The sequence below is a fragment of the Amblyraja radiata genome, chromosome 4 (genome assembly GCF_010909765.2).
Source record: "Amblyraja radiata isolate CabotCenter1 chromosome 4, sAmbRad1.1.pri, whole genome shotgun sequence".
NCBI classification, from domain to species: Eukaryota; Metazoa; Chordata; class Chondrichthyes; order Rajiformes; family Rajidae; genus Amblyraja; species Amblyraja radiata.
The window spans coordinates 24,573,291-24,717,469 of record NC_045959.1 but is presented as its reverse complement, the minus strand read 5'-3'; the positions used below and the strand labels follow the sequence as shown (position 1 = coordinate 24,717,469).

At 44.3% G+C, this 144,179-nt stretch overlaps 1 protein-coding gene across 2 annotated transcripts; it reads left to right on the top strand.

Annotated features, from left to right (window-relative positions):
- The first annotated feature begins 35,976 nt into the window (after positions 1-35,976).
- zhx2 (zinc fingers and homeoboxes 2) lies at positions 35,977-123,034 on the top strand. Of its 2 annotated transcripts, none has more exons than XM_033019093.1 (3): positions 35,977-36,150; positions 115,907-118,675; positions 122,278-123,034. In XM_033019093.1, the coding sequence occupies exon 2, from the start codon at positions 116,070-116,072 to the stop codon at positions 118,668-118,670; it is 2,601 nt and encodes an 866-aa protein (XP_032874984.1). In that variant the 5' UTR covers positions 35,977-36,150; positions 115,907-116,069; the 3' UTR covers positions 118,671-118,675; positions 122,278-123,034. The 2 variants fall into 2 exon arrangements, with proteins under 2 accessions (XP_032874984.1, XP_032874983.1); XM_033019092.1 differs by lacking the exon at positions 35,977-36,150 and adding an exon at positions 36,170-36,272.
- The last annotated feature ends 21,145 nt before the right edge of the window (positions 123,035-144,179 follow it).

Here is a 144,179-nt window from a genome sequence, read left to right as displayed (position 1 = left end):
TAATTGGAAAAAAAATCATATTGAAATTTTGGAAGGGAACATTATCCCCCACAACCAAAATGTGGGCAACAGAGATGATGGAGACGTTACATCTGGAAAGAATTAGATTTGTCCTATTGGACAAGTATAATTCTTTTGAACAGATATGGTCTCCATATATACAGTATTTAGAGAAGTAGCTGTTCTTGGCAACACAGCTCGACGTGCACCCTGCGGGATTTGGTGAGAATAATTCATTTTTATATTGGAATTACATATATGTCTTTATTGATACTATCACTTGTAGTAGTGTTATTAATAATACATATTGTGGTTACTAAAGATGTTTTTTTTTTTTGTTTTTTTTCGTTTCTCTTTTCTTTCTTATATATAATCAAATTATTATTTAATCACTCTCTTAATGATTTATTCTTTCTCTATTCTTTCTCTATCATTATTTCTAAAAAAACAGTAGATAAGTATTACTAGTGTTTTACTTAATGCAAATTGAATTAATTTGATATAAAGTTGTTTGAAGCATTGTAATTGATTACCTTTAATAAAAAAATATATTAAAAAAGAAATACCAATAAAGAGCAACAAGACACCCAAATAAATGTTTAACATGAACATCCACCACAACGACTCCCCCACATTCCTCACTGTGATGGAAGGCAAATAAAGTTCATCAAAAGTCTTCTTTCCTTCTTTGTTCTCCCGCAGTCGGGGAACTCGAACCGTCCGTTGCCGGGGCGATCTTGCGAGAATTAAGAATGAGATTCCCGAAAAATCAGTTGTGTTTTCTCCACAAACTGCAGGAAGTTTTTAACCACTGTCAATGCACAGAAGTATGACACAAAACGCTGGAGTAACTCAGCGGGACAGGCAGCATCTCTGGAGAAAAAGAAAAGGTGATGTTTCGGGTCAGACTATTCTGAAGAAGAGTTCCGACCCAAAACGTCACCTATTCTTTTTCTCCAGAGATGCTGCCTGACCCGTTGAGTTACTCCAACATTTTGTGTTTATCTTCGGTATAAACCAGCATCTGCAGTTCCTTCCTACATACAATGCACAGATGTATGTTGGGAATGTAGAAATTAGACAACATCTATCATATCTATATTACTAAAAGTCTGATCTTGACCGCTTTTGGCTCACTGTGGTGTGATTTCCGAGAGAACGCCGCCACCTACGGCCGTTATTTTTGGCCACCTCGCTCAGAGCCCCTCTCCGCCACCCTGGACTTGCCATTCTCTCTGCTGCCTCTGCTGGAGGGAGGGGGAGGGACTATAAAACCAGGAAGTGGTGTGCCTCACTCAGTCTCTGCAAGATGGAGTAAGCCAGAGGGTCACGTGAGCTCTGAATAACACCGAACACATGTCTACTCCACAGTGAGTGCCCTTAATGTGGTTCTAAAATGCTCTGTCTCTGGTGAGTGTGTTTGTTGGACGTTATTTAAAGCATGTTTTTGCTTCATCACCAGCAGCTTTAAGGAGGCTTTAAACATTCATTTTACACACTGTATATTCAACACGTTCTAAAGTTACTTGGCATTTTAGTATTGGGTGAGTGTGTGTGAGTAAATGAGTGTGTGTGTGTGTGTGTGTGTGTGTGTGTGTGTGTGTGTGTGTGTGTGTGTGTGTGTGTGTGTGTGTGTGTGTGTGTGTGTGTGTGTGTGTGTGTGTCTGTGTGTGTGTGTGTGAATGAGTCTGTGTATATGTGAATGAGTCTGTGTATGTATGAATGAGTCTGTGTATGTGTGTGTGTGTGCCTGTGAATGAGTCTATGTGTGTGTGTGTGTGAATGACAAGGAGCAGAATGGGGGGGGGGGGGGGGGTGAAGGGAGGAGGGGTGACTGAGTGAACTGCCAGCGTACCAGGCGTGAGTGACTGCACTGCCAGCCCACCAGCCGTAAGTGACTGAACTGCCAGCCCAATAATCCATTCAGCCACCCTCTCCCCCTTCTCTCTCACAGTCTGTCACCTGTTTTGGGCAGAATTTCTGGCAGTTTCTCAGCTGCCAGCCTGCCAGGTCGGAGTGACTGTATGCCAGGCCTCAGTGACTGAGCTGCCAGCCCAAGAATCTATTCGACCCACAATGTCTATACTAGCCCTCTGGCAACCAGTACCTTCGGCCCACAACACCCATACTAGCGCAACACCACTCCCCCACCTCCCCCCCCCCCCAACTGGCGAGCAATATTGGAATTGATGGAGAGGTGGAATATTGCGTTGGGTGACCAGCCCTCCCGTGTGATGCTGGGACCCAACGGGTCCCACTTAGTCTAGTACTTATTAAAACTCTGATCTTGTTAGTGTGTATATGTGTGTGTATATGTGGTTGTCTTTACATCATCGCGAAAAAACTACATGGTAACGATAACATCTTTACATATTCCGGTTGACATTTTTCCCATCGAGGCCGGGATCACCTTATCTGAACATTTCATGCATTATTTCTCAATTTATTCTCGACTCATTGCTGATTAAATAAAAGACTTTGAAATCAAATCAAATGATGCGTCACAATGGCTCAGCTAGAATTGCTGAGCCTCAGTGAGGATCTCATCCTATATTTGACACATTATTCATGATTAAAGCTTTAAAAATGCCAACTTTCACAAGATTTGTACATATTCTGATTCACATTTTTAACCTTGAGGCAGAGATCACATTCACTGAACATTTTATGCTTTATTTCTCGACTTATTACTGATTAATTACCTTGAATTTCAAACCATCCATCCTCAAATTAAGACATCTTCGAATTTAAAACTGACCAGCTTCAGCTGATGACGTCACAATGGCTCAGCTAGAAGGGGGAGGGCAAATTGCTATTACAACACGCAGGGCAAGTGTAATTTGAAAATTTTTTTAAGAACACTGCCGAGGAAGGCAAGGGGAGTGCTGGAATCTTACGTTCGGGAATGGCTTGGAGGACCACGCCTCCCGTGGGGGCTAAGGGTATGGAATGGGTGCATTGGGGAAGCAGACCCAACGGGTCTGCACTTGGTCTAGTATATTACTAAAACTCTCTGTTTGTTTGTTTGTTTGTATGCGTGCATGTGCGTGATATTTCAAAATCCCGCCAAAACGGTACATGACAGAGCTACAATTGTTGGCCCACATTACTCACCATTGTCCTGGGATGTAAATGAACATGTTTTGTTCGGATTTATGTTATATTTTACACGTCACAACAATGATGTCACAATGGGATCCCAAATCCTATTTACATAAAAAAATCGTGATTTTCAAAAAAACTCAAATTTAATAAAATTCTTCAATTGTCATTAACAGCTAACAATGTGTTTAGGTCATTTTTAAGAAAAAACATGATTTTCATTGGGGGGGGTGGACGAGGGGGTCATTTAAAAAAAAACCATTGGGATTTTCATTGTGCGGGGGGATAAGGGGGAGGTGAGGAGTGGGGGAGCAAGGGGATAGAGGGAGAGGAGAGTGGTAGGGAGGGGAGAGGGTGGGGAAAGTGGGGGAGGTAGGGAGGGAGAGTGGGGGAGGAGGGGGGATAGAGGGAGAGGGTGGGGGAGTGGGGAAAGTAGGGAATGGGGATAGAGGGAGAGGTGGGCAGTGGGGGAGGTGAGGAGGGAGAGTGGTGGAATGGGACAGTGGGGAGGTGAGGAATGGGACAGTGGGGAGATAGAGGGAGAGGAGGGGGTAGGGAGGGGAGAGGGGTTATGGAGGGAGGGAGGGAGTGACTGAGGGTATGGGAAAGGAGAAGGAGGAAGAGGTGAGGGAGGGAGTGGGGGAGGGGAGGAGAGAGAAGGGGGAGGGTGAAGATGAGAGGGAGGGAGTGCTGGGGATGAGGGGGAATGGAGGAGGATAGGGATAGGAGGATAGGGATAGGAAGAGGGATGGCGAGGCACAGTTGGGGAGGGTTGCCGTGACTCGCATCACAACGGAGATCTCTGGCGTCACAACGGGAACCCCTCAGGCGCTCCTGTGCAGTTGGGGGCTATGGGTCAGTGGTGGAATATTGCATTGGGGGACGGGTCCAACGCGTCTGCACCTGGTCTAGTAATCAATGAATTCAAAGGCACCCCATCTCCCAAATAAGCAGTTCATTAATATAAATAAATAGCGGGGGGGGGGGAGCGTGTCAGGCAGTATCGCTGGAGAACATGGATAGGTAACGTTTCGGGTTGGGATCCTTCTTTCAACAAATAACAGGAGATGTTGGAAGATAGCGAATAATTATTTTGTTGTTATTATTGCTTTAATTATGACCAAATTGCTGGTTGGTCTCACCTCCTGACCTCTCAGTATAAATGTGTTCACAGGGGAAGCTCGGGTCAACAACACTGTCACAAGACTACTGTCAAAAGGATACATGGATCGTCACGGGATTTCCAGTTTCTGATGTGGGGGACTGACAGGGCAGGCAGCAACCACAGGATTTACAATGCTATAAATTGCTCACTTCTGAACATGGAGGTGAGGGGTTAACTTTAGCCTCAGAGCTCCCAGGTTATGGGGAACCTTTCTATTAGTCCCCAGTCGCACTACCACCAGTCTTATATTTAAATCTGATTTTGTTGACTTGCACTCCCAATGTAGTACTGATTTTGTGTTACATTATCATGCAAGCAGGGATAAAGGAACGAGCATTCACGTCGCAGCCCTGTTTCCACCAATCTTTCCACCACCACGCACAAGAAGCACAAGAAGAGCAAGACAGACACCATTGTGCAGATGCCAAGAAGTGTGTTCAGCTCTGGCTGAACAACTAATCTTATATGTGGACTCGATAAGAAGCTCATGCAAGCCAAGACCATACCTACCTCTGGTAAACATAGAAACATAGAAAATAGGTGCAGGAGTAGGCCATTCGGCCCTTCGAGCCTGCACCGCCATTCAATATGATCATGGCTGATCATCCAACTCAGTATCCCGTACCTGCCTTCTCTCCATACCCCCTAATCCCTTTAGCCACAAGGGCCACATCTAACTCCCTCTTAAATATAGCCAATGAACTGGCCTCGACTACCTTCTGTGGCAGAGAATTCCAGAGATTCACCACTCTCTGTGTGAAAAATGTTTTTCTCATCTCGGTCCTAAAAGATTTCCCCCTTATCCTTAAACTGTGACCCCCTTGCTCTGGGGTCAGAGATAAATAATTCCACATCCCAAATTTAAAGGGCGCAGTGTAAATGCAAATACCCGGACGTTGCCAGAATGATGTTGAAGATGGCTGGCAGCTCTCATCAAGCAGACTCTGATGCCAGCATCAAGACCACACAAGGTGCTTTTGAGCAGGAGGCACAGCAGGTCACACCGAAGGTCAAATGCCAACTCCCTACAAGGGTCAGGAACCACAGTTTAAAAGATAGATAATGACAGAGTGGGTAGAGTTGCTGCCTCACAACTCCAGGGACCAGGTTCAATCCTGACTGTGAGGTTGGCGGGAGTTCAGCAAACACAAATAAACAGAAACCATTTATTATCCACAAAGAGCTCAAAGAGTCATGGAGCCATACAGCATGGAAGCAGGCCCATTGGCCCAACTCGTTGACCAGGATACCCTTTCTACACTCGTCCAATTTGCCCACATTTGGACTATTTCCCTCTAAACCTTCCCCGTGCATGTGCCTGATCATGTGTTATTTAAATGCTGTTATAATACCTGCCTCAACTACTTCCTCTGCTAACTTGTTCCACATACTCACATCCTCTCAGTTAAAAAGTTGCCCTTCAGGTTCCATTTAAATCTTTCCCCTCTCACCATAAACAATGCTCCCTGGTTCTTGATCCCTTACCCTGGGTGAAAGGCATTCGCCCTGTCCAACCCTGGGTGAGCAAGTTGTTTTTGGTATCAAATTAAACATTAAAGAGTTACTTATCCCTCCTCTCCTTAAGATCTCCAATAGGCCCCGACCACGGGCGAACAAGAGGAAGTGGACTGAACTTTGTTGCCTTCCCTCACAGTGGGAAACTTTGATCCCGCTGTGGGGGGATGTTTTTATGTTTAATGTTAAATTCTATAGTGTTGTGTTTATCTTATTGGTGTGCTGCAATGGTAACTCAAATTTCACTGCACCAATTGGTGTATGTGACAAAAAATGTCCTTTGTCCTTTGTCCTTTGTCCAAAGGTTGTGATGTGTTTAAAAAAAAAACTAGGTTAATTTATTAAGTTTTTTGTTTGATAATTGTGTTATCTGTAAATACAGGAAATAACATAATTTAGAAGACATTTGGACAGGTACACAGATAGGAAAGGTTTAGGGCTATATAGACCAAATGCGGCAGGCGGGACTAGCGTAGATGGGGCATCTTGATCGGCATGGCCTAGTTGGGCCGAAGAACCTATTTCCATGCTGTATGACTCTATGACTATGTCTATGAGTACTGTGGTTACTGGCCTGCGATGCTGCTGCAAGTCAGGATTTCATTATTCCTTTTTCAGTGCATATGACAATTAAACACTCTAGGCTCCTGACTATTGATGGGTTCACCGGCATCACAAACCATGTGGAGACCTTTCCTTTGATTTCTGACGGCACGCAGCTGCTCAGAAGAGGTACCAGCACCCTCAAGTGTCAAACATTGGAAATGTTCGGATTTGTACTGAGATTAAGCTTGTGACTTTATTTATTTATTTATTTTTAATTTTAATTTATTAGAGGTAGTGTACATTACAGTGATATAAGCCAAAAATAACATAATACATTTCCTGTACCACTTCATATTTTAAACTTTAAAAAGAAGAAAAGTAAAGAGAGTTAGATAGGATAGTAAGTGCGTGAAAGAGTGATCAAGAGAGACCCTTAGAAATGTAAAACTCGAAAAAGAGTTAAGAAGAAAGCCAAAGAAAAAGAAAGAGAGAAGAAGAGAACAGAAGATATAAAAAAGTAAAAAAAGATCAAAGGGATATACCTACTTCGTATCTTTACACACCCCTCACCAGGTCCTGAAACCATTTATTTTCAAAGTTATGTTGCACCCTATACTTGTAATAAGTCGATAAATGGAGACCAAATCCTTTGGAAATGGTCTGGTTTGCCTGCTAGGTGGAATCTCATGCGTTCCAGGTGAAACATTTCGGACATATTTGAAATCCACATATTTATCGTCTGAAGTCTGAAGAAGGGTTTCGGCCCAAAACGTTGCCTATTTCCTTCGCTCCATAGATGCTGCTGCACCCGCTGAGTTTCTCCAGCATTTTTGTGTACATTTTATTTATCGTTGGTGTTTTTCCAGAATTTAAGTATGAGTTTTTTTCCCGTTATTAAACCGTAATTAAGTAAGCTCTTTTGGAACGAAGTCAGCTCAAGGCTGGCTTCCATTGTTCAAAAAATAATAAATTCTGCGTTCGGTTTCAGTTTTATTTTAAATAATTTTCATTCCAAGATTTCATTCCAAAATTTTTGGATTTTTATACAAAAAACAAAGGAATGTGCTATAGTTGCTTCTTGGGATAGACATTTATCACAGAGGCTTGTGAATTTAAATTACCCACAGCTCTTTGAACCCAAATATTTCAATCCCCATAAAGTTGTATTATGACTGATTTGGCCTCCTTTATCACAGCGAGACCAAGCTTAGACTCTGCAACCATTTCGTCAAACACTTCCACTCGCTCCGCCAGAGCGTACCAGATCCCCCGGTTACTAACCATTTTAATTCCCCTTCCCATTGACAAACTGACCTTTCTGTTCTGGGCCTCCTCTATTGCCAGAGTGAGGCCACGTGCAAACTGGAGGAACAGCACCTCATATTCCACTTGGGTAGCTTACAACCAAACGTTATGAACCTGGATAGACACAAAATGCTGAAGTAACTCAGTGGGACGGGCAGCATCTTTGGATAGAAGGAATGGGTGACATTTCAGGTCAAGACCTTTCTTCAGACTGAGGAACCTGACAGAACTTGGGGCTGTGAGGCTGCTGCATGAACTGCTGTGACACTATCTGCACAACAGGTACTGGTTACATTTAGGGGGAGGTTGATGAACAAGCAAAAAATAAAGATAATATAGTAAGTATATAGGGTAAATTGTCAAAAGCCAGGAATCAGCAGTTTGTGGGAGCTGGAGAATAATGGTATTCTATAATGTTGTGTTGGAGTTTCATAGCAAAAGGATTTGAGTATAGGAGCAGGGAGGTTCTACTGCAGTTGTACAGGGTCTTGGTGAGACCACACCTGGAGTATTGCGTACAGTTTTGGTCTCCAAATCTGAGGAAGGACATTATTGCCATAGAGGGAGTGCAGAGAAGGTTCACCAGACTGATTCCTGGGATGTCAGGACTGTCTTATGAAGAAAGACTGGATAGACTTGGTTTATACTCTCTAGAATTTAGGAGATTGAGAGGGGATCTTATAGAAACTTACAAAATTCTTAAGGGGTTGGACAGGCTAGATGCAGGAAGATTGCTCCCGATGTTGGGGAAGTCCAGGACAAGGGGTCACAGCTTAAGGATAAGGGGGAAATCCTTTAAAACCGAGATGAGAAGAACTTTTTTCACACAGAGAGTGGTGAATCTCTGGAACTCTCTGCCACAGAGGGTAGTCAAGGCCAGTTCATTGGCTATATTTAAGAGGGAGTTAGATGTGGCCCTTGTGGCTAAGGGGATCAGAGGGTATGGAGAGAAGGCAGGTACGGGATACTGAGTTGGATGATCAGCCATGATCATATTGAATGGCGGTGCAGGCTCGAAGGGCCGAATGGCCTACTCCTGCACCTAATTTCTATGTTTCTATGAGTTCTACACTCAGAAAAACCTTCTCTTGGAAGTTGATTTTCTGGGAATTGAGAAGGACATTTTAAAGAAACTAGCAATTAGAAGGAAATGATGGATACATTGAAGTTATCGAAAGATTAGATAGTTAGCACTCACAAACCCGGAAGGGAACAGTTAACCAACTGTTCAAATCACTTTCTATACAAATTCAATAAATCTAGAAATTCCACTGTGACACATTCGTTAAATAAAATACAAAGCACAGTCTTGGACATCGCAATAACAAAATAGCTGGTAGTTTTGCTTTCTATCTTTTATCTTATTTTGCAGTGTTTGTTCAATGGTCCAATGATACTTTATTCTCACATGTATGGAGGTACAGTGAAATTCCTGTTTTGCATTCAGTTCAGTAAAATCATTCCCAAACATAAGCACAATCATATTTAAGTACAAGATTATCGAAATAGTAGATTACAGTGAGACAGTATACAACAGTTGCCATGTTTCTGGCATCAATTTTCATGATTCAAGTCTAAAGTCGTTATAAATGTAGACAGAGACTTAATGTGGCCATGAAAGTCCATTGTTCTGGCAGAATGGCAGGGTCGTTCTGTATAAGCAAATTTGTTGGTGTCCTCCATCGCTCCGTGCCACTGCAGGCCGCAACTGGTCCACGTGCTTGGCTTCTTGGAGTGGCATCCGATCCAACTGAGCCCCAGGCTGCTGATTTACTGATTTTACTTTACTGATTCCTCGGTCCCTCGTCTCAAATGGCCGCCAGTCAGCATTTGTGCCCCTGAGGTCCCTCCCGCAGCCGACCTCGTAGCATCCAGAGCGTTTTTGAGGGCCCAGAAGACAAGGCCCCAAACGGCATTGTTTTCCTACGTCCGTCACCATCACCATCTTGAATCTTGTCATCTAGCTGTGGGCAAATGTCACCTTTATTCACCGCTCTTGTGCCCTGCAGCACTGAGGGAGAGGCATATAGTCAAAAATGATCTTAAATTGATAATGGATTTGTTTATTAATAATAATAATAATAATGGATGGGATTTATATAGCGCCTTTCTAATACTCAAGGCGCTTTACATCGCATTATTCATTCACTCCTCAGTCACACTCGGTGGTGGTAAGCTACTTCTGTAGCCACAGCTGCCCTGGGGCAGACTGACGGAAGCATGGCTGCCAATCTGCGCCTACGGCCCCTCCGACCACCACCAATCACTCACACACATTCACACACATTCACACACAGGCAAAGGTGGGTGAAGTGTCTTGCCCAAGGACACAATGACAGTATGCACTCCAAATTACTGTCACATGTACCAAGATTTAGTTTAAAAAAAAACATATTTTGCAAACTATCCAGACATAGCATACTGCAGAATATAATGTTGTAACTCCATAGATAGCGCAGATGAATAAAGTACAAGGGCGGCACAGTGGCGCAGAGGTAGAGTTGCTGCCTAACAGCGCCAGAGATCCGGGTTCGATCTTGACTACAGGTGCTGTTTGGATGGAGTTTGCACCTTCTCCCTATGACCGCATGGGTTTTCTCCAGTTGCTCCGGTTTCCTCCTACACTCTAAAGATGTACAGGTTTGTAGGTTAATTGGCTTTGGTAAAATTTGTAAATTGTCCCTAGGGTGTAGGATAGTGCTAGTGTATAGGGTGATCATTGGTTGGCGTGAACCTGGTGGACTGAACGGCCTGTTTCCACACTGTATCTCAAATGTATAAAGTATAAAGGCTGCAATGAAGTAGAATGGGTGATTGGGAATACATCCCTAGATTATGAGAGGGCCATTCAAGTGTCTAGGAAGAAGCTGTTCCTGGAGGAAGAAGCTGTTCCTGAATCTGTTGGTACGTTCTTTGTATCTTTTGTAACTTCTGCCTGACAGGAGAGGGGAAAAGAAAGAAAGACTTGGGTGTGAATGATTATTGATTATGTTAGCTGTTCTCTCAAGGCACCATGAAGTACAGATGGAGTCGATGGGGGAAGCGGGTAAAACTGTGTACAGGCGTAAGGGACTCAGCAGTCAATATTCAGAGAACCTGGACCAGCAGTTATCGCTGAACTCTCTTCATTTCATTGCTTAATTGTGGGAGTCCGTAGGGTAATTTTGCTAGACAAGTTGCTCCGTCACAACAACTGGCAAATATTTCATTGGATGCTAATTGCTTTGGAACACACCAAGGGTGAAAAAGGTGCTATAAAAATGCAAGTCCTTGTGCATCTTTTTCCTAATGTTTTTCATTTACTTGTTTCTTCCATGTGCTCCTCACTCGCTACAAACTATCATTGAATACCAATGGCATTCCTTGGTCTGGCACAGGCATTCATGTGGGTGGTGTAGATCGATCACCTTAGCTGATCTGATTGTGTCTGTGTTTAGTGATGTACACCCGGTCCGTAATCCAGTCCGGGTTTTCTATTTAACATTCGGCTGGCATATAGTGACAGTACAGCCATCAGTTAGTCAGTTAACCCCAAAGATGGTTGGTCCTAGAGTCTAGAGATGATAGCGCTACTATAACTCTGTAGAGTACATTCACTCAAAAAAGGGGACCACTAGGGGCGCCGCATTGATGGCAGCCTCTGCCCACAGTCTGTCTGTTTTTATTAATTTTTCTATCTTTTTTTAATTTTAGTCTGTTTTAACAGCATGTGTTGGAGATTTCTTTAGTTTTTTACGTAGAGGAGGGGGTAGGGTACGGTGGAAACCGTTTCCCAGTCACTTCCTGGCGAAGATGCGACTATTCTCCGAGTCGCCTCCTCGCCCCCCTCCTCGCGGCCAACCAACTGGATTGGCGCGGCCTTTCCTGCCGGAGACCGGGGACCGGACCAGAGCTTCAGCAGCGGCGGCGCAGCGCTGGATTCATCGAGGAGCGGGGCGATGCCTTACCTGGAGCTGTTGGTTGCAGAGCTTCCAGCGCGGGCGGCGCTGTCTTCAACATCGCGGAGTCCTGGGACCTTTTGCCGAGTGCCGCCAGTGTGAATCTCCGCCAGGCACAGCCTGTGGACTTCGGGAGCTGCGGACTCCGGTAGGAAGTGGCCGATTCGGAGCTCCAAGCTGCTGAGGATGGTCTCCCGTTCCGACGTCGGAGTTCCAGCATCCCGGCGAGCGGGCCTGAACATCGGGCTACCAGTTGCGGCAACTGCGGAGGGCTCGGGAGGCCCCGACCATGGGTGAACACCAAAGAACATCCGAGGAAGATGATGCCTTCTCTCACAGTGGGAAACTTTGATTCTGCTGTGTGGGGATGTTTTATGTTGGAGTCTATCATGTATTGAGTTCTCTTTATTATTCGTATGGCTGTATGGTGACCACACATTTCACTGTACCAATTGGTACATGTGACAAATAGATGTATCTTGTATCTTGAATCTTGTAAAGAACTTGTATTTTAAGTTGATCGACTCAGTGTTATTACAGCTTCAACAGGCAGAACATGACGAGAGTTGAAGTATGAGGAGATGAGTTCAGTGGGGCAAGAGCAGGCAGAAGCAATGGGTTGACCAGAATAGTCATGTTTGGGTGAGAGAATGAAACGGGCAGGGCAAGTTTGGGGCACGATCATGTTGGGGGCTATCGAGGAAAGATCGGCTGATGGTGACAATGCAGGAGACAGTAGGCTGGTGTTCATTGGTGGGGTCATGATCCAAGGGTAGTTCAGTTTAGTTTAGTTTATTGTCACGTGTACCAAGGAACAGTGAAAAGTTTTTTGTTGCGTGCTATCCAGTCATCAGAAAGACAATACATGATTATAACCGATCCATTTACAGTGTAAAGATATACATGATAAGGGAATAACGTTTAGTGCAAGGTAAAGCCATCAAAACCCGATCAAGGTTAATCCGAGGGTCACCAAAGAGGTAGATAGTAGTTCGGCACTGCTCTTTGGTTGTGGTAGGACAATTCAGTTGCCTGATAACATCTGGGAATAAACTGTCCCTGCATCTGCAGGTGTCGAGGTAGGTATAAAACCTGTGGGTCTTGTTTCACTTGCAATGTTTATTTAAGCACACGTACATTTCTTGAAGCCTTCTATTACTTTTGCACCTTGACAAAATGCCACTTGTTTTATAAGGATCATTTATTTTAATGTCTTTGTTGCAAACTATGCACTGCAATTGCTTGTTTACTTCAACTAACAGTTTTTTTTAAATGTTTTAGATGTCCTTTCTAGATAATAGCAAATAGTTTAAAAAAATACTTTATTCAATCATGGAATGTTGCTATTATTGTCAATGCCAACAATTCCAGACTGAGGGGCTAATATAAGACAATGAGTAAGTAAGTAAGTAAGTAAGTTTATTGGCCAAGTATTTACATACAAGGAATTTGCCTTGGTGCTCCGCCCACAAGTAACAACATGACATACAGTAACAGTTACGAATGACTCAGAAAACACTAAACATTAATAACAATAAAACATTAATGATAAAACACCATTGATCAAGCATGTGAACCAACAAAATACCAGATCAAAGGGAGGCTACAGATTTTTGGCTGTTGAGTAGAGCAACTACTCGTGGATAAAATCTGTTTTTATGTCTGGCTGTGGCAGCTTTGACAATCCGGAATCGCCTTCCAGAGGGAAGTGATTCAAAGAGTTTGTGGCCAGGGTGAGAGGGGTCAGAGATGATCTTGCCAAATAAAATACATTTGGACATGTTCAAGGAAAGGTTTAGAGGGATATGGGGAAAATGCGGGCAGGTGGGACTAGTGTAGATGGGGCATCTTGATCAGCATGAACAAGTTAGGCCGAAGGGCCTGTTTCCATGCTATATGACTATGACTATAATATAAAGTCAACCATATTAATGGGTTTGGAGATACATTCTTCGTATTTCCTTACAATATGGAAGGACATTCAGCCGATCAACTCTATGCCGGCTCCCAAGACAATCCCTTTCCCCCACAAATTATCCAGAGACCCCATTCTCTTCACATTCCCTTCAACTCCCCCAAGATTCAGCCACCCACACAAATACACTCACATTGGAAACAATTTACAGTGGTCCATTAACCTACCAACTTGCCTGAGCTGGTAATGAAGATTTCCAGTAAACCAGATGGGTTTCTATAACAATCCAGTCGTTTTGTGGCTACTGTTACTGAGATCAGCTTTAATTCCAGATTTGTAATTACTTGAATTCAAACTTTGGCTGCTTATCCTGCAACTTAACCATGTGCTTGATTATACATGAGGTGCTTTAGTGTTAAAATACAAATAACATTTTGGTAGAAAACAAAGCCATGAGCATTTTTAGTGAGGCTGTCTGTTGGATGTTCCAAGCTAACATTTGCCCTTTCTGGCATCTGTCTTCATTTCCCTTCCTCACACTGCTGCACTGTTTGTTGCCAGGCCATATCAGCCATCCAATTTGATACAGTCGCCTGAATGATTGCAACTTCCTCAATTTATTTTCCAAATGGATGATTTCAAATTAAAATTCATAGTTACTATCAGGTCAGGTTGATGCACATGGAATAGCTGCATTGCTAGGGGCTCTGTCCCTTTAATTCACATCCTAACCCACAACAAGTGCCTTCTTTATCGAGTCATCAAGTCATAGAGCGGAAACAGGCCCTTCGGTCCAACTTGCCACACCAGCCAACATGTCCCACCTGCCCACATTTGGTCCATATCCCTCCAAATCTGTCCTATCCATGTACTTGTCTAACTATTTCTTAAATGTTGGGATAGTCCCTGCCTCAACTAGCTCCTCTAGCAGCTTGTTCCATACCATCCTCTGTGTGAAAAAGTTACCCCTCAGATTCTGATTAAATCTTTTCCACTTCACCTTAAACCTATGTCTTCTGGACCTCGATTCACGTACTCTGGGCATTAGACCATGTGGATCTACCCGATCTATTCCTCTTTATTCGATCTATTACTCTCATGATTTTATACTGATTGCTTTAATCAAAAGCCCATGGCACAAGCAATTAAGAAGCTATAACTTCACACGCAATATAATGAAAACAAAATACTATAATTGGTCATCACACTGCGGGTTGTGAGATCTGGCAAAATTATGTAAAGAAAATGAACCATATAGGCAAAATAACCCACCTGCAATAATGTGTAATGAGGCCTTTCAATAAGAATCAACATAAGCCTTTCTTTATTGAACTTTTTACTGATTTATTATTGTTACATGTGCTGAGATACAGTGAAAAGTTAGTTTGCAGACTATCCAGTCAAATCGTACCATACATGAGTACAATCAAGCCACACGTTATAGGGGTAGAATTAGGCCATTCGGCCCATCAAGTCTACTCTGCCATTCAATCATGGCTGATCTCTGCCTCCTAATCCCATTTTCCTGCCTTCTCCCCATAACACTTGACACCCGTTCTAATCAAGAATTTGTCTATCTCTGCCTTAAAAATATCCACTGACTTGGCTTCCACAGCAATCTGTGACAATGAGTTCCACAGATTAACTACTCTCTGATTAAAGAAGTTCCTCCTCACCTCCTTTCTAAAAGATGGCCCTTTAATTCTGACCTCTGGTCCCAGACTCTCCCGCCAGTGCAAAGATCCTTTCCACATCCATTCTATCTATGCCTTTCATTATTCTGTAAGTTTCAATGAGGTGTCCCCCCCCCCCCCCCCCCCCCCCCTCCCTCAACCTTCTAAGCTCCACTGAGTAGAGGCCCATTGCATTCAAGCACTCATCATATGCTAACCCACTTATTCCAGGAATCATTCCAGTAAAAAGGGCCGGTTCAGAGCAGCTATGGCTCTGGGAAAGAAGCTGTTCCTGAGTCTGGAGGTGCGGGCGTAGAAGGCCTTGTAACGTCTCTCACACGTAAATATAACAGGTAGTGCAAAGAGTAAAACTCCAGAGTGCAGGATAAATTGCTACAGCATCATAGCATTAGTTACAAAGCGTAAAATAAACAAAAGTTCAAGGGCTGCATGTTTTAGTTGGCGCTCAAAAATATGACAATGTTTCATATTCTGTCGGAATTAAGTTGCAGTGCGTCCCTGTATTCTGCAGAGACTATGAAGCTTTCTCTTGGAGATCCATTCAGACTAAATTGAAAAAATTGAACCAAGAACATGATCAAAGCCTGAAATTTGGAAGCAACAATATCACACCTCTGGGATTCACCTCCAGATTATTAAACATTATTTCAAAAGTTAACAATTAAATTAACTGATTACATTCACTTTATCCATATCCACTACCAGTTGGTTTTGCCAGTGTGCAGTACTGCAGTTTGCCACAAGATGGAAATAGTAACCAACTTTTAGTTTGTAGCACACAGAAATGCTGGAGAAACTCAGTGGGTGCAGCAGCATCTATGGAGCGAAGGAAATAGTTAACGTTTCGGGCCGAAACCCTTCTTCAGACCCTTCTTAGTTTGAAGCAGATAGAACTTGGAGCAGAAGATAGACACAAAAAGCTGGAGTAACTCAACGGGACAGGCAGCATCTCTGGAGAGAAGGAATGGGTGAGGTTTCGGGTCGAGACCCTTCTTCGTGGAACAGGACAGAACAGGAACAGACCCTTCAGCCCATCTGCCTGCACATGATCCATATCACTCCATTCCCTGCATGCCCCTGTGCCTGTACCTCCATAAACGTTGCTGTTGTATCTGCCTCCACTTCTGCCTCACACACAGAGAGTGGTGAATCTCTGGAATTCCCTGCCACAGAAGGTAGTTGAGGCCAGTTCATTGGCTATATTTAAGAGGGAGTTAGATGTGGCCCTTGTGGCTAAAGGGATCAGGTGGTATGGAGAGAAGGCAGGTACAGGATACTGAGTTGGATGATCAGCCATGATCATATTGAATGGCGGTGCAGGCTCGAAGGGCCGAATGACCTACTCCTGCACCTATTTTCTATGTTTCTTTGCAGCACATTCCGAGCTCCTACCACTCTCTGTATTAAACAAAATGCCTGGTAAGTCTCCTTTAGACCTTCCCACCCTCATCTTAAAGCTATGCCCCCAGGTATTTTATATTTCTAACCTGGAAAGAAAATACCAGCTCTGTGCAATGTGTCTGCACAAGTTTTCGCCATTATTGCAAATTAACTTTGAAAGCAGCAAGGATGATGCTTAAGACCAACATAGCATGTTGAAGTCTCCAGTGTTCTTGATTATACAAATTATTCCATACGTTTCAAAGTTGGGATTCAGTTGTGAATTCTCCATTCAAAGAGGTCCTTCAGCAGTTGTACAGGGCCCTAGTGAGACCACACCTGGAGTATTGTGTGCAGTTTAGGTCCTCTAATTTGAGGAAGGACATTCTTGCTATTGAGGGAGTGTAGCGTAGGTTTACAAGGTTAATTCCCGGGATGGCGGGACTGTCATATGCTGAGAGAATGGAGCAGCTGGGCTTGTATACTCTGGAATTTGGAAGGATGAGAGGATATCTTATTGAAACATATAAGATTATTAAGGGTTTGGACACGCAAGAGACAGGAAACATGTTCCCGATGTTGGGGGAGTCCAGAACCAGGGGCCACTGTTTAAGAATAAGGAGTAAGCTATTTAGAACGGAGATGAGGAAACACTTTCACACAGAGAGTTGTGAGTGTGGAATTCTCTGCCTTAGAAGGCAGTGCAGGCAGGTTCTCTGGCTACTTTTAAGAGAGAGCTAGATAGGGCTCTTAAAGATAGTGGAGTCAGGGGATATGGGGAGATGGCAGGAGCGGGATACTGATTGGCGATGATCAGCCATGATCACAGTGAATGGCGGTGCTAGCTCGAAGGTCCAAATGACCTACTCCTGCACCTATTGTCTATTGTTTGTTGTAAATTCAAATTAGCTTTTCAACCTTGCCACTACTATTTAACAGATTAGAAACACAAAAAATCCATCCATTTAGAAATTAGCCCCATATAGAGAATAGAACATGCTGACATTTTATCAAATCCATTCAACACTTGGCTATATTTTCACACTGCCTAAGGTTTGTACAAAGAGATTCTGTAGCTTTAAGTTTTATAAATTATTGGTTTAAACTATTTTCTTCAGCGTTTGATTGCATTTTAAAGTTTTAGGCATGAATGTACATAACAGCAGCATTTCAGTCAAAGCTACTCATGTGAAGCAAATCTGGAAATTCCCTGTCGGGGATGTGGCTCTGGGTAAACACAGATTAATTCACATGTGTAACCTTCTTTCCCTGATTTACTGTAATTCAGACAGAGTGACTGAGGTCTTTCTGGAAACATTATTTACAATCACAAGGCCACAGAGATCGTTGAGGGTGCTGTGGGGAACCAAAACTTCCTCAATTTATGGGAGTGTGAAGGGAGGGGGTGGGGAGTTACATATCCGTCAGGAAGGGAAGGTCTGTGGTTTTAAGGCAGGAGCAGATACGTCATTAGAAAATGCATTCACTTTGATATTTGCAATCTTTTACTTAAATAATAATAATAATAATAATAATAATAATAATAATAATAATAATAATAATAATAATAATAATAATAATAATAATAATAATAATAATAATATCTTTTATTGTCATTGCACATCAGTGCAACGAGATTTAGTATGCAGCTTCCAACCGATGTAAAAGAAAAGTGAAATAAATAAATAAGCTGAGTTACGTGACCATCCGAGGGAGACAGTCCATGGGGGATGGGGGGCACTCAGCAGGGCCGGTTCAGAGCCGTTATAGCTCTGGGAATAAAGCTGTTTCTGAGTCTGGAGGTTCAGGCGTAGAAGGCCTTGTAACGTCTGCACGAGGGAAGTAGTTCGAACAGTCCGTTACAAGGGTGTGAGGAGTCTTTATGGATGCTGACGGCCTTCCTGAGGCACCGTGTGTGGTAGATGCCCTCCAAGGCTGGTAGCTGTGTCCCAATAATCCTCTGCGCTCTGTGGACGACACGCTGAAGAGCTCTCCTCTCAGCCTCCGTGCAGCTGAGATACCACACAGAGATGCCATACGTTAATATGCTCTCTGTGGTGCAGCGGTAGAACGTTGTCAGCAGCTGTTGGGGCAGACCAGTCTTTTTTAATGTCCTCAGGAAGAACAGTCGTTGCTGTGCCTTCTTGACCAGCGCAGCGGTGTTTGTGGACCATGTGAGGTCCTCTGAAATGTGAGTGCCCAGAAACTTAAAGCTGGACACTCTCTCCACACTTTCCCCGTAAATGGAGATTGGGGCGTATTCTCCATTATGGGACCTCCTGAAGTCAATAATCAGCTCCTTGGTCTTGGAGGTGTTTAGTGACAAGTTGTTACGTGCGCACCAGTCCGCCAGGTTCTGCACCTCCGCTCTGTATTTTGTTTCATCACCGTTGGTGATCAGCCCAATCACTGTTGTGTCGTCTGCAAACTTCACGATGGTGTTGGTGTCGAATGCAGGAACACAGTCGTGAGTGAAGAGGGAGTAGAGCATGGGGCTTAGTTCACGGCCCTGTGGTGTGCCGGTGCTCAGGGTGATAGTGGAGGACAGGTGCGGGCCCAGTCTCACTGCCTGCGGTCGCTCCGTCAGAAAGTTCAGGATCCAATCGCATATCAGCGAGCTGAGGCCTAGCTGGTGGAGTTTGGTGGTGAGCTTGGTGGGGATGACCGTATTAAATGCAGAGCTATAGTCAATGAAGAGCATCCTCACGTACGTGCCCTGTCTGTCAAGGTGAGTCAGGACAGTGTGAAGAGCCAGAGAGATGGCATCCTCTGTTGATCTATTTGCCCTGTATGCAAATTGATGAGAGTCCAGTGAGGCAGGGATGCTGGATTTGATGTGGGAGAGGACAAGCCTTTCGAAGCATTTCATTGGGATTGGAGTTAGGGCAACCGGGCGGTAGTCGTTCAGGTTGGTGACTTTAGACTTTTTCGGCACCGGCACTATGGTGGCTGTTTTCAGGCACTTGGGGACCGTTGCCAGAGATAGAGACAGATTGAAGATTCTCGTGAATACCTCCGCCAGCTGTACAGCACAGTCCTTTAGTACCCTTCCCTGGACTCCATCCGGGTCCTGCAGCCTTGCGTGGATTGGATCCTACGCAGAGCGCACTGTACCTCCTGAGTGCTCAGTGTTAAGGCCTGTCCCTCCGCCATGGCCGGGGTTATTCCACTCCTGGTGGTGTTGCCAGTTTCGAAGTGGGCAAAGAAGGTGTTCAGTTCGTTGGCCAGTGTGATATCACCGTGGGGGCAGGCGGGGCTGCTCTTGTAGTCAGTGATGTCCCTGACACCCTGCCACATGCTTCTGGTGTCCGCGGTATTGAAGTGGTCTTCCACCCTTTGCCTGTGGATGTCTTTGGCCTTTTTTATGCCTTTGTTCAGGTTCGACCTGGCCGCACTGTAGGCAGAAGTGTCCCTGGATTTAAAGGCATTGTTGCGTGCCCTTAGCAGATCCTGAACCTCCTTGTTCATCCAGGGTTTCCGGTTTGGGAACATCTTTATTTGCTTGTCCACTGTGACAGTCTCCACACAGCAGTTGATGTAGGAGAGCACAGTGGATGTGTACTCCTCCAAGTCTACCTCTGTACCATTGGTTGCCTGTTGTGCAAACTGGTCCCAGTCGGTGCGATCAAAGCAGTCTTGGAGTTGTAGGGTGGCGTCCTCGGGCCATATTTTGACCGTCCTTATGGCAGGTTTGGTCTTGCGGATGAGGGGTTTGTATGCAGGCAGTAGAAACAGTGAGAGGTGATCGGATTGTCCCAGGGATGGGCGGGGGAGATCTCTGTAGGCGTCCTTGATGTTGGTGTACACTTTATCCAGCGTGTTTTAGCCCCTGGTAGGGCACTGCACATGCTGGTGGAATTTGCGGAGTGCGGCTCGTAGGTCGACCTGATTAAAGTCCCCTGCAACAATAAAGGCACCGTCGGGATGAGCATCCTGCTACTTACTGATGGCCAAGTGCAGCTGTGCTAACGCTAGGTTAGCATTAGCCTGTGGTGGGATGTATATGGCCATGATGATAACCACAGTAAACTCCCGAGGCAGGTAAAACGGCCTACATTTAAGCAGTAGGTATTCCAGGTATTCCTTAACTTGCTAACATTAGCTTCACTGATGCTTTGAAAATCAATTGATCAGCATGCTGGAACTCTTTTGCCTGATGAGAGAGGAGTGAAGAGGGAATGATTGGGGTGTGAGACGTCCTTGGTTTTGGTGGCTGCTTTCATTCCGAAGGCAGTGAAGCGTAGATGGTGTCAGCGGGTTGGGTGGGAGATTGGTTTGCATGATGGACTATGCTGCGTACACGACTCTGTTCAATATCCTGCGATCTTGGGCAGAATAGTTGCCATACAAATTGTGATCTCATCTTAACTGGATGGTTTCTTTAGTGCAGTGATTCCCAACCTGGGGCCATATGGGGCCATGGCAAATTTCAGGGGGGCCACAGAAATATTTGAGGATTTAGGGGGCCACAGGTTCAATGAAGGGGGCCACTTTTTTACCGCTAATAATATCAGGGAGGGCCACAGAAAAATTACAGAGCCCAAGGGGGCCATGAGCTAAAAAAGGTTGGGAACCACTGCTTTAGTGCATCTGTGAAAATTGGTAAGACAGCAGCATGGTGGCATTGCAGTCAGGATGCTGCCTTACAGCGCCAGAGACCCGGGTTCAATCCTGACTACGGGTGGTGTCTGTACGGAACTTGTACATTCTCCCCGTGACCATGTGAGTTCTACCCGGGGACTCCGATTTCCTCCCACACTCCAAATACGTACAGGTTTGTAGGTGAATTGGCTTTGGTAAAAATCATAAATTGTCCCTAGTGTGAAATGTAGTAATTCTGAAACCTGAATGCAGAGGCATTGATAGTTTTGTTTAGTTTAGTTTAGTTTAGTTTAGAGACACAGCTTCTTGTACACATACAGCTTTTCACTTACCAGTTTTCAGTGGGTTAAAATAATTCCACATGTTCAGCTAAATGTTCTTAATTTCCATTTTAAGATGTCAGCAGCTGACAAAAGCAGCAAATTTCCAAATGCATGTCTGGTAGTCTTGACTCACAGCAAACAATACAGCAATAGGCTTTCATTAAATTTAAAACATTGTTCTACTGTTATTTTTAACTATTGTAGCTGTTTCTGGGAACATCTGAGCAGTCACAGATTTATAAGCAACTCCTAGCTGTGTTGACCTCCCCCCCATCAAAGGGATCTACAAGATGTGCTGCCTCTAAAAGACAACTGACAGCATCAAAGATCTACACCACCCTGGCCATGCTCTGATCTCATTATTACCATCGAGAAGCAAGTACAGGGTCTAAAACCACCCGACACATCATCGCTAACCACAACCCTACCTGTTAGGGTAGCACAGTAGAGCTGCTGCCTTATACCGCCAGAGACCTAAGTTCGATCCTGACTATGGGAGCTGTCTGTACGGAGTTTGTACCTTCTCCCTGTGACCACGTAGGTTTTTTCTGCGTGCTCTGGTTTTTTCCACCCACACTCCAAAGATGTACAGGTTTGTAGGTTTAAGAAGGAACTGCAGATGCTGGAAAATCGAAGGTAGACAAAATTGTTGGAAAAACTCAGGGGGTGCAGCTGAAGAAGGGTTTCGGCCTGAAACGTCGCCTATTTCCTTCGCTCCATAGATGCTGCTGCATCCGCTGAGTTTCTCCAGCACTTTTGTCTACTAGGTTTGTAGGTTAATTGGCTCAGTAAAATTGTAAATTGTCCTTTGTGTGTAATAATAATAATAATAAATTTTATTTAATGGGCGCCTTTCAGACATCTCAAAGTGTGCAGGGTGATCGCTGATCGGTGCGGATTTAGTGGGCCGAAGGACCTGTTTCCGCACTGCATCTCTAAAGTAAAAGTCTCTGCACCGTGCTACTAGGACCTTTAACTACTAAGGTTCCACTATATACTTTGGGTTGCAGTATCATTATTTGGTTTACATAGAATAAATGATAGTTCAATACAATAATACTTTATTAGCCAAATATGTTTTGCAACATATGAGGAATTTCATTTGCCAAGTCAGTCATACGAATAAAAAGCAACAGAACACACAAAATACATTTTAACATAAACATCCACCACAGTGACTCCTCCACATTCCTCTGTGATGAAAGGCGAAAAAAAAACCCGAAATAATACCCCATATGGGATGCAAATCGGGGCCTGATCAACCCCGGCTGGGTCGCCTGGGAGAGGGTGTCTGATGTTGTGAGACCCAAAACACCCGATGACCCCAGGTCACATCACTGAGGATGCGTCCCAGCGCATCTAGAAGATGTATCTTTTCCACTTTGTTGCATTTAATGTGTCTGTAGAGCAGCGGCGAGTAAGAACTTCATTGATCCGGTGCATGTGACAATGAAACACTCCTGAAACTCTCTTGAGAACCGCACTCAAAAGATTACTTTTCCTCTTAACTGGCCCATTGCTACACAGGTTTTATTTTAAACATGTGATCAGATTGTACACCTTTTAAACCAATTATTAAAAGACGTTATGAAACATGTGGACAGTGGAACAACTATCAGAGCCACTGCCTCACATCCCAAAGAGGTAGGTTAATTGGACCACTCTAAAACACGCTTAGTATGTGTGTGTGTGTGTGAGGGGTAGAATCTGTGGGGGAAGTGGTCAAAATGTGGGAGAATAAAATGGGATTAGTGTAAAAGGCAGATTGAAGGTTAGTGCAGACTTGATGCGCTCTCAAAGGACCTCTTTCTCTGTTGTGTCACTGAATGACAATAAGCTCGAGATAAATAGAATATAAAAACTACTTTTTGTTTTCAAGAGTCAATAGTGTTTTAATTGTCATATGTACTGAAAATGGAACACTGAAATTCTTACTGGGCAGCAGTATAACAGGTCTGCAAACACAGTAGGTTGGTTGCAGTTGTACAGGGTATCGGTGAGACCACACCTGGAGTATTGCGTACAGTTTTGGTCTCCAAATCTGGGGAAAGACATTCTTGCCATAGAGGGAGTACAGAGAAGGTTCACTAGACTGATTCCTGGGATGTCAGGACTTTCATATGAAGAAAGACTGGATAGACTCGCCTTGTACTCACTACAATTTAGAAGATTGAAGGGGGATCTTATAGAAACTTACAAAATTCTTAAGGGGTTGGACAGGCTAGATGCAGGAAGATTGTTCCCGATGTTGGGAAAGTCCAGGACAAGGGGTCACAGTTTAAGGATAAAGGGGAAATCCTTTAGGACCGAGATGAGAAAAACATTTTTCACACAGAGAGTGGTGAATCTCTGGAATTCTCTGCCACAGAAGGTGGTTGAGGCCAGTTCATTTGGCTATATTTAAGAGGGAGTTAATGTGGCCCTTGTGGCTAAAGGGATCAGGGGGTATGGAGAGAAGGCAGGTACAGGATACCGAGTTGGATGATCAGCCATGATTATATTGAATGGCGGTGCAGGCTCGAAGGGCCGAATGGCCTACTCCTGCACCTATTTTCTATGTTTCTATGTTTCTATGTAACATAGCAAACAAACAAAAAGCACAATTAATTAAAAAATAATATTTGGAATATAAAAATCTGGCCATACTATGTAACATAGCAACAAACAAAAAGCACAATTAATTAAAAAATAATATTTGGAATATAAAAATCTGGCCATACAATGGACTAGAAATCTGTCCCTGAATATGTTGCCAATGTGTTTCAATGCTTCCATTTCCGCTGACACTGGTTTCTTTTGAATTTCCCATTTCCTTTCCCATTTGCCAGGTGCTGTTTCTAATGTACTGAGAGAATATGTGCTGCTCTCCCTTCCTTTTTGCCTCCAAGATTCAATGTCTCGGATGCTTGGCTGTTGAATAATTTCCCTGCCAAACCTGTTAATACTGCACGTTGATAAAAGAGACTGCAGCAGTGGAATCCAGAACAAGGAAACAGAATGGTGGAAGAACTCCATGGGTCAAGCAGCATCTGTGGAGGCAAAAGGTCGAGGTCAGGTGTAATAGTTCATGTTGTTGACTCTGGAAGTAAACATCGGACAAAGTTCATAGAGGCTCCAAACTGCAAACGGATTCAGAGGACACCTGAAGCAGAGAAGAAGAACTCTTTACACTATAGACATTAGAGATACAATGTGGAAACAAGCCCTTCGGTCCACTGAATCCACACCGACAACATACACGAGCATTATCCTAAACATCAGGGACAATTTTTACAATTTGTTTTACCAAGGACAATTAAGCTCCAAACTTGGGCGTCTTTGGAGTGTGGGAGGAAACCGGAGCACCCGGAGAAAAACTACGCAGTCACAGGGAGAATGTACAAACTCTGTCCAGACAGAACACGTGGTCAGCATTGAATCCAGTTCTCTGCCGCTGTAAGGCAGCATGTCTATGGCTGTGCCACTGTGCTTTACCATGTGGCTTTACAACGGCAATATTCGAGTCAGCCTTTTAAAATTAATCTTGAGCAGATAAATATTACACACTCAGAAATAAAACAGTTCTGTCATTTATTGCCGATGACCAAGACTGTTTTCTCTATTGACTGTTTATGGTTTTAGGGCATCTGTTAACAATACTAAAGGACACTTGGAAGCAGACCACACCCCTTACAAGACTGTAACAGGCACAAGATGGTCTTCCAAGTTAAAGCCTTTCAAGACACGCCAACCCTCAAATCTCCCATCCACTTCCAGCCTTTACAAGTCCTCCCAGTTACAGCAGGGTTCTGTTCCTGGGAACCGCTCATAACTTGAACTGTTTGCAAGTCAGAAATTACTGCCATAAAACAAGTTCCCATATGATGAAAGAAGCCTGCAGAGTGGGTTACCCCAGAGGAAGAGGCAATCTGAAGAAGCACTTCAAAGTTTCATTTTTGCCATTCTTAATAATAAAGATGATGGATCAGGCGGTAATTGATAGATTCTTGATTAGTACGGGTGTCAGGGGTTATGGGGAGAAGGCAGGACATATGAGGTTGTGTGGGAAAGATAGATCAGCCATGACTGAATGGCAGAGTAGGCTTAATGGGCTGAATGGTCTAATTCTGTTCCTATAATTTATGAATTTATGCATAATAGTGCGAAAATAATGTCCACAATTGTATTTAGTTCGGAGCCTATTTGTAGGTTGTGGTGTTTAATAGCCTGAGGGATGTAGGGAAAAAGCTGCTCCTGAATCTGGACGTTACAGTTTTCAAGCTCCTATACCTTCTTCCCGATGGCAGGATGGTGAGTTGAAACAAGTAAAACATAGAAACATAGACAGAAATTAGGTGCAGGAGTAGACCATTCGGCCCTTCGAGTCTGCACCGCCATTCAATATGATCATGGCTGATCATCCAACTCAGTATCCTGTAACTGCCTTCTCCCCATACCCCCTGATCCCTTTAGCCACAAGGGCCACATCTAACTCCCTCTTAAATATAGCCAATGAACTGGCCTCAACTACCTTCTGTGGCAGAGAATTCTACAGATTCACCACTCTCTGTGTGGAAAAAAGTTTTTCTCATCTCGGTCCTAAAAGACTTCCCCCTTATCCTTAATCTGTGATCCCTTGTTCTGGACTTCCCCAACATCGGGAACAATCTTCCTGCATCTAGCCTGTCCAACCCCTTAAGAATTTTGTAAGTTTCTATAAGATCCCCCCTCAATCTTCTAAATTCCAGCGAGTACAAGCCGAGTCCATCCAGTCTTTCTTCATATGAAAGTCCTGACATCCCAGGAATCAGTCTGGTGAACCTTCTCTGCTCTTCCAAATGGTCAGCAAGATCCTGATGGGCTGAATGGTCTCTTTCTGAGCTACATTACTGCATTTCTGTTTGGGCAGGGTAGAAAAGATGACTTGCAAATTAATCGTGCTAAATTCATTCCTGGATCCACTGTCCTAAACCGTTGCATCATGCGTGCCTTTCTCTTCCTTTCAGGAGGATCGTTTTACTCTCTCAGTCCACTGACCACAATACAGAGAGCATTCAAATAGATCAACAAAGGAAAAGTACGTTATGTAGGGAGCAGAGGACAGCAGTTTCAGATTGGCTGGTTTTGACAGTGCCCACTGCAAATCGACTAATCAGACAATAGTCTGATGTGAAATAGAGTGAATTAGCATTATTTATTGTTTTCTAACACATCTGGCTACTATCTGCAGTGTGGTTTAAAAGTGGCTCATGGTGTTAATGTAAACCTCGTTTTTGGTCTAGATTTATTAAATAAACAGATTTACAAGTTACGAATCAGCTCTCATGGAATGCTGTGTTACTGCTTTCAAGAATTATAAATACACTCGACTTACCAAAGTAATTGCTTGTCTTGTATAATGTTGAAAGCTGTGCATTCTATATCTGTCCAATGACATATACTCAATTTCAATGGATGTTAAATTACCAGCATCATGTACTGCTGAAATTAATGAAGGGTGTGACAGATAACATTAATATTTTAAATTCTCACATCATCCTCTTATTAAATATTGTTTGACTAGTTTGCCCAGAGGGTGGCAATGTTCTGCCGGGGAAACATTATTGAGAGGGTTAAGGTCCATTGATGTTATCCCACAGATTCTTCTAGTGACGGAGACAATGAGATCAAGAGGTCCCAGCTTCCAATTGGACTCTATGCTGAGCTGCCAAGACACAGCCATCGAGTTAGATGTTGGTCTCAGCACCATTGGTTAGAGGGAAAGATTTAACCAAGGCCTCCATTACTGGTTACACTGGATCCATGTTGAATTGTCACATGTGAGCATATCAGCACACAGGAAGAATCAATGCTTTAGGTTTGGATTCTGTGTAGTGAATGCTGTGTTTATCTATGCTGGGTGATGCAAGATGAATCTCAGCCAGAGTAAATCACGTTGGTGATCATTTCCTGATGAAATCATGCCCGTCATTAAAATTGGACCGGGCACTTCCTGTCGTGATCCACATTAATGTGCTCGACCTTTTCCCAGTGTCAGACGTACACCTAGTAACATCAATCATTGGGCAACCAGAGAGAGAAGAGCTGCTCCATGTACCACTGTGTGCATTCCAACTATCTAGAGGCACAATGTTCACTGTTGTCCCAACATAACAACTTTAGGAAAACTGCATAGAGCAGCATTAACCACGACATGATTTTTTTTTGCCTTTCTAAAGCCTTTGTCTCTGTTAATTGAGAGAGATTGCAAAGCATCTTTCTCTAATTCGGTTGCCCTCAACAATCTGACTTTCTCTTACATCTGCGGCATAATGACATGCAAGCGATGACCTTTGCTAATGGGTCCAAAACAGATTGACTTTAGTGCAGATGAACACAAAATGCTGGATTAAGTGGGCCAGGCAGCATCTCTGGAGAAAAGGAATAGGTGATGTTTTGGGTCAGAACCCTTCTTCTGACCATAGTGCAGACTGGTGTCAAGGCAAGCGATTGGGGTTCAAGTGATCTCAGTTTAGTTTAGTTCAGAGATATAGCGCGGAAACAGGCCCTTCGGATCACCGAATCCCTGCCGACCTGTGATCCCCGCACATTAACACCATCCCACACACAGTAGGGACAATTTACACATACATCAAGACAATTAGCCTACATACCTGTACGTCTTTGGAGTGTGGGAGGAAATCGAAGATCTCGGAGAAAACCCATGCAGTCACGGGGAGAACATTCAAACTCCATACAGACAGCACCCGTAGTCGAGATCAAACCCTGGTCTCCGGTTCTGCAAGCGCTGTAAGGCAGCAACTCTACCACTGCGCCACCATGTCGCCCAGTTCTGGAGTGAAGTTGTGCAGCAGGTAGGTATTTGCACACATTTGGTGGCTAAGCTCCACTTAATTATTGGCTCATTCCCCGATGCGTACAAGAGAATGGGCCTAACATAAATCATCTGCAAAACAAAAACCCTTTATCAACCTGCATATTTTGCCCAACATACTACATGTCCTTTGGCTGATTATAAGTTTAGTTAGTTTAGTTTAGAGATACAGCGTCATTCACCCACTGAGTCCACGCCGACCAGCGGTCCTCATCCACCAGCATTATCCTACACTCTAGGGTCAATTGACAATTTTTACCGAAGGCAATTAACATCCAAACTTGAATGTCTTTGGAGTGTAGAAGGAAACTGAACCCAGAGAAAACCCACACAGTCACAGGGAGAACGTACAAACTCCATACATTCAGCACCCGTAGTCAGGATCCGTAACCTGGACCCACTGCAGTTCGCTTACCGCCACATCAGATCAACGGCGGATGCGATCTCGCTGGCTCTCCACTCCGTTCTGGACCACTTGGACAACAAGAACTCATATGTCAGGCTGTTATTCATTGATTACAGCTCGGCATTTAATACAATCATCCCCTCCAAGCTGGTTACCAAACTCGCAGAACTGGGTCTCTGCGCATCCCTCTGCAATTGGATCCTCGACTTCCTCATTCACAGTCTGTTCGTATTGGTGGAAATGTGTCAGCCTCGATAACAATCAGCACGGGAGCACCTCAAGGCTGCGTGCTCAGCCCCCTGCTGTACTCACTCTATACTCATGACTGCGTAGCTGGTCATAGAAACATAGAAAATAGGTGCAGGAGTAGGCTATTCGGCCCTTCGAGCCTGCACCGCCATTCAATATGATCATGGCTGATCATCCAACTCATTGAACTCCATCATCAAGTTCACTGACGACACCACTGTTGTGGGACGTATCACTGATGGGGATGAGTCAGAGCATAGAAGCGAGATCGAGCAACTGTCCATATGGTGCCAGCACAATAACCCGGCCCTCAACACCAGCAAAACCAAGGAACTGATTGTGGACTTTGGAAGGAGTAGGATGGGGACCCACAGTCCTGTTTATATCAATGGTTGAAAGGGTCAAGAGTTTCAAATTCCTGGGCGTGCACATCTCTGAAGATCTTTCCTGGTCCGAGAACACTGATGCAATTATTAAGAAAGCACATCAGCGCCTCTACTTCCTGAGCATATTACGGAGAGTCGGTATGTCAAGGAGGACTCTCTCTAACTTCTACAGGTGCACAGTAGAGAGCATGCTGACCGGTTGCATCGTGGCTTGGTTCGGCAACTTGAGCGCCCCCTGGAGCGGAAAAGACTACAAAAAGTAGTAAACACTGCCCAGTCCATCATCGGCTCTGACCTCCCTTCCATCGAGGGGATCTATCGCAGTCGCTGCCTCAAAAAGGCTGGCAGCATCATCAATGACTCACACCATCCTGGCCACACACTCATCTCCCCGCTACCTTCAGGTAGAAGGTACAGGAGCCTGAAGACTGCAACGACCTGGTTCAGGAATAGCTACTCCCCCACAGCCATCAGGCTATTAAACTTGGCTCGGACAAAACTCTGAACATTAATAGCCCATTATCTGTTTATTTGCACTTTATCAGTTTATTTAATCATGTGTGTATATATTTATATAATGGTATATGGACACACTGATCTGTTCTGTATTCATGCCTACTATATTCTGTTGTGCTGAAGCAAAGCAAGAATTTCATTGTCCTATAAACTCTCATGAATCTTGAATCTTGAACCCGGGACTCGTGTGAGAAAAACGACTAACCCGTGCCGTCCAATTATTGTGGAGGAGTTGTAGGAACCTCCCATCTTCTATCATTCAACAACATCCCCCACCCAACCATCTTCATGATAAAGATACACAAAAAAGCTGGAGAAACTCAGCGGGTGCAGCAGCATCTGTGGAGCGAAGGAAATAGGCAACGTTTCGGGCCCGAAACGTTGCCTATTTCCTTCGCTCCATAGGTGCTGCTGCACCCGCTGAGTTTCTCCAGCTTTTTTGTGTACTTTCGATTTTCCAGCATCTGCAGTTCCTTCTTAAACACTTCATGATAAAGATGTTTGGGAACTGAGAAAGTAGAACTAGTGCATTTATCCCAGTGTTCGAGATTGCAAGCAATATTGCAGAATGAAAGATGGATGCAATAAAAGAACGATCCTGTTATAAATCAAGTCAAGTTGGGTTTATTGTCATATATGCACAAGTGCAGTGAGGTACAGGTACAATGATAATCTTGCTTGCAACAGCAACACAGGCACATTGACACAGAAAACACAAAACATAAATTCTACATAAATTCTACAAGCGAAAAGAGAAGAACTGTGCAAAAGCTCAAACTATTAGTGCAAAACACAATTAGAAAACAGGCCCATGGTGGCGCAAGAGTTAGTCCAAAGTGTTCCGTTGCTGAGATTGGATTAAGGTTGTGCAGGTTGGTTCAAGAACATAATCATTGTAGGAAAGTAGCTGTTCCTGACCTGGTGAGGCATCTGTGCCTCCTGCCTGACAGTAGGAGTGAAAGGAGGGAATGGCCTGGAAGGTTGTGATGGTGGTGTTGATAATCTGCAGTACCAATGTCATTTCAGTTCAGTTTAGTTTATTGTCACATGTACGGAGGTACAGTGAAAAGCTTTAACCAGGCAGCAGAAAGGCAATACATGATTACAATCAATCAATTTACAGTGTACATGTACATGAAAAGGGAGTAACGGTTAGTGCAAGGTAGAGCCAGCAAAGTCCGATCAAGAATAGTCCGAGGGTCACCAAAGAGGTAGATAGTAATTCAACACTGCTCTCTGCTTGTGGTCGGATGATTCAGTTGTCTGATAACAGCTGGGAAGAAACTGTTCCTGAATCTGGTTGTGTGCATTTACACACTTCTATACCTTTTGCTTGATGGGAGAGGGGAGAAGAGGGATTGGCCAGGGTGCGACTCATCCTTGATTACACTGCTGGCCTTGCCGAGGCAGCGTGAGGTATAAATGGAGTCTGGAGAAGGGAGGTTGATTTGTGTGATGGTCTGGGCTGCATCCACAATTCGCTGCAATTTCTTGCATCAAGACTCACTGACTCCAAATTCCAGTGGAACCACGATGCCAAGATGGATAAAATAGCTGGATTCCAGTGTTAGGGGAAAGTCACTGTCCTTGAGATCAAGATAGCATTTGACCTGGATTGACATCAAGGAGTTCGAGTAAAATCAGTCAATGAAATAATGTGAGGATTCTCAGAGCATTGGTGATGAGAGACTGAGCAATAGTGATGCCATTCAGAATAAAATGGTTGTATTTGTTGCAGCTGTAAGGAAATATATGCAGGATTTAAGGATTCAAATGGAGAAAACACATTCTGAAGAGCACAAATAACTATTTATTAAAGTAAAATACAGAAAAATTAACAAACTAACAATACAAAATAACAGGAAACACAGCCCTCTGCATGTCTGTCTGTACTGGCTGGCACTGGCACACACCACGGTCCAAGCTCTCTCTCTCTCTCTCTCTCTCTCCCTCTCTCTCTCTCCCCCTCCTCTAGGTGATATCCTCTCTTTCCCCGAACGTGAAGCTCTTCCCTCGCTCCGCCCTCCCCCCCAAGGCGAAGCTCTACTGCACATGTAAAATAACTTTATCTCTAAGAACAACGGGTGACTATGTATCAAAACTAGCTATCCTGCTTGGTACTGTAATGGCATGAGTTATGCGTCCAATTAGACTGAGCTAGTCCCGGATGTCTCTAGGAAGGCAAAGCTTATCTTAGTGACCTTGCAGAAGGCCTCGTGATTTACTGGTCCCTTCAAGTTAGCCTAAACATTCTTCCAAAACATCTACTTGTTTTCCTAAGCAGGGTTTGAAATGTGGCAATGCTAATTTAGCTCACAACTCCATTTTAGCTGACACCCGCCACCCGTCTGTTTAACCCTTACATTACAGGGGCCCAGTCAACTCAGCCCCAGAGCCAACGCTGTTATTGGTTTATTATTGTCACAAGTACCAAAATATAGTGAGAAACTTAATATTGTGTGCTATCCAGCCATATCATACCATACAAAAAAGAGTGCATCGAGTAGTGACAAAGAGAAAATAGACAGATGCAGAATATACTGTTGCAGCTAAAGAGAAAGTGCAAAAAGTGCAGATGGAATACAGCCTAGCAAAGTGTGCAGTCATGCGCTTTGTTCGTGGGAATAAAGGCATAGACTATTTTCTGTGTGGGTAGAGGATTCAGAAACCTGAGGTGCAAAGGGACTTGGGATTACTGGTGCAGGATTCCCAAAAGGTTAATTTGCAAGTTGAACCAGTGGTAAAGAAGTCAGATGCAATGTTATCATTCATTTCGAGAGGACTGAAAAACATGAGTCCGGTGTGGAGGTTACATTCAACTCTATCACAATAGTGTGAAATAACTTAAGCTGGAGATATTTGAGTGGGTAGCTTGCAAGGTATAAGGTATGAACACTGAATTATCCAATTTTAGGTAACCTCTAACAACCCCCCACCCCTCCCTCCCCCTTATCCCTTCGCCCCCACCCCCTCCCTCCCCACTATCCCTCCCCCCTCCCCCTCTCCTTTCTCCTCCCTCTCCTCACCTCCCCTCCCGAAACAGTTCCTTGTTTCTACATGTCATGTTTGATGCAGAACAATTGACATACCCCATGGTCTCATATTGGCCTGTGTCATGTCAGTAGACAGCGCTGCTTGTTTACAAAGCTGTCTTTTTTATTTCAAATTGATTCCTGCTTGCAAATTTATATTAACACAGATATTCCGAAGATTGGTACATGTTTGTATTAATGCTTGCTAGCCCACATAATTTTAAAACTCCTGAATAATATCTAATATAAGTGACTCACTCTTCCACCACCTACAAACCCCAGGAGAATGTTTGAGTATAGACAGACTGTGTTGGAAGGAACTGCAGATGCTGGTTTATACCGAAGATAGACACAAAATGCTGGCGTAACTCAGAGGGTCAGGCAGCATCTACGAAGTAAAGGAATAAACAATAGACAATAGACGATAGTGCAGGAGTAGGCCATTCGGCCCTTTGAGCCAGCACTGCCATTCAATGTGATCAAGGCTGATCACCCACAATCAGTACCCCGTTCCTGCCTTCTCCCCATATCCCCTGACCGCTATCTTTAAGAGCCCTATTTAGCTCTCCCTTGGAAGTATCCAGAGAACCGGCCTCCACCACCCACTGAGGCAGATAATTCCACAGACTCACAACTCTCTGTGAGAAAAAGTGTTTCCTCATCTCCGTTCTAAATGGCTTACCCCTTATTTCTTAAACCATTGCCTCTGGTTCTGGACTCCCCCAACATCGGGAACATGTTTCCTGCTTCAAGCGTGTCCAACCCCTTCATTAATCTTGTATGTTTCAATAAGATACCCTCTCATCCCTCTAAATTCCAGAGTATACAAGACCAGCCGCTCCATTCTCTCTCAGCAGATAATCTTTGGTTGAAAGTCCCGCCATCCCGGGAATTAACCTTGTGAACCTAACTACACAAGAATGTCCTTCCTCAAATTTGGGAATAGGTGACATTCCGGGTCGGAACCCTTCTTCAGACTGAATGTAACTGACCTGCAGAATGTTTTAGAATACTCTCCACTTGCAGGGAGAAGTGAACTTTATGCAAAAACTGAAGAAACAGCGTCTGGGGCAACGCGATCTCATCAATCAACCCAAACGCTTATTGTTACGTCCGTTAAAAGTGCAGTGATACATTTCTTCCCAGGTTTGGTGGGACCGTTTAAAAATCTGTTGCCCGGTGAATGAATGTGTTTGCAATGACACAATTCTGACCACGTTCCTTTCAGTATTCCAGATGTCCCTATCCAGGAGCAACAGCGGGAGTGTCTGTGAGACTGCTTGAGGCAGCGAGCCGGCTGTTTTTAGCTGATGATGTGTGTCATTTCCTCTCCGTCATAAGAAATCCCCCGTCTGTTTTTTAGACATACCTACAGGGGTTTCCCCGGTCATAGATTTCATTTGAACTGAAGCTTTGATGGCACAGATGCAACGTCGCCTCGACTGGCAGCTTTGCACACTTATCAAATAAAATAGCTACTGGGATTCCAAAGGAACCGCTATGTCTTCATCTGTTCTCCTTTATTTGATTTAAAGCAGATTGAATTGCCGCCTTGTTGCCACTTCCAGAGGAAATGACTGTCAACGTCTTGTAAATCACGCAGAAATTTAAATAAAAAGCAACGCAGGGCAGAGAACAGAAACTTGCAGATCGATAACCTTTCATCAGATTCGATAAAACTCTCCACAAAAGTCGCCTGACCTGCTGCAGATTTCCAGCATTTGAAGCTTTTATTTCAGATTTGCTGGATCTGCCTTTATTATTTTAAATATCTGCGGAAATTAATCTCGCTATACATCTCAAATACTTTAACCCATCTACATTTTTAAACGGAATTTGACAATTTAGTTTCCATGTCCGGTCGAAAGACGGTGAACAGGACACGAATGGAACTGCGTAAAGGCACAGAAGACAGCAGATGCTGGAATTTTGCCCAAAACACACAGCGCTGTAGGAACTCAGCGGGTCAGGTAGCATATGGAGTGAGAATGGACGTTCAAATAGTTTAGTATTCTGACACTCAGGGACACAGCTGGGTTCATCGAGTTAACAAAGTTCCACAGACGACATTTCGTTTCGGGACCCTTCTTCAGTTGTCTGTCCATCCCCTCCCTAGATGTTGCCTGGCCCGCTGAGTTCTTCCAGCACTTTGTGTTTTGTGGATCGATGTTAACTCGATAACCCCTGCTGTACCCCTGAGTGTCAGATTACTAAGGCATTTGGACGGCCGGGGACGACAATTGCAGCTGCACTATTGCTGTTATATGTTCAACCATACGTACACCGCATCAATCCCCAGAACTGAGAACGGTCTGAGGACAGATTCCTGGCCCGAAACCTTGCCTGGTTCCTTTTTCTACAGATGCTGCTTGACTGGTTGACTGATTTCTTCCAGCCTCTCGGTGTTAGATCACAAGAGATCATAAATGATAGGAGCAGAAGTAGGCCATTCGGTCCATCAAGTCTACTCCGCCATTCAATCATGGCTGATCTATCTCTCTCTCCTAACCCCATTCTCCTGCCTTCTCCCCATAACCTCTGACACCCGTAGTTTTAGATCCCAGCAGCAGCAGCAGTTTTAGTAACAGCAGTTTTTGTATATCAGGAGAAAAAAGATAGGTAACATTTCGGGTCGGGACCCTTCTTCAGACTGAAAGATCAGTCGTAAGAAGGGTCCCGACCCGAAATATCACCCATCCCTATTCTCCAGAGATGCTGCCTGATCCGGTGAGTTACTCCAGCACTTTTGATCTTTCTTTGGCATAAACCACCATCTGCAGTTCTTGGTTTCTACATTTTAGCAGCAGTTTATCGCGTTCTTTAAACATCTGCACTTAAACGTGAATCTTTATTTTTATTTAAATACAAATACGACTGGAACTGAATGCAAGGGCACAATTGCCATTAAAGGTGAATATTTACTTTTTTTCTGAACAAATACGATTGGCGCTGAATGCATCACAACAGACCTGTTACTTTAAGACCATCCGCTTGTTTTGACAACGGAACTTCTCAAGGAAGTGGAGACATGTGTCATTTCTTATTGAAGGGGAGGGTGGAGGACATGGTTCCGTATCAACAGTTCACGGTACAGCAAGATTCCAGACTTGGATGGCGGTAGCACCGAGAGAGAAAGAGAGGGGTAATTTGGATGGCAATCTCTCTCCCCTGTACACAAACACACACACACACATGAGGACATGAGGAGGTGGCTGCTTGTATGGTATGTAAATGCTGGCGCTGACGTTGCGGTCATGTGCTCGGGTGCGGGGCTGCCTTCCCCGATGGTGTTACATTCCGCGCTGCGATTCATTGTAACCAGGAGAAGCGCTACAATGTATCCAGGTAGGAAAGTTTGGCCGGCTGCCGGGACGACCAGGGGGGAGGGAGTGGGAAAGAAAGAAAGGAAGGGGGGGAGAGAAGCGGGCCGCCTGTCCGTCCCTTGCGTTTCCGATCACCACCCCCCTCTCCCCGCTCCCCAGCCCCCTCTCCTCTACTCTCCTCCCGGGGCCGCGGCCAGAGGCAGAGCGGGAGCCGACTGAAACATGTCTCCGACTGGACGCTTCGGAACATGGCCGCGGTGTTGGTGGTGGTGGTGGTGGTGGCTGCTGCTGCTTCCTTGCACGCTGTCTGTCTGTCTGTCTGTCTGCCCGCCCGTCTGTCTGTCTGTCTGTCTGTCTGGGCCCCCGCTCGGCAGCGCTTCCAGCCCGGGCTTTCATGTCTTCACAAGTCTGGGGGTGGGGGTGGGGGTGAGTGGAGGGTGTTTACCAAGGATCCTGTAGCGGAGCTCTGCTATAGGATCGTTGGTGTTTACCGTGTTTGGCGGCTTTTGTGTGCGCGGTCTCGCCTTGAGTTGAGGCTACTTGGGCGAGTGGGCGGGGGAGGGTGGTGGTGGAGTTGTGGCCCTGGGTTTAGAGGTTGGGGTAGGGGGGAGGGCGTGGTCTTACGGTCAAGGGTGGCGGGTGAAAGGGCAAGGGAGGCTGAAGGGGGAGGGGAGACAGTTGAATGGCAGTGAGTGAGTGAGTGAAAGTTGAAGGGGTGCAGGTGAATGACTGTGGGGTGGTGTGGGTGGGGTGGTGTGTGTGTGTGGGGTGGTGTGTGTGGGGTGGTGTGTGCGTGCGTGGGGTGGTGTGTGTGTGCGTGGGGTGGTGTGTGCGTGGGGTGGTGTGAGTGGGGTGGTGTGTGTGTGCGTGGGGTGGTGTGTGTGTGCGTGGGGTGGTGTGTGCGTGGGATGGTGTGTGCGTGGGGTGGTGTGTGCGTGCGTGGGGTGGTGTGTGCGTGCGTAGGGTGGTGTGTGCGTGGGGTGGTGTGTGCGTAGGGTGGTGTGTGGGTGGGGGGTGTGTGTGTGTGTGCGTAGGGTGGTGTGTGTGCGTCGGGTGGTGTGTGCGTGGGGGGGTGTGTGTGTGCGTGGGGTGGTGGTGTGTGCGTGGGGGGTGTGTGTGTGCGTGGGGTGGTGTGTGTGTGTGGTGCGTGGGGTGGTGTGGGTTGGTGTCGTGGGGTGGTGTGTGTGCGGGGTGGTGGTGTTGTGTGGTGCGTGAGGTGGTGTGTGTGTGCGTGGGGTGGTGTGTGTGTGCGTGGGGTGGTGTGTGCGTGGGGTGGTGTGTGCGTGGGGTGGTGTGTGTGTGCGTAGGGTGGTGTGTGCGTGGGGTGGTGTGTGTGTGCGTGGGGTGGTGTGTGTGGGGTGGTGTGTGAGTGGGGGGGGGTGGGGCTAGGAATAGGTGATGGGTGCGAAAACGGAAGGATGAAGGCGATGTGGGGGCAAGAGGTTAGGAGTGGGGTGGGGAGGAAGGGATGGTGGTGGAGAGGTCAGGTGAATGTTTGGGAGAGGTTTTGTGGGGAGGGGTGTGGTGGAGTGCGAGCAAGGTGGGGGGAAGGGGTGGGTCTATGATTGTAAGCAAAGTTGGATATGATTGTTGGTGGAGGGGATGGAAAAGCTGGAAGAAGTTGGATTTTTACTTTCTTAAACTAAATTTGTTCATTTGAAGCCCAAACAATTGTACTGTTGAATCAGTGGATGAATCAAAGGCCGTGATGTGTCAGAGCCTCAGTGTGTGGTGACGGTAGCAGCTGGGTTTGAGACTACAGGGCTTTTGTTCACTCACTACGTGGAATTTAAATTTTCCACAGTGCCAGCTCGTAGTACCTTTGCCCTGTGCCCCAAGGGGTTGAGGAACAAACAGTTCTATTCCCCCCGTGTGTACAGCCTAGCAAGTGGGTGTATACTCACCCTGTCCCCCTGGGTTTATCCCCTACTCAGGACAGTCACAATCCATGACAGAAATTGTTACACATTTATGGATTTGTTTGTGGGCCCTTTTCCTCCCCTGTGAAATCGCTCAAAGTGACACCTTTAGTAATATTTCCCTGAAACTTTGAAACCATTTTCATTGAATCCTGAATGTGAATGAGAGGAGGTGAAATAATTGGATACGATCACTATGCTTGCGAGACATTTAGAGAGGTATTTGAATTTGAATAGTCCAGACCAGAGAAAGATTAGTGAAGTGGGCATAGACAAGGCAGGCTGAGAAGCCTGATTCAGTGCTATGAGACTCTAAGGATGCGTGTGTCCTGTTTATAGCAAGGGGATCTAACATCTTCAACCTTGCTGTGTGATCCTGATATTTGTCTGGTAAAATATTGGAAGCAAGAATTTTTTATTTTCATGACGGAGTTGGACTGAGCTCTGAGGGCTAAAGGAATCGATGGATTGGGGGAAAAAGCAGGAGCAGAGTACTGATGTTAGACGATCTGCCATGATCATATTGAATGGTGTTGCTGGCTCGAAGGGCCAAATAGTCTACTCCTGTACCTATTTTTCTATGTCCTATGTTTCTATAGAGCACATATAAGCACAATGTTTAAAGTACTGAGAATTGTTCATAAATATATTAGGTCTATATGGTGGCACAGTGGCGTAGCGGTATAGTTGCTGCCTTACAGCGCCAGGGACCCGGGTTTGATCCTGACCACAGGTGCGGAGTATCTATGTATCTCGAAAGTCTGTTTATGAGGGAGTTAGATGTGGCCCTTGTGGCTAAAGGGATCAGGGGGTATGGAGAGAAGGCAGGTAGGGGATACTGAGTTGGATGATCAGCCATGATCATATTGAATGGCGGTGCAGGCTCGAAGGGCCGAATGGCCTACTCCTGCACCTATTTTCTATGTATCTGTGTCTAACCTAAAGCTTTGCTTAATCTGGTAATGTGTCAATTGGTTATCTCTGAATATATAAAACTATGAAAATTGTATGAAGGTTATGTAACACTTAAGATGCTTTATTATGCTCACTTGATCGTAGTTTGAAACCAACTCAAATTGTCCAATAAAACTGCAAAAAAATCCAAACGCTAGATTACAACAAAAAATCAGTTTTAAATTGTATTTGTACAAATGAACAATTTGTATTAGACACTGCATCCTCCAAGCCTCTCAACATTTGCACAGCAGATCTTCTTTTAGATCTCCATGTTCTCTCAGTGCATTAAATGGGAATATATAATTGTTATGTTTTCTTGGACATTTTAAGTTGTAGTTCAGCCAAAATTAAATTTAAGGGATAAAACAGTTATTACTTTTTCTTTTTGAAAAACATATTTTTCCTTTGGCTGTGTTTGTAATTGTCTTGTCACCAGTGTGGGGAGCTGCAGTTGCATATTCCCGGCCTGTGTCAGTCCATCACTGCGACTGACAAAATCTACTGATCTCCACACTCTTTATTCCTGAAAATGTGGTGAATACAAGGGTTAATTTCAACTGTACCTGTAAGCAGAAAATACAGGAAACACTCCACTGGTTTGACAGCATGTGTGGAGAGAGTAAACCAGAGTTCAGGTTTTTGGTCCGAGCCCCTTCATCAGCTCTCTTTCCCAGTTCTGACGAAGTTACTTTAGCCTGAAATATTAAACGTGTTCTCTCGCCACAAATGCTGCCTGACCCGATGAGTATTTCCAGCAATTTTAGTTTTTATTTTGATGTTTCCAGCATCTGCTGTTTTGATTTTCATTCTTCTTTAAAGAGTGTTTAAATTCTACTCATTTGTTTCTGCTGATGTTGAAAATTGGATGTCTTCGTTGAATATCCTGCAGACATTTTGTCTGAACCGTGCTTCTATACTGTTTAACTAGTTGATCATTTTGCAAAGAGACTGAATTCAGGATATTAATTGAAGTTAAAAGATTGCAAGAGAATGAAGGGTGAACATCCAACATTGCATTCCGATGGAATGAATCTCCACTTATTCTGTGCATCCTTTTAGGTTCCCAAGCAAGAAATGATTAAATCTATGGATGAAATGATTGTTTGTGTTATTACATTTAAGGGGCAATTGACAGGTACTTATGGAGGCAAGGCAAGACTGCAGATCCGGGCACCTTGCGTGGAACACACAGTGCTAGAATAACTCAGTGGGTCAAGCAGCATCTCTGGAGGGTCTAAATAAATGATGTTTTGGGTCAAGGCCCCTCATCAGATGTTGTTACCTGTGGGCGGAGCACCAAGGCAAATTGCTTGTATGTGAATACTTGGCTAATAAACTTACTTGCTTAAATCAGACTTGAGTCAAAACATCGCCTATCCTGGGTGACTTCAGTACTTTGTGTTCCATGGAAGGGTAAGGTACTAATGTGGACAAATGTGATCACCTTAGATGGGCAAAGAAGTTGGCATGGGCAAGTGGGCCGAAGACCTGTGTCTCTGCCTCTAGTATACTTGCATCTAAAGGGTGAGGCTTGGGCTGTTGTTGGGAAGGGAGGAAAATAAAGATCACTTGCATCCAATATAAGTTTGAATGGAGATTATGCTGGAATGTGGAGCAAAGAAATGAGCTACCGTAAGTACTAGGTAGGTCTAGCAGCATCAGTGGAGGGAAACGGACAATTGATGTTTTGGCCGAGACTCTCAGAACAGGATGTTCCCATCATTTCCCCAATTTGTATCTTTCAGATTGAATATTGTGATAGGGAGCTTTATATTTTTTAACTTTGAAAGTGTTGTGTTCTGAAGCCTGGTGGCAGTGAGAAGGTAAGTGAACTGTGTCCACCAGGGGTGACAGTAATCCGGTACAGGCCGGCACAGCGTTCCCCAAAGAAATATAGCAGGCAATCAGTACGAACAAATTAAATGAACAACATTAACGATACAAAAAGAAAGTGCTGGAGCATCTCAGCAGGTCAGGCAGCATATGCAGCATACTCCTGGTGGCGGCGCGACTCGTTGCAGCGGCTCCTACAGCCTGTCTGTCTTTTTTTTATTTTTGTCTAGTTAAATGTAGTGTTTGTGTTTTTTTAAATCGTGGGGCTGGCCGGCCTCGGAGCGTGGGGAGCGGTGGTGACTCGCTGCTGCGACTCGACTCCTGGGGCTCGGAGGCTCCAGCAACGCAGCCGCAGGTCCGGTGGACCGGGACATCGGGAGCTCGCGGGTCTGGGTGGAGAGAGAGACCGCTTCCCGGAGCTCCCGCAACGCGACTTCTCCAGCCCGTGTCGCGGGGTTGGAACGACCCGGACCGGGACCGTACATCATCCGGCGCGGCTTCATGGCCGTGGGACTCACCATCGCACGCTGGGGCTCCGACCTTGTACTTTCAGACCGGGAGCGGGGCCGTAAATCGCCCCGCGCGGCCTAAAATGGCCGTGGGACTTAGCATCACCCGCCTGGGGCTTGGACATCGGGAGAGAAATTGAGAGCAGGGGAGAGAAAAGACTTTGCCTTCCATCACAGTGGGTTCACTGTGATGGATGTTTGTGTGAATTTAATTGTGTGTATGTCTGTAGGACATTGTTTTTGTTTGTATGGCTGTGGAAACAAAATTTCGTTTGAGTCTCACTGGGGCTCAAATGACAATAAATTTGTATTGTATTGTATTGTATATGTGGAGGCAAATGGACAATCGATGTTTCAGATTGTGACATCCGGTCCTGATGCAGGTTAACAAAACGTTGTCTGTCCATTTCCCACAACAGATGCTGCGTAACCTACTGAGTTCCTCAAGCAGCTCATTTATTCCTCTGGATTTTTGTTTACAAGTTTAAATAATGCTGTCTCATGAGATCTTTTGTATCATAAATTCAGATTATATCAGATATAAACTGTTCTCGTGTGTGGATGATAGCCAGGAATACTCGTGCCTTGATCAGTGTCCCTACCTGAAAACACCAACCATCCCTTTGCATTCACAGAAGCTGCTTAACCTATTAAGTTCTTCCTGCAGTTTATCTTTTGCCCCAGATTCCAGCATCTGCAGTCTCTCGCATCTCAATTCTCGTTTAAAATGTCGGGTGGAATGCATGGTGATGTAGGAAATTTCAATTTTAAACATTAGATATCATGCAACAATTCTTTAATTGCTAGAATAGTTAAGTGAAGAAATGTATCTGAACATTGTTGCGAAGAGTAATGACATGTTGCGTTATTGCATGCAGCTTTCTGCACGCCCATGCACGCATTCACGTCTGATTAGCCTAATCGACACTTAATGTACTCTCTTTTTGGGTTTAAAGTTTTAAAGTATAGGAGATGACTAAACTTTTGTTTGCAAGGTTTTCTTTTTCCTCAGTTAACTCAAACGGGTGATATTGTATTACTGATTAGATTTATGCATTTTGCTTGGGCTTGGGCTAAATAGGTGTTTATCTAGGTTTTATGAATATCTCCGTGAGCTTTTTATAAACAACTCCAAGTGCATTTGCTGAGAATTTTATGACAGTGTATCTACGTGAATACATTACTGGACTATTGAGGGAGTGCCGCGTAGGTTCACGAGGTTAATTCCTGAGATGGTGGGACTGTTATATGTTGAGAGAATGGAGCGACTGGGCTTGTATACACTGGAATTTAGAAGGATGAGAGATTTCTTATTGAAACATATAAGATTATTAAGGGATTGGACACGCAAGAGGCAGGAAACATGTTCTCAATGATGGGGGAGTCCAGAACCAGGGGCCACAGTTTAAGAATAAGGGGTAAGCCATTTAGAACAGAGATGAGGAAAAGGTTTTTCACCCAGAGAGTTGTGAATCTGTGGAATTCTCTGCCTCAGAAGGCAGTGGAGGTCAATTCTCTGGATGCTTTCAAGAGAGTGTTAGTTAGAGCTCTTATAGATAGCGGAGTCAAGGGATATGGGGAGAAGGCAGGAACGGGGCACTGATTGTAGATGATCAGCCATGATCACAGTGAATGGCGGTGCTGGCTCGAAGGGCCGAATGGCCTACTCCTGCACCTATTGTGTATTGACAGTGTGGAGACCTTGTTCACGATGTGACTCCAATAAATGTGAGGCAATCTGCATATTTTGTCATCTGGGCTCCATGTTTACTGTGTTGTGTATAATTTGATATTGTACATTTCTGCTGTAAAGTAATTTTGTAGAAAGTGGTTGTGGTTGTCAAAGTTTTAGTAAAGTTGGGGTTTAGTGTGTGTTGATTTGAAGGTTGTGACTGACATGGAATAAAGCCAGAGCACAGCACAAGATTCAGTGGGTACAGTGGCATACTGATTAAATTACTATGGCCAAAGGCATAGACGGGGAGCCAGATACGTGAGTTCAAATCCTACCATGGTAGTTAATTAAATAAATCTGGTATGGAACAACTGGATAGTCTTTTAAAGTAACTGTGGTTTATTATTATTCTTCAGTAGAGGAAATTTGCTAGCTTTTGAAGAAGGATCACAGCCGAAAACGTTGTCTATCTATTCCCTCCATAGATTGATTAATTGATTGAAAGATACAGCATGTAAACGGGCCCAACGGCACACCGAGACCACGCAACCACTGATCACCCTATCAAATTAGTTCTATGTTGTCTCAATTTTGCATTCACTTCCTACATACTAGGAGAATTTACAAAAAGCTGGAGTAACTCAGCGGGACAGGCAGCATCTCTGGAGAGGAGGAATGGGTGAAGTTTTGGGTCGAGACCCTTCTCCGAATTTACAGACATCACTTAGCGTACAAACCTACGCGTCTTTTGGTATGTGAGAGGAAACTGGAGCACCCAGTGGAAACCCACACAGTCACAGGGAGAATGTCCAAATTCCACGCAGTCCAAGGTCAGGATTTAACCAGGTCCCCAGCACAGCTCTATCAAAGGCTGGCTGATCCAGCCAGGAAAATGGAGGAGGACTGACTGAACTTTGTGCCTTCCACCACAGTGATGAATGCTGTGGTGGATGTTTTTGTGTTAAATTTTTATTGTCTATTGTGTGTTCTTTTTTTATAGTACCGCTGCTGGCAAGTTCATTTCACTGCACGTTACTGTGTAGGTGATGAATAATCTGACTATTGACTATCCAATACGTTCCTTTTGTTTATGAGCAAAAAACTGTTTATTTTTTGTTGTTCAGCCATCATTCTCAGATCAGAGCAATAAAGACACTTGAGACACTAGACACCAATGTTTGAAGAAGGCTCCCGACCCGAACGTCTGTCTATTTCCCTCCGCAGATGCTGCCTGGCCTTGCGAGTTTCTCCGGCACTGAATGGACAGTAAATGTTGGCTTTGCAAGTGATGTTCCACATACGTGGATGATTCAGCAATAGGTTGAGTGTGGTGTGCTTTTCACTGACCCACGATTTGTGCTTTAAACTATGACTAATTTCTTGCAAAACTCCTTGCAACTTTAGTGGCTTTGAACTTTCCTGTCTGGCTAGTTTGTTTCTTCATCATCCAGTTGGTGGTGAATAACATCCTGCTGTCAATTTAGTAACTGAGCAGAAAGGATAAGGGTTTTAATGTCACTGTTTTTCTAACTGTGGAAATCTGAGTGTTGGGCATGAAATGGGTTTAATCTTAATATTTGTTGCTGCCTCAAAACAACTCCTGACAGCCCATTCCCAGTACCTTTAGAATAAAATAGGGCAAGAAAGAGTTAATTTTCCACATGAGTGTGTTCTTATTTCCACGTCTCAGTATATCCCCTTGTAGAATTGGTTTAGTTTTTATTGGGAATTAGAAAGAAGCATTCTTTAGTCATCATCACTCACTTGTTAAATGGCATTTGAGCGGCAGGCATCCATGTACTTGGCCTCTCTGAAATATTATCTATTATTGTGCATAACATTTTTGTGCTTGTAACGAGAATAAGCAATTGTAATAATCTGAATGGAATTTTACTGACAGAAGTCAAAACAAACATGTTAATCAGTAGATGCAAGAGACTGCAGATGCTGGAATCTGGAGCAAAAGATAAACTTCTGGAGGAACTCAGCGGGTCGAACAGCATCTGCGGAGGCAAAGGGATAGTCAACTTTTTGGGTCGAGGTCTTACATTAGCACTCCGTGTGTAGAGGGAAGATGGTCAGTGATTAGAAGTGAGAGCTAGGGCCTTGTACTTCAGTGGGAAGGTGATAGATGGAACCATATAAGCAGATGAATCCAGATGGTGAAATGGGATGTGTTGAGACAGGCTTGTAGGTGATAACTGGAAACGAATAAAGGAGAGACTTCTGTTAACTGTAGGAGTTGTTATTCCACTCAAATTTGTCCAGTTTACAGTTGAAATATATTTGTTGTATTTTGTGCTGACATTTATAAAATATAATTTTTTTGTGATGCAACTTAGAAATGTAAATGCTTATTATTTTCCTTTAAAACAAATTTTGAATGAATTTTAAGTATTTTCACGGCAAAAAATAGATTTTAATTTATTTCTCCCTTTAACAGTTTAGCTGTTGATTTGATAATGTCCACTGCATCTGAGATTACCTTTTTTAAATGTCTGGCTCAACTAACCTTGGGGATAGCTAAAATGTCCTACAGTCTCATGGCTATAAAATTGGCCGTTTCCTCATTCATTTTTACCTGAACTGCTCATGGGTTTCACAGCTTTGAATTCTCGGCCTTTGTTACCAAGAAAACTGTTGTCGTTTCAAAACTCCCAAGTCTAACAGATGGTCATTCATGGTTAAATTTTGCTGTTAATTTGTAACAGTAAGAATACCGTTATTAATTCACAAAATTGTACATTGGTTGTGGGAACTTCACTGCATTTACCTATGTATTTTGAACATGGGCTGAAGCCATACTCTTTATTGATCTGACATTTTTCAGCTTTTAAAAATATTCACTATTTCAGAATTGGAAAATATCCGTAAAAATATTAGGGTTTGCTGCCATTAGAACTAAACATTAAGACTAATTAATTAAAAGAGTGTGTGCTTGTTGTTTGTGTGGGATTAGTTTAAAATAACTGGTCATCCATTGTTGCCTTGACAACAGTCACACTAAAGCTTCGGTCATGCTGCTCCTGTTTATCTGTGTTAAACAAAACATTTCTCGCAGTTAACCAATATCATGACATATCTCAAAGCGTTATTCCATGTGGAGGAGTCCCCCATTGATGACCCCTTCTCCCGTCTTCAACGGACCCCCTCCTCTTGGACTCCCCCTCATGGCCCTCTTCCGGCTTTAGACCTTTTTATTTTAAACTGCCGGCGGGACATTAACCGCCTCAACTTCTCCACTCCCCTGTCTCACTCTAACCTCTCCCCCCCTGAACGTACAGCCCTCCACTCGCTCTGTAACAACCCAAACCCACCGACAAGGGAGGTGCCGTGGAAGTCTGGCGCGCTGATCTCTACAAGGCTGAAGCCACGCGCCAACTCCCAGACACCTCCTCCTACTTATCCTTGGACCATGACCCCACAGACGAGCACCAGGCCACTATCTCTAGCACCATCACTGACATCATCAACTCCAGCTCCCTGCCCTCCCAAGCCTCCAACCTCATCGTTCCCCAGCCCCGCACAGCCCGATTTCACCTTCTCCCCAAAATCCACAAACCTGACTGTCCTGCAAACCCATTGTCTCTGCCTGTTCGTGCCCCACCGAACTTATTTCCACATTCCCTCCCTACCTATGTTCAAGACACCTCACATGCTCTTCGTCGACTCCAGGACTTCCATTTTCTAGGCCCCCATTCCCTCATCTTCACCATGGATGTCCAGTCACTCTACACCTCCATCCCCCACCAGGAGGGTCTGAAGGCCCTCTGTTTCTTCCTCGACCGGAGAACCAACCAAACCCGTCTACTGATACTCTCCTCCGCCTAGCGGAGCTGGTCCTTACCCTTAATAACTTTTTGTTTGACTCCTCCCATTTCCTCCAAATACAAGGCGTAACTATGGGCACGTGCATGGGCCCCAGCTATGCCTGTAGGGTACCCTTGATGGGTACGTTGAACAATCCTTGTTCGAGGCGGACCGTGGCCCTATCCCCGAACTCTACCTCCACTACATCGACGACTACATTGATGCTACCTCCTGCACCCACACACAACTCACTGACTTCATCCATTCCACCACTAACTTCCATCCGGCATTCAAATACACCTGGACCATTTCTGACATTTCCCTACCATTTCTTGACCTCACTATCTCCATCGCAGGTGATAGACTCCTGATCAACATCCACTATAAACCCACTGACTCCCATGGCTGGTACACAAAATGCTGGAGAAACTCAGCGGGTGCAGCAGCATCTATGGAGCGAAGGAAATAGGCGACGTTTCGGGCCGAAACCCTTCTTCAGACTGATGCTCAACCACTGACTCCCATGGCTATCTGGACTTCACTTCTTCCCACCCTGCTTCCTGTAAGGACTCCATCCCCTACTCCCAATTCCTCCGTCTATGCCGCAGAATGAGGTGTTCCAGACCAGGGCATCGGAGGTGTTCCTGACCAGGGCATCGGAGATGTCCTCATTCTTCAGGGAACGGGGGTTCCCCTCTTCTACCATAGATGAGGCTCTCCCCTGTCTGCTTTCCGCAGAGACCACTCCCTCCGTAATTCCCTGGTCAATTCGTCCCTTCCCACCCGAACCACCCCCTCTCCGGGCACTTCCCTTGCAACTGCAAGAAATGCTACACTTGTCGCTTTACCTCCCCCCTTGACTCCATTCAAGGACTCAAGCAGTCTTTCCAGGTGTGGCAGAGGTTCACCTGCACCTCCTCCAACCTCATCTATTGCATCCGCTGCTCTAGGTGTCAGCTGCTCTACATCGATGAGACCAAGCGTAGGCTTGGCGATCGCTTCGCCAAACACCTCCGCTCGGTTCGCAATAACCAACCTGATTTCCCGGTGGCTCAGCACTTCAACTCCCCCTCCCATTTCCGAATCCGACCTTTCTGTCCTGGGCCTCCTCCATGGCCAGAGTGAGGACCACCGTAAATTGGAGGAGCAGCACCTCATATTTCGCTTGGGCAGTCTACACCCCAGCGGTATGAACATTGACTTCTCCAATTTCAGGTAGTACTTACGTTCTCCTCCCCTTCTCAGCTTTCCCTCAGCCCACTGGCTCCACCTCTTCCTTTCTTCTTCCCCCCCCCCCCCCACCCTCACATCAGTCCGAAGAAGGGTTTTGGCCCGAAACGTTGCCTGTTTCCTTCACTTCATAGATGCTGCCTCACCCGCTGAGATTATCCAGCATTTTTGTCTACCTTCATGTTTTCTGGGCCTCTTTTCTATCATTCGATAATTTGATGTACTGTGAAGTTTTTATTGGCTTAATTCTGCATTAGTAGAGTATCTTACGTTGGTTTCATCTGTTTGCATTTCAGATTTTGTTTCTAACTTCATAATGTGTGGAACTCTACCAATATCAATGATAGATGCAATCTAATTTTGTTTAGAATCAAAAAATGTAAAAACAGACATCCTGTTTTTAGAAATGGCGTAAGACTAATCAGTCGGGTCATTTAAGGTAAACACAAAATGCTGGAGAAACTTAGCGGGACAGGCATCATCTCTGGAGAGTAGGAATGGGTGACGTTTCGGGCCGAGACCCTTCTTCAGACGACCACGTCTTAACCCAACCAAGTTCTCCAGGTCATTTAAGGGAACTGCGAGTGTGGCCAGGGATGTGTTTGGGTCTTTGATATTAGCTGCTTTTTGGGGAAATGGTGGGGATGTCTATACCAGTGATGGAGCGGGCAACATCCACTCCTTTGTTTTTTGGCATTTGATTTACCGCAACAGGCATCTGTGGAGGCAAAGGCTGCACAATGAGTCAGTACACCTGTAGAAGTTCGATCCATGTGGTATTTGGCACCATTCACGTGGTGAATCTGTGGAATTAATTGCCACAGAAGGCTGTGGAGGCCAAGCCAATGCATATTTTTAAGGCAGAGGTAGATAGATTCTTGATTAGTATGGGTGTCGGGTTATGGGGACAAGGCAGGGGAATTCGGTTAGGAGGGAGAGATAGATCAGCCATGATTGAATGGTGGAGTAGACACTATCCTTTATGACCTTATGGAAAAACAAAAATAACTTTGTGTATCAGCCAAACTTTGATAGAGCTGTGCCAGGGACCTAGTTAAATCCTGACCTTGGGTGCTGCCAAAAGGCCTAATTCTGCTCCTATCACTAATGAACGTGCCGAATCTTCGCAAACCTCTGAGGGAGTAATGATGTTGATGAACTTTCTTTGTGGTGTCTTTTTCAGATGGCATCAGTGGAGAGAGAGAGAGGGCAAACTTTTCCCCGATGCATGGCAAATGTGTGAAAATTTGCTGCAAAAAGCAGTTAATGCAGGATCCTGACTCTGGTTTTACACCTGAAATGCTAACACCAATGCCCTCTTCACAGATGCCGCTGAACCCAAGTTTTTTCTGCATTAACTGCTTTTTGCAGCAGATTTTCAAGCAATTGCCAGGCATCAGGAAAATGTTTGCCCTCTTTCTCCACTGATGGGGATGGTGATTCCAACCTGCACCCGTGTTCACGTAATATAATCCTTACGCATGTCTGCATTGTCACTTTTTGAAATACAAAAACAAAGTCAGAGCAAATTATTGGTTTGCAAATCTAACCAAAATTGCTGTGAGGATGCAGCACACTTCTCTGCAACAACGGAAGACAGCCACTTTTCATGTGATTTCTGGCCTTCAGGGAATATGCAGACACTCCCGACTTATGTGAGGGTTATATTCCGTTAACCCTTGCTTAAGTTGGAACCACCATCCCCACCCCGTGTCCAAAGTAACTTGGAGTATTAATTGTCTCGACTGCGTCTGAGGCACTCTCGGTAGCGCATGGCCTTCTGAATCAGGACCGTTGCCATTGCTGGCTTGTTTCCAATGTAAACCTGAGTGATCATTCAGTGTTGTGGAAAGTTCAAACTGCCTTGATTGCGCAAGGGGCTGAGTTCAGAATTGTTGACGTAAGTGCACGTTTATGTAAGTCGCCTATTGTATCAATTGGGGAGTGTCTGTACTCTAGAAGCTGGAAGACTTGAAATAAAATGAAATGCTGGGACTTTTCTCACAACAAAGATGAGTAGCAGTGGCATGGATGACGATTGCCTCCAGATTCTGCCAGGGCCCAGTTGGGTGTCATGATTTATCCTTCACAATATAGTCACCTTTCTGTTTTAAAAAGTGCAAGCACCCAAAGAGTGACTGGCTAGAAACTCAGGGCAACTCCTTTGGATTGATCAGAAGCACTATCTTTTTAATTCTTCATTGCCTCCTTTCTCACTCTGACCTCTGTGTCTTTTGGCCTCATTCACTGTATAACTTTTTGTTTTTTCTTGCTGCCATTCCTTCCATCGGTGAATACAATTGCACCCCCTTCCAGTGCACTTTAAGGAAAGCATCATCAAGGGGCTACATCAAATTAAGGAGAAAGCTTCACCTCAGCAACTGGGGGTGAAGATTCCCCTTGATTTCACAAGACAAACACTAACTCCACTTTATACTGAATATTCTGCTGTAGATACCAAATAGGAAGGTGTACACATTGCATGGTGAAAGCATCACCTCGCATACCTTTGCAATATGACATACCCTCCTTTTTTAGGAATATGAGTTTGCCCCGCCATGAACTTCTCCCACAGATGTCTTTCTGAAGCAGGTTGTGTTTTTGGATGCAAATTTCTTCTCAAGATGTCGGGCACATTGTCGCTTGATGCTACAGCAATGATTAGGGAAATATTTTTCTGTATGAATGCACTGTAGAAGGTTAATAATTCAGATGAGCTGAGAAATATGTTTATGTAATATATTATAATTGGTTTTATTAATAAGACAATACCCCATTTTGTGTTGGCTCATGTTGCATCTTAAATCGAGTAATAGTAGTATTAATGTTATTTTATAAATGTTGTAACTTGTAGGTTATCAAAAAAAAAGTTTTTTAAATTAAATTTAACAGTTTAAAGGAATGTTTTGGTTGTACTCAAGTTAAAACTGGGCTGCTGTGTATAGAGACTGGTGGCAATCTTTCCATTGAAATTAATTTGAGAGAGAGGTTCTATCTGTAAAAACCCATTAAATGAATGCCCAACTATCTTTTACACAGAATTGGATTAAAAAAAACAATTCTCTTTCTCAATCCTGTTCAGTGTGTTTCTCATTCCCGCACCTGACCTTGTGACTTTTTTCCCTTGTTATACGTTCTCCATATGGTTTGTCTTGCACTCTAGTCTCTGGAGCCTCAAATGCGAAGTGGTCTCATTGAGATGTTTCAATTGTGTCTGGTTTCATGCAAACGTGTTATTGCGCAAAGAACCTTTAAACTATATAAAGTCATCAGAAAAACTCACCAGATGAACAGACTGTTCACATTTATTTTGAGATTATTGCTAATTTTTTTTAATCCAAGGAAAAAAATGTATTTTATTCATCAGTAGGCAGAGAGTTAAGGATCATGGAACTGTTATAATGTTGTTGACAAAAAGCAAATACAAATGTGCTGTAAATCTCAAATAATCTGCATCTGATCGGATGCAGTATTTGGGACTGCACACTGAATTCACAAATAATCAGCTTTTTTCAATTTGTATCAAAATTGGTCACTTCTGAAAATGGCCAATTTATCAATTAGTAAGTTGAACCTCTTTGACTGTGTCGTGGTAACGGACGTCTTATTTAAATGTATCACGTGTTACTATGTCAGAAAGGTCAGAGGGCACATGTTACCGGTATTTAAATGAATGGCGGAATAAAAAAGCGTTTATGTTCAGTGTCCTTGAGATGTTTATTATATTCGGATCAAGACGAGGATCTGACATTGGCGATGCGGATGAACTAGTAATTGGTCAGTTCCGTTTTTGAAGCAGATATCATGTTTAACAAATGAGCTGGAATTAGAAGTTTGAATTCATTCAGCCTGAGTGGAGAAGAGAGTACTGTGAGTGAATTTGATGCCTACGCAGGTGGCCTTGGACTGTATGTTGAAGGAGAAACTCCAGCGCAGCTCACAGGATGGAGACCATTGTTCTTGTACATTGCTGGAGCTTCAGTTCGGAAGACTTTCAAAACACCTCCAGAGACAGGAGGCAAAGTAGATTATGCGATGGCTGTTGCTGCTTTGTAGAAGCATTATGTGGTGCGAACAAATGCTACATTTCACCAAAATGTATTTAGCCAGATGACACACGGAGAGAGGGAAAGCATTGCTCAGTTTGTCACAGATTGCATCACGTTTCCGAGGGCTGCAACTATGGAGCTGAGTTGAAGAATGAAATCAGGGTTAAGGTTTGTACAAAGTTGCAAATCGAATGATTGCGATGCAAGTTGTTGAATAAATGTGACACACTAACATTAGGGGAAACACTGACAATTGCCGCATTATTTGAAGCCGTGGAAACTCAGTTTCAGACTATGAGATTAGATGGAGGAAGCCATATTAACAGGGTGACATCTACTGGCACTAGCAAGGGACATGGACATGGACATGTTAATGGTCATTCCAAAACTGAAAGTGACTGAGTATTTTAGATGTGAGAACTTTGACATTTTTGCCAAGGATTCATGTTGCTCTGCCAGGGGTCAAACATGCAGCAAGTGTGAGGGGGAAAAAATACCCATTTTGCAAAGAAGTGTCGAACCCCAGGCAAACCGAAGAGAGATGATGGATAAACAAATAGATTTGGAGGAAGATGGGGGCAGAGTCTGATACGATCAACATTTCCGCAATGTTGATGAAGGTCTGTGTGACGGTAAATGTGACGAAACACTGATGGATGCAGAACATGCCTTTGCTATCAACAATAAGCACGCAAAGGTGCCAGTGAGAATTGGAGGTGTGGGAGTAGACATTGCTATCACTTCCAGTATCTATTACTATGTTATTGATACTGTGGGAAAACTTAAAATGAAATAAGATAAGATATATGAAATAAGATACGATGCATTTCAAGAAATTGTGAGAAGAAATTGTATCCTTGTACAGCATCAAAAACCACCAGACAGTTGGATGTTTCAAGGACAGAGGTCCAAGCAGGAGATAAGCACTTAGAGCTGAATTTGTGGTCATCAAAGAGAAAGGAGAGACACTCATGAGCAGAGAGACTGCTCAACCATTAGGTGTGCTACACATTGGGATAAATGTGAACTCACTGAAGTCATATGTGGACTTAAAGGCAAAGTTCAAACTAGTATTTGAAGGCATTGGAAAATTAAGTGATCGTCAAGTCAAAATCAAGTTCAAGTTCAGTGAGTTTATTGTCATGTGTCCCTGTATAGGACAATGAAATTCTTGCTTTGCTTAAGCACACAGAACATAGTAGGCATTGACTACAAAACAGATAAGTGTGTCCATATACCATTATATAAATATATACACACATGAATAAATAAACTGATAAAGTGCAAATAACAGAAAGTGGTTATAAATCAGAGTTTTATCCGAGCCAGGTTTAATAGCCTGATGGCTGTGGGGAAGTAGCTATTCCTGAACCTGGTTGTTGCAGTCTTCAGGCTCCTGTATCTTCTACCTGAAGGTAGCAGGGAGATGAGTGTGTGGCCAGGATCCTACAAAATCCTGTAGCACAACCATGAGACAAGTAAATGAGGCAAGAATAAGAGAAAGGCACCCCATACCTACTGTCGATGAGGTCCTAGAAGGGCTATCTACAAGCATAGTATTTTCAAAGCTAGATCTAAAGTGGGGTTAACATCGGTTGGAGTCAAGGAAAATAATTACTTTTTGCAACACATTGTGAATTCTATCGATACAAGAGCAGCACCAGAGATTTACCAATATGAAATTAACAAGATAATTCAAGGGATTCCTGGAACTGCAAACATCTCAGATTATATCATTATTCATGGTACAGGTGCACAACCTTTTATCCGAAAGCCTTGGGACCAGACACTTTTCGTAATTCAGAATTTGTCGGTCTTCGGAATGGAATGTTTTTAGCGTAGATTTTAATGGCTGGCTCAGTGGTAGAGTGCTCGGCTCGTATCCGCAAGGTCGCGAGTTTGCGCCTTGATCCCGGCAGTAAACTCGGTCGCGAGTTTGAGTCTTCAATGTAGTTTTTTCTTGCAGAATAAATGTTTGTATGAAATGCAGTGTAGGAGAGGTGTACTGACTGTGTGGGCAGAACTTTGGAAGTGATTGCCCACCAGTCTAAAAAGCCGCTGTGTCTCCCTGTCCCTGGGATAGCAGGGGGCGATCAAACAGCACAATACCCCCCTCCCCCTCCAGAGGAATCCGCTCCCCGATGGGCCGCTACGGCGACAAGTGGCAGTTTGCCCACAGCCGGAGCTGCGCCCCCTCATCCGCCACCCCAAGAACAAGACGTACCTTGCACACCATCAGCTTCTGCCCCTACGTGTTCCTCTGGAGTTGGAGCGGGGCTGGGCTGGAGTTGCTGCTGGCTGTGGGTCTCTGGGATCTCCGTGCTTGCAGTGGGCCTGGGGGTCAGTGTCCCGTTGGTCCTGACGTCTCCGGCCACCCCCCTGGACTGGAGCTGAGACTGGGAACTGTACCGCCCTTGCCCCCTCCCTCTGCAACTGCAAACAACCCCACTCTCCTGCAAGGGCGGTACAGTTCCCGGAGGATGGCAGGTGGCCGGAGACATCAAGACCAACAGGAACCCGTTCCCCGATGGGCCCCTACGACGCCCCGAGCTGCGCCCCGTCATCCGCAACCCAGGTTCCTCTGTAGTTGGAGCGGGGCTGGGCTGCTGTTGGCTGTGGGTCTCTGGGATCTCCGTGCTTGCAGTGGGCCTGGGGGTCGATGTCCCGATGAGGGGGCGCAGCTCGGGGAACGGCTTCTGGTGGTCCTGACGTCTCCGGCCAGTTTGCAGTTTTCCTCTGGAGTTGGAACGGGGCTGGGCTGCTGCTGGCTGTGGGTCTCTGGGATCTCTGTGCTTGCAGTGGGCCTGGGGGTCGGTGTCCCGTTGGTCCTGACGTCGCCGGTAACTGGCACGGTCCTGCTGGTATCGCCGACTTGAAGACAGTGCAAAGCCCCCGCGCCGGTGCAGAGGGGAGGGAAGGGGTCACACACATGGCCGGGAAGCAGAGGGGTGTAGGTGGGGTGAAACTGAAGCGAACGACAATCTGCTGCTGCCTGCCCCGCTGAGTTAAAAAGTTCCCACGCAAGACTCACGAAACACTGTGTATCGTGAGTCTACCGTGGGAACTTTTTAACTCAGCGGGCAGGCAGCAGCATATTGTCAATTATTAACCCTCCCGCGCAATATACCCTCCTGTGCTTAATCTGCAATTAACCTTCCCTTTTATGAATGGGGATTTAGTTCCCCTTTCTTCGAGGACCGACCGGAGGTTCTGCTGTCACCTCTGCGGGCCGCCCTCGGTGAACGTTTTCAAGGACCTTTCTTCAAGGACTGAAAAAATGGCCACTATTCGGAGGTTTTCGTTATTTGGATCTTCGGATAAAAGGTTGTGCACCTGTACCATACATGAGGAACATGATGGGAGACTTGGGCAGATACTAGCTCAGTTGAAGGCTACTGGATTGGCAGTGAATGTGGACAAATGTTTGCTTGTGGTTTCAGAGTTGGTGTTTATGGGTCACAAGATGGCCAGGAATGGCATCAATCCAGCTGAGGGCAAGATTGAAGCTGTGAAAGTAAGGAGTTTTCTTGGTTTGGTGAGTTTTTTTGTGCAAGATTTATTCAAACCTAGCTACTGTGGCAGAGCACAGGAGGTTGACAAGGAATGAATGTGTACTTTGTGTTTGGTCTGGAACAAAGAGCTAACCACATTTCAGATGTTGAAACAGAGTTTGATGAGTGCCCATACTTTGGATACTATGATCCAATGGCGCCAACCCAAGTTATTGCCGATGCAAGTCCAGTGGGGCTGGGAGGGATACTTGTCGAGAAGCATGGGGGACAATTGAGAGTCATAGCGTATGCAAGCAGGTCATTGATGGAAGTAGAAAAAAAGATACTTCCAGACAGAAAAGGAGGCTTTGGCTTTGGAGTTGGAATGTGACCTTTCATGCTTACCTGTATGGCATTGAGTTTGTGTTGTGGATAGACCATAAACCGTTAGAGACGAACTGCTCCCCTCGATCCAAACCTGTGTGCCCAGATTGAAACATGGATGCTTGGACTCCAACAGTAAAAATACAGAGTGATTCACATCACTGGAAAGAACAACATACATTATCCAGATTGCTGAAGGTAGACAAGATGCAACGGTCTACACTGGAGACAGAAGCAGAATTGTTTGTAAGATTTGTCACAGTACACACTACACCATGGGCAATGAGAACAAGGGAAGCAGAAGAAGAGTCAGACGAGGATCCAGAACTACAAAATGTTACAAAGAGTATCCAAAGAGGTGACTGGCAGGAATGTCCACACAGGATATGTGCAAGCTATCAGAGATGAACTATGCATAATTGGAAAGTGTGTGTTGAGAGGAAACTGGATCGTAGTGCCAACAAAGCCGAGATCAAGGATGATCGCATTGGCTCATGAAGGACATTTAGGAGTTGTTGGAACTAAACAAAATCTCTGTGCAAAAGTGTGGTGGCCAGGGATGGAAAAAGATGTGGAACGACATGCGAGGTCAGATGGTAAGCAGACCCAATCCACCTGAGCCAATACAAAGCACATTGTTACGGACAAGACCATGAGAAGATGTTGTTGTAGGTCTTTTAGTCTAGTTATGATTGATTTACTATTACAGATATTATGAGTATGCGATAATGAAGTCTACAACATAATAGAGTCATAGGAGTGATACACTGTGGAAACAGGCCCTTTGGCAAAACTTGCCAAATGCACTATTGGCTGCTGTAGCTGCATGTTACATTTTAGGAGAGCACCAAATCTCTTTTGGATACCAACACTTTCTTGTTTCTAAGCCTAAAATAAAGCATCTGCTTTCATAGAAACATAGATAGAAACATAGAAAATAGGTGCAGGAGTAGGCCCTTCGAGCCTGCACCGCCATTCAATATGATCATGGCTGATCATCCAACTCGGTATCCCGTACCTGCCTTCTCTCCATACCCCCTGATCCCTTTAGCCACAAGGGCCACATCTAACTCCCTCTTAAATATAGCCAATGAACTGGCCTCAACTACCTTCTGTGGCAGAGAATTCCAGAGATTCACCACTCTCTGTGTGAAAAATGTTTTTCTCATCTCGGTCCTAAAAGATTTCCCCCTTATCCTTAAACTGTGACCCCTTATTCTGGACTTCCCCAACATTGGGAACAATCTTCCTGCATCTAGCCTGTCCAACCCCTTAAGAATTTTGTAAGTTTCTATAAGATCCCCCCTCAATCTTCTAAATTCTAGCGAGTACAAACCGAGTCTATCCAGTCTTTCTTCATATGAAAGTCCTGACATCCCAGGAATCAGTCTGGTGAACCTTCTCTGCACTCCCTCTATGGCAAGAATGTCTTTCCTCAGATTAGGAGACCAAAACTGTACGCAATACTCTAGGTGTGGTCTCACCACGACCCTGTACAACTGTAGTAGAACCTCCCTGCTCCTATACTCAAATCCTTTTGCTATGAATGCTAACATACCATTCGCTTTCTTCACTGCCTGCTGCACCTGCATGCCTACTTTTAATGACTGGTGTACCATGACACCCAGGTCTCGTTGCATCTCCCCCTTTCCTAATCGGCCACCATTCAGATAATTCAGTTGCATCTCCCCCTTTCCTATTCTTCCTATCAGCACAGATAATTTTACAATCTACGTATATAATCCATCTGTCAGTTTCATGTTTAATTACTTAAACTTCCTTTCCAACCTAGTTTTGTAATGCTCGCACACTTGGATACGATACGCTGCATCCATTTGTCTAAATGATTAATAATAACTGAAGCTCAAATACTGATCACAGAACTCCATTGGTTTTGCACAGTTGTTGTGCAAATGACTATTCTTGTGGTCTTCAGCCTCGATTAATCCAGGTTATCTGAATCCGATGAGCCCTAATTTTCATGATGTCTTACCTTTAGTACTTTTTGGAAATCTAAATGTACTTCATCCACTGGTGCCCCTGTGAGGGGTGCTCAAGAACAAGGTAACAAAATATTTGTTGAACACATTTGCCCTATTGCTTAAACCACGCTGACGTGCCTTTAACTTTGTGAATCTGGAACACAACCGCACAATCCTAATATTTACAACAGGTTGTTCATGAGTGAGATCAGGAATCTTTGTTCATATAAAATGTTGAAATCTGGAATCGTCATAGAATCACAGAGCAACACAACATGTGGATAGAGAACTGGCTGGCAAACAGGAAGCAAAGAGTAGGAGTAAACGGGTCCTTTTCACAATGGCAGGCAGTGACTAGTGGGGTACCGCAAGCCTCAGTGCTGGGACCCCAGCTATTTACAATATATATTAATGATCTGGATGAGGGAATTGAAGGCAACATCTCCAAGTTTGCGGATGACACTAAGCTGGGGGGCAGTGTTAGCTGTGAGGAGGATGCTAGGAGACTGCAAGGTGACTTGGATAGGCTGGGTGAGTGGGCAAATGTTTGGCAGATGCAGTATAATGTGGATAAATGTGAGGTTATCCATTTTGGTGGCAAAAACAGGAAAGCAGACTATTATCTAAATGGTGGCCGATTAGGAAAAGGGGAGATGCAGCGAGACCTGGGTGTCATTGAAAATAGGCATGCAGGTGCAGCAGGCAGTGAAGAAAGCGAATGGTATGTTAGCTTTCATAGCAAAAGGATTTGAGTATAGGAGCAGGGAGGTTCTACTGCAGTTGTACAGGGTCTTGGTGAGACCACACCTGGAGTATTGCGTACAGTTTTGGTCTCCAAATCTGAGGAAGGACATTATTGCCATAGAGGGAGTGCAGAGAAGGTTCACCAGACTGATTTCTGGGATGTCAGGACTTTCATATGAAGAAAGACTGGATAGACTCGGCTTATACTCGCTAGAATTTAGGAGATTGAGGGGGGATCTTATAGAAACTTACAAAATTCTTAAGCGGTTGGACAGGCTAGATGCAGGAAGATTGTTCCCGATGTTGGGGAAGTCCAGGACAAGGGGTCACAGCTTAAGGATAAGGGGGAAATCCTTTAAGACCGAGATGAGAAAAACATTTTTCACACAGAGTGGTGAATCTCTGGAATTCTCTGCCACAGAGGGTAGTTGAGGCTATATTTAATAGGGAGTTAGATGTGGCCCTTGTGGCTAAAGGGATCAGAGGGTATGGAGAGAAGGCAGGTACAGGATACTGAGTTGGATGATCAGCCATGATCAGATTGAATGGCGGTGCAGGCTCGAAGGGCTGAACGGCCTACTCCTGCACCTATTTTCTATGTATCTATGTAACATGGAAAGGGGCCCTTCCACCCACCGAGTGCATGCTAATCATCACCTTATCTTATCGCCCACCATTAAATAAAAAAATAAAAAAGTTGTGGATATGAGGTATTAGTTGAAATTTTGAAAATTACAGTCTAATAAAATCATCTGTTGGGCAGAGGAGATAAGAAATCGATGTACTAATCAGCCTGGAATATTGACTGGCATAACTTTCCATGTGACCAACGTCTGTTCCAGTGTCAACACTCTCCCATTTGTTCTCCCCTACAGACTCGAACCGTGTTACCCACTTGGACAGTAAGACCACATACGTCATGTTTTTGTTCAACAATTACAGGTTAGATCAATCCACCAGGTACACGAGCACTGTCCTACACACTAAGAATAATTTACAATTTTCCCAAAGCCAATTAACCTGCAGGCATGTACGTTTTTGGAGTGTGGGAGGTGGGGCCGCTGCGAGACGGTTGCCCTGCCAGCAACGTGTTAGTCAATTATACTTTAAAAAAATAATGTTTTAGTATGTCCAAATGGTTGTTTTAATGTCTCTCGGTGTGTCGTGGGGGGGGTGGTGGTGAGGGGGGGGGGGTAATGGGTGGAACCGCTTTCGGTCTCCTCCTCCACGGAGAGGTGACTTTTTCCATGTCGCCTCCCACGCGGCCTAACACCAAGGATTCGTGCGGCCTTTCCTGGAGACGGGCCCGGAGCTTCAGCAGCGGGCACAGCGTGAACTTTTCATCGCAGAGCGGGCGAGCCCTTGCTGGATGTCGCCGGAAGGGAGTGCTCCGATCGCTGGCCCGCGGCACCCTGAAGCCGCAGCTGCGGAGATTCCAGCTGGCGCGGCGTCCGAAGCCTGGGATCCCTCGTTGGGGATATGAGCTCCGACCGCCGGCCTGCGGCCTACGCCATCTTCAAGCCGCGGTCTCCGGTAGGGAAGCACCGATTCAGGACTTGCCTTGCCTGTACATCTGGCCGCCTGCAGCGGCGACTGCGGAGGCTTATGGTCCCGACCACGGGGAAAAGTGGAGGAGGACTGACTGAACTTTGTGCCATCCACCACAGTGATGAATGCTGTGGTGGATGTTTTGTGTTAAAGTTTTTTAAATTGTGTATTGTGTGTTTTTTTTAAATTATACCGCTGCTGGCAAGTTCATTTCACTGCACTTCATTGTGTATGTGACAAATAAATCTGACTATTGAACCAGAGCACCTGGAGAAAACCCACATGGTCACAGGGAGAACGTATAAACTCCATACAGACAGCACCTGTGGTCAGGATCGAACCCAGGTCTCTGGCGCCATAAGGCAGCAGCTCACCCTCTGCACTAATGTGCTGCCTGTTCTCTCACAATACCTGTGACTGTGTAGCCAGACATGTCTACAATGCTGTCTTTAATACAATACCACTATTATTGGAGAAATAGAGTCATAGTGTAGTGATGAGACAGAATGCATAAGATATATTGATAATCTGATTGAACAGTGCCAGAACAACACCCTTGCTCTCAATGATAGCAAGACTATGGAACTGATGACTTCAGGAAAGGAAATCTGAGGAATCGTGAAGCTGTCTTCATCGCTTGGGCGACAGTGAAGAGAGTCAACAACTGCAAGTTTCTGCTCATGTACATCTCTGAAAATTAGTCCTGGGTCCAGCAATGCGACGCACTCACAGTGAAAACTCATCCATGCCACTCCTCCCTCGGAAGATTAAGGACATTCAGTACGTCGCTGAAAACATTTCTGAACTTCCACAGCAAACATACTGACTGGTTGCATCATGGCCTGGATCGGTAACCCGAATATCCAGGAATGAAGGTGGTTGCAGAAAGTGGTACACATTTAGCAGTCCATCACTGGTACTGACCTCCTTGCCATTAAAAGGGATCTGCAAGGAGTATTGCCTCAAGAAAGGAGCTAATATCATCAAAGATCCACATCACCCTGGCCAAGTTCTCATCTCACAGTTCCAATGGAACAAAGGTACATGAGCCTGAAAACCATAACCTCCAGGTTGAGAACAGCTGCTTCCAAGTAACCATCCTGCTCCTGAACAGTGCACAACATTAACCATAACATTACTTCAGCGACTATGATCTACTGTGGCCTATATTTTGATTGCACCATAGGCTTCAGTTTTGCAATATTGTGGTCTGGTTACTCTGTGTATGTATTTGTGTTATTGCATAAATGGGCCTGTAACGCTGCAGCAAGTAAAAGGGCTTTCTCACGGTGCGACCTGACGCAAGACTTAACAAGAGTTTAACATCGTGGGAACCTCCTGCGATAACAGTACGGCATTCGTGGACCACCGAGGACCTCCGTGGCGCTAACGGCAGGTAGTCGTGTAACTTTGTACGGTCGGGAGAAAATTCAAACATTTTTGAATTTCTCCAAGAGTGACTTGAGCACTTTTTGGTGAGCGTTGCAACATTGTATGAACGCAGATGCCAGTGCGATATCCGTAATGACTCTTGCGGGTACTGTGGGAACTCCTGCGAACGGTAAACCCGGAAGCTTGACAGAGGGGACATAAGGTGAGTAAAAAAGGTGGTCTCAATATCGCCAGTGGACCATGTGTCCATCGAGGACGTCCCACCTAATTGTCATTGTTTGAGAATCTTTTTCACAGTAAGACTTGCAGAGATGCCTCTCAGAAAAGCGCAAAGAAAGGGGTCAAAGAAAGTCAGAAAGTTTTTAGCCATGCAGGTAAATGAGGAGGAGACTCAGCAAGAGAGACAGGTGGAGAGGCAAGAGGAGATGCCAGAGATACCACTGCCTGTGGGCTCCTTGGAGCAGGGAGAGGGTGATCAAGGTGGATTTGAGATTGCCTCCCCAGTAGCTGTTGCCTCTCCAATAGCCTCAGCAGACTGATAACATAAAGGGAAGATGGCAGAAGGTAAGGCCATATAACTTTCAGACAGGTAGGCCATACTCAAGAGGAGGAACTGGTGGAGTGGTACCAATGCAATGAGATTCTCTATGACAAATCCAGAGAATTGCCACATGCTTGCCATCCAAAGCCCCACATGTGTGAGCAAAGTTCCACCTGTTTTCAAACCCCAGTGCAACTCTCTTCCACGCATCTGGTGTACTGGGGCATTCCATCACTTCAGCTGAATAAAATTGGATGATCGCCTCACAGGTTTCTCGGACAATACCACAGATGCTGTTGGTGGCGACAAGAAAGTTGTAAGATAGACTTTTATAAGAATCGCCTGAGGCCAAGTAGCGGAGGGTGATTGCTATGCGCAACCCTGGTTCCAGTGCCTTTCTCATTACAGTGTCAGTCTTCTTCAGCAGAGGTCCCAAATTATTCTTTAACTCATTAAAGAGCTCGGGTGAAATTCTGACAAAGTTTTTGAATGCACTTTTATCCTCTTCGCACAGCACATTAAGCAGTTGCTCATATTGTCCAAATTGAAGTCTCTGTTGAAACATGGGCTTAACCCAGTGAGACTTCCTCTTAATTCTCTTTTTAATTAATCTCACCCTTCTGCCTTCACGCAAGCGTTTTCGATGCACATGTTGCGCTAATGCATACAGCACGTCAATGAAAATAACAACCAGCCTGTACTCGAACCAACTTTGTATAGGCATGTCTGCAAATGAGCCAATTCTACGAACGGAGGATATTTATATAGTGTGTGAAAAAAAGTGACATCATTTGTGCCACGTGATTAACTACACTACAGTCCACGATGTTCATTCACGATTAACGGGAAAGATCGGGAGACAGACAAGTCACTCGCACAAATGACAGAATTGCCGAGTACCGTGGGAACTCTTTATCAACCCCCCGTTATATCGTGCGGAACTCGTGCTGGACCACGACCACTTCACTCTGGTGACATCTTGCGTCAGGTCGCACCGTGAGAACCGGCCATTAGACTTCCATTCTTCTGTTGCTAGTACATACGACAATTAAACACTGTTGACTTGACAGCATTTGGAAGGCACTTTGTGAGGAAAATTCATGATTTTTTATGAATAGAATTGTAGAATGGTTGCAGCACAGAAGGCAATCGATCACCACATTGTGTCAATGCTAATCCTACCGCACCTCAGGGGGATTCAGTTACTTACATGGCTTTGCAAATATTTCTTCACTCGGGGAATGGTGAACCTGTTCCCCATTGAACATCAGCAATTGTTGTTCCAGACTCCAACCACATACTGCATTTTTTTTTTTAAATTGTTTAATTCTTGATTCACTTTCCCATTATTTTGTACCTGTGACTGCTTTTTCTAGCCTCTCCATCAAAGAGAACAGCCCACACTGTCTAAACTTCATTTTTTGATTTTTTTTTTTTTTAATGAGTTTGCTTCAAATCTCCAATCGGCCTTCTCTTCAAAGCAAACAGTCTCAGCTTCTATAATAAGTCCTTGTAACTTTAATCCCTCATACCATGAAGCTAAATATTTTCAAACCTTTGCTAATTTAATAGGAACATTACGGGTAACTTTTCCCACACAGAGGGTGGGTATGTGGAACGAGCTGCCAAAGGAGGTAGTTGAGGCAGATACTATGACAACATTTAAAATATATTTGGACAGGTATATGATTAAAAGGTTTAGAGGGATATGGGTCAAAACGCAGGCGGTGGGACTAATGTAGATAAGGCATCTTGGTCGGCATTGCAAGTTGGGCCAAAGGGCCTGTTTCCATGCTGACTCTATAAATCTTTTACATCCTCATAGCCCTGTCCCATGGTGCGAGTTAATTCCAAGACCTCTCCCGAGTTTGCCCTGATTCGAACTTGGAGATTTACGGTAATGGCCACTCGTCGGTACTCGGGGCTCTCGTGGACATTTTTCAACGTGTTGACAAAATCTTCACGAGTCTTCCCGTGCTTACCTGCCATTAGCGAGTCTTCCCGAGTACCTGCCGTTAGCGTTACGAGCCGGTAAGAAACGTCCCCGAGCTCCGACGTACCCGCTACGTTCATTCTCCGTGCTTACCACGAGTTTGATTTTTTTTTTTTAACTCGGGAGAGCTCTAGAATGAACTCGCACCGTGGGACAGGGCTTTTAATGTAATAAGGTGTTTAGAATGAAACACAATTTTCCAGTTGAAGCCAGTCCAGTTTCACAATGGGCTATTAGTTTAAAAGAAAGACAACCCCACCCAGGGTCTTCCTACTGTACCCTTCCATTTCTAGAACAAACGAGACAGCACCGCTAGTAGAGCTACTGCATCACAGCTCAATCACGATTCAATCATGACCTTCAATGCTGTCTGTGTGGAGTTTGCATACTCTCCTTGTGACCATTTGGGGGAGTTGATCAGTGTGTGGAAATGAAAATGGGATTGGTGCAAATGGATGCTTGATGGTCAGTACTGATTCAGGGGAATAATGTGCATTTACCTCCATGGCCAATGCACCTCCATGGCTCTAACCGTGAGAATGATGTGTGTCTGAATATAGCTTATTTTACAGACCAATACTTGTGAGAGAATGCTGATTTGTGAGATGCAAATCAAATTAATCAGTAATTTAATAAACCAATTATATTAAATCATTGAATAATTTGCTTATTTTTGAGATTGCTATGGTTATTTTACACAACTTATTTGTACATGACATCTTCACGCAGGCTGTGAATTCATGCTGACTGGGAACTTTGACCTTAACTAAATATATTCACTTTATTAATGCCAGCATTCTTTGATATGACATATCTGAAAGACATTTGAAAATCCCTGAATTATACTATAGTACCTCTAGACACCATCTGTTGACAGATCTGACATCTTTGTTTTCCTATCTCTGCTGTCCTTGATTAAGTTTTTTAATGTTTATTACCCTTTGATGGTGTTTTAAAACATTGCAAATTAAAATAACTGAAACACTGGGCCAGGGTCTGTTACTGTTGGGCAGCTGATGGTTAGAAAAGGCTGAATATGTAAGCAATTAACTTTTTTCTCCCTGTGAGTTTTTTCATCAAAAGCATTATTGAAGCTGTCATCAATGAAGATGGTTCCTCAGTCTAAACTGACTAACAATTCATTATACAATTTAAACATTTATTTCCAGACAGTTTTATTCCTGTCTGTTTCACTTTTCTCATATATCAATTTTTGTTTTGTCCCAAAGGAAAATGTGCATCAGGTGTAGATCATTGGGCCCTGTAGTCCTGCTTTCCGATTCTGCAAAGCTAGGCTGATCTTCAACCTCAGTGCTATTTTACTGCACTGTCCTCATTTTCCTTGATACCATTTTTTATATTCAGAAATATATTGGCCTCCATTTTGATTGAATTAAATGACTGAACCTTCACAATCTCCCCCTTTCTGGGTAGAAGATAACAACATTTTGTTGCTCCCCGCAAGATAAATTTCTCATTGTCCCAGTCCTAAATGATCACCTCCTTTATTCTCAGATTGTGACCCCTGATGCTAGACTCCTTGGCCATCCTCCCTGTATCTAGTCTAAGGAGCCCTGTAATGTTCAAAGACATCTCCTTTCATTCTTCTAAACTCTAGAAAATACAGGCTTTGTCTACTCGTGGAGTAAATCTGTTGTCCCTGGACCCAATCTGGTGACACATCCAAAGCATATACCTTATTAGCGATGGGGAGATTAAAATTGTGCCGAATAGTCCTGGTGCAGAATCACTTAGACCCTGTATCACAGCAGTAAGACATTTTTACTGCTGTATTCAAATTCTTCATGATCAAGACCAGCAAACCATTTGCTTGCTCATTGAGTGAATGAGACTTCAGGCACTGATTGAAACCATGTTGATCATCAAAAATAACTTGTTTTTATACAGCATATGTAAGGTCGCTAGAACATCCCAAGTTGTGTCGCACCTGAAAATGTTACTCTGAATTTCAAGACAGTATTACAGTAGGTCAGGAACAGTGTGCTGCTTGTACTCCTGGATAATACACAACTACCTTGGGCCTGGTCAGTACGTGGAATTGAGACACCCTGGGCAGTGAATGTTTTAAGGGCTAACTCATTGGCATTGACAGTATCCACATTCGCTGCACGGTAGTCATTGCAAAGCCAAATGCTATTTAGTGTTTCCAATGACATCACTTCCATTCATTGACTCTTGCAAATCTGGTTTTGTTTACCATTGCCTCTATTACTTGCAGTTTCCAAGCTGTCAACTGCATTTTCTTCCCTGACAGCCATCTGAGCCACAACCAGACTGTTCATCATTATAAGGGGCCATATTCAATCTAGTGTAGCGATTCCAAACAATCAGATGAGCCTTTACAAAGGCTGCCCATCTGTTGTGGGCACAGCGTGACCATGACTTGTCCAAGGCCCTCGCCCTTACTCTTGTTATCTCAACCCTGGGTCATTCCAGTATTTTACTGTTCAACCACCCTCATTCCCTTACATTGGAGGGCAGCCAGAACTGGCTGAAACCTGCCTTGCACACAATCACATTTGCCCTGTGCTTGCTGACCAACTCTAGATTTTAGTCCGCAATGTCTCATTACCTGAAAGGCTCTTCATTTTCAGATCATTTCTTGGTCTGACCCTCCCTAGCTCTAATCTCCACCTGACCCAGTGGCCCTCATGATATTTGCTGCTGAAATGTTGCCCTCTTGGACATCACCAAAGATAATTACTTGCAGTTCTGGTCAAGTGTGTGCAGTTCTGGTTGCTCCTTTACAAGAAGGACGTTGAAGGCTTTGGAGAGGATGCAGAAGAGATTTACGAGAATGCTGCCTGGATTAGGGGATATTAGCTACAAGGAGAGGTTGGACAAACTTGGATTGTTTTCTTTAGGCCAGATGTTGAGAGCAGACCTGATTGGGGGGGATTCCCTGCCTGTTCATGGGCCTATCTTAATTCCTCTTAAACATTGCTATCACATCTGTTTCCACCACCTCCCCCCTGACAGTGTGATGCAAGTACTCAGTGCAAATGAAAATGTTGCTTCAAATGTCCTTTAAACTTTTCTCCTTAAATTTATATTGAGTATTTTATATTTCTATCCATGGAAAAATATTCTATCTATCCTATATGTGCTTGTATAATTTTATGTACTTGAAGTTGAAATTTAAGTATTGTATTTGTTAGGTCCAGTCAGTAACCTGTCCATATTCAATATCGCATGAAGGTAGACACAAAATTCTGGAGTCATCCAGTGGGAAAGGCAGCATCTCTGGATAGAAGGAATGGGTTGACATTTCGGGTCGAGACTCTAGAACCGAAACGTCACCCATTCCTTCTATCCAGAGATGCTGCCTGTCCCGCTGAATTACTCCAGCATTTTGTGTCTATCTTCGGTGTAAACCAGCATCTGCCATTCCTTCCTACACATCAATCTCACATGGGTGGCCACCTTGATTATAGAGAGTTCGGAGGCTAATCAGCAAAGCCTGATTCAACTTGAGATGCAATTCATCATTTAGTTACTCTTTTCTCTTCCCTGATTCATTGTTAAGGCTGCCTGCAACCCCAGTGAGAATGATTAATACTACTCAGACTGGGGATTGAATGTGGAATCTTCATGCTCGTTACTGTCAGGACAGGCTTTGCTTTTTGTGCACCATCTGTACCAACCATTTAATTTTAAATTAATGGGCCCATTTTATAACTCAGTGATGAGGCATGACTTAGATTAGGCACAAAATGACATGGGTGGAAGGGTATTCCAAAACACCTCAGATACAGACTCTGTATATTGTAAGTGGGGTTACAGATACCTATTATCCAAAGATAGACACAAAAAGGTGGAGTAACTCAGCGGGACAGGCAGCATCTCTGGATAGAAGGAATGGGTGACGTTTCGGGTCGTGACCCTTCTTCAGTCTGAGTTGCGGAGGGAACGGTCTTTGCGGAAGGTGGGAAGGGGTGGAGATGGGATCATGTGGCGTGGTGGGATCCCGTTGGAGGTGGCGGAAATCCAACACCAAATCTATCTTACAACTGTACATGGACAACTCAGTGGGTCAGACAGCATCTATGGAGAAAAGGAAAAGGTGACATTTCAGGTTGAGACCCTTCTTCAGCCAATGAATCGGGAAAGGGAAACGAGATATAGACTGTTATTATCGAGTGATATATAACAAATTAATGAAAGAAATACAAAAAAGTAACGGTGATAAAGAGAACAGGCCATTGTTAACTGTTGGCTAGGTGAAAACGAGTTACAAGTATACAAACATAGATGTTTTGCTTAAACAATCTTCACAGCTCTTTACAGCAAACAAAAGAAAATGTAAATTCATCTCTAATCCAGAAATGTTAGCTGAATCTGGAAAATGTTTTATTTTCTTTGGTCTTCACTTGGTCTTGCATTGTACTCATAGGAGTAAGAGGCAGGTAAGAATTCCTTCACACATCTGATTACTAGGCTAAAAGTGTATGTCTATCCGTTGAACTACATAACCCACAGGCCAGTAATCCAATTGAACGGATGGAATTACACTGGTGGAGTCTGAAGTAGGGTCTCAACCTGAAACGTCACCTATTCCATTTCTTCAGAGATGCTGTCTGACCCGCTGAGTTAAGGGCCTGTCCCACCAGCATGTGACTGCATGCGGCGAGCGCGACCTAACGTGGTCGCTTGAGCCGTATGGCCTCGCGGGGCCAGTCCCACTTCGATCGCCGGAGCCGTATGGAGTTGTGCGGGGCTGGTCCCGACATCGCGCGGGGCTCCGAAAAACTGACACTGTCCAAAAATTCCGCGCGCTTGAGGCCGTACGCAGCGTCTCGACACCGTAGGCAGCGTCTCGACACCGTAGGCAGCGTCTTGACGGTGTACGCCTAGCGCGTGGCGTTGCGCGATGATGTCACCGTCCGGCGTGCCGTTGCGTGATGACGTAACCGCCCGACGCCGTGCAACGTCCAAATTCAGTCGGCCCGCCTCCTGCCCAGCTGATTGAGTATGATGTCGGGACCAACACCGCACAACTCCAGACGGCTCCGCGGTTGGAAGTGGGACCGGCCCCGCGAGGCCGTACACCTCAAGCCACCACGTTTGGTCGCGCTAGAGGCATGCAATCGCATGCTGGTGGGACAGGCTATTTACTCCAGCTTTTAGTGTCTATCTTCAATCCAATTGAACTGCCTACGAACTGATTCTGTTTCAGAATCTCAGCAGAAAATGGAAGCAGTGCCAAGGAAAAGCATTTGTATGTAATGCCAAAGCAAGTGTAACTATTTGGCTAAATCTGCACACTCAATTGAAGCAGAAGTTTGTGATTTTTTTTATTTTTGTTCTTTGGAACATCAACCTCTCATTTTCGTCTTTTCCCCCAAACACCCTCCTTTGACAGAGCATGCCTGCTTGCAGTGAAATTATTGAGTCATGCCTCTTAATCGGATTTCTATTACCTATTTAAAAAATATATATAATTAAACCAGCCAATTTTCTCCAGATGGGCAGCCATTCAGAAATTACCAGGACTTGAGCCTTTGGAGGTAATAACACTCAAGGCTCTTTACTGATTTCACATGGGTGGAATTAGAAGATTTACTCCCTAAAATATTGGTTTAAAAATCCCACAAGCTTTTGTAATGAACACAGATCTTGGCTTTACCATTCACCATTAAAATGAAGTCTTTGAAAATGATTTGAGTGGATCTGAGATGTTCTTTATGTTTGCATGTAACAAAATAATTAAAATATTGCTGATATGCTCTTCTCTCCTGTGATCAAGCTGCACTTTTTATTAGACTTATCCCCAGTCACTGGCCTGAAACGTTAACTCTGAAACATTAGCAGAGACAGAGAGAAATTACGTTTCACTGAGCTAGTTTTCAATTGACCTGTGCATGTAGAAATATTTGTGTATATATAGGCCCTCCCTGGGTTATGGGTGCCCATCTTGGGGACATAATATATAAATAATGTAATTAAATTCAAACAAGAACCTGTCTTGGAACTTTTTCCATGTAACCTCTGCACTGTGATTACACACCATTGTCTCTTTACAAGCATAGACTGCTGGTTTCACTGCATGAGAACACTTAAGAGAGTTGTTTAGTAAATTGACAAGCAATTACTTCTATTGATATGTGTGCAAGATATTCTATTAAATAACATGACAGCCACAGGCACTTCATGCTCATCGAAACCAGCCGTTGAGCAGCTGTGTATCTCCAAATTCAGGGAAAGTGATAAGTCCCATAACATTGTCACTGGTGCTCTCTCTGAGCTGGGAATCACAAGGGATGGAAATGATGCCAAAATAACTATGTGGAGTTGTGCAGCGTATCAAGTAGACTGTCCAATCATAACTGCAGTGTGGTGAAAGGGGGTGCCGCGTTTTTAGTGGCCGGGGTGACCGATGCCAATGCATTTTGAGCATCATGCTTCTTGTGACTAGAGCCAATCCGTTACCGTTTTAATGCTTAATTCTATGCCACACAACTTTATGATTAATTGCAGCCAACTTTGAAATTGCAGACGGAATAGGTGTGGAAATACTGTGTGGAAATAGACACATTTGCCCAACTTGCCCAGACCAACCAACATGTCGCATCAACACTCGTCACACCTGCCTGTGTTTGGCCCTTATCCCACTAAACCTATCCATGTACTTGTCCAAATGTTTGTTAAAAGTTGCAATGGTACCTGCCTCAACCACCTCCTCCAGCAGCTCGTTCCATCTACCCACCACCCTTTGTGTAAAAACACGTTGCCCTTCAGGTTTCTCACCCCCCCCCCCCCCCCCCCTCACCTTAAACCTTTGTCCTCTGGTTCTCGATTCCCCTACTCTGGGCAAGAGACTCTGCGCGTTTACCCGATCCATTCCTCTCACGATTTTGTAAACCTCTATACGATCACCCGTCATCCTCCTGCGCTCCAAAGAATAAAGTGCTAAACCTGCATCACCATTCCCTATAGCTCAGGCCCTTGAGTCCTGGCAACATCCTCGTAAATCTTCTCTGCACCATTTCCAGCCTGATGACATCTTTCCTATAACATGGTGCCCAAAACTGAACACAATACTCTAAATGTGGCCTCAACAACATTTTATATAACTGCAACATAATCCCCCAACTTCTATATTCAATACTGTGACTGATGGAAGGCCACGGTGCTGAAAGCTTTTTTGACCACCCGCAATCTACCTGCAATGCCACTATGTTCACTATATGATAAATCCTTAATTTTTAAAACCAGATCACTCTGTGATGAGCAGTTGTCAATGTGCCCCATCCAGCAACAGCTTGCACATTATTTATTGTGTGTGTGTGTGGGGAGGGGGGGGAGGGGGGGCAGAGAATTAATTGCCAGTGCTTGCAGGCGATCGGAATGAGGAGAGGAAGAGTGTAGACCATACTTTCTAGTACAAGTCATGGGTTTGCTTTTGTAAACCACGTGGCTGTCTCGCACTAGCGGCTTTTCTAAAATGTGCTATTTCTTCACGAAATTAGAATGAAAAGTCGTCTCTAATCTTTCATTACATCGTTTATTAGAGCTTTATAGTACCTGTGAGACTGAGCGATTCAGGAGATCAGAAAATAGTTTCATGCCCCAGACACCCAGACATATCATGTGTTAAGTGTGGAGGTTTTAATTGCTACTAGCATTTTTTAATTTCCTTTTCATACTTGGTATATAATATTGCTGGCAAGACTAGCCTGTTCCAAATAGCCCTTTGAGGAGGTGGTGGTGAGCTGCTCCCCTGATTGACTGCTGACTTTCTGGTGAGGATGTGCCTATGATGCTTTTTGGGGAGGGAATTCCCAGGTTTGGACAGGGATGAAAGAGTGCAGCTGTATTTCCATGTCGGGATGATGTGCGCCATTGGTGGCGGAGGACGCAGGTGTGGGGAAGTGTGGGCGAGACAGGGATGACTATCCCGGAGAGAACCCGCTGCAGCACCAGTGGCGGAGTGAATGCACAGTTAGCGTGGAAGGTGCGATGCCGATCAACCATGCTGCGTTGTCCTGGATGGCACCATGTTTCTTGAGGATCACTGCAGCTGTGTTTATCCAGACAAACAGAGAGGATAAGGAAATGATTGGTCCTTTCCCTTTTTTAACTGCACTTTCTCTGAACTGTAACATTATATTCTGCACTCTTACTTACTTAGAGGTGACTGTAAGGATACTGTAAATATATACTGAACTTTTTTTCTCTCGTTTATGTACTATGTTTACATATTCTGTGGTGCTGCAGCAAGTAAGAATTTCATTGTTCTATCTTGGACATATGACAATTAAATACTCTCGACTCTTGCTATACTTGTGTATGGCTTGAATTTGCTGTATATATATATGTATGTAGTTTGATTGTTTATTGATATAATTGATATAATTTAATTGCCACACAACCAAGGTCGGTGGTATTTGGGTTGCCAGCAGCAGTACAGTAATAAAGAACACAACCACAATAAAAATTTTACACAAACATCCACCAGCAGCATTCATCACTGTGGTGGAAGGCACAGAGCTTGGCCAGTCCTCCTCCATTTTCCCCCGTGGTCGGGACCTCCACCCTCCACAGCCGTTGCTGCGGGCGTCCAGATGGTAAGGGACAAAGTCAAAGTCAAGGTGAGTCCAGGATCGGCTCTTCCCAACCAGAGACCGCGGCTTCAGGCTGGTGTAGGCCGCAGGCCGGCGGTCAAAGTTTTAAAGTACCTGCCGTGCCGCAGCCGGAAGCACCGCAGTCTGCAGGGCCGGCGGTCGAAGCTCCCCTCCAGGGGAGATGGTAAGTCCATGCCGCACCCGCGATAGAAGACGGCCGCGGGCCGGCGGTGGAAGCTTCTTCTTCCCCCGGGTCCTCCACGAGGGATCCCAGGCTGTAGACGCCGCACCAGCTGGAGTTCTGCAGACTGCGGCTTCAGGCTGCCGGCTGCCGCGGGCCAGCGTAACGGAGCGCTCCCCTCCAGCGAGGTCTCACCCGCTCCGCGCCGAGAGTCCACGCTGCGCCCGCCGCTGAAGCTCCGGGCGCGTCTCCGGGAAAGTCCGCGCCGATCCTTGCTGTTAGGCCACGGGGGAGGCGACCTGAAAAAGTCGCCTCTCCATGGAAGAGGCGGCCGAAACGGTTTCCCCCTTACCCCCCCACACCACCCCCCACACATAACACACAAAGAAACATTAAAAACAGACTTTTAAACATACTAAAAAAATAAAAAAAGTTGAAAAAAGATGGACACGCTGCCGACAGGTTGCTGCCAGTGCAGCGCCCCCTACCGAACCATACTATACTATACTATTCTTATAACAAATGTAAAGCACTTTGGCCAACGAGAGTTGTTTTTTAAATGTGCTATATAAATAAATGTGACTTGACTTGATTATACTCAAGGTATCATTTGACTAGAAAGCAGGCAAACAGATTTTAGAAACATAGAAACATAGAAAATAGGTGCAGGTGGAGGCCATTCGGCCCTTCGAGCCAGCACCACCATTCATTGTGATCATGGCTGATTGTCCCCAATCAATAACCCGTGCCTGCCTTCTCCCCATATCCCTTGATTCCACTAGCCCTTAGAGCTCTATCTAACTCTCTCTTAAATCCATCCAGTGACTTGGCCTCCACTGCCAGGGAATTCCACAAATTCACAACTCTCTGGGTGAAAAAGTTTTTTCTCACCTCAGTCTTAAATGGCTTTCCCTTTATTCTAAGACTGTGGCCCCTGGTTCTGGACTCGCCCAACATTGGGAACATTTTTCCTGCATCTAGCTTGTCCAGTCTTTTTATAATTTTATATGTTTCTATAAGATTCCCTCAACTTTCTAAACTCCAGTGAATACAAGCCTAGTCTTTTCAGTCTTTCCTCATATGACAGTCCCGCCAATCCAGGGATCAATCTCGTGAACCTACGCTGCACTGCTTCAATCACAAGGATGTCCTTCTCAAATTAGGAGACCAAAACTGGGCACAATACTCCAGATGTGGTCTCACCAGAGCCCTATACAACTGCAATAGACACAAAGTGCTGGAGTAACTCAGCGGGTCAGGCAGCATCTCTGGAGGAAAAGGATGGGTAACGTTTTAGGTCGAGACCTTTCTTCAGACCCTTCTATGAGTCTGAAGAACCGACCGAAAACACCTACTCTTTTCTTCCAGAGTGCCGCCTGACTTGTTGTGTTACTTCAGCACTTTGTCTATCTTTGGTATAGCCAGCATCTTTACAAAGTTCACTAACTTGGTACATGTGATGATGATGATAATAATAATAAGCCAAATAAATACCAGTATTCCATCATACTCCTGACTTGCCCCATTAGTTTATCTATCCTACTTTGATGTTTTAGCGGGTTCAAAATAGATACTTGTGAATTATAACCGTAACTTTAAAGTAAGTCAGTCAAATACTCAGTGATCAGAGGAAAGAGGATGCACGCAATGCAAAGTGTCTACTCAACACTTCCACCTCTGCACAGCTTGATTAAACACCTGATTATTATGGCTCGGATGGCGGGGAGTGGGGTGTAGAGGGAGAAAAGATTCCCCCATTTCCATCCAGCAAAATAAGCCTGTATCCTCAAAGCAGCCGGAAAATCCATCCTGCCGGTCTCCCATACGCTTGTTCCATATATATGCATAAGTGAGACGTTTTAGAAACATAGAAAATAGGTGCAGAAGTAGGCCATTCGGCCCTTCGAGCCTGCACCGCCATTCAATATGATCATGGCTGATCATCCAACTCAGTATCCTGTACCTGCCTTCTCTCCATACCCTCTGATCCCTTTAGCCACAAGGACCACATCTAACTCCCTCTTAAATATAGCCAATGAACTGGCCTCAACTACCTTCTGTGGCAGAGAATACCAGAGATTCACCACTCTCTGTGTGAAAAATGTTTTCCTCATCTCGGTCCTAAAAGATTTCCCCTTTATCCTTAAACTGTGACACCTTGTCCTGGACTTCCCCAACATCGGGAACAATCTTCCTGCATCTAGCCTGTCCAACCCCTTAAGAATTTTGTAAGTTTCTATAAGATCCCCCCTCAATCTTCTAAATTCTAGCGAGAATTTAACCTGGGAAGGATCTGTAGTTCATTGTCTACAGTGAGGTGCCATTGAAACACTGTTCGAACAATCGAGGTGCAATCCTGACCTCCAGTGCTGACTGTACGGAGTGTGCACGCTCTACCTGTGACCACGTGGGTTTCCCAAGGTGCTCTGCATTCAAAGATTTGTGAATAACTTACCCTGTCTCGTGTTCCCATTCATCCCCCACCCTTTGACTCTCCTGTCACCCACCTTTATCGAGGGTAACAGCAGCTTGGTTCTTGGTTTCTTGGTCCTCCAAAATATTCCAAATGGAATTTAAACTGGAGGTAATTAATCTGCTGAATCTCACTTCATTGGGATGCAGGGGTAAACCAGAGCACTGCCTCGGGCTGAACAGCGAGCATCCGAGGATCGAATGCAGGTGATTGGAGCAGTGGAACAGCAGCACTAACTGCTGCTCCACTGCACCACTAAGTTGTGTCCTTTGCTACCTACCAGTCTTATTGTTCTGACATTGATCTCTGTAAGGGGCGAGTAATTCAAAATGTACAATTGATTATGGTATTAAAGAATAAATGAATTCAGAATGGATTTGTTAAATAATGGTTGGATTTCCTTGATGGGATAAGCGGGTTGTTTGCACATATGACTACTTTTGAATCGTGGTGAAAAGGATGATAACAAACCTCAGGAAGACGTGGATACAATGATAAAATGGGAAAACACTTAGTAATTTAACTCAAGGGAGTGAATATTGGTAGGAAATATGAGCTGAAACATTATAAGATAAGCTGCCATTTTGTCAGAGGTGCAGGAAGAGAAGTTGCACGTGCAAGGGTCTTTCCCACATTACAACAATATCCTTAAAGGACTTTGTTGGCTGTAAAGTGGGTGTTGTAAAAGGGACATCAAAATGAAATATTTCCTTTCTATTGAAAATGATTTTGCTGGCAATTTGATGCATGTGGTTTGTTGTTTTAAGTAGTGAGGCAAAACATACAAAAGCAAGGAAGTTATAGTCTATGTAGGAACTGTAGGGTGGCTTACACAAAAGATTGCAAAGTGCTGGAGTAACTCGGTGGGTCAGGCAGCTGAGAACATGAATAGGTTTTGGGTCGGGTGAAGGACCCTGACCCAGACCATCACCTATTTATGTTCAACCGATATGGTGCCTGGCCCACTGAGTTACTCCGGCACTTTGTATCCTTCTTGGTTCTTGGTTTGGTTCTTGGTTTCTTGGTCCTCCAAAATATTCCAAATGGAATTTAAACTGGAGGTGGTGAAGGGAGGGCTTAAGCCAGAAAGGGTTATTGGGAAGAAAGAGCTACTTTAAATTTAGTTGCATCTGGTTGGGTAACTATAGTTGGGTGGAGATTATTCCATGCTTTAATTGTGCGGGGGAAGAACAAATTGCTGTATACATCTGTCTTTGTAGCTGGGATCACAAATTGGATCGAATGCCCTCGTCTGCTCTTAATTGGTTTGGGTTTGGTGTAGGTCTTGTTGTCTATGTCGAGCTGACCATTTAACATTTTGTAAAAACAGGTCAAACGGTGAGCTTCACGTCTGTCTTGGAGAGGGTTCCACCCCAGAGAATTCAGAAGTTTGGTGACACTCGCTTCTCTCTCATAGTTGTACTCTGCTTGTAAAACACTGGTTAGATATTGGCTTGAGTATTTTGTGCACTTCTGGGCATTACTCTTCAGGAAGGATTTCCAGATGCCAAAGAAAAAGAGTACAGCAGAGATTTGCTGGAGCTCTTCCAGTTGTTGAGGGACAGGACACACTGTTGGTGTTCTCTTTGAAGCAGTGGAGGTTGAGCTGATTTGATAAGCGCTCTTAATTATTGATGTGTAAGAAGGAACTGCAGATGCTGGTTTAAACCAAAGATAGACACAAAAAGTTGGAGTAACTCAGCGGGACAGGCAGTATCTCAGGAGAGAAGGAATGGGTGACCTTTCGGGTTGAGACCCTCCTTCAGACTCAATGGATGACGTTTTGGGCGAGATTCATCATTTATGGTTCAGTTAGGTAGATAAGACAAAGTTGTCTCTAGTTATAATATGATTTTGTTTTGGTAAAACGGGCCCTTCAGCAAACCGAGTCGGCGCCGACCACCGATCCCCGTACATTAGTTCTATCCTACAGACTAGGGACAATTTTACAGAAGCCAATTCAGCTACAAACCTGCAAATCTTTGGGTTGTGGGAGGAAACCGATCACAGGGTCCAGCTGGTGCTTGTGGTCAGGATTGAACCCAGGTCTCTGGCGCTGTAATGCAGCACATCTACCACTGCACCACCGTGCCACCCTCAAAGTTATTTATGGTTCTTGGCAGAATACCTCCAAATAATGGTGATTTGTTTCCAATGAAAATGATTGCTTTTCCAAGAAACTTTATTTAAAAAGAAAACATAAATTGTTGTGTTTGTGCTGCATGGGAGGAGCCTGGAAGCAGATTTCTAAAGAGAACTGGAACTTTCCAAGAAAGAAACATGTTTGTTGGTCAGAGTGAAAAGGGCAAGGGAGTGGCACTGTTTAGCCATCTGCCAGCATGTGTCTTTAGGATGCAGGGTGACTGATGCTATGAGGATGCAGGGTGACTTGGACAGGTTGGGTGAGTGGGCAGATGCATGGCAGATGCAGTTTAATGTGGATAAATGTGAGGTTATCCACTTTGGTGGCAAAAACAGGAAGGCAGATTATTATCTAAATGGTGTCAAGTTGGGAAAAGGGGAAGTACGATGGGATCTAGAGGTCCTTGTTCATCAGTCACTGAAAGTAAACATGCAGGTACAGCAGGCAGTGAAGAAAGCAAATGGCATGTTGGCCTTCATAACACGAGGAATTGAGTATTGGAGCAAAGAGGCCCTCCTGCAGTTGTACAGGGCCCTAGTGAGACCACACCTGGAGTATTGTGTGCCATTTTGGTCTCCAAACTTGAGGAAGGACATTCTTGCTATTGAGGGAGTGCAGTGAAGGTTCACGAGGTTAATTCCCGGGATGGCGGGACTGTCATATGTTGATAGACTGGAGCGGCTGGGCTTGTATACTCTGGAATTTAGAAGGATGAGAGGAATTCTTATTGAAACATATAAGATTATTCAGGGTTTGGACGCAGAGAGTTGTGAGTCTGTGGAATTCTCTGCCTCAGAGGGTGGTGGAGGCTGGTTCTCTGGATGCTTTCAAGAGAGAGTCAAATAGAACTCTTAGGGATAGCGGAGTTAAGGGATATGGAGAGAAGGCAGGAGCAGGGTACTGATTGTGGATGATCAGCTATGATCACATTGAATGGCGGTGCTGGCTCGAAGGGCCGAATGGCCTACTCTTGCACCTATTGTCTATCAGCTGGCATGAGCTAATTGGGTGTCAGTACCGACTCAATGGCACTTGACTGATAAGTCCAAGAACCAACATGATGGGCTGAATAGACTGCTGTGAGATTCTTTGATTCGGTATAAACTAATACAGCTTTGAATCAGATAGTTAAACAGTGAACAGCAGAAAGTGGGAAATTCTGATAGCCCCTAAAATGTAACAATCTCTAAAGATCGATCCTGAAGTATTTTTCTGTTACATTTACCACCACACTCCTTTTTCCACGGCACTGATTTCCAGTTAAGTACTAATTCTGTCTGTCAGATTTTTCTATGAACTGCAATTCGTCATTTGTGGAGTTGAGTGTTCTAGTAATGTACGATAATGTAGGCTAGCAGAGTGAAGACTAACTCTGTTCGATTGCCAGCATTTATCAGATCCATCTTGTTCTTGTGTTCTGTTCCAGTGCTGTTCACCACCCATTCATTACCAAAATGCAGATCAGCAGTGCAGGTTTGGTTTATGATGATTCTCGCGTGTGTAATCAGATCAACACTTCAATGCAATGTTGAACATTGCCTGCAAGGACCCACTATCGTCCAACTGCAGCTTTGCTCATGCTGGTTTGTTTTGTTTGTAAAGCATAATTTTATTGATTTTGGTTGAACCTATTCGGATTAATTTCAGTGTTAGCCCACCATACCAATTCCCTTCTCCGTTATAATCTAATCCTATTACTTGTCCCTTAGCAGGCTGAAGCAAGGAGTGTCAGCAAACTATATCAGTACAGAGGGCAACAAAGGTGAATGGTAAACAACCCCTTTGTGTTGGTCAATGGCAAAAAGATGAAGGGAGACTGAAGGGGAGAATACATTGTAGAGAAACCGCTAAATAGAGGAGAAATGGAAATGCTGGGAGCTGGCATGGATACGGTGAACCAAATGGCTGCCTATAGGCAAGTTAAACATTTTTATAGTAAAGACAGCAACAAAAGATGGTTTAATAAGACCAGCAGCTTTATTTCATTCCGTTTTTTTAAAACAATTATATTTTAACACAATCTGGTTTATTTGAGCATTATTTGTCACACCCAACCCATCTCATCATTCTTAAACTAACTCTCACAGCTAGGCTATCTCCCTTCCACCCATGTGTGGTTATCCATCACAACCCTTAACAACCCCTCTTTCCCCCCCCCCCTCAACTGTTTCTATGTCACTTGCCACCGCTACCTTGTTTATTGGCAGACTAGACTAAGTGCTGACCCGTTGGGTCTGCTCCCCAAACGCAATATTCCACCACTCACCCGTTTCCCCCAACGCAATATTCCACCACTCACGCAAAGCCCCCAACTGCACAGACGCGGCTCATTTCTCCTCATCCCCCAGCACTCCCTCCACCTCCGCCTCTTTACCCTCCCTCTTCTTTCCCCTCTCCTCCTCCTCTCCCCCAATCCCTCACCTCTCCGTCCCTCTCCTTTCCCCTACCGTCAGTCACTCCCTCCCTCCCTTCATAACTCTTCTCCCCTCCCTACCTCCTATCCCTCTATTTCCCCCCCCCCCCACTCCTCACCTCCCCCTATCCCCTCCTCTATCCCTCCTGACCTCTCCCTCCCTCTGCCAAGGGAGGGGGGGGGGGGGATGGAGTCGGTGTTTGTCATGGTGGGCATCACGAGTTTCGACTAGCTGGTGGAGAAGATCTCCTCCGAGAGGGCCATGAGGGTGAGTTACGGACGGTCGCAGCCATTCACATGGGGGATGGGTAGAACGCCATTGCCGCAGAGGGCGGGCAGGGGAGATGGTTGAGTTAGGGAGAGAGACCAGGGCCTCCACTGAACACCCCCCCACCCCCCGCGGCTGGAGACGGTGGACAAGTTACCGTGAGGAGGGGAGAGAGGAGTTTGTGAGGCGGGATAGGCCAGGAAAGGGCATCACCGTCCCGGCCGTGGCATTGACTGACAGAAGAGGAGACCAATCTGCGTGTCGCTGACTGATGGGAAGAGACCAATCTGCGTTTGCGTGGTTTTAAAGATTTTCAAATCTTAATAACTTTTAAAATATACCATGGATCGGAACAAAAATTGTTGCACTTGCAGCACAGGAGAACGGTGAGTACGGTGGCGAAAAATCGTAGCGCTATCGTGTGCCATTGTTGTGCAAATAGCAAAATCACGCAAACCGGAAGAGCACAAGATCAGAGTTATAGTAATGTATAGATTGTGCATTCTGAGTCGGGGTTCAGCAGAATTCAGGAACTTTTGATTTTAGAGCATTCAATCCACTTGGGTCTGATCCATTGTTCAAGAGGTTTATGGCTGTTCTTTTAGCTGCACATTCCTGCACTGATCCCGTATTCCTCGATTCTCTTAATGTCTTAAATACTGAACCTACACAGCTCTATTGAATACAGAATTTCTTGGAAGATGAAGATTAGTGATTATATTTTCGATTTTCTGCACAGCACACTGCTATCTCTACATCCCTAAATAAGGGTCTTCACCTGAAATGTCACCCATTCCTTTTATCCAGAGATGCTGCCAGTCCCGCTGTGTTCCTCCAGCATTTTATGTCTATCATCGGTGTAAACCAGCATCTGCAGTTCCTTCCTCTACAAATGAAAACATCTTTGACTGCAATGGGAGAGTCTTTCATAATTTAGGACATTAACTGGCCTGAACATCAGCACAATAATGTCTACTGAAAACAATCCAACTTGGTTCAGATTTCAGATGGGTTCACATCTTTTTCAACTTTGACTTGCTGTCTGAACATTGGCACTTGAACGCATCCACCAGCTTCCTGCTTTCCTTCTGTTCTTCGCTTTAACATTCATTTTCCTTTTCAAATTTTGAAAATCAAATTGTCAAACTTCTAGGCAATCCATGAATAATGAACTGAAGGGCCTGTGTAGAAAAGTGGAGAGATATTGTTTATTAACTTGAAGAGCAGACTCTTGTAAGTTATAACTACCTCTTGATATTTAAATCATCCTTGGGTATTGGTGATATGGAAAGAATAGTGGACCTTGAATTTTCTGTTGTCCTGTCATGCACCTTCATGTGATCATTTATAGTAGACTATTAATCCACCAATTTGCACAGCTTTGAGATTTGGAAGGTAACCTGATGGAAACCAACCTGAATAAAGAGCGTGCAAATTCCACGCAGGTTGTTTTGACGAGAATAGAACATGGGTGACTGGGACTTGGGAACTAATACTTGCTGCTGTCCTTCAGTGGCATCCATATCCTTGAGCTTTGTGATACATGCAAAGAGCAGCACCCTGAGAGTATGTCAACTGCACTGTAGTGTTCCATGTTAGCCCAGATTATTGGTTCTCAACCGACAGTGGGCAATGACAGTACAGTGGAGTGGAGAAGGTGGCACTAATACTAAATTGGGAGGCCATGCACCAGTTTTCATAGCTGCAGAGAGAATTGCCCCTGTCCCACTTCGGAAACCTGAACGGAAACCTCTGGAGACTTTGCGCCCCACCCAAGGTTTCCGTGCGGTTCCCGGAGGTTGCAGGTTGTGGAAGCAGGTAGGGAGGCTGACAAAAACCTCTGGGAACCTCCGGGAACCGCACAAAAACCTTGGGTGGGGCGCAAAGTCTCCAGAGGTTTCCGTTCAGGTTTCCCAAGTGGGACAGGGGCATTAGCAGCTTCAAATTCCTAGGCATTAACATCTCACGTGATCTGTCCTAGACCCAGTAATCAAGATGAAGGCATGGCAGCGCTTTTACTGAGAAGTTTCAAGACATTCAGCATGTCTCCAAATACTCCATCAAACTTCTACTATGCACTGTAGAAAGTATCACAAATAGTTGCAACATGGCCTGGCACAGCAATTCCAATGTACAGGAATGAAAGAGGCTGCCAGAGTGGTGGACTCAGTGTGATCCATAGGGTTACACCCCTCCCCACCACCAAAACCATGCAATGAAACCCTGCCTCAAGAAGACTGCATCTATCATCAAGGATACCCACCATCCGACTGTGCCCTTCTCACTGTTACCTTCAGGCAGGAGGTATGGAGTCCCATACCACCAGGTTCAGGAACAGCTACTTTCCTTCAACAATCAGGTTTTTGAACCAACCCACACAACCCTAAAACTACTACATAACCGAACAAGACAGCATGCTGAAGTAACTCAACAGGTCAGGCAGCATCTGAGGAGAACATGGATTTGTGATGTTTCGGGTTGGGACCTTGTTCAGACTGATTTTGGTTGTGGAGGGGGTGGGGGGGTGGCTGGATGATAGGGGGGATGAGACACAAGCCTAGTGAATGATATGTGGATACAGGTAAGGGGGGCGGATATTTGATAGGGCAATGGCTGGAAAATGGTCAGATGAAAAGACAAAAGGTGTAAGATGAGGAAAGCAGAGCGGCAAATTGTAGGGGAATTGGTGGAAAGCCAGGGGAAGGAATGTAGGTGGATGGGGATGGCAAAAATGGATACAGGCACAGGGAGGGGGGGAGGGGGGGGGGGAAGAAAAAAGGTTATAGGTAGATTGGTTACCTAAAATTAGAGAATTCAACGTTCAGAATCAAATACACAGGACAAGATGTTAAGAAGTCCCTTGTGCCAATAGGTGGGGAGCATTTCACGACATTCGTTGATTGTTGAGAGTGGTAGACGCTCAACATCTGTGGGGGGGGGGGCGGGGGGGGGGGGGGGGGGGGAGTGGATAAGTATATCTTGGCCTGGGTAACCTTCAGGACAGTTGGGCACAGGACACATCATCAGTAGTGTACCCTTGCATCACTGGGTGTTTCGGCCTTTTAACACTATACACCCTCCACAAGGGCGGCCCAAGATGTTTAAGAAGGAACTGCAGATGCTGGAAAATCGAAGGTAGATATAAATGCTGGAGAAACTCAGCGGGTGAGGCAGTATCTATAGAGCGAACGAAATAGGCAACGTTTCGGGTCGAAACACTTCTTCAGACTGATGTGAGTGTGGGGGGTGGGGGGGGCGGGAGGAAGAAAGGAAGATTGGAGGGAGAGCTGAGAAGGTGGAGGAGAAACCTGAATGACTCCATTCAAGGACCCAAGCAGTCTTTCCAGATGTGGCAAAGGTTCACCTGCAGCTCCTCCAACCTCATCTTTGCATCTGCTGCTCTAGGTGTGAGCTGCTCTACATCGGTGGGACCAACCGTAGGCTTGGCGATCACTTCGCCGACCATCTCCGCTCGGTTCGCATTAACCAACCTGATCTCCCGGTGGCTCAGCACTTCAACTCCCCCTCCCATTCCGAATCCGACCTTTCTGTCCTGGGCCTCCTCCATGGCCAGAGTGAGGACCACTGCAAATTGGAGGAGCAGCACCTCATATTTCGCTTGGGCAGTTTACACCCCAGCGGTATGAACATTGACTTCTCTAATTTCAGGTAGTCCTTACTTTCTCCTCCCCATCTCAGCTCTCCCTCAGCCCACTGGCTTCACCTCTTCCTTTCTTCCTCCCGCTCCCCCCCTCCCTGTGCCTGTATCCATTTTTGCCATCCCCATCCACCTACATTCCTTCCCCTGGCTTTCCACCAATTCCCCTACAATTTGCCGCTCTGCTTTCCTCATCTTACACCTTTTGTCTTTTCATCTGACCATTTTCCAGCCATTGCCCTATCAAATATCCGCCCCCCCTTACCTGTATCAAAACGGTGGGGGGGGAGCGGGAGGAAGAAAGGAAGAGGTGAAGCCAGTGGGCTGATGCATTAGTGACAAAATGCCTATTTTCAAAGTAAAATGGTCCAAAGAGTCCATTTTTAATAAGATACAAATACATGTCAAAAGAAAAGAGAATTGTTTTAGTTTGACACTTAACAATTTGTGGACAGATTTCAATCTAAAATATGCTATTGCTTTTATCAAGACCTGAATATTTTGACATTTAGTGCCTGAAATGGTTTCCCTGAACGCAGGCAAATGTAAACTAGATAAATACCTGGATTTCAAGGAGTATGTCAATGTTTAAGCTTCTTAAGAAAATAAAGTGGAAATATCTGGTGTTGGACTGTACGTGTAGCAGGATGTTCACACCGATCTTCTCTAAAGTGGATTGGAAGTGAGGTTATTTAGCTCATCTGATCCTGATGTGTGCTGTGGAAGGGTTACGTGTCCTTACTATTTCTACTTTCATCTTTACAAACTTTTAAACAAGTTGTTTTCATTGTCTTCTAAACATGTCTAAAATAGAATTAACTATAATAATGTATGTACCAAGTTTATTTACTCCATGTTGAAATAACAGGTTGGATCTGATTGCGTCAGTAATTTCAAGCACTATAAACCTAAAATATTTTAACATTCAGATGTTTTGTCTGACTGTTTTCTAATTTGTCACTTAAAAGTACTTGCAATAATTCTAAAGTAGGGAAAATGTACCATTTATGAAAATCCTTCTCCTGTATTGTATAAAATATAATTAGTTATGTAATTCAATTCAAGACTTTAACAGATCAATTGCAATCCAAATGAGAACAAATTTTATTAAGTAGCATCTGTTATCTCAACTGTGCAACATGAGAAAGATCGACCAAAAGATATTTAAGTCTGAACATTGTGGTTCGCTACCAGCTTTAATGATAGTTTCTAGACTTTCAGTTGAAGAGGTGGAGTTCAAATTTCATTTCTGACATACATCCCCATGGAGAGGGAGAGAGTTTATTTTGCCAGGATAACTTAAGTGGAAGCTTATTGTTGCAAGAAAATGTTTCTTTCCTTTAGTTGGATGGGGAGGAGAAAGAAGATTTTGATCATAGAATAGCATTGATAATAATTCAAAAGTCCATCATTCAGTCCCACTGAAGAACAGGAATTAGAAACATAGAAAATAAGTGCAGGAGGAGGCCATTCGGCCCTTCGAGCCAGCACCGCCATTCATTGTGATCATGGCTGATCGTCCCCAATCAATAACCCGTGCCTGCCTTCTCCCCATATCCCTTGACTCCACTAGCCCCTAGAGCTCTATCTAACTCTCTCTTAAATCCATCCAGTGATTTGGCCTCCACTGCCCTCTGTGGCAGGGAATTCCATAAATTCACAACTCTGGGAGAAAAAATTGTGGCAAGTAGCAACTATTAAATCTAAACTTGGGAGATAAAACCATTTTGAGCATTCTTTGAGATTTCCACCACAGGTCAAAAGCAGAATTTTTATTTTAGGCTCTGGTTCATGTGAGTTTTCAATGAATGAAATATGTTTTAGCCTCTGCCTGTGAGTAGGTGTACAGAGATCAAGTGCTGCATTTCTGGAGTCCAATAAAATTAGAATAAACTTAAATAAATTTATAGGCAGATAAATTTTTTTTGTGGTTAATTTAGATAATCTGAAGCAAGTTTGGAATTTAATCATTCAGAAATTTAAGTTTAGAGACACTGGGTGGAAACTGGCCTTTCTGAGTCCACGACGACCCACTGAGTCCACAATGACCAATGATAAGCCATACTCTAGTTCTATCCTACACACTAGGGACAATTTTATAGAAGCCAATTAACCTACAAACCTGCACATCTTTGAATGTGGGAGGAAACCACAGCACCCAGAGAAAACCCACTTGGTCACAGGGAGACCATACAAACTCTATACAGACAGCACCCATGGTCATGATTGAACCCAGTCTCTGGCACTGCAAGGCAACAACTCTACTGCTGCACCATTGTGCTGCCCTAATTGTGATGTTCCACACTATAGGATTGTATGCAGGTTTATTTAAGATATAAAAGGTTTCATTCCAAATGCATACTTTACAGTTGACGTACTGCAAAGTGTTCTTATGTCCTTGATGTGAATGAGCTTTTATTTGCTAGCTGTGCAATTATTGTTCCAGTTTTCTCTGTGATTATTTATGTGGTTTAGGGTTTAAGCAATAAATATGTAGACATTTAATGAAGGTTGGATTCTTTGAACACACTTGAATAATTGGTACTTTGGTGATCATATGTCAAGTTCAAAGCTTCATTTCCAATCCTGATTCTGATTGCATTTTGGCTGCTCATTTTGAAACCAAAGCTTTAAAGCAGTGTTGACCAGTCCCAGTTCCTGTAAATCAATTTCATGGAATAAACCCATGGGTCCACACTGCTTCTTTCCTCCTTGCTTCTCTGTGGGACATGGTACCACCTTTAGTGGGATCGCTTCAGCAGGTTGTTTCCAAATTTGTCACATTGTCTTTTGTGGCTCCTTAAAAGTGCAAGACCTTAATTCAACAAAATGGCTCCCCCCCTCTCGAGTGAAGATTGAGGAGTTGGTGAATGTAAAATTTTCAATCTACCATTGAATGAGGATACCTGGGGGTTAGAGGGATAGGCCATGAGAGCAAAGCAAAACTCTAAAGTGCTGATCTCAGCAATGTTGTCAACGATGCCTGCGATTCCCTGGAAGCCCAGTTGCTGCTTCCACTACATTTCATGGAGAACCCCAATATATCCATTAACTGTTTTATCATAATACACTTTTTTATCTTAAATAATTCACATTTTTTGCAACTTCCTTTAAAAATCACTTTTTTCCAATCAGAAAAACGAGGATTTACATAATTACAGTAATTGAATGTAACCTCTTGCAGAGTCAACTAAATCCAGAAGGTTTAAGAACAGCTCCTTCATCCTGTTTTTAACACATTTAAATGTTTCGAAAATTAATCACCCGGTGCAAAATCACCTTCTACTTTCATCCGATTCATGTTTGATTAGCAGTGTCTAGACAGGTTTTGCCTGACTAGTTACTTGTTGCCTTTCAGCTAAAGCTTTCTGCATGCTTGCCATGTCTCCGGAGGTGATCTTTATGGCCAAGTTACAAAGTCCAACCCATGAAGCAAACCACAACATTGTTTCCATATTTTGTCACAGCCCCGCTGTTAGACTCTGTCTTGCAAGCTTGATGGGCTGATGATTACTTTCTCCAATATTAAAAATGTAGTGTGACATATTAAAGTAGATTTGGACTTTATTTATTACTAGACGACCCGTGGACCCGTTGGGTCCCCATTGTGACGCCAGTCAAAATGGTAATCTGAAAATGGCGGAGGGCCGGGCAACCCTCCCCAACTGTGCAGGCGCGGATAGTGGGTCCAGTAACCCTCCCCAACTGCGCAGGCACGGCTGATGGGCCCGGCAAGTGGGAGCGCAGTGCCGCTCACGTTATAAAGTAAATTAAATTTTATAAAGGGAATTACTTTGTCAAATTGAACGCAACTTGCTACTGCACACTCCAGGTGAATGGTGAGTAAGGCGCCCCTAAAATTGTGTGCTGTTTTGGCTGTATTTTGGGAACATACATACATGCATATGTAGAGGTCCATGCGCGCATCATTAATATTTTGCTACTACTGTGCCGTCGCTCGAGATTACACCCAAGTTCCATTCCAACTGCCAATCCTTCGAATTCCGACTGCCGCCTTTGAATTCCAACCGCCTAACGGCCTGCTCCCCTGACCGCATGATTGGTCGGCCCAGATCACGCCCAGTCCACGCGAGAGTTCGAGCCCGACCAACGACAGTTCAATACCAAAATGGCTCAGGCCGCCACACACATACATTTGTATACATACATACAAGATGAGACTTTTAGTTATGTATAGATAGATAGATATCGTTTACTATGTTTACATATTCAATTGTGCTTATGCTAGTAAGAATTTCATTGTTTTATCTGGGACATATAACACTCTTGACCCTTGACCTGATCAATTTTCAACATGTTTGTAAAATATAGTCAAAATTATATCATCATTTTACCAGGACTACAATGATAATTGAATTGGTAACTGCAACCCTAACCCTAACCCCACCACAGTCAGTCTGAAGAAGGGTCCTGACCTGAACATAACCTGTCCATGTTCTCTGGCTGATCCACTGACTTACTATAGCACTTTGTGCCTTCTTACCTATATAATTCTTAATAATAAATGGATGATCAGCCATGATCATATTGAATTGTGGTGCAGGCTCAAAGGGCCAAATGGCCTACTCCTGCACCTATTTTCTATGTTTCTAATAATAAATGTGTAGGAAAATTCTTGCATCACAAGGAAATCTTGTCCGAAACAAATTAAAATGTATTGCGCTTGGTTGAACATTTAACATGTATATTGGACATGCATGAAATCTATTGCAATGCAATACCTTTTGTACTTGGGCATTTCCTTATCCCTGTTTGGTATCATCCGATGTAGTGAGTTCAAATATTAAAAGCAGAAAGTAATTTGCAAGTTGACAACCAGCGTGCTCCCCTTAATCAAACATGTATTTTGATGGTACACAAAAAAGCTGGAGAAACTCAGCAGGTGCAGCAGCATCTATGGAGCGAAGGAAATAGGCAACGTTTCGGGCCGAAACCCTTCTTCAGATTTTGTATTTTGTATTTTGATACCATGCTATTGAATAGCGATGATAATTTTTACAGCGAGATGCAGGAGAACATCTATTATATGATGTTCAAGAAGGAACTGCAGATGCTGGAAAATCGAAGGTACACAAAAATGCTGGAGAAACTCAGCGGGTGCAGCAGCATCTATGGAGCGAAGGAGATAGGTAAAGTTTTGGCCCGAAACGTTACCTATCTCCTTTGCTCCATAGATGCTGCTGCACCCGCTGAGTTTCTCCAGCATTTTTGTGTACCATCTATTATATGATGTTGACCAGACGATGAAAGAGATTAAAACATAAAGGGTTTGATAGATTCTACAGGGAAGATGTTTTCCCTGACTATGGAATCTAGAACTGGGGGACATCATCTTCAGAATAACCGTGAAGACATAAGAGACTGCAGATGCAAGAATACTGAGCAAAAAACAAGATGCTGGTGGAACTCAGCAGTCAGGCAGCATATGTGGAGGGAGTGGGCAGAGGGGCCCCTTTTTTGATGGAGTAGGGAGGGGAGAAAGCTGGAAAGAGAGAATAACCATTTTGGATTGAGATGAGCAAAAACATTTCTTCATTCAGAGGGCAGTGAACATGGAGGTGTCTACCCCGGAGAGTTATGGAAGCTCCATCATTGAGATCACTCAAAACAGGCCAATAGATTTATGGATATTAAAGAACACGGGATATGGGGAAATGACAAGAAAATGGCACTGAGGCAATCTCGATGAATGGCTGAGTAGGTTCAAGATATCATTACTTCTGTTACTTCACGTAGCCTTGACATGAGTGGCAGGTGCAGTTTACCCTGGGTATATATGATTGCTACTTTTCTAGGTAAAGTTGCAAGAAATTAGGATATTCATGTCAATGAGAATGGCGTTGAAGGATTTGGATGAAAAGTGAGACCAAAGGCTTAATTACATAATTCCATGAATACAGACAGTGATAAAACCATTTCTTTAAAAGAGATAACAGAATCTTCTTTCATAAAAACACATTTGATTCTATCTTCAGTTTAAACATCTGCACATTCCTTCCTACACATTTCGTCTGCTCCACTGTGAAATCTCAAGTTATGTCTACTTTGAAGAAGTTCTCCTCTCTCCGACAAGACTTCTGCAACATCCTCTCTCGCTGCTCCCTTTCCCCTGCTGCCTGTCCCGCTGAGTTACTCCAACATTTTGTGTCTGTCTTGCTGTTAGAGGAAGTGATAGAACAGAGTGCAATTAGATGAAAAAAACATTTGGACATGTTCGTGAATAAAAGGTCTAGAGAGATCTGGGTCAGGCGCAGTCAAATGAGACTAGCTCAGATTGATATCTTGGTCAGCATGGATGGGTTGGGCCAAAAGGCGTGTTTCAGTACTACATGGCTCCATGACTCCAAGTCAGGAAAGTGTATGACTGTATGGGTGGTTGCATTTAGCACACTGGTTGCACAGAGGCTGAATTATTGCCCCAGGTTTTTAGATGTTTAAACTAACACATTCGGCAGCTGTGGAATTTAAATTCAGATTAATAATCTTGTAGTTGAAACAGCAGGTTTCAATAATTCACCCTCATCCTACTAAGCCGGAAATCTGCCATCCTTATTCGGTCTGATCAATGAATAATTCCTTATCAATGTGGCTGTTTCTGAAATGGTCTGGTAAGCAACAGGGATAAGCAATAAATCGAGCCTTGTCGATCTTGCCTGCAATTTTTTTCCTTTTAAGTAGATGGCGTTTGCCATGATTTCCGTTAGTTATTTTTGCTACTCGTGTCCCTCTGAGAATACGGTTTGTTCTTGAAGTCAAATCGAAATATTACTAAAACTCTCATCTCCACCACTTCCTGTCTGAGTTGTAATTAAATTTGCACAAAAACAATCCCCCACAGCGCTATGAATTTTCGCCACCTTACTCACCATTCTCCTCTGTTGCAGTCAAATAAGTTTTGTTCCGATCAGTGAGATAGTACAAAAGTTATGAAGGTTTCCCCTTCCCCACGCCCCCTTCCCTCCCCCACGCCCCCGCACCCCCCCTCCCCTACTCCCCTTACCCCACACCACCCCTCCCCCACATCCCCCCCCTCCACCATACCCCCACATCCACCCCTCCCCCACATCCACCCCTCCCCCACATCCCCCCTCCCACACACCCCTCCCCCACACCCCCATCTCCCCCCCGCTCCTGTAACACTAATGGAATACAACTTAAACTTGAACAACGATTAGATTTCCTGTTATTTCCCTTGCACCTCCTCTGTTATAACATACTTACCATCATAAAGATCTCGCTGTACATTTCCTTTCTATTCTCCCATCAGGAGAGTCTCTCTGGATGGCACTCGGTATAAATCAGCAAGACAGCCGTGGACAAAGAGAAGCCATGTTCCATGATCACATCCCGTGCTGATTAGTTGCAACGTTGAAAGTCTTGAGATCTTGTCTGATCTCCAGGCCTTGTGACTAGCAATCCCTCGAGGAGAAAGGAGGAAATTTCCCTTGATGTGAAATGGGGTGACATTTAAAAACAAAAGGATGCAAAAGTTTGCCCATTGATGCTGAGAGAGCTTGAGGCTTTATTTTTCCCCAGCACAATGGCTGAACATGTCTCGATACTCATTTACTGTGTTGAAAAGATTTGGACTTGCCCTTGACAAGCGTGGGCCTAGAATGGATGTGTAAAATAATAACTGCAGGCCATAGTAAAAGTAATTATCAATACTCTGGCTCCTTTTACCTGCTGAGATTCCTGTGGCTGGGAAAGGCTGGCCATGGGTAAGTTTAAAGGAATGATGAATCGAGGTACCTTGTGTCTTTACAGATTTTCTGAGAGTGGATAGGTCACCTTGTCCATCCACCTCCACTAAAGTCAATGTCAGTGCTCTCGGCTGCATTTATGAATTTAGAGATATTTTTGCGAAATCCCACACCTATATCCAATTTACCCACAGATGGTGGTTGTTCTTGTTCACTACCATTTTGCAACTATTCTCTTTGGTACCAGATGACATGTGTTTGCAAAAGTACTTTTTAAATTATAGCAACATACAAATTTACAAAGCTAGCCTGTAAATATTCCTAGGCCTGACATTTGTTTCCAAATGTTATTGTTTTCAGCCCAATATTTGAAGAAGCCCTCAAGCCAAGGTTCAGATTTTAAAATGCAAACCTAATCACTGTTCTGAAGGGCTTAGTGTAATAATTAAAATTCAATATCACTTCAATATCAAATTTTAATATCAGATCAGGTGTGAGATTTGAAGAAGGTTTGCATAAAAATTCGGCTGGTTAATTTTGTTTGAACGTTAATTTCCCCTAATCCATGTGATTGCAACCATTTCTAGTCTGTCGCACCAATGTAGAAATTCGACTGCACACTGTCAATGGAGATGTGCACTTTTTCTCGAGCAATTTCCAAATCAAGTAAGGGCCAAAAGGCACGGGAAATTGATTTACATAGTTTTAGAAGTCATTTATTATTAGTTACTCCCAGGGCAGTAGAAGAACACTATTCCAATTCGGGACCAGGGTTGATCTTTGGAAATCCCTTCCCTCTCCCTACCCCCTCTTCAATCTCGGGGTGTTACCGCCAATTTTAAAATGGTCATAGCTCTCATTTCCATAAGCAACATCCTTGATTCATATTGATGCATGAGAAATGTAAATGCTTGTAAATGCAAAGTAAATACATTGTGTATGCAGCTGCAGCGGCTTTGAAATTGGACATTTTTTGTGGGATTAGTGCTAATCATTGTGAAATGTATCATGTAATCACTCGTGATGCTGCTGCTTTAACAGAAGGGAATGCAAGGGGATACATTATTGAACAAGTTAACTTCTTGACATTTTCTGCAGGATTTAAAAATATTTTGTCAATTAAAAAAAAAAATCGGGTCATGGGATGAGATTATGGTGAATAGTTAGAATTTGTTGTCTACTCTAAGAGCTCCTAAACTAAGGCAGGAGATGAGAGTTGACCACTTTAGTGGGTCTGGGGTCCCTTATAGCCAGCCTTGGCAAAGATTAGTGAACCTGATTGGTATTTATAAGGCACAAGAGACTGCTGATGTCAGAGACTTGAGCAAAATAATAACTGCTGGAGGAACTCAGTAGACCAACAGTGTTTGTAATCCCTTTACTGAGATTAACTTTTTATATATGGTTATTTTAATTGGAGGGATATTAATTTGAGTCCTTAAATCAATGATCTAAAACCCAGATTGCTAATCTATTTATTTGAGCATGACTCTACCAAATTCCATAGAGTTATACAGTGTGGAAATTGGGCCCATTGCCCAATTTGCCCATGCTGACCAACATGCCCCACCTACATTAGTCCTGCCTGCTTTTCCCCCATAACCCTCTAAACCTATCCTATCCACGTATCTCTCTAAATGCTTCTTAAACATTGCGATAGTACCTGCCCCAACTACCTCCTCCAGCAATCCGTTCCATACACCCACCACCCTTTGTGTAAAAATAAAAGTTACCTCTCAGGCTCCCATTAAATTCTTTCCCCCTCATGTAAAACCTACAGTATGTCCTCTGATTCTCGATTCCCCAACTCTGAGCAAAAGGCTCTGTGCGTTTACCTGATCTATTCCTCTCATGATTTTGTACACCTCCATAATTTGCATCTCCAGCACTCCAAGGAATAAAGTAATAGAAACATAGAAAATAGGTGCAGGAGGAGGCCATTCAGCCCTTCGAGTCTGCACCGCCATTCAATATGATGATGGCGATCATTCAACTCAGTATCCCGTCCCTGCCTAAATTCCTAGCTTGTTCTATACCTCCCTGTAGTTCAGGCCCTCGAGTCCTGGCAACATCCGCTTAAATCTTCTCTGCACCCTTTCCATCCGAAAAACTTTTTAACCATCCCATCTCCCTGTGATGTCATTTTCAAGGAACTATCTACCAGAAATCCTAGATCCTACTGCTCTACAACATTCTTCAGAGCCCTACCACTCACCACGTAAGCCCTGCCCACGTTAGGCATCCCAAAATGCAAAACTTCACATTTCTGTGTATTAAATTCCATCAACCATTCCTCAGCCCACTTGGCCAACAGATCAAAATCCCACTTCAATTTTTCACAACTATTTTCACTATCCACAGTACCGCCCTGCTTTAGTGTCATCTGCAAACTTGCTAATCATGCCATGTACGTTCTTATCCAAATCATTGATATAGATGACAACAACAATGGACCCACCACTGAACCCTGAACCACCCCGCAAGTCACAAGCCCCCAGTCAGAAGAACAACCTTCCACCATCACCCTCCGTGAAGCCAAATTTCTATCCATACAGCTATCGCTCCTTAGATCCCATGTGACCTATCCTTCCAGAGCAGCCTAACATGCGGAACCTTGTCGAATAGCTTGCTGAAATCCACTTTTACGTCTGCAGCTGTGCCCTCATCAACCTTTTTGCTCACATCTTCAAAAAACTCAATCAGATTTATGAGATGGGACCTCCCACATACAAAGCCATGCTGACTATCTCTAATCAGACCTTGTCCATCTTAATCAGGGGTGTCAAACTCATTTTAGGTCATGGGCCGGATTGTACAAACTGCGACTTCATGCGGGCCGGATCAGTTGTGCACGTGCAAATGTCAGTCAGCCAGCCCAAGGCCAAGGGGAGCTCAGCGCTGCCATCATGTCTGCTTGACAGTGCTTGCCAGTGGCAACCGTCCCCTTGGAAACCGCGGGCCAATCACGGAGCGGAGGATGGGAGCGCCCAGCTGCCATCTTGCCTCTTTGACGGCTGTTGCCCGCGGCAACCATCCCTTTGGCAACCGCGGGCCAATCACGGAGTGGATGACGGGAGCGCCCAGCTGCCATCTTGCCTCTTTGACGGCTGTTGCCCGCGGAAACCATCCCTTTGGCAACCGCGGGCCAATCACGGAGCGGAGGATGGGAGCTCCCCTGCCGGCGCAGCAGGCGACACAGACAGCGGTGAGAGGGAGCAGCGAGGGAGAGAGAGCGGCTGCCGTACAGATACATAATAAATGGTCGTGAATATACTTTTATTTTCCCCCAAGTCATCCCGCAGGCCGGATTGGACCCCTTCGTGGGCCGGATGTGGCCCGCGGGCTGGTAGTTTGACACCCCTGATCTAAATGCATGTATATCTTATCCCTTAGATTATTCTCCAATAACTTTCCTACCACAGGTGTCAGGCTCCATAATCAAGGAAGAAAGGTGGAATTTTCTATTGAAGAGGATTTTCATCTCTCAATGTTCCCATAAGTTCACCTTCACAGCAAATGTCAAATGGATGCTATTAATTGTGATATTAATTACTCTTTTCTACTGCTCTAATATCACTACACTTGTCTAAATCCTGTTACCTCAATGCAGACTTTGATATAACTCTGTTCTACTGGACATTGTAGTATGATGAACCTAAAGTAATTGTCAGTGTATTAAAGCATTTACCATTTTGGGAGCAAGACCACAAGGTGAAAATAGGAGCTACGGTCTAGATTTTCCAGTCAGTGGCAAACATTGCTGGCCACCAGCAAAACGGCCTGCAAAGATTCAGCAAGTCAGACAGCATCTGCAGAAAGAATAAACAGTCACTTTTCGAGTTCAGATAAACGGTTTGCAATCTGAAACATTTACACTGCTTTTCTCTAGATGCTGCCGGACCTGCTGAGTGTTCATAGCACTTTTTTTTTTTTTTTTTTCATCTTTCTGGCGTCTGCTGGGCGTTTTTATTTTCAAAGATGTAGTGGGCTCTATTGTATTAATTATCCCTTTCCAAAGTAACTTAGAATCTGACGCCATTCATGGCATTTCTGTTGTGCCCAGCAACAATGATGTCATTGGCCAGCCTATTAAATTGAAGAATTTTCACACTATACAACAAGAAGTAAAAAGCAGAGAGGATAGCACGGCAGGTAATGCTGTTGCATCACAGCTCCTGCTCCAGGTTTAACTAGGGGCGGAGCAGCAGTAGTGTTGCTGCTTTACAGCGCCAGAGACCTGGGTTCCAACCTGACTACGGTTGCTGTCTGTACATTTGTATGTTCTCCCTGTGACCGGGTGCATTTTCTCTGGGTGTTCCAGTTTCCTCCCACATTTCAAGGATGTGCAGTAAATAACTTGTGTAAATTGACCCTGGTGTGTAGGATAGAACTAGTGTATGGGGATAGCTGGTCGGCATGGACTCGATAGGCTGAACGACCTGTTTCTATGCTACACCTCTAAACTCGGGTGGTATCTGTGCTGAGTTTGTGCATTCTGCCAGTGAAACTGGAGCACTTGAAGGAAACACATGCGGTCACAGGGAAAACATACAAACTCCACACAGGCTGCACTGGAGGATAGGATTGAACCCAGGCTGTTGGAGCTGTGAGGCTGCAGCCAGTGATTCGGCAGGTCAGGCAGCATCTGGGTGACGAGCAACAGGAGGAAGTTGATGGACACATGGGAGAGAATAGGCAACAGGGAAACAAGTGGTGGGTTGGGATTGGGGCCCAACGTAGTCAAGATGGGCCAAATGGCAATCTTTATCTTGGAAAATAAAGCAAGAAATAGCATGCTATTTTGTCTTTTTTGAAGATAGGAGAATGAAGATAGAGATATGGTAGAATCTGCAGAAAATATTTGTTTTGATCTTTTAAGACTCCTCAATTTTTAAATCGCAGTAGGTCATTCAATCTGTCGCGTTTGCTCTGCCGTTCAATGAGATCACAGCAGCTCCGACCTTGCATGATCCGAGGAACCTATAGAATCCAGAACCCCAGAATCCAAAGTTCTGCCCACCACACGGCACAATGACGCAGAGTTAGAGCTGCTGCCTTACAGTGCCAGAGACCCGGGTTTGAACTTGACTACGGGTGCTGTCTGTACAGAGTTTTGTTCTCCCCAGAACTGCGTGGGTTTTCCCCGGTTGCTCCAGTTTCCTCCCACACTCCAAAGACATACAGGTTTGTAGATTAATTGGCTTTGCTAAAAATTGTAAATTGTCCCTAGTATGTCGGATAGTGCTAGTGTACGGGGTGATTGCTGGTCGGCACAGACTCGGTGGGCCAAAAGGCCTGTTTCTGCACTGTATCTCTGCATTTCTGTATGTATCTCTGTATCACACCCTTGTGTGAATTCATGATTTGACCTCTACAGCGCTCGGAGTAAAGGTTTCACAAGCTTCCTAAAAGAAGATTTTTTTTTTCTTTTAAATGGGCGCCCACTCATTTGAAACTATAACCGTTATCATTCATTTTGGGGCCTAATTATAGATAGTTGGAATTGGGATGTTCTTTAAAAACATTGTTACATGATGTTTAAAAGGCACTTGGACGTATGTAAATAGGAAAGATTTGGAGGAATCTGGGCCAAATGGGACTAGCTTAGATGCGGCAACTTGATGGGCATGGATGAGTTGGGCTGAAGGACCCGTTTCCGTGCTCTTTGACTTTGATTCTATTCAACGTTTAAAGTTTCCATTGGTTGAAAGTAGAGTGTCCAAAGTTGCAATTCGTAATCCTGATTCTATGTTGACGACATCTGCAAAGTGTGCATGACCTTATTCTGTGAAAGAGGTGAGTGTTACTGTTAATGGAAACCATTATAGTTCTACATTAAATTCCATGTCTGTAAACAGCAGGGAATAGTGTAAGCTTCACAAGGCTGTGATCGTGAGTGTGAACAGTTTCACTCTTCTTTCATCTCTGAAATCTGGGTCATTGTTGTGTGCAATTATGTTTGGAAAACTCCATCTAAACATATTTAAACAAAATAATTCCTTGCCCAGTCTAATCCTGATAATTTAAAGTCAAAGTTAAAATTATTAAATTGAACAATAAATGGCTCCGATCTGAAATATTGCACATAATTTCAATAGAAGAGCCTTAAAACAGTGCCAGAGCATTGCGATTCTTTGCGTGCTGGCCCCAATAAATTAATTTATAGTATATTTGTTTTGGATTGATCCAGTTTGTAGATAATTGCATAATATAGATTGTGGTTGGAAAGCACAATAAATACCCTGTATAATTTAGTGGTTGCTTTGCATGCTTATCTTCCCTCAAATCTGATGTATTCATCTCTATGAATTAAAAGAGGGATAGTTCCAGATATTGATATAATCTACTCTTCATCAAAAGGGCTCATAGTTGTAGGATACAGGGGTAAGGCGTCTGATTAGAAACCGGGTAATTCATTCAACAGGTGCATTGACTGCAGAATTCCTACATATGATGTCAAGAATGATTGGCCGCAGGCTCTGGGTACGAAGTAACACATTAGGACTGAGATGATGAAGCTGTGAATTTTGCTACCACAAAGAGCCACAGTATTGAATACATTTAAGAATGAAAGATTTCTGGACTCCAAAAAGATTCGCAGGTAGTGAAGATGTTGTGAAAAATTGCAGCAGGATCTTGATCCATTGGCCAGGTGGGCCGAGGAATGGTTGATGGAATTGAATACAGGGAAACGTGAGGTGTTGCATTTTGGGAAGTCTAACATGGGCAGGACCTACACAGCGAATGGTAGGACTCTGGGTAATGTTGTGGAGCAGAGGGATCTGGGAGTGCAGGAGCATGGTTCATTGAAGGTGGAGTCGCAGGTAGATCGGGTGGTCAAAAAGGCTTTTGGCACATTGGCTTTCATCAGCCAGAGTATTGAGTATAGAATTTGGGAGGTCATGTTGCAGTTGCATAAGACATTGGTGAGGTTGCATTAAGAGTATTGTGTTCAGTTCTGGGCACCATGTTATAGGAAAGATGTTGTTGAGCTGGAAAGGATACAGAGACAATTAACAAGGCTGTTACCAGGACTCGAGGGTCTGAGATAAAGGGAGAGGTTGAGTAGGCTGGGATTCTATTCCTTGGAGCACTGGAGGATGAGGGGTGAGCTTATAGAGGTGTATAAGATCATGAGAGGAATAGATCGGGTAGGTGCACAGTCTCTTGGCCTGAGTAGGTGAATCAAGGAATCGATGGGCTCCACTGATAGATAGTAGCTCAGGACTGCTCCCTAGTTATTCATAGAATGATTCAGTTGCCTAATAACAGATGGGAAGAATGACCCTGAATCTGGAGGTGTGCGTTTTCACACTTCTGTACTTCTTGCATGATGGGAGAGGTGAGAAGAGGGAGTGAGACTGGTCCTAGATTATGCTGGTGGCCTTGCCGAGGAAGTGTGATGTTTCAGTGGAAGGGGAGGCTGGTTTGTGTGATGGTCTGTGTGACGGCTGGTTTGTGGGCTGCGTCCACAATTCTCTGCAATTTTATGTTGCGGTCTTGCAGAGACTTGTGAACGCAGCCCAGACCATCATACAAACCAACCTCCATTCCATTGATTTATGGCCATAACGACGGGCTGGGTTTAAGACACCAAGTGACCATCGTCCCCTTTTTCTCGTGTATTCTAACACCATGTTAATGTCACAAAGACTCTTCCCAAAGGCCACTGATGGGACACTGGAATGTTGTGCTGTGAAAGTTCTGTTCTCGTGACCCCAGCAGTGTGAAGTAATCCCCTCCTCCGTTTGTTCTCATTCATGATGTCATTGGACGGAGGGCTGAACAATGAGCAAAGTTTGCCTCAAAATGTCTGCCTCTAACAAGCAGGTACAAAGCCACACAAGGGGGGGGGTAGTACACACCATCCTTCTATAACTTTTAGAATTGCACAGTAAACTTGTATATAATGGCCCTTTTTTGAAATGATGTGATTCAAGAACGCAACTGAACTTTTAGAAATTAATTTAGCAGTCATGAATTCCCATCACCTCTCTTGGAGAGGACAGCAGATTAAAGTCCTTGAATGTATAAGATTTTTAACATCCAATTGACAAAATGAGCCTGTCGGTGTCAATTCTGCACAAACTATGCATCAGCTTGAATACAAAATTTAAAACCTGACCACAGAAAATCAATTTATCCTTGAGGACTTGTGAGTTTCACCTTAACCAACCAACCCCACCCACATTTATTCACAGTGCCCTGTACACTGGGACAAGATTGAGATTTACCCTCTCATCCCTCACCCATCTCCCATCAGCAGATGTCACTGCCTGAGTATAACTCTCAGGCAATCCTGAAGCCAATGACTTGGATAAGGCTACCTAATTCCAGGCAGTATTCCCACTAATGCCATTGATATATTGGTCTTTAATACATCAGGGCTGACATCCAAAAGTATGGAAGTTTGCTAAGATAGTACAGTATAGTAGGTTGTCCAGTTTTCATAGTCAGGTCAAATTTATTGTCATATGCACAGGTAAAGTGAGACGAAGATACAATTTTAAAATCTTGCTTGCAGCGGCATTGCAGTGACATAGTCTTATCCAAGGAAATATTTTTTTCTTCTTCTTGTAGTCAATGCAAAGTGGGCTAGTGGTGTGTCCAATGGTGGAATGGATCAGCTTGGCAAGTATTTGTAAGTGTTTGATTGGAAAAAATGTTCTCAGTGGGGCACAAGATTCCGAGAGGGACAGACAGGATAGTTGCTAAGAGAATGTTTGCTGGGGCTGGAGAGTCTGAGACTAGAGGCCTCCGAATAAGGGGTCAACAGTTTGGGACCGTGATGGAGAATTGCTCCTGCTCTGCAGAATTAATGGGTGATTGATGGTCAACGTAGACTTGATGGGCCTATTGGCCCATTCCATGATGTGACTCAGATATTTAGGATTGCTGATTTTTTTCTTTTCAGAAGAGTACCCTGTGCCTGACTGAGTATATTCAGTGCAGAGACACGAGGAGAGTAAAAATTGCAAAGTTGTGAACACAGCCCAGTCCAAGACACAAAATAACCCCCCCCCCCCCCCCCGACTCCATCTATGCTTCACACTGCCTCGGGAAACCAGCCAATATAATCAAGGACAACTCGCACCCTGGTCATTTACCTCTCCAGTCAGGCAGAAGATAACATACCACTAGATTTGAGGATAGCTTCTTCCCCATTGTTGTCAGTCATGCTAAGACTATATTCTCAATCTTCCAGTCTACCATCAGGAGGCCCTTTCACTTTTTGTTTAATCTTCAAGTGAAGGCGGGACATTTGAACAGCAGGCTTTTGTTTGGCTGAGGAAGAGACTTTGAGCAGCCAATAAAAAGCAGGGTAATGCTGAACTGTGGGAGATTGTGTTTTTTATTTATCTTCCAAGGTCGAGGAGCGAGTCGGTGAGCAGCCATTTTGAGAGCAGAAGACAGTTTTGAAAAATGAGCAGGAGAGTAGAGAGAAACCCTTGTTTTTGACTGGAAAGTGGCTTTGAGGGAAAATAAATTACCAGAATGATGCCAGGATTCGGGGTTTTTGTTGCAGGAAGAGGTTGGACAGATTTGGATTGTTTTCACTGGAGTGCCGGAGGTTACTGGAAGACTTGATATTATTATATAAAATTATGAGAGGCATAAATAGTGTAGATTGAATAATTTTCCGAGGATTGAAAAATCAAATGCTAGCGGGTGTAGCATTAATGGTGAGAGGGGCAACGATATAATACAGAGGATGAAAAGTGCCTGGAATGTGCTGCCAGGGGTGATGGTTGAAGCAGATGCTTTAGTGGCATTTAAAATACTTTAGGATAAGGCATACGGATATGGAGGGATATGAGTTTTGTGCAGGTAGTTAAGTGATGGTCTTTGGATCATGTTTGGCACAAATGTGTACTGAAGGGCCTATTCTTGTGTTGCAGTGTTCTGCATTCACTTTTTCTGTAGCTGTAGCACTTGTATTCTACAATCTGTTTCTTTTTAGTTTACTTTAGTTTAATGTCACATATACTGAAGTGTAATGAAAAGCTTCTATACTACCCGATTAGCATTGATAGCATGCAAAGCAGTGTTCTTCATTGTATGTCGGTACATGTGACAATGAAAAACTAATGCCAATACCAGAAAGGATACATGGAGCAGTGAAGAAACATAGAAACTTAGAAAATAGGTGCAGGAGTAGGCCATTCAGCCCTTCGAGCCTGCACCGCCATTCAATATGATCATGGCTGATCATCCAACTCCGTATCCTGTACCTGCCTTCTCTCCATACCCTCTGATCCCTTTAGCCAAAAGGGCCACATCTAACTCCCCCTTAAATATAGCCAATGAACTGGCCTCAACTACCTTCTGTGCAGAGAATTCCAGAGATTCACCACTCTCTGTGTGAAAAATGTTTTTCTCATCTCGGTCCTAAAAGATTTCCCCCTTATCCTTAAACTGTGACCCCTTGTTCTGGACTTCCCCAACATCGGGAACAATCTTCCTGCATCTAGCCTGTACAACCCCTTAAGAATTTTGTAAGTTTCTATAGATCCCCCACCCCCCCCCATCAATCTTCTAAATTCTAGCGAGCGTACAGGATTGACCCTAATCCTATTGATTCGTAAAACAGACGGGTACCTGCAGAGTTGCCTCCTCGTGCGTAGGCTCTCACAAGTCATTTTTTACAAATGCCTTGAGTTCAAGAGACCAGCTGGATGGAGTTGCTGACTGCTGTGGTGCTGCCGGCACCTTCTGCTGGGTGGGAACAGGCCATTTCCACGTGCCTTCTCTCCCCAGGCCACAGGGCGCTCCCACTCAGGCCACAGCAGTCAGTGGCTGGGAGCGCTGAGCTGACTCGCTCGCTCCCCGAGTCAGTGAGACCGGCTGGCGGCTGCCCTTCCTGTACCGATTTGCTTTCCCATCACAGCTCTTTCTACGATCCTCTCTCATACCCTGTGCTTATTCATTTCTAACTGATGAACAGTTCAGGTTGCAAACAGTTCTCCCGAACAGATCCCAGGGACTGCCAGGACTGTAAACATAAGGTTCTGGCATTCAGTGGTTTATATTTTCAAGGATCTGTCTTTCTTATGAACTGATGTAGATATCTTGCCATGTTTGACAGCTTGGGATAATTGTGAGTGCTTCACAATTGCACAGAAATCTGCTTGCTTAAAATTCCACGCACATTTTTCCAAAACCAAACCCATAGACTGGGCCAATAAACATTTTCTTGAAGCACACAGCTCTGAGCACATGAATATGAAAGTGATAAATTAATGTTTCAACTACCAGTGAAAAATGTTAGCGAGAGGGCAATATAGGGACCGGCAATAATTATAAAACAATACTGAGAAGTGTATCTAAAACATTATTTGATCTTAATTAAAATCTGCCACAGTTGTTTTAAAAATAAAAATTCACAATTACACTTGTCAGGAGACCCAAAGCTGGAGATGAAATTAGAAGAGAGCTAACTCTCCGCTGGCCTCTTGTGTTTGGCACAGAGATTTTCAACTTTTACATCTGGACTGAGTTCAGATGACTGAGGTTGACTGAGGTCAAACTAAATAAAGGAAACACAACTCAAGATGGCTCACTTCTGCCTAATATGATGTGTTTAGCTGAATAAATCAACGTATTGGACATTTTAACATGGCAAAGTATCCAAGTGCATTTGTCTAATGAGAAAAATGGAAAGATCTAACCAGAAGGAAAAAAGCAGGATTTTAAGGCGAGTTGTAAAAAGCCGTTATACAAGCAGGGAGTTTTAGGAAGGGAATTTCAGAACTTGGGGCCCAGGCAGCTGAAGGCAGGGTTGCCAAGAGTGGGGAGATTAAAATCAGCGATGTGCAGATGTTGGAACTGGTGGAGTGCAGAGATCTCTAGGGTTTATAGGACGGCATGTAGGGCTGCAGAGTTATGGCAGTGCTTGATTGTGTATTAGAGAAGGAGGATGAAAATAGTAGGTACATGCGTTCACATGGTTCAGTAAATATGTGCATTTACTGTGTTGGATTTATTTCTGTAAATGTTTTGGGGAATGGGAGTGCTTTCATGGGTATTCAGTGTCATGTCATTTGATAGAAGCCAGATATAGGCCAATTAAATCCTGTCATGAAAGGTAAATCCTGCCACAGAAACCGATGTCTTCATGAAATCTAACTGTCCTTATCCTTAAAGATTCAAATCCCTTGATGGAGAGGGGAAAGGCTGCTTATCCAGGTAAAGGTTATCCATCAGAGGAAAAGGCCCATAATTTAACCCCCATCTAAGCTATCCCAGTGAGCATCTGTTTCTTTGGCTCCCTTATTGACGGGTGGCACAGCTGGTAGAGCTGCTGCCTCACGACGGCAGAGTTCTGGGTTTGATGCTGTCTGGGTCCTTGGGTGCTATCTGTGTGGAGTTTGCAAGTTCTCCCTGTGACTGCTTGGGTTTCCTCTAATTACTCTGGTTTCCTGCATATCCAAAAGGTGTGTAAGTTTTGTAGGTTAATTGACATCTGTTAATTGTCCCCGTTTTGCGAGAAGTGAATCTGAAAGTGGGATAACTTAGAACCAGGGTGAACGCATGGTTGGTGTGGGCTGAAGGGCTGGTTTCCATGCCCTATCTTTCAATCCATCAATCAATCCATTATTTTTCATTCCAATTGTGTGAAAGGGCTGCTGACGTAAAGTGTCAAAGTTGCCACCTAAACCCAAGATTCTCTATCCTTGTACTGAGGTTCCAGCCTCGGGCAATAACTGATGGCTTTGAGTCTCAATGTAGAAACAAGGAAGTGCAGGTGCAGGTTTGTGTATCAGAGGAGAATGAAAATAGTAGGCTCGTGAGCTCTCATGGTTCAGTAAATGTATGATTGTTGAATTTATTCCTATAAGTGTTTTGGACATTGGAGAGTGTGAGTTGTTTAATGATTTGATAGAAGTCAGATATAGGCCATTTAAATCATGTCATGAAAGGTAATTCCTGGCCCAGATTGGCGATGTTTCGGGTCAGGACCCTTCTCTCGTCTGAAGAAGGGTCCCAATCCCAACAAAAAAAAATGTCGCTTTCCATGTTCTCCAGAGATGCTGCCTGACCTGCCGAGTTACTCCAGCATTTTACAGTGCATTCAGAAAGTATTCAGACACCTTCACTTTTTCCACATTTTGTTATGTTACAACCTTATTCTAAAATGGATTAAATTCATTTTTTTTATCAGCAATCTACACACAATAGCCCACAATAAAAAAGCGAAAACAGGTGTTTAGAAATTTTTGCAAAATAATTAAAAATAAATAACTGAAATATCACATTTACATAAGTATTCAGACCCTTTACTCAGTACTTTATTGAGGCACCTTTGGCAGTGATTACAACCTCAAGTCTTCTTGGGTATGACGCTACAAGTTTGGCACACCTGTATTTGGGTAATTTCTCCCATTCTTCTCCGCAGATCCTCTCAAGCTCTGTCAGGTTGGATCGGGAGTGTTGATACACAGCTATTTTCAGGTCCCTCCAGAGATATTCGATCGGGTTCAAGTCCGGGCTCTGGCTGGGCCACTCACGGACATTCACAGACTTGTCACAAAGCCCCTCTTGCGTTGTCTTGGACGTGAGCTTTAGGTCATTGCCCTGTTGGAAGGTGAACCTCCGCCCCAGTCTAGGTCCTGAACGCTCTGGAGCAGGTTTTCACCAAGGATCTCTCTGTACTTTGCTCCGTTCATCTTTCCCTCGATCCTGACTGGTCTCCCAGTTCCTGCCGCTGAAAAACATTCCCACAGCATGATGCTGCCACCACCATGCTTCACCGTAGGTATGGTATTGGCCAGGTGTTGAGCGGTGCCTGGTTTCCTCCAGACGTGACACTTGGCATTCAGGCCAAAGAGTTCAATCTTGGTTTCATCAGGCCAGGGAATCTTGTTTAGGTGCCTTTTGGCAAACTCCAAGCGGGCTGTCATGTGCCTTTAACTGAGGAGTGGCTTCTGTCTGGCCACTCTACAATAAAGGCCTGATTGGTGGAGTGCTGCTGATATAGTTGTCCTTCTGGAAGTTTCTCCCATTTCCACAGAGGAACTCTGGAGCTCTGTCAGAGTGACCATCGGGTTCTTGGTCACCTCCCTGACCAAGGCCCTTCTCCCCCGATTGCTCAATTTGGCCAGGCGACCAGCTCTGTGAAGAGTCCTGGTGGTTTCAAAGTTCTATTTAAGAATGACGGAGGCCACTGAGTTCTTCGGGACCTGCAATGCTGCAAAAAAAAATTATACCCTTCCCCAGATCTGTGTCTCAACATAATCCTGTATCGGAGGTCTACAGACAATTCCTTCATCTTCATGGCTTGGTTTTTGCTCTGACATGCACTGTCAACTGTGGGACCTTATACAGACAGGTATGTGCCTTTCCAAATCATGTACAATCAATTTAATTTACCACTTGTGGACTCCAATCAAGTTGGAGAAACATCTCAAGGATAATCAATGGAAACACGATGCACCAAAGCTCAATTTTGAGAGTCACAGCAAAGGGTCTGAATACTTACGTAAATGTGATATTTCAGTTATTTATTTTTAATTATTTTGCAAAAATGACTAAATACCTGTTTTCGCTTTTATGTTATGCGGTGTTTTGCGTAGATTGATGCTAAAAAAAATGAATGTAATCAATTTTAGAAAAAGGCTGTAATGTAACAAAATGTGGAAAAAGTGAAGGGGTCTGAATACTTTCTCAATGCACTGTATGTCCAGCTTTGGATCTCAGTCTGAAAAATTGTCCATTGCGGTGCTGAGGGTTTGTCATTCTCTCTATACATCTACAAGTTCTTTGGATTTGACCTGGAGCTTCTAGTAAATTACAAGATTGTCAGGACTATGGAAATTTAGATAAAGCAAAATCTCATAGTGTGGCTGTTATAATTCAGTTTCCAGCAACTTACAGATTTAAAAAAAAACAGTTGAAAGGAACTGCATATGCTGGTATGTATCGAAGATAGACACAAAGTGCTGGAGAACTCAGCAGGCCAGTCAACATATGTGGAGAAAAGGGATGGGTGATATTTCAGGGTGGAGCCCTTCTTCAGACTCAGTGTGTGTGGGTCGGAATCCTTCTTCAAAAAACTGGGCTGTCCACATTCATTTTCTTGCCTCATCAGATGTGCAAGTCAGTGGCAAAGTTAACATTCATTGTTCACCCCTAATTGTATCGGAAGTGTCAGAGGTTATGGGGAGAAAGCAGGAGAATGGGGTAAGGAAGAGATAGATCAGCCCTGATGGAATGGCGAAGTAGACTTGATGGGCCGAATGGCCTAATTCTACTACTAGCTCTTATGATCTTATGAAGTAAGAGCCAATGAAGAGTCAACCACATTGGTGATATAAATGGGATAGAGACAGTTTTTTTTAAATCCCAGAAGGATATTGGCAAATCAGGAATTTTTTTGTTAATTAAAACAAAAAAATCTAGTTTAATGTAACTGACCAAAACAAATTCAAAATGTAGTGACTTGAATCTTATTTCACAGCTCTCATGATGAGCATGCTGCTGTACCCAATAGTGACTTAATCCATATTGTTACAAACCTAAGATTGACACAAAAAGTTGGAGTAATTCAGCGGGTCAGACAGTATCCCTAGAGAAAAGGAATGGGTGACATTTTGGGTCGAGACACTTCTTCAGACCTCTTCCTTCCTCCCACCTTCTTTGTTTTATCAGCGTTGATTTGTAATACCTTCTACTGAACACATCCAGCTGGTTCTGGTGCATTCAGAAAACATTTGGCTTCTTTCACTGGTGGTCTTGTTTTGCTTGGTGAACATTATTTTTTGTGACATGCTCAGCCAAAGTGAAAATGTGAAGTGGCAGTCTCCTCAACATGTGTGAGTGGTGATTGTTTACGATTTAGCACAAGCAGTATTTGTCTGGTATACGACTTGACTGTTGGCTTCAGGGCAGTGCCGTTTCCCAGCCGATCTATTGTGGACTCGAGTCTCTTTCCTCCCCCACCTTGAAAATAATGTAACCTAGCAGAGATTTATAAAGTCCAAGTTAGCTCCAATAAAAATCACTTGCTGAAAACAGCTTAAATCCTGCATCAACTTCTTTTGATCATTGCTTCTCTAGGTAAACAAGTCTCTGCCTTTTCTTTGGTTGACACACAGAAATATAAGCTGTCTGACTACTGACTGTCTGACTAAATATAGCTGTCTGTCTGAAAATAGAGATCTTCAGCCATTTGTTCAAAGGTTACAGGTCTAACAAGTGATAATGGTTTTGAAATTGGCTTTGTTGTTTCAAACAACATGTTCAAGATAATTGAGCGTGAAGCAGGAGAGCGTGTCTTTATAAATCACTTTGCAGTTAAGCTTGAGTTGGAGGATCTTAATTCAGTACTACACCCTGCAAAATTCAGAGAGCTAATGAGTTCCTGCCAAAAGGAAGCATTATTATGCATTCACAGTTTGCTTAATGGACTCTTTTAATGTTCATGAATTACAGCATTGGCAAGTGGTGGTTGGGGAATAAAAGAATGTTTTCTTAAATCAAAACATAATGTGATGTATTGTGGTGAATTATATTTTCACCTATTGAAAATTCAAAAGAGATTTGCTCAACATCAAAAAAAGTATATAACTTGCTGGAATAGCTCAGCGAGTTAGGCAACATCTTTGGAAAATATGAATAGGTGATGTTTCGAGTCAGGACTTGGTTACCAGCTAGGTATTACTCCAAGTATCTAACATAATCAAATCACAATCCACTAATGGAACTCTATAAAAATTTATAAGGCTGAGATTATATATTGTTATTAGTGGGGGGGGAAAAATCACCATTACTAGAATTGCTGTCAGGCAGCAATTTCTAACATCCGTTCCCGGGAAGCAGATAAATCAGGAAGATTCTGTGCAGGATTCCCTGTTCCGCCAGGGTCTTGCACTCTGTCAGAGCACTATGTACCTTTTGTCAATCTGTGGATTTCCAGTATTTAGAAATCCATCAATCATGCCAGGAAAATGTTGGCACTTGTGCATCCAATTGTAAGTGAATTATTAATTAATGTCAAGCAATAATTAGTTAATAGAAACTTTAATTTTATAACCATATAACCATATAACAATTACAGCACGGAAACAGGCCATCTCGGCCCTACAAGTCCGCGCCGAACAATTTTCTTCCCTTAGTCCCACCTGCCTGCACTCATACCATAACCCTCCATTCCCTTCTCATCCATATGCCTATCCAATTTATTCTTAAATGATACCAACGAACCTGCCGCCACCACTTCCACTGGAAGCTCATTCCACACCGCTACCACTCTCTGAGTAAAGAAGTTCCCCCTCATGTTACCCCTAAACTTCTGTCCCTTAATTCTGAAGTCATGTCCTCTTGTTTGAATCTTCCCTATTCTCAAAGGGAAAAGCTTGATCACATCAACTCTGTCTATCCCTCTCATCATTTTAAAGACCTCTATCAAGTCCCCCCTTAACCTTCTGCACTCCAGAGAATAAAGACCTAACTTATTCAACCTATCTCTGTAACTTAGTTGTTGAAACCCAGGCAACATTCTAGTAAATCTCCTCTGTACTCTCTCTATTTTGTTGACATCCTTCCTATAATTGGGTGACCAAAATTGTACACCATACTCCAGATTTGGTCTCACCAATGCCTTGTACAATTTTAACATTACATCCCAGCTTCTATACTCAATGCTCTGATTTATAAAGGCTAGCATACCAAAAGCTTTCTTTACCACCCTATCTATATGAGATTCCACCTTCAAGGAACTATGCACGGTTATTCCCAGATCCCTCTGTTCAACTGTATTCTTCAATTCCCTACCATTTATCATGTACGTCCTATTTTGATTTGTCCTGCCAAGGTGTAACACCTCACATTTATCAGCATTAAACTCCATCTGCCATCTTTCAGCCCATTTTTCGAAATGGCCTAAATCACTCTGTAGACTTTGGAAATCCTCTTCATTATCCACAACACCCCCTATCTTGGTATCATCTGCATAAATGAATATGAATATGAATTCTCATTTAAACAGAATTATTGTTGATTCAAAAACTTTCTTCTTACACTCTCAATCCCATTGTCCCATTTAGTCTTCTGTATATCATTTGGGTATTCAAATAAATATTCCATCACATAGTTTCTGGCTTCAACTGCATGCCTTGGAAAACTTTATTCATATCTGTACTTTGCTGTTTTTCCTACTCAAAACAGCCTGGATTCACTGCATAGTTTTGACTAACTAACTGGTGATATCTGTGGTGAGAGGGGGGAAGTTTAATGGAGATGTGTGGGGCAGGTTGTTTTACACAGAGTGTGGTGGGGGCCAGGACGCTTTGTCAGGTGATGACGGAGGCAGATACAAAAGTAGTGTCCAAAAGGCTTTTAGATGGGCACTTGGAAGTGCAGGGAATAGAGGGATGTGGATCACGTGCAGGCAGATAAGATCAGTTCAGCTAGGCATCATACATAGGTAGACAAAAATGCTGGAGAAACTCAGCGGGTGAGGCGGCATCTATGGGGCGAAGGAATAGGTGACTCGGCTTGTACTCGCTAGAATTTAGAAGATTGAGGGGGGAACTTATAGAAACTTACAAAATTCTTAAGGGGTTGGACAGACTAGATGCAGGAAGATAGTTCCCGATGTTGGGGAAGTCCAGAACAAGGGGTCACAGTTTAAGGATAAGGGGGAAATCTTTTAGGACCGAGATGAGAAAATCATTTTTCACACAGAGAGTGGTGAATCTCTGGAATTCTCTGCCACAGAAGGTAGTTGAGGCCAGTTCATTGGCTATATTTAAGAGGGAGTTAGATGTGGCCCTTGTGGCTAAAGGGATCAGGGGGTATGGAGAGAAGGCAGGTACAGGATACTGAGTTGGATGAACAGCCATGATCATATTGAATGGCGGTGCAGGCTCGAAGGGCCGAATGGCCTACACCTGCACCTATTTTTTATGTTTCTATGTGACGCTTTGGGTCGAGACACTTCTTCAGACTGATGTGGGGGTGAGTGGGGGGGGGGGGGTGGTGGTGGTGGGGGTAGGCATCATGTTCAACACGGACATTGTGGGCCTGTGCTGTTCTATGTTCTATCTCCCATTTATTGCAAAGCTATTTCATAGGCTGTCATTGATCAGGGAAGGATCTATCAGTTTGACTTTGTCTTATTCCACCGGTTATCTAGATCTCAATAACCAGGAAAGAGCCATGTCTGAAGAAGGGTCTCGACGCGAAACGTCAGCCATTCCTTCTGTCCAGAGATGTTGCCTGTCCTGCTGATTTACTCCAGATTTTTGTGTCTACCTTCGATTTAAACCAGCATCTTTCATAGAACAGCCATGTTTATATTGGAACCGAGTTATTCAGCCTGCATACACCCTACCATACACCATATGCCACACCATTGATAATCCTAATCTCCTTTCCCTACAATCTCTCTTGAAGTGAATCATTAACAGGCCACCTTTAAAATAGCTTTAAGGTGAGAGGGGCAATGTTTTCTTAAAAAGGGTAAACATACTGGATCTTTCCAAGTTTTCCCCAATTTTTTTTTTAAAGTTCAGAGCAAATTTCTGTACACAGAGGGTGGTGAGTGCCTGGAACATGTGGCCTGGTGGTTGAAGCAGATATGTTAGTGGCAATTAAAAGACTTTTGGATGGGCATATGGATTAGCAGAGAATGAAGGGATATGGGTTATGTGCAAGTAGATGGGTGGTGATATTGGTATCATGCTTGGCACATACATTGTGGGCCGAAGGACCTGTTCTTGTGCTATGCTGTTCTGTTCTAACACCCTGGTCAAGTGTCAGAAATACGTTGGTGGGGTTGGTGGGCATATAAGAGAGAATAAAGGACCAGAGAGTCCTAGGATTAGTAATACAAATAAGATTACTCTGTTGGGTGTAAACGTAGACCTAATAGAGTGAATGGCCCCTTTGCTGTCATAATATAAATAATTAGTATTTTATTTAAATCCTTGATATACAAAATTACCCTGTGATGGTTGGGATACCCGAGGCACCTAAACTATTTTCTAGATGACCTGGAAAGGTCCAGATGCAACTGTAAATGGTGATATCTTTGCAAGGCCAAAAGCCCTGTGAGCTATTGGTGGAAATTTTGCATTGGTTTGTGCACTGTATCTAAACATGCATAGACGTACATGAAAGAACTGCAAATGCTGGTTTAAATCGAAGGTAGACACAAAATGCTGGATCAGTCTGAAGAAGGGTCTCGACCCGAAACGTCAACTATTCCTTGTCTCCAGAGATGCTGCCTGTCCCGCTGAGTTACTCCAGCATTTTGTGTCTACCATGCATAGACACAAATATGTACCATATTTAAATATTCAGGTAGTGTACCATGCATGTACACTGGATGTATCTAAACATGCAGGGGCGGGAAACCCGGGGGGGGGGGGGGGGCCAGAGGGGACATGTCTCCTCCATGTTTTGAGAGGTGGGGGACGTCCCCCCCAAGTTTTTGTAATCCAGATTTTAAAACCTGGTGAAATCTCCGCTTTCCGCGAGACAGTGGGGGTGGGACTGCTGATCGAGGGCGCCGATTGGACAAGAGAGGCGTCGGTCAGCAGGCAATGGGGGCGGGACATGATTCAGCGCGATGATTGGAGGAGGGAGGAGTGGGGGGGGTGGGACTGAGGATAGAGTGCGGTGATTGGAGGAGGGAGACATGGCACAGACCTGCGCTTCATCCGTAGCCAGGATCGATCCTGGCCGGGTCTCCGGCGCTGTCCTGTCCCCTCCCAAGTACCCCCCCCCCCCGCGGGTGGCCAGAGAGGTCGGCAACAAAGATCCTCCGCTATAGGATCTTTGGTCGGGAATCAGACGGGCCAACAAAGAGAAACATCTCAACTCCGCCTGTCGTGCCAGGTGAGCCTACAGCCTTCCTGGACTTGCAGGAAACATGGCCAGCGCGGAGAAGCAACGCTGGTATCCCATCAGTCAAGACAGGGCTGTAGTTAACCCGGTGAGACAGGCAGAGTTGAGCTGCATTTAGCGCTGGATTGAGCCTCCGAAGCCTCGCGTGTGTGCGCATGCGCGCGTGGTCGCCAAGAAATTGTGTCCTCCGTCCCCTCCATGTTTTGACAGCGAGTTCCGTTCTTGTAAACATGTATATATGTGTGCACATGTATGATCGTGCCAACTAGCCAACATGCCAACAAAAATCAGTTAAGATTGGATCCTGATGTTTTGGAATATTCTAAATTCAATCTCTACAGCTGATACCATGAATTTAGACCGAGGAATCCACAGCTAATGTTCTATTTACACAATTACCAAAATTTGCATTGGGTTTACAGCATCTGCTCCATCTAACTCTGTTGCTACCTCCTATGACTTCAAAACACAGTGCTGGAGAAACTCAACAGATTGGACAGCATCTGGGGTGAGGGAATGGACATGAGTGACGTTTCAGGTCGGGACCTTCAGATGGATTGAGTGTGGGCGAGGCAAAGCCCGGCAAGTGATTGATGGATAAATGTGAGGCAGGCAGATGGTATACTTGGCAGATGGGTGGAGTAAGTGACAAAGGCACAAGGTGAAAAGGAGACAAATGGGTATCTGATACAGACAGAGGAGGAGTGAGATGTGAAGCTGGGGAATGGATATGGATGGAAGGGAACTGGGCAGGAGAGAAGGGAAATGGGGATCTCTGGGATGGGAGATGAGTATACAATGGAGGGGAAGGGAGCAGGGTGACTGGAATGGTAGGAGATGTGGAAGGAACATGTGTACTTTGGGGCAGAGTGGGCATGGGAAAGAGGGTTGGGGTAGGGAGGTATTACTTGAAAGTGGAGATTTCAATTTTCATACCATTAGGTTGTAAGCCTCCCAAACAGAATACGAGGTGCTGTTACTCCAGTTTGGCCTCACTCTGACAAGGGAGGAGGACAGGGACCGAAAGGCATATATGGAAATGGGAAGGGAAGTTAAAATGGTTAGTAACCTGATGATCCAGCGGGTCTTGGTGGACAGAGCGCAAGTTTTGTAAAATGGTCACTGACTACACTTGGTCCTGATGTAAAGGAGGCCACATCAGGGTCACCGAATACTTCAGCCCATTGAATACATGCCAAGGACTTAGACATAGAAACATAGAAAATAGGTGCAGGAGTAGGCCATTCGACCATTCGAGCCTGCACCGCCATTCGATATGATCATGGCTGATCATCCAACTCAGTATCCCATACCTGCCTTGTCTCCATACCCCCTGATCCCTTTAGCCACAAGGGCCACATCTAACTCCCTCTTAAATATAGCCAATGAACTGGCCTCAACTACCTTCTGTGGCAGAGAATTCCACAGATTCACCACTCTCTGTGTAAAAAGTGATTTTCTCATCTCGGTCCTAAAAGACTTCCCTCTTATCCTTAAACTGTGACCCCTTGTTCTGGACTTCCCCAACATCGGGAATAATCTTCCTGCATCTAGCCTGTCCAACCCCTTAAGAATTTTGTACGTTTCTATAAGATCCCCCCTCAATCTTCTAAATTCTAGCGAGTACAAGCTGAGTCTATCCAATCTTTCTTCATATGAAAGTCCTGCCATCCCAGGAATCAGCCTGGTGAACCTTCTCTGTACTCCCTCTATGGCAAGAATGTCTTTCCTCAGATTGTACGCAATACTCCAGGTGTGGTCTCACCAAGACCCTGTACAACTGCAGTAGAACCTCCCTGCTCCTATACTCAAATCCTTTTGCTATGACTGTGTTTTGCTCAATATTCTGGCATCTGCAGTTTTCTGTATCTTCTATGCTTTCATGTGTTTATCCAGCTTCCTCTTGAATAAGATTTGCATCTTTGGAATTCCTTCCAGGGATAAGTACCCATTCTCATCGCATGCAGTAAAGGGATCGCTCTTGCTACTGGATTTCTTGATATATCCCCAAGTGTTGGCACAAGGAATTTCAGATTCTGGTTTACAAAAAAAACACAGCTGGAGTAACTCAGCAGGTTAGGCAGCATCTCTGGACAACATGAATAAGTGACACTTCAAGTCGGAACTCTTCTTCTGAACGATCACAACCCGAAACGTTACCCATAGTAGGTGTTTCACACAGGTGTCGGGGATTATTGCGAGAAGGCAAGAGAATGAGGTTGAGCGGGAAAGATAGATCAGCCATGATTGAACGGCGGAGTAGACTTGATGGGCCGAATGGCCTAATTCTGCTCCTATAACTTATGAACTATAGCAAGTTCTCCAGAAATCCTCCCAATAAGTTACTCCAATGCTTTGTGACTTTCCCCAGTGTTGGGTCTCCCTAACAAGTTGAAATATTAGAAGAAGGGTTTCGGCCCGAAACGTTGCCTATTTCCTTCACTCCATAGATGCTGCTGCACCCGCTGAGTTTCTCCAGCACTTTTGACTATCTAAGTTGAAATATGATCTTTCACTAGCTCCAGTGAATCTCCTCACAACTTATGATCTTCAAATTTCCTCTCAACATATTGGCTTTAAACTTAAAGGATGTAAATTGAGTACACAATGGAACGAGCAGTTTATCCTCATGTGATAATATATTGTCAATTTTGATGGAGAAAGTTTGCTATTTTGAAATGAATGCTGAGACCCTGTTTGTGGGCACTTGCTCAGCTCCCACGGATGGTAACCTTTAACTACATAATGTGGTAGGTTGCAGTAAGTATTCCATTCCTTGTGCTGACCTTTTAATGTAATTAACTCAAATTCGCTCATAAGGAGCTAATAAATCGTGGTGTCATATAACCTTAAGGGCTGCCAAAAAACTTTGACTGAAAAACACAGCATGGAAATGGGACCTTCAGCCCACTGAGTCCACACTGACCATCAATCACCGTTTACACTGGTTCTATGTTATCCCACTTTTGCATCCACTCCTTACACACTAGTGGCAAATTACAGAGACCAATTAACCAACATACCCATGCATCTTTGGGACGTGGGACCCATTGGGGAAATCCAAACACTCGTAGGGAGATCATGCAGATTCCACACAGATAATATCCGAGGTCCGGACCAAACCCGGTTCTCTGGCCCTGTGAGGCACCACTCTCATCATTGCAAATCACTTTGATTTTTCTGGTTTGTTTATTCACTAGATGTGATGTCACTAGGTTTTCAAGGATGATGTCTTCTGTTTTTCACTGTTGTGCATTTATGAATCTTAATTATAGAAATCTGAAATCATTGTGTTGTATTGCAGGTAGAATTCTCCTGTGATGCAGCCGACAAAGGTGCTTGTTAGAGCTGACGGCAATCAGTAAAGGTGAGCTACTACAACCTGAAGTGGTTCTGGACACACTTCCTTCGAGACCGCTGGTCTTCGGGAAGACCCTCAATCAACTGCTCTTATCTTGAAGCCGCTGATGGCTAGCAAACGGAAGTCCACAACACCGTGTATGGTTCGCGCCACAGATGTCACGGAGCAGGACCCAGACGTGGAGATGGTCGGGCAGGCTGGCGGGTCACCGCACCCCTTGACTGATGAAAGCTGGCCAACAGATAATGAAGCGGATGAAGCGGATCAGGGTTTGGAAAAAGCTGCCTTAGAAAGTCAACAGACCAGGAAACTAGAAGGGGGCTATGAATGTAAATACTGCACCTTTGAATCGCAAGACTTGAATGAATTTACAGAACATGTTGATACCATACATCCAAATGTTATCCTCAATCCATTTTATGTCTGTGCGGTGTGTAACTTTACGACAAAAAGGTATGATACTTTTACTGATCATAATAGTAGGCATCATCCGGGAGAAAGCAACTTTAAATTGAAGTTGATAAAGCGCAATAACCAGACCATTCTTGAGCAAACTGTCGAAGATCTTGGCACCAATGGCAGGAACACAGATAAAGAAGAGTTCCCTGCAGCTGGCATCTCCCTCAGCAAAACTCCCATCATGAAGATGGGCAAAAGCAAAGCTGATGGCAAAAGAGCCAGCGTGTTGTCGCAGGTGAAGGATGAATTTGGCACCACGCGGGAGAGCAAGGTAGAAGAGAGTGACAATGGTCTTCTGCAAAGTGGCTTGGTTGTTCCAGAAACTGTGATCAAGGATGGAGTGGCTCACGTCATGCCATCAATACAGCCCCCTCCAAACATCAATCTAATACCCAAAGTCATGATTCCCATATATGGCTCCCGGTACAATCCCTCCCTGGACATTAATAAAAACTTGATTTGCTCCTTTAACAAATTCCCCTATCCCACCCAAGCAGAGCTGTCCTGGTTGACGGCAATGTCAAAATATCCTGAAGAACAGATCAAGATGTGGTTCTCGACGCAGCGCCTTAAACATGGCATCAGTTGGGCTCCCGAGGAAGTGGAAGAAGCCAGGAAAATGATGTTTAACGGCACTATCCAGACATCGACAATCACTGTTGTGCCAGCGCAGGTACCTACCACGACCAAAGGCAGCACGCAACAAGTTATCCAGACGGGAGTGTCGTGCCAGTTAGTTGGCCAGACTGGCATTGTGTTGACTCAAATCACAAACGGGGCAGCAACGGTGCCTTGTCCACCCCTCACTTTGACCGTGGCTGGCAACGACTCGAACCAAACCCAAACTCACAAACGGGTCCTGCCGCCCTCCCAGGTGGCAGTGAACCCAAAGCGTGCAAGCGTCGTGCAGGTCTGCCAGCTTGCATCGCAGGGCAACTCGGTCTTGTTCTCCCAGGGGAACACTGACATCAACACGAGTCGCAAGAAGTCCAAGGAACAAATGGCGGTGCTCAAAGCCAGCTTTGCCGTCAGCCAGTACCCTGAGGACGAGGAGATTTTTCGGCTGCTGCACGTCACTAAGCTCACCCGGTCAGAGATTAAGAAGTGGTTTAGTGACAACCGTTACCGCACGCAGCGGGGGCACTCAAGCCACACCCCTGCCGAAAGCACGGTCACCATTCCCCACGAACCCACCGTGGGCCACAGCACCCGGAGGTCCGGGTGGCACGTGTTCTCCGAGTTTGGGCCACAGAAGTTCAAAGAGAAGAATGCAGAGCAGCTGAGGGTGCTGGAGGAGAGCTTCCAGTACAGCTCTTTCCCAGCGGATGAGGAGAAGGAGAGGCTGCGGGTGGAGTCCAAGCTGACCAGGAGGGAAATAGACGCCTGGTTTTCCGAGCGGAGGAAACTGAGAGACTCGTTAGAAGGAGGGATTCCAGAAAGGAGGAAAACTAACCTGAAGCAAGAAAATATTAAGTCTGAGGAAGCTGAAATAACCCACGCTAAAACATTACACTCTGCTCCGCATTTTCTCTCCAAGTCCAGGTCAACCCCTCCATTGCAACATACTAAAACAGCCAACCCAATTGACAAGACTCACAAAAAAAGCCAGGAGCAGTTGCATATCCTGAAGAGTGCATTCGCACGCACTCAGTGGCCAACAGTGGAACAATACGACAGTTTAGTGGTGCAGAGCGGACTGGCTCGGAACGACATAGTGCGTTGGTTTGGCGACAACAGGTATGCAATAAAAAATGGCAATTTAAAATGGCTTGAACAGTACCAAAGAGCGAATTCAGATCACAACGGGCAGAATAATGTCAACGGCAGCGGAGGGCGGGGCGGCAGAGGACACAAAACCAGTGGTGCTTGGAGCGGGTCAGTATATTCGCAGAGCCGGGCGGGCAAATCGGTCCTGTTGCAGTATTACCTGCAGCACAGGCAGCTAAGGGAAGAAGACCTCGACGAGCTGGTGTCCAGGTCCAACATGAGCTACGAGCAAGTGAGGGACTGGTTTGCAGAAAAGCAAACGGAAGATGCCATGGACACGTCTGAGAGCAACAGCAGAGACGGTCAATGTAGCGAGGAGGACGAGAACAAAGACTGGGGTGTGGTGGATGATATCGACGAGAGGGGTGACTATGTCTTGTCTGACTTGACTGCCAACTGGACACGTGCATCACAGTGCGGCTCAACTGGGTTTAATGAACTGGATTCAGAAAGCATGTCTGCGGAAAATTCAAACATATAGCTAAGGTAATGGATTTTGTCCCCCAGGATTCAAATGTCTCTTGGACTGGTGAATGGATTGATTTCCCTCCCCCCCCCCCCCCCCTTGTTTGGAGAGAAGCAGATTAATGATGGAACATCTTGGGTGAGGGGGAGAGGTCTGGATGATGGAACCCTTCACTTGGTGGGGAGGGCGAGGGAAGGATCTCTGCGACGGGAGGGGCTGGGTGGATGCCCCTGTGTGGTGGGGAGGGTCTGGATGCCCACTCCATGTGGTGGGGGATGGGCTGGTTACCCAAATGTTTCTGACGGTAGAAATTTGTATTAAACACTCCTCCCCATTGTTCATTCAGTTACCCCTTAACAGAATGGAATCAAATCTTTGGAACTGCATAAAATTAATTCTCAGCTAATACAGTGGCGACAGTTTAGCCTTGGTGACCAGACGGATGTCATTCCCGGTAATGAAAGGCTTTGACAGTTGTTCACTTCCATGTGGCAACTCTGTCAATTATTTGGAAAATACACAAAAGTCACTGGAGAGGGAAATATCCACAGACCCATAGAGATTTGTAATGAAGGGCATCAAAGCCACGTACAACGATTAAGAAAGAACAATTGCTAAAAGTGAAGAGAAATAGATAACTAGTTCTGCGGTTCAGCGGAAAGACCATATGTACATTGGACTTTTTTCATTTGATACTGTGGGAGCTGGTTTGTGTGTGCAGGTGTCCATCAGCCAAGATTTCGAAACGCAGGGCCAGCCTGCGTAATGCTGGTGATTCAATTTGACTCAAAGCACATTCTGATTAGGATAAGGAAGGGCCCCATGGAGTTTTTTCAGAGAGCTGTGGTGCAGCAGTGTTAGCCAGAGTCAGGCTTCAGCCCCAGCAAGCTTGCGTACAGTCCGCTGCATTGGGCAGAATGCCGTCTGTGCTTGTCAAGCCCCTGCCCTCGTTTAGTTTAGAGATACAGAGCGGAAACAGGCCCTTCGTCCAACCCAGTCCATGCCGTACCGATCCCCGTACACTAGCACCATCTTATACACTGGGGACAATTTACAATTTTACCGGAGCCAATGAACCTACAAACCTGTACGTCTCTGGAGTTTTTGGCGGAAACCAGAGCACCCAGAGAAAACCACACTGTCTCGGAGAAAACATACAAACTCCGTACGGACAGCAGCCATAGTCAGGATCGAACCTGGGTCTCTGGCGCTGTAAGGCAGTAACATCCGCTGTACCACCGTGCCACCCTCGTGAAATAGTTTTCCTTGCTGGTGTGAAGACCCTGCACACCACAGAACTCTCTGACCAAATATAGTGCACATAAGTATCTTGACTGTTGGTGAGGGCTCTGCCTTCAAGTTTAGGTGCTTGTCGAAGATTGAATATCTGTGATTATCAGAAGTAATCAAAATAAAAATCATCTGCTTATATAGAAAAGGCAATAGTTATTTTTGAGTTAATAATTCAATGCTGGGAAATAATTGATTTCATAATTAAGAAGCTGTGCATCAGGTGAGAGTTCCACTCTACCTTCCAACCATATTCCCCATTGAAATACAGGTGGTGTTAGTTTTTGTTCTGCCTCTAAACTTTGAAAAGCGCATTGAACCTCAGTCTGTAACAGCAGGGACCACTGAAATAACGCAGGGCTTCCACAGTACAATGAACTAATCTGATTGTCTCGTTTTTATCATTGAGACCCTCCCTGCAAGTAGTATGTCACTGCATTCACATAATCCCAGTAAAAACATGGCTTGAAGGGCAGCTGTTGCGGCGAATAATCTTCTACATATGGACAGTAGAGAGCACATTGACTAGTTGCATCGCGGCCCGGTTTGACAACTTGAAAATCAGGAACAAAGGAGATTACAAAAAAATGGTGGCTAAAATGGTGGCTGCTTTGTATATTTTGCTGTTTCACTTGCTATATGCTGCTTTATCTGTGTGCACTCGTGTGCTCCATTATTAGCATTCAGTTTCACTTCTCATTTCATATCATGTTTCAGCTGTCGGCCATAGTTCAGTGGGTAGCATTTCCGCAACAGGTCACGAGTTCAATTCCCGCTCCAGAGATTTCAGCACACAATCTAGGCTGACTCATGCACGGAATTAAATAAACGCAGCACAATTAAGATGTCTTTTTTTGAACACTCTTAAACAAAGACCTCGTGTTTTGTCTCAGATTCCAAGCTGCTATTTCAAGGAAGATCAGGAAGATGGTAACATAGAACATAGAAAAATGCAGCACAAGAACAGGGCCTTCGGCTCACAATGTGTGTGCAAAACATGATGCCAAGATAAACTAATCTCATCTGCCTGCACATGATCCATATCCATCCATTCCCTAGCCAATAATAATCCCTCAATCAACATCAGAAAATAAAAGGATGATCTGGGCATTATTACAATGGGATTGACTATTATATTTACTTCAACAGGGAAGCACCGGATGCCTCAAGGAAGCATTGGTGTTTTCCTTTGGTACCAACACTCTCCTTATACTGTTGATGCTGAAAATCAACATACCAACAGTATCACTGTGTCATTATGAATTCTTCCTTATAAAGCTATATATTCAGTAAACAAAACAAATTAGGAATAACGATAGATATTATTAGTGGAAAGTTTACTCATTGTGTTCTTTGTAGAATGTCCTTGTGGGTTGATAATTACCAACAGGAAAATACTCTTTGACCTTCTTCCTCCATGTTGGGTTGTTGCTCCACATCCTCCTTGCAGCCCTCTTCTGCCTCTTGTTATTATATATTTGTATTCCTCTCCTCCCTGTACTATTCTATCTTTCCCTTGAATGCGTCAGTGACCTTTGGGCTACTCTACTGGCTTTGGCAGGGCAGTGTGGAATTCATTCCTGCAAGGCATAAACTATTTTTCACTGAGGCATGGATTTAAAGAAAACGGCAATTATTCTCAAAATAAGAACACAATTCTGGGAATTTTCTGCTGGCTTCTGCGGAGGAAAAGCTGCTAATCGTCTCGGCATTCTGATGTGCAGGAGATTTAAGGCAGAAGGTGACCTGCTAAGTGTTTCTAGTATTTTACATTTTTAATCTTGTTTTCAACATTTGCTTTTTTTAAAATTTTTGAGTACAGCTAGAATGATGTGCAACACTAGTCAGGCCACAAATAGAAACACAAGACTGCAGATGTCAGAGTCATGAGCCAAAAACAAACTGCTAGAGGAACTCGGGGCCAGGCAGTTACTGTAGGGTCTATTTCTCTCCTCAGATGCTGCCTGACCCATGGAGTTCTCCCAACAGTTTGTTTTTTTTGCATTGCACACAAAGATTAACGTTACTTTGAGATCCAAATTCCCTTGACGCAAGGATCTTCGAAAGAATGAAGAAAAATATTGAGCAAAGTATCAAACTACAAGAATGACTAAAACAGAAAATGCTGGAGATATTTAACCAGGAAGCATCCATGAGGAGAGAGACTGCATCAATCTTTCATGATCAGATTGAGGAAAACGTTGGGTTGAAGGGGTGAAAACTCAATCCAAAAACCCCCCCTACACAAGTGATTTACAACAGAGGAGATTTTTTTTGTGAGGATTTGTCTCTTGTTAAAGTGTGTAACATTTCTTTTGTTTTCCCTTTGCAGGAAACCAAATGAGAAAATAACTGGCGCACATTGCGACATGTCTAAAGAAAACTACCATTTCTATTCTCTGCGACGTAAAGAAAGTAAATGAGGCTTTGTCTCGGACTCTGTGTGAAATAGCAAACAGAGACGGAATGAAGGACTGACTTACAGTACGAGTATCTTTCAGAAAGTGAGAGATTCATTTTTATCCACAGTGCCAAAGTTTTACTACTACTGCAATTGAAAGGGTCTTTGTAAATATTATTTTCTGTTTTTGAACAGATTTGTACAATTTAGCAATTTTATTACATTTATAATTGGTGACGAGTTAACTTTGCAGATCAGGGTCTGCCCTTAGCATCCTCCTTGTTTTTTTTTTAGATTTAGTAACCACTATCAGGCTCTCTTGTTGCAGCATCTTTTACAGTCACTACTTCATGACGAGGGAAATAAAGTCTGCACCTCTGGATTAACGAGGACTGAGATACAGAATGACAAAAATCATATTTTATGTCGAGTGACATCTTTCGATCTTCGATGTACAAAAATGGCAGGACGAAAATATTTAACAAGCACATAATTGTTAGCAGCTTTTTATTGTAAGAGGCTACATTTATAATGGAATGCAAACTGCTCTAGCCTGTCTTCACTCAGCTAGAGATGTGCAATATTGACTTATTTATGTCAGTATAAAATCATCATTAAATTTGCAGTAACTTGTTTCCTATCTTTTGCAATATTGCATATTCAGAAAATAAACTGTGTTGTCCCTGTTTGGCATTTATTGTTATCATTTTAGTAGCTACCAAAGTTCAGAGGTTTATTATCATTGGTAATTTTGAGTTGGATTTTGTAGTTGGTCTAATGTGAAGGAAAGAACTGCAAATGCTGTGTTGATTCGAAGGTGGACACAAAATGCTGGAGTAACTCAGCAGATCAGGCAGTATCTCTGGAGAGAAGGAATGGGTGATGTTTTGGGTCAAGACTGAACAAGACTTCAGACTGAAGAAGGGTCATGATACGAAAGGTCACTCATTATTTCTCTCCAGAGATGCTGCCTGACCTTCTGAGTTACTCCAGCATTTGGTGTCTATCGTTGGGCTCATGTGAATTGTGTCTGCTACTGAATGGCATTAAAGGGTGGCACAGTTGCTCAGCAGATAGAGCTGCTTCCTCACAGCTCTAGAACCCGGGTTTGATTGTGACCGCACGGATTTGTTTTGGGTGCTCCTGTTTCTTCCCATATCCCAAAGATGTGTGTATGAAGGTAGACAAATCTCCTGGGCCTGATCAGATATATCTGAGGACATGGTGGGAAACGAGAGAGGAAATTGCGGGAGTCCTGGTTGAAATAGTACCTTCTACATGGTTTTGAGGTTAATCAGCCTCCATTAAATTGCTCTTAATGAGAAGGGAACGGATGAAAAAGTGGGATAACTTAAAACTAGTATGAACGGGTGATTAATGGTGGCATGGAATCAGTGGACTGAAGAGCTGATATCCCAAATGTGTGGATTTCTAGGTTAATTGGCCTCTATAAATTGCTCCTAATGTGTAGGGAGTGGATAACATAGAACTAGTGTGAATGGGTGGTCGGCGTGGATTCTGTGTGCTGAAAGGCCCATTTCCTACTACTAGCTGAACTAAATTTCTGATTTTGTGACCTTGTACAAGAGCTCAATTTGCATCAAATTCAGTCCTGATAATTATCTGGGACCATCTATCTATCGTTGAAAAAAGGTGCACACAAATTTATTTCACACTAGGCGATGAATGTCTCGGGATTTTTAATCTCAGAGAATTGTGGAAGCGCACATTTTGTTTCACGGACAGGAAAAAGAGGGCTATGGGGAACTGGCACAGAAAAGGAGTTGCGGACAGTGTAGATCAGCCGCCATCATACTGAATGGTGGGTCAGGTTGGAGATGCTTACTCCACCTCCTATTTTATGTGTGTACAATGATTCTCTGCACTCATACAATAGCTAAATTCGTATCTCATTTGTTAATTCAAGGTCCATCCTGAATCCCGCCTGCGATTTTTGTAGTTTTTCATTAAATGCAAGCGGCAATATTTGAGAGGGGAAAGATAATACACTTTTCCTTGAACTATGTGACTGTTTCAGGTCAAAAGGAGTGGTTTGGGGATTAATTGCATAAAAAACACATTATGGTTTATGTTAAATTTTGGGCTGATGAAAGTTTAAAAAAATTACACTGGAATAAAGATGACGCTGCTTTTACATTTATTAGGTAGCAGTTAAAACAAAAAATGTCGTATGAATCAATATATCTTTATTATATTAAAGAACTATGCGTGTGAATACACTGTGACTTAATTACTAACTCTACTAATGGTCCCAAATAGTAGTTGTATTTAATATAATCTGTCATTTATTTTTGTTGGAGTAGTGTTTACTATGCTCATTAAATCTGCTTTACAAACAACCATCCCAACTGACTAAATGCAGTTGCCATTAATCTTGATTGATTTTATCATCATGGTGTATTATTGTGAGGGCCATCTGAACTCTTAAACTGCTTCATATAATATATGCGATTTTTCTATAGAAATATATTTCAGTTTTCAGTATTAAATTTATTTACGTTATGTTTTCAACCAGCCCTTACAAGTTTGATAATCGTTTTGTTTATTTATTATTTTAAAGGAAATCATCACTTTTCTTAGAATAGTGGTCTGTTACTGAATTCTAGTCTAATAACACAGCTATGCCACCGTATCCACTGTGATAATATTATAGTTTTCCATTCCCAAAACCACCTGCATTTCAGCACCAATTCAAGTCTTATTCCCTATTAAAAGTTGCATCCAGGAAACTGGTGGTGAATGGTGTACCTGCAGTGTAGTTGAGTGTGGCCTTTTGAGATTTAAACTCAGAGAATGTACATGGTGGGCTAACGTTGTAACTTAGTGCTAGTGTTCCCACGTGCCCACATCCTAGGCAATAAAGGTCCCTTTTTTTGAGGTTGTTTGGAAGGATGCCTTGTATTTTCACAGACAGACATTGAAACCACGCATCATTCCAGTCATTACTTAATTGTCTGTCTACAGTATGTTGGATCATAACTAACCTCTGCAAAATAACTTTTCAGGTGTATAAGGTTGATAGCATTAAATCTTTTGCTGGTTGTGCTGTTTCCAATTGTGAATGTTTGCCATCAACTCTGGTGGATCCTGCATTCTTTGTCCTAACATAAAATCTCAGACAAAAATAGAGATAAGTAGAATTGCTAGTGAATTATAACCAGCCATCTCTCTTTATACTTATAAAACTCTGATTTTGGATGTGTTTGTGTTTGTGTGATGTTCGTGTGCGTTTCACATCTCCTCTAACGGTGAAATTTTTACACATTCGGATAGAGAATTACGCCATGATGTCAAAAATCGCCTTACCTGAAAATTTAATGCATTATTTCTCGAGTTACTTATGAAAATGTTCAAAAATTTCAAATAACTTGGAAAATAAGCAGATGGTCTCGCTGATGACGTCATAATGGCTCTACTCCTCACGGCCTGCTGCGCTATGTCCCACACGCAACGAGTGACATCACCTCCCTCCCCCCTCACCCCTTCCCCACCCCACGGTTCTTCAAAAGATATAGAAAGAACAAGCAAGTGGGCTCTGTACTTCAGCTGCCGAGGGCTTCCGAGGTCAGGAGCACTCACGAGCTTCCCGGCTTGCTTACTTTGATGAATGAGACTTAATGCTGACTTCCACATCTCTAAAGATAAGAGTCCGATTGAACTTCATTGTTTTGGTTTAACTTCGAAAAAGTTGCATTTTTTGTTCTTTAAAGACTTTCACGTCTCACGTAACTACTAATTCTTAAAGATAACATTTAATATCAAAGACAGCGCTTTTTTAATTAAAAAAAATATTTCTAACGTTGCTTTTCGCCGTTTGTTACTTGCCGTTTTTTTCCGGTACTAATTTCTTTACAATTCGTGGTTATTGACCGTGAATTTTGACGAATTTTTGACTCTCCCCCTCCCCGTCCCCCTCTCCCTCCGTCCCCCTCTCCCTCCGTCCCCTCTCCCTCTCTCTGCCCCTCTCTCCCTCTCTCTGCCCCTCTCTCCGCCCCTCTCTCCCTCTCTGCCCCTCTCTGCCTCTCTCTGCCCCTCTCCCTCTCTGCCCCTCTGCCCCTCTCTCCCTCTCTGCCCCTCTCTCCCTCTCTGCCCCTCTCTCCCTCTCTGCCCCTCTCTCCCTCTCTGCCCCTCTCTCCCTCTGCCCCTCTGCCCCTCTCTCCCTCTGCCCCTCTCTCCCTCTCTCCGCCCCTCTCTCCCTCTCACTCTGCCCCCCCCCCTCCCTCTTTAGATGCGCCTGTGAGTTGGGAGCTATGCATGAGTGGATAGGGCGAGGATGGGGTAAAAGGAGCGAATGAATAATATTAATATAATATCAAGGGGGGTGGTTAGTGTGTGTGACCCCCACAGGCCCCCCCCCCTTTGTAATTTGTATCTTCCAAAACGCTTCGCCTCAGCCTTCCCATTTTCACGCATGCTGCTCACATTTCTTCCCTCGACGGGATAAACATCTTCCCGTCGCATTCCAACCTATATTTCCAAAGTTTTAATCGTTTATTTTTTTTAATGAACTGCTTTTCAGTGGGAGACTCTTGTAGTACTTTCCATTGATGATGTCAGTGCCATCTCACAAATGTCCAATCACAATGGATCTAATTTACATATGACATCACACTGGGACAGGAGTGGGAGATTGCAACCTTCACGTGTTTCCACGAATGCGATCAACCTGTTGTGCACAATCAAATAAGATCAAATAGAACAAGTTATCCTCCCCCTCCCTCTCCAGGGAGTGGTGTGTATTGGCACTTATTCGGGGAACAGCTCTCTACCCTCGAGCCCCCGTTGATGGGATGATCTTGATTTCCGTAGCCGGCGGTGTTTTGGCCCTCTGCATCGAGGCGATCAGCTCCTGCATCGGGGGGAGATGTCAGCTCCCCCGCACCGGGCGATCGAACCTCAGCCTCTCCCGAAGATTGCGAGCTTTTGATGGTAAGTCCGCGGTGGGAGCGATCCCAGGCAAGGGATCGGCTCCGATGTTAAGTCCGCGCCCCGCGATAGGGCTCAAAGTCAGTCCGAGGAGGCTTCCAGCTCCATCGCTGGAAGGCCGCAGAGCGCCCGGAGAATGTGATCCGAAAATTAATCGCATCTCCGGCAAGGTAAGAACCTGAAAAAAAGTTTCCCCCCTCCCCCTGCATAAAACAAACCGAAGAACATTAAAACAAACTTATAACACACTAAAAAATAACAAAAAGAATGAAACAACGAACAGACTGCCAACAGGGCAGCCATCACCCCGGCGCCCCTGGTGGTATTCCTTGCTTTAGTCATGCCTTACCGGATTTCAACAAGCATATTTAGCACTTGGGTGCAATTTGCTTATTGAAATGTACCAATCCGTTTACTGATCCACACTGATGCTCCATAAAAATCTCATTGTCCATCTTGATATCCAATTTTGTTAAAAATTCCTTAACTAAATTACTTTTGGCACCTAAAATCTTAAGAGGTTGTGTAATTTTCCCTGAAAATTATGACTGGATGCACATGTTTTATGAAGAAGGGTTTCGGCCCGAAACGTTACCTATTTCCTTCGCTCCATAGATGCTGCTGCACCCGCTGAGTTTTTCCAGCATTTTTGTGTACCTTTTATTTTGTATGTTCTGCTCAATCCGTCAACAAAAGGGAGAAAATAAACTGATTCTATATTAATCCACTCGGATAAATGTTTATCATTTCTATTATTAAGCATTTGCTATAGCACATTTTTTGTCTTTAACAATTCATGAATAAATCTTCAGCTAACAGTAAATTATAAAAATTCTTGTCCTAGTTCTGCTAGCTTCCAACATTCTGGAAGTACATTGGCCTACATTAAATGGTTAAAGATTTGTCACTTCTACTTGGAAAACGCATTTTTTTTCTTGCAAATTGTGTACATCTTTTTTTACTATAATGACCCAAAATGACATTGCCCAAGTGAATAGCAGAGAAGCAAGTTCCATTCAAGGACCCCGCAAGAAATGCAACACCTATCCCTTCACCTCCCCCCTCGACTCCATTCAAGGACCCCGCAAGAAATGCAACACCTGTCCCTTCACCTCCCCCCTCGACTCCATTCAAGGACCCAAGCAGTCGTTTCAGGTGCGACAAAGGTTCACCTGTATCTCCTCCAACCTCATCTACTGCATCCGCTGCTCTAGATGTCAGCTGATTTACATCGGGGAGACTAAGCGTAGGTTGGGCGATCGTTTCGCCAAACACCTCCGCTCAGTCCGCAATAACCTACCTGAACTCCCGGTGGCTCAGCACTTCAACTCCCCCTCCCATTCCCAATCCGACCTCTCTGTCCTGGGTCTCCTCCATTGCCAGAGTGAGCAACAGCGGAAATTGGAGGAACAGCACCTCATATTCCGTCTGGGGACCTTGCATCCGTATGGCATTAACATTGAATTCTCCCAATTTTGCTAGCCCTTGCTGTCTCCTCCCCTTCCTTAACCCTCTAGCTGTCTCCTCCCACCTCCCATCCGCCCGCCCTCGGGCTCCTCCTCCTCCTCCCCTTTTCCTTCTTTCTCCCCACCCCCCATCAGTCTGAAGAAGGGTTTCGGCCCGAAACGTCGCCTATTTCCTTCGCTCCATAGATGCTGCTGCACCCGCTGAGTTTCCCCAGCAATTTTGTGTACCAGCAGAGAAGCAATGTTTTATAGATAGACACAAAATGCTGGAGTAACTCAGTGGGACAGACAGCATCTCTGGAGAAAAGGAATAGGTGACGTTTCAGGTCGATGCTGCCTGTCCCGCTGAGTTACTCCAGCATTTTGTGTTAATCTTCGGTCTAGAACTCTAGATGCTAATCCAATAAATTAGCCCTCATAGCACTGTACCCAGAGAGATTCTATGGAATGATTAATTGGAAAACTCGGTTTCCCTCTGATTAAGCAATTTCTCAAAGTTTGTACCTTTTTGTAAATTTGCAGATGAAATCCTCTAATTACTGAATGCTTTTTGACTTTAAAGGAAATTGTAACTGCCTGATCTTTGCTCAAATTTGGGTGTCCATCCTAAACTAATACTGATGCATGACAATACATGACTTTTATGTACTCTGGAATAAATTGACATTGTTAAATTGTTTATTGTAGCCAAGGGAGCCAAGGGGGGGATTGTAAACCAAATTACCAAAAGCCTTATTATGATGAATTCATGAAATCTTAATTGACAGGAAAGGAAATCATTTCGGAATTAATTACTAATGCTTTTCTTTTTGCAAAAAATATGTAAATCTTGTGACATCCGCTACATTTATTTTACCATTCCTTTACACACTGTTAGAATTCAGCAAATGAGAAGATAAATTGCAGCAAAGATAATTTGAGATGATTTGCCATTAATGTCTGTAATACCTCGTTTCTGCTAAATGTTCCAAGAGCTGTGTTGTATTGTAATTAAATTAAAATATTGCTTTGATGCTCATAGGTACACTAGTTGAGACTCGGACGTGTGACACTTGAGTTCCACAAAACCCGAGAATGTTCTGTTTTTACCTGAGGGGAAAGATCATGGACATACCCTTGTAATGGTTGGTTTTTACGTGGCTGCATAGACCTGTGCCAAATGGCACAGCAGCCTTGGGTAATTCACGCTTGTATGCATGCTATTTTCCATTACCACGGTGGGACGGCAGCTCTGGTTCGGTCCTGACCACGGGCTGTCTGTGTGGAGTTTGCATGCGACACCTGTGTTCCTGTTTCCTCTGGACACGCCAAACGTGCAGGTTGGTAGGTTGCTGTGTATTACTCGTCGTATAAATAGCTGGTGGGGTAATTGATCGGTGTGAGAATATACATTGAAGGAATGGCACTGATGGGAATAATCTGACGCGCAACAGTCGCGCGAAAATCGTCTATCTGTGCGACAGTGGCGCTCCAAGTGCTCCTGTGGGCTCTGCTTCTTTTGGGCGCCATTTGCGATGTTGTTTGTAATTAGTCCGATCTCCATGGCAAGGATTTTCCCAGTGAAAATCTAAGATACTATGGTGAAAATTTTTCAAAACTACACGCGCTTTATACGTGGTTGGTCACGTGATGCGACGCTCAAATGGCGTACCGAGGGTGTACGGGTGGCGCATGGTTACGGACGTTGATGCAAAGTAAATTAGCATTGGCAATGTTCGTGCGTCACTGTGCGTAACCATGCGTCACCACGTGCTACACGTACGCCGTCAGTACATCAGTGTACACCATCAGTACATCAGCGTGCGCAAGGGACACATCACGCAGGTTGCCTGCGAGGATTTTGAGCACTGCAAAAAACTGGGGCGCAGCGCGTTACAGTGCATCACTACATACGCCTCACCACGCGCCATGCGCGCATCACGACTCGCCAACCAATATTTAGGATGACGCCCAAGTGGGACAGGCCCTTAAGTGTGGGGTGTGGTTTAACCGGCTCTCAAATTTCCTTGGAGTGTGCAGGGTGGGATGGTTACATCTGATAACTGGCTCACAGAGGGCAAGGTTGTCACTGCGGGTAAAAATGGGCAGACAGCAGAGTGTATGAACAGTGAGCCACTTATGGAGATGGGCTGAAAAAACTGGTTTAAAGATATCGACAAATACATGATATTCAGTACCTTTGAATGTTTACTAATCTGTGCAAATCTGGATTTAAAATTAAATGTTATTTTTATATAAATTTATTTTCTTTGTATATGGATTTCTGTTCTTTGTACTTAACTTTTTTTATTTTCTAAACCCAACAGTGACTGATACTGGAAATCATTTTTAATGTATAGGCTTTAGATAGATACCGTGCCAGGGCAAATTGGTGACCAGGTCCGTCCCACTTTTGGCCAAGGAGTGTCCCTGCTGTGTTGTTGCTACTTCTGCTTCCTATGTAGTGGAGCATCCAGCAAGGTGTCTGGTCACCATAATCCCTCCACAACTTGTTGTTTGGCAAACTGTACGTGTGGCTTGATGCAATCCTTGTAGCCAAATTTGGAGTACTTTGCCTTCCTTCAGTTGTCGACTATACCTGCTAACCCAGGCCATTTGCCTCCACTGCCTGCTGGTCACAATATGTCATTGGCATGTTTCTCAGGCTATTTCACTCACATTCTTCTGTGTAGGTAATGGTGCAGTCAGTTGACTTTTTCTGAAGTTCGAGGAGTAAACAAGGCAGTTCACTAAAGCAGAAAGGAGATGAAGGAGACAAAACAGTTCTACAAACTTGGTATTTTGCAGTCATTTGTCCATGAGGCCTTTTGGAGGCAACTGCTGCCATATGTTGAGGTCATCAGTAACACTGTGCCTTTTCATACCTCTAGTTTCCCTCTCCTTTGACTGTCTGAAGAAGGATCTTGACCTGAAATGTCACCTATTCCTTTTCTTCAGAGATGCTGCCTGACTCGCCTAGTTACTCCTGCATTTTGTATCTATATTCGGTGTAAACTAGCATCTGCAGTTCCTTCCTACACAGTGCTACACAAGTAAGATATGGACAATCTTGTTTAACTGTCTACCATTTACTTCAGTCAATGGGACTGACAGGGTTGCTAGAAGATTTGTACCACTTTGATTCTCATTATATTCGTGCAGAAGCCAAAAGGTGATTGGGTGAGTAAGGCTCTCTTTTAGGGCAACAAGCTTTGGATTGTCACCATTAAGTAGACCCCTCACTCTGCTCTGAGCCTTAATTCAGTAACGGGTTACACATCCACTCATGATTCACATTGCTGAGGTGAACCATCTCATGTTGCAATGTGCGGCAACCTGCTGCATTCGAACCGAGACCAGAATGACCAGTGTAGAGGCAGACTGATCCTGATTAACCCCATGGGCCATAGAAAGGCGTGAATAAGCCCAGTGATCACATCGGTTTCCACGTGCTCCTGTTTCCTTCCATATCCCAAAGATGTTCTTGTTAATAGGTTAATTGGCCACTGTAGTTTTCCCGAAGTGTGTAGGTTAGTGGGAGTCTGACAAGTTGACTGGAATATGGGGAGATTAAAATAGGATTCGTGTAAATGGGTGATAAATGATGGCAGGGACTTGGTGGGACAAAGGGCCTGTTTATCTGCTGCATGACTCTATGAATTAGCAGCCATTGAAGCAAGAAGTTGAATGTTGCCACAGGAATAGCATGTGGGATTGATCAGTTTGTGTTGACAGTCCAACTTTGCAACAATACAATACAATACAATACAATTCAATTCAATTTATTGTCATTTGGACCCCTTGAGGTCCAAACGAAATGTCGTTTCTGCAGCCATACATTACAAACAAATAGACCCAAGACACAACATAATTTACATAAACATCCATCACATTGCTGTGATGGAAGGCCAAAAAAACTTATCTCTCCACTGCACTCTCCCCCCCGATGTCAGAGTCAAAGTCAAAGCCCCCGGCTGGCGATGGCGAATTGTCCAGATAACAGAGCAGACTTGTACTTCTTACTGAAATTGGCAAAGTGAATGTACAAGGGCACTTGGGTTTTTTGTGTCTGTAACTGAACAAGGATAATTACCATGCTGGTTGTTGCAGGGAGTGCATTATCTCCAATGGGGCATTGCACAGCTAGCCAAGTGACTTGCCAACAAAGAAAAGGAGTAAAATGCCATGTTCATTTCTGCAGTCATTCTATCTCATCAGTACTTGTTAATGTTGCAGTCTTGAAATCTTTGAAATCCTATAATAAGTTTTTATCTTTCCAATTGGAAGGGAAAGGTCCAGAAAAGTTTTCTTGTCAACGCCTGGTTGTCAACTTGGGCTTGGTTTTGTCTGCTCCAGGTGCCCTTTCATTTGTAATTACTCCAGAGTTGATGGATCTTCACACCCAAACCTATCTGGTATTCGTTGGATTAAGTTGACATTTTGATGATTTGCACAATCAAAGAGAATGCAAAGTATTGCAGTGTGCACAGGAGGGTGTAACAGGATCAGACTTTATGTTCAATAACTGGGCTTTAAGTCAAGTCAAGTTTATTCGTCACATACACATACGAGATGTGCAGTGAAATGAAAAGTGGCAATTCTTGCGGATTGTGCAAAAAACTACAGAATCACATATTCACATATTACATATTTGTGGGAGGAAAAAAAGAAAAAACAGCAATTTAAAAAAGACACCACACAACAGTAAATTGGTTCAGTAAAGTTAATCCCTGGTGAGATAGGAGTTTACAGTCCTAATGGCCTCTGGGAAGAAACTCCTCATCCTCTCCGTTCTCACCGCATGGCAACGGAGGCGTTTGCCTGACCGTAGCAGCTGGAACAGTCGTTGCAGGGGTGGAAGGGGTCTCCCATGATTTTATTGGCTCTGGAGTTGCACCTCCTGATGTATAGTTCCTGCAGGGGTGCGAGTGTGGTTCCCATAGTGCGTTCGGCCGACCGCACTACTCTCTGCAGAGCCTTCTTGTCCTGGGCAGAGCAGTTCCCAAACCAAATCGTGATGTTTCCGGACAAGATGCTTTCCACAGCCGCTGAGAAGCACTGGAGGATCCTCAGAGACACTCTGAATTTCATCAATTGCCTGAGGTGGTAAAGGCGCTGCCTTGCCTTACTCATGAGTGCTGCAGCGTGTGATGTCCATGTCAGATCCTCCGAGGTGTGGATTCCCAGATATTTAAAGCAGCTCGCCCTATCCAAAGTATCCCCATTTATCCTCAATGGTGTGTACGTCCTCGGATGATGTGGCCTCCTAAAGTCCACGATCAGCTCCTTAGTTTTTTTGATGTTCAAGAGGAGGCTGTTGTTCTGACACCAGAGTGCCAGATCAGCCACCTCCTCCCGGTAGGCCTTCTCATCGTTATCTGAGATCAGGCCCACCACCACAGTGTCATCAGCAAACTTGATTATAGAGTTGGAGCTGAACCTAGCCGCACAGTCATGTGTGTACAGGGAGTACAATAGGGGGCTGAGGACGCAACCTTGGGGGGATCCTGTGCTCAGGGTGAGGGACTTCGGTGTATTCCCTCCCATCTTGACTACCTGGGGCCTGGCAGTGAGAAAGTCCAGGACCCAGGCACACAGGGGGGTGTTAAGCCCCAGTTCCAGCAGCTTCTCAGCAAGTCTGGTGGGGACTATCGTATTGAAGGCTGAACTGAAGTCTATGAACAGCATCCTCACATAGCCCCCCTTCTGGCTGTCAAGGTGAGAGAGAGTGGTGTGCAGAACCTGTGAGACTGCTGAAGAGAAATCTCAAGTGTTGGTCCAAGCTGGAGCTTGTAGTACTCTGTCAAGTGCCCTCCCTCCCTCTCCCATGGCTTTCTCCGTACTTCCCGTTTTGATTTCTTGGAAGTCCTCTGCAGCCGTGAGAGATTTATTTGTCAAATTAGTCCTTGTCCAATTTTTCCACTCTACCTTATATATTCACTTGTTAGATCAGGCTTAATAACAAAATATTTTGTTTACATTTGGTCCATTAGAGAGTCAGAGTGGCCAACTATCTGCAGAGCCAAAAGAGATGGGGGAGATATTGAACAGTTTCTTTTCTTCGGTATTCACCAAGGAGAAGGATATTGAATTATGTGAGGTAAGGGAAACAAGTAGAGTAGCTATGGAAACTATGAGGATCAAAGAAGAGGAAGTACTGACACTTTTGAGAAATATAAAAGTGGATAAGTCTCCAGGTCCGGACAGGATATTCCCTAGGACATTGAGGGAAGTTAGTGTAGAAATAGCAGGGGCTATGGCAGAAATATTTCAAATGTCATTAGAAACGGGAATAGTGCCGGAGGATTGGCGTACTGCGCATGTTGTTCCATTGTTTAAAAAGGGGTCTAAGAGTAAACCTAGCAATTATAGACCTGTTAGTTTGACGTCAGTGGTGGGCAAATTAATGGAAAGAATACTTAGAGATAATATATATAAGCATCTGGATAAACAGGGTCTGATTAGGAACAGTCAACATGGATTTGTGCCTGGAAGGTCATGTTTAACTAATCTTCTTGAATTTTTTGAAGATGTTACTCGGGAAATTGATGAGGGTAAAGCAGTGGATGTTGTGTATATGGACTTCAGTAAGGCCTTTGACAAGGTTCCTCATGGAAGGTTGGTTAAGAAGGTTCAATGGTTGGGTATTAATGGTGGAGTAGCAAGATGGATTCAACAGTGGCTGAATGGGAGATGCCAGAGAGTAATGGTGGATGGTTGTTTGTCAGGTTGGAGGCCAGTGACGAGTGGGGTGCCACAGGGATCTGTGTTGGGTCCACTGTTGTTTGTCATGTACATCAATGATCTGGACGATGGCGTGGTAAATTGGATTAGTAAGTATGCAGATGATACTAAGATAGGTGGGGTTGCGGGTAATGAAGTAGAGTTTCAAAGTCTACAGAGAGATTTATGCCAGTTGGAAGAGTGGGCTGAAAGATGGCAGATGGAGTTTAATGCTGATAAGTGTGAGGTGCTACATCTTGGCAGGACAAATCAAAATAGGACGTACATGGTAAATGGTAGGGAATTGAAGAATGTAGGTGAACAGAGGGATCTGGGAATAACTGTGCACAGTTCCCTGAAAGTGGAATCTCATGTAGATAGGGTGGTAAAGAAAGCTTTTGGTGTGCTGGCCTTTATAAATCAGAGCATTGAGTATAGAAGTTGGGATGTAATGTTAAAATTGTACAAGGCATTGGTGAGGCCAATTCTGGAGTATGGTGTACAATTTTGGTCGCCTAATTATAGGAAGGATGTCAACAAAATAGAGAGAGTACAGAGGAGATTTACTAGAATGTTGCCTGGGTTTCAGCAACTAAGTTACAGAGAAAGGTTGAACAAGTTAGGGCTTTATTCTTTGGAGCGCAGAAGGTTAAGGGGGGACTTGATAGAGGTTTTTAAAATGATGAGAGGGATAGACAGAGTTGACGTGGAAAAGCTTTTCCCACTGAGAGTAGGGAAGACTCAAACAAGGGGACATGACTTGAGAATTAAGGGACTGAAGTTTAGGGGTAACATGAGGGGGAACTTCTTTACTCAGAGAGTGGTAGCTGTGTGGAATGAGCTTCCAGTGAAGGTGGTGGAGGCAGGTTCGTTTTTATCATTTAAAAATAAATTGGATAGTTATATGGATTGGAAAGGAATGGAGGGTTATGGTCTGAGCGCAGGTATATGGGACTAGGGGAGATTATGTGTTCGGCACGGACTAGAAGGGTCGAGATGGCCTGTTTCCGTGCTGTAATTATTATATGGTTATATGGTTATTATACGATTGTATCAATTTTGTTTAGTTTAGAGATACAGCACAGAAACAGGCCCTTCGAGCCCACCGAGTCCGCACCAACCAGCGATCCCCGCACACACACACCATCCAGCACACACTAGGGACACTTTTACCAAGCCAATGAACTTACAAACCTGTACATTATTGGAGTGTGGGAGGAAACCGGAGCTCCCGGAGAAAACCCATGCAGTCACGGGGAGAATAGTCACGATCGAACCTGGGTCTCTGGCGCTGTAAGGCAGCAACTCTTCCTCTGCTCCACCGTGCTGTCCTACAGCCCTTCAGTTATAACATATTATAAATTTATTTTACAATATAGTGACTGATGTCCAATTTATTGAATATAATTTTAAAAAGAGCTATTATGTAGGGTTACTCTTTGCCTTCAATCCTATACCACCGGTGCCCCAATGGAAAGAGTCCTCCTAACAGTGCTGACTTGTCCGATATAGTAATATTTATGATTAGCACACAATGAAAATGAAACTCCAAGATAGGTAATCGCCTTCATAAATAGCATACTACTTTGGGCTGCCTTCAGTTCACTCTGCAAGAACAGTTTTCGCCTGTTACAAGATTTTACATTGGTTTGTAAATGCCTTATTTAAAGTAAGGGAGTAATTGAAACTGGGACTATTTAAAAAATAAAAAAAAAGAATTGTAAGCTGAAAATTGTATGCAATAATAAATATTAATCAGGAAAAAGTTATGCGCTCATTTATAAGATAATAGATTTTCTTTCTGCTACCATTTAATTCTAACATGAATGATAATTTTCCCTTTGCGTTTCTGTATTGGTAGTATTTTATATAATCTGGTTCTTTAGACTTTTTGAAACACTTTTTTCTCCACATTTGTTTCACATAAAATGACCAAATTTACTTATTTGACCCTCCAAGTTGCTACGTGAATGTTGCTTCAACAAAACATCCCTTAGACAATTCAAGCATGTAAGTACTTTGTAAAAATGTGTTGCTTGATTTTTTTTAAAAATATGCATGACCTTTTTGTCGGATCTCTTGATAAAGCCGCAGGAGCCTGATCTGATTGTGAGAAGTCATACCACTGCAAGACATCACCTCAGGGTTCCCCCTGTGCTGTCATATTTGTCCTGTTCGGTTCTACTTGATGTCACATTCAATTCTGCTTCAGCCATTGTCTTCCTCTGTAGATTTAGTCGGGCATCAGTGGTATACTGGTCAAGGTATTGGGGCAGCAGCCCAGAAATCTGACAGGCTGATCCTGTTATGAGTTCAAATCCCACTCCAGCAGCAAAAAAAAAGTAATTTGATTAAATAAATCTGGAATTTAAAAAGCTGTCTCCTTAATGGTGAACATAGAATTACTGGATTATTGTTTAAAATAAAAAACATGTCAAGGAAGAGAATCTGCTGTCTCAGTGATGGTTGATGTTGGAGTGACCTTGATACTGGAGTGGAGATGATGTAGGTTGAATGCTGGGTGGAACATTAAAAAGAAAACTTGAGGAAAAGAGACACAAGAAACTGCAGATATTGGCACGTTAAGCAAACAAATAGTGTTTGAGGGACTCAGCAGGTCAGGCAGCATCTCTGGAGGGAAATGGACAGATGATGTTTCAAGTTGAGAAAAGGGAGAATTGTGTTTTGCACACTGAGGTTGGCTCCACTGTGGGCCTGTTTGGCTAGGATTGTGGCTTGCATGCATATCATAGATGGAGGATGCTCCCCTGTCCCTTCTAACTGATAGACTTCAGGATTTTTGTGAGATCAGTGTCTTGCTGTCTGCTTGGGAAAGTCATCAGTAGGTTTTCCACCCTCTTACCGGGGGGACAAAACGACACTGCTGAATTACAGGGTGCATTCCATAAATAAATTGGATACAATTTTCACTACTGATACATTCCTTATGTGAGTAGCATAAATTGTTGTATACTATAGTCTTTCTCTGATCTCCTGTTATCCTATCAGCTAGATAACATTAGCATCTGAACCAGAACCTGCTCAGTTATTCCAACGTTTTGTCCTTTTGTGTATTAGCAAGCACCTGCAATTATTTGTGTCAACATTTTAACCCTGCAGTACCCCTGGTCTTGCTCTGTCAGAGATAATTCCCTTTCTCTTAATTCATCCCTCCCCCACCCTCAACAGCTCAAAACTATCTGGTTTCTTTTCTTTCATAGAAACATAGAAAATAGGTGCAGGAGTAGGCCATTCGGCCCTTCAAGCCTGCACCGCCATTCAATATGATCATGGCTGATCATCCAACTCAGTATCCTGTACCTGCCTTCTCTCCATACCCCCTGATCCCTTTAGCCACAAGGGCCACATCTAACTCCCTCTTAAATTTAGCCAATGAACTGGCCTCAACTACCTTCTGTGGCAGAGAATTCCACAGATTCACCACTCTCTGTGTAAAAAATGATCTTCTCATCTCGATCCTAAAAGACTTCCCTCTTATCCTTAAACTGTGACCCCTTGTTCTGGACTTCCCCAACATCGGGAACAATCTTCCTGCATCTAGCCTGTCCAACCGCTTAAGAATTTTGTAAGTTTCTATAAGATCCCCCCTCAATCTTCTAAATTCTAGCGAGTACAGGCCGAGTCTATCCAGTCTTTCTTCATATGAAAGTCCTGCCATCCCAGGAATCAGTTTGAGTTTGAACAAAAGGTTCGCTTTGCTTTTCTCATCACAGACGGTGCCTTACCTGTTGCGTCTTTCGATCATGTTTTTATTATAAATTCCAACAGCGGTATTGCTAGCTTTATTTTTTTTTAAGTATCTCATCTGCTCTACACTAAGGCACACTTGTGTATTTTCAGCATTTTCTGTTTGTTTCAGTAACCACAGTATTTTGCTTTTGTTAAAATGTTACCTCTTCAAGGTCTTTAGTCACCCACTCTCCCACGATACCAGCCAAGACTTGCAAGAGAGCAAATATCTGATACAATGAGTTTCAGTGGAAAACATGTTGCTGCCAAAATAAGCAACAAATCAGACAAAAGAGCCTCGGGGTCAATATTCTGCCCACAACAGACAGCTCTATAGTTTTCACCAGACAATGGCTTATGGCATAGTGACTAGGATTGGTGATTCACCCTTACTCTGCATCTTATAGGCAACAATTCAAGACTGGAATGAGGTAAATGGATTTTTTTAAACTGGAAATTGATAATTTTATTTTGCATTTATTTATTGTGATTTTGAAGTTTTTACAGCAGGGTAACAGGCAATTTGCTTGGGTCTGTATCTACATGTACTTTCTGCTAAATGAGTATTTTCTTTCTCCATAGAACAATGAACCGTGTGAATCTTGAAATCAATCCAAAACCTTTGTAATCATTTTGACTCTAATGTTTGTGAACCCTTTTTAAATATGTTATTGTTGCCTTATTGGAATAGAATTCTGAGCTATAGGCTGAGAACAAGTATTCAAATCCTTTCACAGCTGATGAGATACTTATATTCAGTTAATTAAAATAAACTTGGATTCTAAGGTAGTGGTGACTGTCCTGACTTGGTAAGACTTTCTATATCATTCTTGTGTACAACCCAGCCAGCCACCCACAATTGCTATTGAGCTATGCTAATGCATCCCAAGCATTTCCGAAGATCTTTCGTACAGAGTTGGGACACAAAGGATCCTTCATCAGATCTAGGTTCACGAGATTGATCCCTGGGATGGCGCGACTGTCATATGAGGAAAGATTGAAAAGACTAGGCTTGTATTCACTGGAGTTTAGAAGGATGAGGGGGTATCGTAGAGAAACATATAAAATTATAAAAGGACTGGCCAAGCTAGATGCAGGAAAAATGTTCCCGATGTTGGGTGAGTCCAGAACCAGGGGCCACAGTCTTAGAATAAAGGGGAGGTCATTTAAGACTGAGGTGAGAAAAAACGTTTTCACCCAGAGAGTTGTGAATTTATGGAATTCCCTGCCACAGAGGGCAGTGGAGGCCTAGTCACTGGATGGATTTAAGAGAGAGTTAGATAGTGCTCTAGGGGCTAGTGTAGTCAAGGGATATGGGGAGAAGGCAGGCACGGGTTATTGATTAGGAACGATCAGCCATGATTACAATGAATGGCGGTGCTGGCTTGAAGGGCCTCCTCCTGCACCTATTTTCTATGTTTCTACGTGAAAGCCTTTGAACGTTAAATCTCTCTGCTGATGCTGTCTGAATGCTTCCAGCATTTTGTTTGATATTTCAAATTTCCAGTAGCTAGTTTTATTGTACCCCCTAAATTGAATCCAAATTGTAAATACCAATGATTGGATTTGAACTTGTGCTCTGACTGGATTGTCAAACTAGCAAAACCTCTGTACGTCTAACATTGTATGGCATTTCAGAGGACCATTAATCAAACACACCATGACACTAAGCCACATTGAGGTGATAGGATGGTTACCCAAAAGTTCGAACAAAGTGCTAGGTTAGAGGATGGGACATACAGTATAGGAGCATCCCAAATAGAAAAACTGTAGTTAGAGGTAAAAGTTAGAATTTGAGATTATATAGCCACCGATTAAAATGAGATGCGTATGAAATAGCACAGGGATCATAGATGCTGCAGATCTTTCTTCAGAAGCCATGTTGTAGAACAGATAATGTGGGGACAATGTACACAAAAATGCTGGAGAAACTCAGCAGGTGCAGCAGCATCTATGGAGTGATGGAAATAGGCAACGTTTCGGGCCAAAACCCTTCTTCAGACTGATAGGGGGTGGGGGGAGGCGGGGAGAAGAAAGCAAAAAGGAGGAGCCCGAGGGCTGAGGTAGAAAGGGGAGGAGACAGCAAGGGTTAACAGATTTGTGAGAATTCAATGTTCATGCCACCAGGATGCAGACTCCCCAAGCGGAATATGAGGTGCTGTTCCTCCAATTTCCGATGTTGCTCACTCTGGCCGTGGAGGAGGCCCAGGACAGAGAGGTCGGATACGGAATGGGAGGGGGAGTTGAAGTGCTGAGCCACCGGGAGATTAGGTTGGTTAATGCGGACCGAGCGGAGGTGTTCGGCGAAACTATCGCCAAGCCTACGCTTGGTCTCACTGATGTAGATCAGCTGACATCTAGAGCAGCGGATGCAATAGATGAGGTTGGAGGAGGTGCAGGTGAACCTCTGTCGCACCTGGAATGACTGCTTGGGTCCTTGAATGGAGTTGAGGGAGGAGGTAAAGTGACAAGTGTTGCATTTCTTGCGGTTGCAAGGGAAAGTGCCCGGGGAGGGGGTGGTACGGGAGGGAAGGAACGAATTGACAAGGGAGTTACGGAGGGAGCGGTCTTTGCGGAAGGCAGACAGGGGGGGGGGGGGGGAGATGGGAAGATGTGGCGAGTGGTGGGGTCACGTTGGAGGTGGCGAAACTGACGGAGGACTATTTGCTGTATGTGCCGGCTAGTGGGGTGAAAGGTGAGGACCAGGGGGACTCTGCCCTTGTTGAGAGTGGGGGGATGGGGAGAGAGAGCAGTGTTACGGGGTATGGAGGAGACCCTGGTACGAGCCTCATCTATAATGGGGGAGGGGAACCGCCGTTCCTTGAAGAATGAGGACATTTGCGATGCTCTGGTGTGGAACACCTCATCCTGGGAGCAGATGCGGTGTAGACGGAGGAATTGGGAATTGGGGATGGAGTCCTTACAGGAAGCAGGGTGGGAGGAAGAGTAGTCTAGATAGCCGTGGGAGTCAGTGGGTTTATAGTGGATGCGGTCAGAAGTCTATCCCCTGCGATGGAGATAGGGAGGTCAAGGAATGGTAGGGAAATGTCGGAAATGGTCCAGGTGTATTTGAGTGCCGGATGGAAGTTAGTGGTGATGCGGATGAAGTCGGTCAGTTGCGTGTGGGTGCAGGAGGTGGCACCAAAGCAATCATCGATGTAGCGGAGGTAGAGTTCGGGGATGGGGCCCTGGTATGTCTCGAACAAGGATTGTTTGACGTACCCGACAAAGAGGCACGCGTAGCTGGGGCCCATGCATGTGCCCATAGCTACGCTTTGTATTTGGAGGAAATGGGAGAAGTTATTGAGGGTAAGGACCAACTCCGCTAGGCGGAGGAGAGTATCAGTGGACGGGTATAGGTTGCGCCTCTGGTCGAGGAAGAACCGGAGGGCTTTGAGACCATCCTGGTGGGGGATGGTGTAGAGTGACTGGACGTCCATGGTGAAGATGAGGGGATGGGGGCCTAGAGAATGGAATGTGCGGAGGCGGCGGAGAGTGTCCGAGGTGTCTTGAACATAGGTAGGGAGGGATTTAACCAAGGGGGATAGGATGGAGTCAAGGTATGTGGAAATGAGTTCGGTGGGGCACGAACAGGCGGAGACAATGGGGCTACCAGGACACTCAGGTTTGTGGATTTTGGGGAGAAGGTAAAATCGGGCCGTGCAGGGCTGGGGAACGATGAGGTTGGAGGCTCGGGGGGGGGGGGGGGGGGGGGGGGGGCAGGGCGTGGGAGTTGATGAAGTCGGTGATGGTGCTAGAGATAGTGGCCTGGTGCTCGTCAGTGGGGTCATGGTCCAGGGGTAAGTAGGAGGAAGTGTCCGAGAGTTGGCGCGTGGCCTCAGCGTGGGGACAAGTTGCTCCATGGTTTCAACCAAGCACATAATCAAATGTATTAATCTCTGATGAGGTAGGCTCCCCAGTTCTTGTGTTGTTTTACTCTTCAGCTGACAAATTGCAGTTTTGTACCAGAACCTCCAAATTAGTAAAACTTTCAAAATACGACTGGTTAAAGCTCGGCAGTCTGAAGAACAGTCCCCACCCAAAATGGCACCTGTGTTATCCAAAGATGGTGCCTGAGTTACGGCAGCATGGTGTCTTTTTTGTAAACCAGCAGCTGCTGTTCCTAGCATCACCAAAGCACTGCAGAATAGCTTGCCTGTAGTTTACTTGAAGAATTAGAGAGACGAGAGCATCAGTCACAGTTTGAATGTATTCAAGAGATCATTCCTTTTGGCTATGAAGGAAATTGAGGGATATGGGGAAAGTACTAGAACATGACACAGAGTTAAGAGTTTTATTTCCTATTCCTTAATCCAACTATTTTCCATGCACTGTAAACGCTGCCGTGTGGGTGGCCTGGCTATCGGCTGGAAGGTGTTCCGGTGAGGGCGGACCGGCTCCCGGCTGGAAGGTGCTCCCGTGGGGGCAGCCCGGTGCGGGGCTGAGACGCTGCCTTGTGGGCGGCCCGGTGCGGGGCGGAGACGGTGCTCCGGCGGCTGAGGCGGCGGCGACCTGGATCCGGGGCTCGGCCGCGGGCCAGTGGAGGACAATGTCGGGAGCTCGCAGGTCACAGGCTGGTGCCTGTTTTCCGGAGTACCCGTTGCAACAGCTGCGGGCAGCTTCGACCACCCCCGGGCCGCGGAGCTTGAACCGCGGGACTGATACCATCGCCCGGTGGGGTATCGCCTCGGCGCAGAGGGAGAAGAGGAGGGAAGAGACAGTAACTCTAAGACTTTTGCCTCCATCACAGTGAGGAGGTGTTTGGTGAACTCACTGTGGTGGATGTTAATTTGTGTTTATTGTGTTTTGTTATTATTACATGTATGGCTGCAGGCAACAGCATTTCGTTCAGACCGAAAGGTCTGAATGACAAATAAAGGATTCAATTCAATTCAATTCAATTCAAACAGTTTAAATGAAAGAAAATGGAAGGATATTTTGGTGGTGTTTCAATAAGAGGATAAGTGG

Coding starts and splice junctions, on each gene's coding strand:
- zhx2 (XM_033019093.1), top strand. CDS start 116,070: ATGGCTAGCAAACGGAAGTCCACAACACCGTGTATGGTTCGCGCCACA.